This window comes from Ursus arctos, unplaced genomic scaffold, assembly GCF_023065955.2.
Source record: "Ursus arctos isolate Adak ecotype North America unplaced genomic scaffold, UrsArc2.0 scaffold_3, whole genome shotgun sequence".
Lineage (NCBI taxonomy): Eukaryota > Metazoa > Chordata > Mammalia > Carnivora > Ursidae > Ursus > Ursus arctos.
In genome coordinates, this window is record NW_026622985.1 from 4,263,056 (window position 1) to 4,407,234 (window position 144,179).

Consider the following 144,179-nt stretch of genomic DNA (forward strand, 5'->3'; position numbering starts at 1 on the left):
TAAAGGTGCAATACACCACAACCTATGGGATGTAGGTAAAGCAGTACTTAGAGGTTAACATATAGCTGTCACATACAGCCTACGAAAGAAAGAAAGAAAGAAAGAAAGAAAGAAAGAAAGAAAGAAAGAAAGAAAGAAAGAAAGAAAGAAAGAAAGAAAGAAAGAAGAAGAGGAAGGAAGGAAGGAAGGAAGGAAGGAAGGAAGGAAGGAAGGAAGGAAGGAAGGAAAGGAAGGAAGGAAGGAAGGAAGGAAGGAAGAAAAAGAAAGAGAAAAAGAAACAAGATTTTTTTTTAAAGATTTTATTCATTTATTTGACAGAGTGAGAGACAGCCAGCGAGAGAGGGAACACAAGCAGGGGGAGTGGGAGAGGAAGAAGCAGGCTTCCAGCGGAGGAGCCTGATGTGGGGCTCGATCCCGGAATGCCAGGATCACGCCCTGAGCCAAAGGCAGATGCTTAACGACTGAGCCACCCAGGCGCCCCAAGAAACAAGATTTTAAATCAATAACCTAACCTTCTTTAAGACACTGGGAAAACAAGGGCAAACTAAACATACAGCAAGTTGAAGGAGAAAATAACAAAGATTCAAATGGAAATATAATGAAATAAAAAGCAGAAAAACAAAGAGAAATTCAATGAAACAAAAATCTGGTTCTTTGAAGATCAACAAACTGTAAAGTCCTTCATTCAATTAAAGATTCAAATTGCCAGAAAAACAGAGAGAAAGAAAAAAATAGCAGGAGAGGTAAATACCTAGCATCAGAAATAAATGTGAGGACATAAGGACTGACTTTACAGAAATAAAAATGATTCTAAAGCAATGCTATGAACAACTGCATGCTAACATGTTAGGCAACACAGATGAAATGACAAATTCCTAGGGTGCCTGCGTGACTCAGTCGGTCAAGCCTCTAATTCTTGATCTCAGCTCTGGTCTCAATCTCAGGGTTGTGATTTCAGGTTCCATGTTGGGCTCCATGCTGGGTGTGGAGCCTACTTAAAAAAAAAAAAAAAAAAAAGACAAATTCCTAGAGAGGCACAAATTACAAAAATGAATTCGAGAGTAAAAAGAAAATGTGAATACACCTATAACAGAATAATTAAATTAGTAAAAAACAAAAAAATATAAACTATGCACAAAGGAAAAATGAGGCCCACATGGCTTCACTAGTTAATGCAAGCACACATTTTAAAAGGACTAAATACCAATTCTTCACAAACACTTCCAAAAAATAGAGGAGGAGAGAATACTGTCAATTCATTCTACAAGGATAATATTACCCTAATCCTAAAATCAGACAAAGACTTCACAAGAATAGAATACTACCTACCAATATCTCTTGATAGTACAGATGCAAAATCCTCAACAATACTGACCAATTAAATCTCGTGATACATAAAGATGGTAGACTGTGACCAAGTGGGATTAACACCAAGAGCACAAGTATGTATTAAATCCCAAAGTCAATTAATTTAATATACTGCAGCAACAAAATACCAAACCACATGATCTAAGCCTTTCTAGCCTTAGTGTAGTTGGTTTCAAAATCTGGAGTGGAGCCAGAGAGTTGAATAAACAAATGTTAGAAAGTTAGGAGACCATGATATGTAGATTCTCACCCTAATGCTGGTGTATGTAGCTCTCCGTCTGCCAATCTTCCTCCAAATGAGTGAGGTCACAGGACAGAGCACTGGCCTGGAAGACAGTGCACCTCCATCACTCAAATGCCTTTATATTTTTAAAATCATTATTTCTTCTTAAATATGAAACCCTCCCTCAACAAATCATGACCATCAACCACTTTACTAAATGACGATATTTTAGGGCCCAATTTATGTTCTTTTTTTTTTTTAAAGATTTGTTTATTTATTTATTTATTTGACAGAGAGAGAGACAGCCAGCGAGAGAGGGAACACAAGCAGGGGGAGTGGGAGAGGAAGAAGCAGGCTCATAGCGGAAGAGCCTGATGTGGGGCTCGATTCCAGAACGCCGGGATCTCGCCCTGAGCTGAAGGCAGACACTTAATGACTGAGCCACCCAGGCGCCCCCAATTTATGTTCTTTGTATTCATTAATGGCCAGTTTACTTTCCAAAATTCATGACATTAATTCAAAATTACATTGCAGATTCCCTACAATTATTATATTTCTAATATATAATATGGGTTGTTGTTGTTGTTGTTGTTTTGCAAAATCATGCCACTAAATAAGCCTCCCTCATGTCTTAATAATGTTTCTGATATGTTCAGGCAAATGTCTTCACACCAACTCCTAGGTTCAATGTAATTGCTTGTTTTAGGTATATAGTCTTCTTCTCTTTCTTATTCTCTGAACTGAAACTTCTAGAAACATGATAGGTAATTGGGGGTTTTGTATACATGAGTTTGTAGCAGGTTAGGGGATTAATAAGGGTGTTCTTCTGTGTGCCATTGTCATATGCATGTTTCCTTGGTGTTTTTAGACAGAATTGTTAAATGGGGTTGCATTGGCATGCTCAGGTATAGCACCTTCTGGGACTTTCTGGAAACTTTGAAACATCAAGAGGTGAGATGAAGATCACGTGGGTGACAGTGATGGAGAAAGTGACTTCACTGTAACCCTAGTCGTATAGGGATGTATAGCATATCTATCACCGCTGACCAGTGAGAATCAAAGTAGTGTTAGAATCCAGAATCTGTCAGCACACAAAGGTATGTAAGCATGAGTGATCACCAAGTAGATGGCCAGAGCCACAAGCCCCACTCAGTTTGTTTTTTTTTTTTAAGATTTTATTTATTTATTTGACAGAGATAGAGACAGCCAGTGAGAGAGGGAAAACAAGCAGGGGGAGTGGGAGAGGAAGAAGCAGGCTCATAGCGGAGGAGCCTGATGTGGGGCTCGATCCCATAACGCCGGGATCATGCCCTGAGCTGAAGGCAGACGCTTAACCGCTGTGCCACCCAGGCGCCCCCACTCAGTTTAGATAATAGGAGTTTATCATCCACGCATACCCCTAAAATGGAAGAGTCAGCCTGGCAGAGTGTTTAACACCTGGGTTTGGAGCTACACCTCCTGGGTCAGTACCCTCCTCCTGCCTAATGCCAGCTGCATGCCCGAATAACCCACCTACCCTCTCTCTGCCTCACATTTCACATACCGTAAGTTCAGATAATGATTATACCCATTTCTTGGGGCCAAGATGAGCTAATTCATCTGACTCTCTAAGAAGGGAATATGGCAAATGGTAAAACCTCAATTAAAATCACTCGTTTATTTTTATAGTTTAGTTTTGAGGGCTGCATATCCAAAAAGGAAGAAAAGCTTCAGTAACTGTTACAAACTTTCAGGTTAATGGTCAGATACCCACAAATTAAAAAAAAAAAAAAACAAAAAAACTTTCCAACCCTCATTAAAAGATGCAACTTGGCAGTGGTCCTAGAAATGAAAAAGGAGGATGGCATGTTACAGTACAGAGAGAAACTTTCAAGTAAATACCCACATGAGTAAAAAGAGATTTAGACTGCAAGCCCTTGGCTGCAAACCCTCAGTACTCTGAGGAAGCTTTAATGTGAAGAAGAGATACCGAATCCTTCCTTCTTTCGGCTTCCAACATCATGACAGAAGGCATAGACGTCAAGAAACACTCTGAGTCATTTATAAAGCAGAGATGGGAGGGTGCACTGCAAAATGCAAGGTTGAACAAATGAAAGGAAGTTAAAAATCAATAGCAGACACAAAATAAAAGCAGAATTGGCACTTCTGAAATGTGATTCAGCAATGTGGCAGACAAACTCAAGGCACTCTCCAAATATGAAGAAGAAAGAAGGGGCAAAGCTATTAAAACAATAAAAAACAAAAGACGGCATGCATTCAGGAAGGAAACTAGCGCTCCAGCTTGAGAACTGAAGATCCCAATGAGAAAACAAGTCATGGATAAAAGCAATATCTAAAGCAGTGCTTAAAGAATCGAATTTGGAAAACAGAACTCAGAAGACATACTTATTCTGAAGGTCAAAAATACTCTCTTGCCTAAAATTCAGAAGAGTAATTAAGCTGCATTATTGAAAACAATATAAATATTGATATGATAATTTAGTATGGTTGTAAAAGATAAAGCAGGCAAACAAAAATAAATAAAAAATTAATCGTCCTCCAGAAGTATGTTATAAAAATACCGGATGTATTTGAGCTTCTTTTCAATCTTTTTTTACAAGGCACCGCAACGGTATTTCGCTGTCTTTGTATCAAATTCTTCTCCGTGGCTGTCTGTTGATTTCTTCGTGACACGCCATCATACTACTGACATATATGAAGTATGCATGTACATAAAGCCTTTTCTTTCCTCACTTGCCTGGCTTATTTTTATAGAGCTGATTTGGGGACCCAAATTTAATATTCCTGACACCTCATTTTATTTACTTTGATAGATATTTATAGACTCCCCAAGTCAACTTCTCTGATCCATCCTGATCCAGTGGAACTCAATAAAATTTACCAAAATTTACAGAAATACAAAAAGGACACCAGAAATAGCTATGGTGTCTTCCTATGTGGCTGAAGAGGTTGCCGTGGAACCGTGCATTAAAAGTTTCACACTTATAGAATATGCACGTATTAGATCAGTCCAAAGATGTGGCACGAAATACACGAAACCGTGCTCCCGAAATCCTGGAGGAGGAGCCTATGACTTCATTTTTAGACCACCGTCTCTTTTGTTTGACACTGGTACCAAAGCACTGATATGTAATTGCTCTAGACAAATGTACGGAAGACAGCCACACGTGCGTGCACACACACAAACACATGCACTCATATCACACAATGTAATGTAAAGAATACAATTCACTGAACCGTGTTTGTCATCACTGAAATGGGATGGTATAATAAAAGGCCTTTTCCCCCACTTTTCTTTAATGTAGGGTTATCATGAGCTAAAATGCCAAAACTAACAGGAGCACATTTTCTTTAAGGTAGAGATTAGTCCCAGATTCTACCTATATCAAAGCAATACATTTCATTTTCAAAATTATTAATCAGATTTACCTATCATAGATAAAAGCTGTTCTCTTCCAAAGGTGTGTACTTGGTGGGACTTTTTGAAAAGGAATCAGACGGATGCATCATTCGGTTTGCAATTGCTTAGGCTGAAAGGAAGCTCTCTTTGATAAATTTAATCACATAATTTATGCTTAACATTTTAGTGGTTGCTATGGAGACCTCAGAATCATTTCATATGTTAAATATAGTATTCTTTTACTTGTATCTAATTTGCATTTTAAAAACCTAATGTCTATCATTTCTCCACAAGTAACTTCAGTGCTGGTAGCTTTTAGGTGCTTTGTCTGACATGTTTTTAATGCAGTCTACAATTTGGGTCTACCTTTTATATGAAATACCTTTTCTAAATTACCCTTAGAAGTATTTATAGTTTCATTTAAAGTAGCAGATTATTTTCAATATTCATAAAAGTGAAGCGTTATTATTAACCAAATATCTAATTAATTAATTTTAATTCCCATCCTATAATAGTAAATATTAATGACACAGACAAATTGATCAAGCAGAAGGATCACCACACTTGGAGAAAGATGACAGAGCTTCTGTCTTCTGTCTGCTAATAACCAGTGAATGTGCTGCTAGCTCTTCTCTGAGCTTCAGTTTCACTGATAAAATGAGGGTAATTCTTCTCGTGTCAAGCCCGCAAACATTTTGAGCACCACAAATTGAGGGCACAAAAACACTCTTGTAACGGGAGAATAATATACAAATGTTACCTGTTCCCTCCTTCCCCAATATTCAAGTAGAAAGAAGCACATATGCATATTTATTTTAAAGGAAGAAACAGGGATGCCAGGGATGCCAAATGAGATGCTGGACGACTCCTGCATTCCAAGTTCTCAGGGCCTGGTGTGCACTAAATGTGTGATATTTGAGTCAAGGGCTCAGAGATTCCACTTCTTCATAAAGTGGTGTTGGGTTTTTTTGGTTTTTTGTTTTTTGTTTTCCTACCACAGTCGTGGCTTTAAGTGCTAACACACTGGGATCTCTAGCTGAGTTTTAAAATACTTTATATTCATGCTATAGAGTAATGAGCCATAAGAGGTTTTCAAGCAAACCATATACCTTCTAAGTTAAAAAAAATAATAGTAAGAGAAAAAATGGCATAGATATTTGAAAGTCACAAAGATTTGAATATTAATGCTTAAATTTATAACACACCTTGAAAACACTTATTAATTATGATTTTACTTCCTTCATAGAATTTAACTGGCCACGATATTTGGGATTTAAAAGAAGTGAGATATGTCTTTTTTGAGTAAGGTTTTCTGAATAAATGATGATTTGTCTTCATGAGTCTTCCTGTCCGTTCCAGATACGTTGTTCCCAATTAAAAGAGAGAAAATTCATCTTGTATGACTGAGATCTGTACCCTTTGACTGGAACGTTCTAGAGCTCTACAGGACAGACAGCGCTGCAGCTGACAGTACCCCGCGGTGGCACTCAGGCTGACAGCAGGAGCAGTGGCAGGTCTCCTTCACACCAGTGTTGCTGCAAGATTGTGTACATGGACACCGACTTTGCACAGACATCACGGATCTGTGCTTTAGAGCATCAGGAGGCAGGAAAGATTATAACCGGTTTTAAAATAATGTCAATGACATCATAACCATTCTTTAATATTTGTCAATATATTAAAATGAAATGCTGGAGTTTCACTTTCAGGTATGATGGAATAAACACACTGCATCTCTCAATGAATGCAGTTATAAAACCTGAAGGGGGGGCACCTGGGTGGCTCAGTTAGTTAAGTGTCCACCTTCAGCTCAGGTCATGATCCCAGGGTCCTGGGACCGATCCCTTGCATGGGGCTCCCTGCTCAGTGGGGCGTCTGCTTCTCCCTCTGTCCCTACCCCTGCTTATGCTCCCTCTTCCTCTCTCTCAAATAAATACATAAAATCATTAAAAAAAAAAAAAAAGAAACAACTGAAGGAATGCAGGGAGCAGATATTTCAGGATTCAAAATTAAATAGCAGCAGGTTGATTAAAGAAAAACACCAGAATTCAAACTACTACCTCAATGACCTGAGTTTCCTTTTTATTTTATTTTATTTTATTTTTTCCCTTCTGGCATCCCTGGACTAGTATCAACATAGCCCCAAACCTTAGAAGTAGACACAGGGATGTAGACAGAGAGCCCTGTAGTTCTGTCTCAGAGAGATAAAGGGAAGTCCTAATGCTCCATGATAGAGTGAAAATCCCTGCTGTTTTTTGTTTCTTTTTACTCCTTTCTCTCCGGGCACTCTCCCCAATCATCCCTAGAGCAGCAGCAGCCATGGGAACCCACAGAGCTCAAAGTCCAAGTGGAGCTGAACTTTCTCCCCAAATCAGAAAAAATATGGTCTCAAGGTGGTGGGAAAACTTCCTTTACTTTTCTCTCTCTCTCTCTCTCTCTCTCTATCCTTCACCCACTTGCTTCTGGGTGCACAGAGAGTGGCAGCAATGTGAAACAGAGTCATTTCTGAGGCCCATATTTCTGAGCAGAGAATTGAAAAGGGAAAGCATTGGGAACTGTGAAGTACTGGGGAGATGACAGAAGAAAGAGCTGAAGAAAACAACCTCATAAAGTTGCTTATGAGCTGGGCTTACCTAAGAGCTCCTCATGGGCAGACCTGATCCTATATGGTGGTTCAAATAATTTGAGATCAGAAATAAAAGAAAACACCAAGTCCCAGACTGGAGAAGCGTGGCATGCAGATCCAAGAGGTCAAAATAGCTCTTGCAAATGATTTGAAGACAAATGACCCTGGAACCTCAAACCACAGAATGCAGGTTAGAACTTACAACCTGAAGATATCCAAGTGATTGATTGATTACCTGCTGAAAAAAAAATCAATGTTCTCCATAAGGTTTAAAGATTTATATTATAGTAATAAATTCTAGGATACAACCCCAGATCATTCAGTATATGAAGGAAAAAGGATTATGTCAATTTACAGAGAAAAAGACTTTTAAGAGACACCAATCCCAAGGTAACACAGATGTCAGGATTCTCTAGCAAAGACTACAAGTAGTCATTATAAAAATGCTCAAACATGTAATTGCAAATAATTTTGAAAAAAAAAGTAAAAAGAAAGGCTTGACAAAGAAATAGAAAATAGAACAATGAATCAAATAAAAAATTGGGAACTGAAAGATGTAATAATGGAGAAAAAGAAGGAGAAGGTAAAGGAGGAGGAGGAGAAAATGAAGAAGGACTGACACGTTGAGTGGTCATGACCACAACATAGAAACAACAGAAGAAAGAGCCAGTGAAAACAGAGACAGGTGAATAGAAATGACCCGGTCTGAAGCACAGAGTGAACATGATTGTTAAAAATGGGTAGAGCCTCAAAGACATGTGGGTCAATAAAAATGTCGAACCTCATGTTAGGAGAGGAGTCTGAACCCCTGAGCAGCCAGCTTCTCCATGCTAAGTTGCTATACTTGTCCACCTACCACAGAAGCTGGCCATGAGAGAACCAAAAGGTGCCAAGCAGATCAGAGGATGCAAATATTTCCCCCCTTGCCCCCATGTCCAGCAACAGCAAATTCAGCAGGTCCTCAATTCACAAAGAATAGGTGTATTTTGCACAATTAACTTCCAAATATGTGAGCTTTGTAATGCCACAGTTAGGAGATTTTTTTTTTTAAGTTCTTATTTTACTTCCAGTTAGTTAACATACGGTGTTATATTACTTTCAGGTATACAATCTAGTGATATGTAAAATTGCCCCTAATATAGTAAGACTATAAAATTTTTTCATTGCCTACAGTGAAACCATCAAATGTCTACTATCTTCTCATAATGACAACCTCTTTCTTTCCTTAAAACAGAGTGGGCCAATACCTCAGATAGCTAAAGTGCTGAAAAATTAAGAGTGAAACTAAGGAATAATAGGCTGGAGACAGAATACATCTGCACGTTGCCCAGCGGGGTGCGGTGGGGTGGGGAGAGAAAGCCTCTGTGGACATCGCAGGGCAACGGTGAGGTCATAGCAAGGGTCCAATGGGGAGTTTCCCTTTCTATTCTTTTAAAGGACAGTTGTTTGCTTTGCTTCTACTAAGCAAGATGAAAAATTGCATATGGAAACAATGAATGGACCAAAGTAGGAGAACTTCCTGCCTAAGAACTCTTTGTTCATTAGTTCCATGTGCTTCATGGTTTGTGATTATCATTCAGGATATTCTCCTCTGGGTGTTTTTATTAAGTGACAAGTTACCTTTTTTTAAATTTGCTTGAGAGGAGATTTCTTATGTCATGACATGTAATAAAATCTATGCAGTATGTTGTGTAAAACCTCATCGCAGACTCCCATGAGGTTTTCTATGGATAGATTTTCATAGTTCATGCTATAGGTAACTGTCTGCTACTTAACACAGCGTGGGATGAAGAGAGAGGCCACAAGGTAGCCCAAGAAGTTGGGACTTTGTCCTCAATTTGATTGAGAAATTAATGGAGACCTCGTGTGTCATGAGACCCTTAATGCCATTGTCCAAGTCAAAGCTGTTTCCATAATGATGTGAAGACATTATTGGTCTTTGTCACTCCCATGTTTTCAAGAGGATCCAGGAGAGATTTCCTGAGGCAATATGACATGTGATATCATACTCAAATTCAAAAGCAGATATGAGGCTGAATATCAGCAAACTAAATATAAACTAGGTTCTAAAGGAATTCACAAAAGTATTAACCAATACCACTCTTCACTATTTTTTTCTGTTTGGGAAACTATAGTTTTATTTTCACAAAAACGTTATGTTAACATAATATGGGTTATTAAGGTTATTTATAAATGAATCAACAAAGGAATTTTTAAAACATGTGAGCATTAATTTTTAATTTGTTAAATGAGGAAAATTACAATTCACCTTCACAAAAACACTTTGGGATTCACAATAATTTTAAGACTGTAAAAATGTCCTGAGACAAAAAAGTTGTGAATCACTAACGTTGAGGAGGAAACCTTGTAGCCAGCTTTCCAGGAAGACAGATGTGTGGATTATGGTGTTCTCACCTAAAAGCCAGTAACCACTGAAGAAGAGGAGATTTGAGAAAAAAGAGAGGGTTTGGAAGACATGCTCTTTCAGGGGCCTGAGTTCAGGATATTACCTGAGATAGTGAAATGGGTTTGAAGCATGTCAACATTGAGAAAGTAATTAAAGCTAAAGTAACCCAGAGCAAAAACCCAGGAAACCAAAACCCAAACCTTCCCAGAATCAGCATGTTTGGAGGGTAAGAGTAGAGACCGACTTCTGAGAATGTGGCCAGAAATTCCCTGGCGTGGCATTTTTATTTATTAGTAATTGTCTTATTATTCAGTCTGCTTCACTCCCTACCAAGTAACCTTTAGTCACTAGTATTACTTAGAGAGGTTAATTTACATGGATTGAGCCATAGCACCTTACCATGATACATTAAGCAGCATATGTGTACCACTTACATGTGACAAATGTTTTCTACTTCTTACCACTCTGTCTTTGATTTTCTTTTGTAAGTTTCAGAACCACTCAACTTCAAGGTAGCATATTAAATGGATTCACATTTCAATTTTAAGAGAAATTATTCTCTGTATTGTTTGTTTTCAGCATTTATGAAAATGGGAATGTCATTTTGGAAGTGTCAGCAGGAAGCTCTCAAAATTGCATGAGTTAACTTCAATTGTATATTCCAAATCAACTAAAATACAACCACCACCTCCACAACAGAAACAACAGAGATGTTTGGAGATCGGAAAAATTGAAGGGCTAGTTTTTAATTTTTGACCATAAGGCACTGTCCAGCTTGATGTGATTTTGATTATTTTATGGCCCCAAATGACTGAAAGAGCAGAGTGCAGGATCTGTGGTAGTTGGCCACAGTTACATTCTAATTCAGTGGCTGACACAATTTAATTCAGCTTTGCTCTAAACAGATTTTCAGCCATTTATAAAGGTAAATTTTCTTTATTCTGTTTATAACGGGTTTAATAGCCCTGCATCTAATTCTCAGAGGTTCCTTCACTTCCTGTGCCCTACCCTACAGTATCTAGGCTACTTTTTTGCAGACTGCCTTTCAGTCTACTGTGATTCCTCCTCTGTATGCTGATTGGTATGTAAATTTAGGAGACAATTATAGATCAGTATTTATACGTTGTATATAAGAGTGGGGGAATGGAAATGTTAATGGAGACAGTTGTTTGTCTTGCTTCTATTAAGCAAGATGAAAAATTACATATGGAAACACTGAATAGACCAAAGTAAGAGAACTTCCTGCCTAAGAACTCTTTGTTCATTAGTTCCATTCGCTTCATGGTTTGTGATTATGGTTCAGGATATTCTCCCCTGGGTGTTTTTATTAAGTGACAGATTACCTTTTTTTATTTGCTTGAGAGGAGATTTCTTATGTCACGACATGTAATTTTTTTCCAGCAGATGTTTATAAAAAGCTAGGAAATTGTGTTTCATGATGAAAAATCTCTTTGATTGGAGGCAGTCTTCATCACAAAAGGAATATCCAAGAAACATGATGCACTCTAGCACTTTAAGAGGCAAAATGCATGACAGGTAAAGCCTCGGTGGAGACTTATCTAGACGTTGGAGTAATGACGCTGTTTCTTTTCCGAGTTAATACATGACCCTGAGCCAAGTAAGGACATAAAAGAGAGTAGTGGATAGAAATATTCAGTGACTTGATCTGCTCCCAGAAATAACGACAAATGCATAACATAAGATGAATAAATCAAGAAATGGCTAGAGTGCCCAAAATACTATGTATTCAGAATGAATTAATTCCACTTATGTACTCTTAAGCTAGTGTATGGCAGACTTAACTACTTAGTAATAGCCTTGATATTTTGTGTACACATTACAAATATGGATTATAATAATTTTGTCTTTTTTTTAAATCAGAAGAAAGCAAATAAATGGTGTTCTCCTATCTAGGGTGTGAATAGACATAGGGAACCTCTATGATATTCCAGTTTAAATTTAGTACTGTACTTGCTGACATATCAACCTTGAAGGTCTCATCTTTGCAAACAACTTTAAGAAACAGAATAGAAAAGGCAATGCTCAGTGGAAACTGAGAGAGAAAAATGACTCCTTTCAGGACATGCCTTCCCAGGATTGAACAGCGAGTATATGACAGTCACTGCCTAGAACCTGGGAGATCGCATTTAAATTACTCTACATAATTGTGACTTTATATTTCATATTTTATTTGCTGTTGTATTTAAGACTGGATTGTGAGCATACTCCAGTATCCTTACATTTCTTTAAATAAAATTGTGTAATGATAATGTGTATAGATATGTGTAAATGTGATTTTTCATCCATTTGGAATATTCTACCTAATAAAATATAAGAAGTCATGTACTAAAAAATTTCCTTACCAATATTTGTCTACATTTCTTCTGGTATTCTTAGTAAAAAGGGCTTTCTAAATAAAAGGATAATACGTTAGAGCTTTTGAAATATATATTCAGTTTGCTTTCCAGAAGGGATGGGCCAAATTCATTCTTTTACCTGCTTTGAGGCATATCACATAGGTGACTTACTCTGAAGTTTTTGATGTTCTATCTAGGTCAGTTAAGTCAATTATTTTTTTAAAAAGATTTATTTATTTATTTGAGAGAGAGAGAAAGAGAGTGCACACATGGGCAGAGGGGAGGGGAGGGGCAGTGGGAGAGCAAAGGGGAGAGAGAGAGAGAGAGAATTTCAAGCAGACTCCCCCACTGAGTGCAGAGCCCAATGCAGGCCTTGATCTCATGACCTTGAGATCATGACCTAAACTGAAACCAAGTGTTGGACACTCAACTGACTGAGCCATCCAGGCACCCCCTAGGTCAATTACTTATTTTGTCAATTTATTTATTTTTTTATATTAGCATTTGCTTTGTCAGGCCATTCTAGCAGTTACTGATACAAGTATAATTTTTCACAGTGCTTGTAAATATGTATTTTTCTTTTTTATTTAAGGCCATATCATTACATACTGCAAGATTTAGAATCATAATATATTTCTGGTCATACTGACCTTGGTATCATTTTGAAAATTCCTATTTAAATCTAATGTTTCTTGCTTTAAAGTCTACTTTTGGTATTGATATGGCTCTAACAGTTTATTTTGTTTACAATTTGCATGTTTATAGTTTTCATCTTTTTAATTTCATCTTTTTTTTCTTATATCTAAGGTGTGTCTCCTGTAAGAAGTACATATTTTTATTGATCCAGTGAAACAACCTGTCTTTTAACTAGAATATTTAGTCCATTAATATTTACTACAGTTACTGGCGAATTTAAATCTACAGTCTTAATTTTTTTTAACTTTTCTCTGTTCTTCTTCACTCCTTTTAATTTTTTTTTAAATTTTTTCAGGTGGAGGGTTTACGTGGACCAGATTAGCTATGATAATAACCATCATAATTCAATCATGGAGAAAATTTGAACCTGGCATTCAGTCTACATAAAAGTTAGTCCACTTCCCATTTACCTTTCTCCTTACAACATAAGCCCAAATGTTTGCCGAGGATTCTGTTCCATGACAGCATCTGAACATATTTGTACTTCCTCTTAAGTGAATCTGCAGAAATTCTGGTAAGTTTCTGATCCTCAGACACTGTATTCAGTGTTGGCAATTGCTTCAAAGGGAAAAGAGACCAAATGCGAGGCTAAACTCTGTCTTCCCATCACTCCAGATTCTGAGCCTTTAATTCTTCACTGGCTTAGAAACACCAAGCACATGTTTTCTTGGAAATCATTTTATCCAACTTCGCTAGTTGTTTTCGGCAGGAAGGATTGCACAAAACAATCCATTTTGCTATTGCCGGAAGCAGAACTCTGGTTTGAATCAACTTTCGACTTACAGATATATGAGTAATGTTGTTCATTCCATGTCTGGTTTATTATTGGGCTGGGCTCCAAAATTTCACTTTTTACAATTAGTTTGTTTTTCTCAAAGAAATAAAGTAATAAATATTGATTCATTACAGGCCAAGACATAAAGCACTTTTTGTCTATAACACCATTGAGCTGTATTACCAATAATGCTCTCATTAATCATTTAAATCCATTTCTTTTTCTATGTGGAATTATGGCATACTTTCTGTGATAATGGAGGCTTTTAGTTATTTTGGAAACATTTGTAGATTCAGATTTCCTTCCTCTTCCTTCTCTCCTCCCTGGGATGGTGTGTTGGTTCTTCGGGGTAGTTGTACTACTCTGTGTCAGCTGAATGGAAGAAAGGTCTCAGGTCTATACTACCAAGCATTCCACAGTGTTCTTGTGTCCTTCTGGATATTGACTAGAGACTGAGTATCATCCCTGCTAGGTGATCACTGAGATATCATTTTGTCTTTCCATTTGGGGTGACATGTTTCTACAAATCAATCTCAAGGACTGAGATTTTTGGCATCTGCCCAGTTCCAAAGCCTCTGTTTCTTGCTTACAAATTTCATTCAGTCCATCTGTGTCTGCAGTACTTCTGGGACCTTTCAGAGAGGTTCCCAAAGGAGAACCCAAGACTCCCGGATTTCCTGCCGAGAAATATGAAGATCCTTTAAATCCAAGATCCCAGCATGGAACTCAGACATCGACCTCCTCTCTTTGACAATGCTGATCTTTCTTACCTGGCTCTGGGACAGTAGCACTGTAAATACAAATCTCTAACAGGGACTCAGATTGTGCTGTGGGCAAAACCCTTCTGCTTTGATCTTTCTTTTCAGCCTAATTAACACATTGCTCCAGTCCAAAACTTGAGCTCAAAGAAGGGAATTTGGGACACTTTATTTGACCACATGATTTTCCTTAAGTCGTTGCTACTCAAAGTGTGGTCCATAGACCAGCAGCCACCACATCACAGGCATGTTAGTAAGAAATGCAGAATCTGAGAACATAGTCCAGAACTACTGAATCAGAAGCTGAAATTTAAAAAGACTTTAGGCAAGTGTAATATCTGAAAATTGAGAAGCGCTGCCTTCATCATATCCTGAACACTCTATATACTTGGGCATTGTAATCATTGTGGCCAATCTATCAGGTCTGTCTTTTATATTTTAAAATTGCACTTCTGGGGCCACTGAGTGGCTCAGTTGGTTAAGCGTCTGCCTTTGGCTCAGGTCATGATCCCAGCATTCTGGGATCAAGCCCACATCAGGCTCACTGCTCAGCGGGGAGTTTGCTTCTCCCTCTCCCACTCCCTCTGCTTGTGTTCCCTCTCTGTCTGTGTCTCTCTCTGTCAGATAAATAAATAAAATCTTTTAAAAAGTAAATAAATAAAATTACACTTCTGAGTCAATCATCTTGTCACAGATTTAAAAGTTCTGTTGAGGTATTAGAACAAGAGGAGTGACCCTGCCTTTCTCATTGCTGCTACGAGATGTGTATCAGTCAGTCCCAATCAGAGCAGCAGAAGCAGGAGGACATATATAGTAGGAGACCGATCACAAGGCAGTGGCCCGGTGTGCGCACACTCCATAGGCCAGCCGTCAGGAAGAGGAGGCCAGAGGGGCTCAGCTACCACTACTCTGTCCACAGAGAGAATTTCTCCTGTCAGAGAAGCACTGGCTCTGCTTTGAAGACCTTACAACTGATTGAATCAGGCTCTCCCAGATTTTGTGGGATAATTTCCTTTACATAAAGTCACCTGATGATGGATTACAATTTTCAATCCTATCTTTGAAACACCTTCCCAGCAACACCTGGCTTCATGACTGACTGAGTGGAGACTGTGGCCTGGTCACATCGACACGTCAGAAGACTGCCACAGAACCCTAAGTTTCTGAGGGAGTGGATGCCCCTGGAAGAATGTAAGTGGGGGCGGAGGCCAGGAATAAGAAGTACAAAGGGGGCAGTACAATAACACAGTAAATAAACATACTTCCTGTGAGAAAAGTAAAAGCTACAAACAGAAACAATTCCATGTGAAGGGTCAGAGAGAAAGGTTAGCAAAGAGCCACAGGATCTGTTCTATCCTGGAGGTTCCAGCCTTCACCTCGCTGTTCACACCAGAAGGGACAGCTTCAGTTCTGCTCCTCTGGTTCCCAGGGGCTATTTCTCCGGGGGAGGACATCTGTGTCCCTGATCTTCCATGTCCCCAGACCTCAGCTAATGCTTAGGTCAGTGTGCCATCTCATCTCAGGCCTGCCGGCAACCTGCCATCATTCCTCACAAATTTAAAGAGATGTGTGTGAGAGAGAAAGACGTGGGGGGCTTGTTGTCATGAACTTGAAGAGCTGAAGGTTGTCTACTAGGCCTTCAAGTACCTAGTAAATATTAGGGACGGCTTTTACTTGGGTGTCACTGGGTTTTAGTTCGTTGCTTTAATGAGTTTTAATCCCTCTTTCATAATCAAAATTTTCTTCTGAGCACACTCACATATATTAGGGTTCATCAGTATCAATTCCTCCAGCACCTTTTAATAGGTTGATATTAAATATTGATATTTAATTATATTAACATTGTCTTGTAATCAGTAACAAAATCTATATAATAGGAGAAGATAATGCAAATCCTATTAAAAATAGGTGGCACGTATACTTTTAAAAAAGACCAAATGACATCTACATAAAATGTGATTTGATAAAAATTCACGTATACAACATACAAATTCAAAAACACACATTCTATGGCATATATACATGGAAATTAAAGCAATAGACATGTAAAAATGTAGTACGAGAAAAATTTGACTATACAACATAACGTTTCTGAAACTTGGCAAATATAGCTTGGGGATATTTAGGGAAGTTTCCCTCAACATGCAGAAGAGTACTAATACTTTTTAGGTTGTTTCTGTGTGTGATTTCATATTGTTTCCTTAGAGCGCACTTTAACTTAGCACGGATGTCTTTGATTAATGGGAACTAAGCTTCAGGGAGACTGAGAGATTTAACAGCAAGTGAGGGAAGATTCAGGACTGCAAGCTGGGTCTATGGCTGCAAGTTCTCAGTAAGCATATTTGATGTTTCCATTCTCTGCCATTTTTCTTTCCCCAAGTGGCTTTGCTGTGAGACAGTAAATACAGTGAGGACACTGAGCTCCACCTCACAGCCTGCATGTTGGTAGCACAGCTGACCTGAAGGGATTCCCCCTCTCTATTGGCTTCCCAGAAAGAGACAAAAAAAAATAAAAATAAAAATAAAACAAAATAAAAAAACAAACAAAAAATACAGCATCGTTACAAAGAAGAACATAGCAGAAGAACTGGACATCCAGGATGGGAGAATACCTGTTTGCTTGGAATTCTGTGATTTCATTCCCTCATTGCAGCCCCAGTTTAAGTCAGCCGTGCTTCATGTGAGTGTGAAATCAGTTCTGGATTTGAAAGCAGTGGCAGGAGGGTGTATGGAAATGTAAGCTGTGAGAAGTGAGGTTGTTTGAAAGAGAGCAGGTCACAATTCGGGACTTAATATGTAAAGAAAAATCACTGTGAATTCTCGAAATGAGAAATAAATATGCAAAATGTATTTTAGGAAAAAAAAATTCTGGCAGGGTAATAGAGGGTAACAACACTGAATGTAGACAGCAGATCCATCAGGAAATGTGTTATAATACTGTGCCAGGAGGCAGAAACAGTATGCACTCCCTGAAAGGTGAAGGCCCCTCTCCATCAGATTTCAGTCTCTTTTATCCTTATCATCGGATCAGGCCAGGACCCTTTCCCAAGCCTCCCTTGCTTGGAGTTCACATGTGTGTGAACAAAAAGAAATATCTCCTCTCACACTGATACCTTCTTTTCTACTTTCTCCCTTCTTGTCCCCAGGCCACAAGAGTGGCTCTGGCCACATTTGATAGATAGCTGGGATGCCTTGCTTTGAGTCCCTAAAGAACTTGCCCAAAAAAGTACCACCAGAAATACCTCCTGCTCTTGCAGCAACCTGCCCGGAAAGGTAGGTGAGAGATGAACAAGCACGTATTCTGTTTGAACCACTGCATTCTGTGGTCTGTTCGGTTTCAGCAATTTACCCAGCACGAGGAATACGAACAAGAATCCATGAAATGCTGAAGACAAGAAGGTTATTAAAAGAGAGGGACAGAAAGAAGTACACAGGATTCAAAATAGTAGCAAAATTGCCATTTATTGAGCGCTGATGAGACCCAGGGACATTCACAGATATAATCTTGTGTCCCAGAATGGACAGCTTCCAGAAATCACTTCTATTTTGCCCATTTTATCAGGAAGAATACTGAAACTCTGAGAGTGAACTTTCTGAGATCAGGAAACTTGCATGACGTGGTCTAACTTCAAGGATGACTTCAAAAACACATGCTTTTCCCATAAACTGTACTCAGATCTTCCTCAAATACTTGTGAGATTAGGAAGACAATGTTTCACTCCACTTTCCCCAAAGAGAGTCTTCCCCTCATTTATCCTGAAAAAATGTAAGTCATTCAGAGTGAGAAACTTAATGGGATTTAAAGAGTACATATCATGTTTGAGAAAGTGACTCATCTTTTTGATGGTTTTCATTGTTTATTAGTATTATTCTCCCTGGTTTTACTTTGTAGAAATACTGAGGTTGCTTTTACTTGAGAGAAAAACATAGGTCTTAAAGCAGAGCCTTAAAGGCACTTATTAACTTGCTAGCTTTTTAGTAGAACACTTTATCTGCAACTTTAATAGCTTTGTTCTGGCAACAGTCCTTATGGACAGTAAATAGGTTTCCCTTGAAGTTCACAGCACCATATAATTTCAGAGGTATTAAAAAAAAAAAAAAAACTCAGAGATCACATGGCCCAGCCCCTCTACTTCATGTCGGTGATGGAAAGACCCAGAAATGGAATGGAACTTACCCAATGTCACAAAACTGGCTTGAGACAAAAGAAAGAGCAGCTGTCCCTAATTTTGCTTAGGAGCTGATTTTTCTGCTATACTAACCCGTAGATGTCGAGTCTCTCATGGCACTTCTGACAAAGGGAAATAGGTCAAATTAACTGCAAACACAACCATGAAATTGGCTCTTCTAACGAAAACATATCTTCTAAGACAAATTTAAGATGAATTTTAAATGTTAATTCTTTTGCTTAAAAAGCAAACAATCCTTACCTTCCTAGGAAGAATTTTTTTTTTCTTTTTAAAAATTCTTCCCTTAAATGTTGCTGTTAAAATTCACCCTTACTTTTCTCAGAATATCAAAATGGGAAGGCATCTATCTCCTGAGAAGAGGGGGAGGGGGAGGGGGAGGGAGGAGGAAGGAGGGGGAGGGGATGAATGTGCTACCCTGTTAAATGTAGAGACTATATAGGGCTTAATGCAGATGAACCTGGAGGGCTACTTGGTCACGTGATTACAAAAAGCCCCATTTACTTGTGTTGACTTAATGTCCCAGTTAGGTCCTCCAAGGTAAAGTTGAAGAGATATGATGATTTTTTTTTCTTTTAAAGATTTTATTTATTTATTTATTTATTTATTTATTTATTTATTTGAGAGAGAGAGAGACCAAGACAGAGCATGAGCAGGGGGAGGAGGCAGAGGGAGAGGAAGGCTAGGGAGAGGTGGGTTCCTGGATGAGGAGGGAGCCTGAAGTGGGGCTCATTTACAGAACCCCAACATCATGACCTGAGTCAAAGGCAGAAGCTTAACTGACTGAGCCACCCAGGCGCCCTGATATGATGATATTTGTAGTTATAGTTTCATTACCTAACTCAAAGAGAAAACTTCATAATTCATCGTTTAGTTTATTTGCACTGGATTTTTGGGAAGATATGTAGCGCGTTAAGGAAGTTTCTGCCCTTCTCTGTTTCATTTTTTTAGAAATTATGAATGAGTGTTAAATTTTGTCGAATATTTTTTCTGCAGATATCAAGATTGTCACAGATTTTTTTTCTTTTTAATGTGACTAATGTAAAATTAAATTAATTGATTTTTAAAATACCTTATCAATCTCAATTTCATGGAAAAAGCAACAGGGTAGTGATAAATGATATGTTTTCTATATTATATATTCAATATGCTCATATTTTCTTAAGGAATGTTGCCTTGCTCTTTGTGAGAGAGGTTGGCACATAATTTTCTTTTACTGTGATGTACTTTCCAGGATTTGGTATCAACATTACACTGACCTCAAAATAGTTCGGAAATATGATCAAATTTAAATTTAGAAGAGGATTTTTTTTTCTGCTTTAAATGTTTTCTTTCTTCTATGCTTTTTCTTAAGTAATTGGAACTTACTAGTGAAGAAAAATGAGTCTAGATTTCTTTCTGCATAGTTTTTAATTAAGAATACAATATGATGTAGGACTATCAAGATATTTTTATTTCTTTTTGCATCAGTTTTGACACATTTTTTTTTTTTTGCCTGGGAATTTGGGCATTTTACCTAAAAAAAAATAAATTTGAAATTTATTGCCAAAAAATGTTCACATTATCCTCCTACTATACTTTTTTATTATCAGTAAGGTCATAAATGATGCATGCTTTATTAATAATTAGAGGCTACTCTATTTTCTTAATTATTCTTTCTAAGTATTTATCAATTTTATACAAACATAAAAATATTATTTATTTTATGCTTTTATTTTATTAATTTCTTTTATCATTGTTGCATAATTTTCATTACCTTTGGAATTAAACTGCTATGTGGGTGCTTAACCCATTGATTTATTCTGTATGCATAAGCTCAAATTTGTTGATAATGTTGACCAAAATTTCTATACTCAGCCAACTTGTTTTATAAGTTGTTGAGAGAGGCTTGAAATATTTTCCAGTATAAATTTGGATTTTATAATTTGTCGTTGAAATTCATGGGTTTGTTGTTGCATATATTCTGAAGCTAGATTGTTAGATACATACAAAATAAAAATGGTTAGATTTTGAATTTAAATAGAAACTCCTATTACTGTCAAATAACTCAATTTATTTCCAGTAATGTTTCTGCCTTCCTCTCTTAGAGCTCACTCTGTCTTATTAGTATAGCCATTTTAGTTTATATTTCTGTTGTGTAAATTGTTCCCCTTCATTCATTTTTCAGCTTGTTTGGGTCTTTTTAAACTGAATTTCTTGAAAGTAGCACATAGTTAATTTCTTCAGAGTGACAAATGTTGGTTTTTATGTGGCATACTTAGTCCGTTTAAGTTCATCGTAACCACTGATACATTAGAATTTAAATCTTCAGTCCCAGTTGCTGGATGGGTCTTTTAATCTCCTTTCTTGCCCCGTCCCTCTGTTTTTTAGAATTATTTCTGTGTTTGTATCATTCCATTTCCCCACCAATTACTTTGTTTCATTATTCATTAGTTTTACTATTCTTTTAGTAATTAACCTACATTTTTGATGCGTTACAGCTGATTGTAAAGGAGCACATTTACTACCAGGAAGTAGTGAACCCAGGATGTAAGAATCCACTTTCTCCTTTTGAGTGATTGCTCTCATGTATTTTATTGCCATTTATATTTCATCTCCTTCAAGCCGTACTGTTATTGTTTCATATAGCCAATGTTCTTTTAAATTAACCCACCTGTTCACTCTTCCTATTACTCTTAGCTCTTCCCCACATTTGCAGACTTACGTTAGCAGTTATTTTGCTCTTTCCGTATAATCTCCATTCATATTTCTCTGAATGTGGAACTTCTAATAACACATCCTCTCAGTTTTCGTTTATCTAAAAATATCTCCATTTTCACTATTCCCTTAAGACTATTTTTCATTTGGTACACAATTTTCAGTTAGCAGTTATTTGGTGTTGGTGCATAAAGGCATAATTCTGTTCTGTTTACCACAGATTCTGTTGAGAAGTCAATTTCCAATATTATGGTTGTAACTTCTTTTCCCCCTGGCAGATTTATAATTTTACCTTTGATTTAATTATCTGTTTCCTTTACCTGGACACATAATTATAGTTATGTTAGAATACATTACTTCATACTACATACATTATACAATACTTTATGTATCTTAGTCTTATTTCTTTCTTCCTCTGCTTTAGTCTGAACATCTGCTAAACTATGTTTCAGATCATAAAATCTTTCTTCTGGGATGTTTTCTTTGAAACTCATCAATTGAGTTCATTATTTCAGTTAGCATATGTTTTATTTTGTTGTTTTAGAATTTTCATTTTTTTTATTAATATCAGTTCTCTGGTGATTTTTTTATTGTATCACATTTTTTTTTACCATCTTAATCAAAATCATTTTAAAGTCTCTGATAAATTCAAGATTTGGATTTCCTTTTTTAAAGATTTTATTTATTTACTTGACAGAGAGCTCCAGCGTGAGGGGGGAGGGGGAGCAGGGGGAGGGAGAGGGAGAAGCAGGCTCCCTGCTGAGGAGGGAGCCCAACTCAGGGCTTGATCCCAGGACCCTGAGATCATGATCTGAGCTCAAGGCAAACACTTAACCGACTGAGCCACCCAGATGGCCCAATATTTGGATTTCTTAAGGGTCTGTTATCTTTCTCTATTGTTCTGTTTATCTTTTGATATGTATGCCTAGGAGTTCTTTCTGAACGATAGAAGCTCTGGGTGATGGTTATTTCCCTCAAATAAGATTGTGCTTTTGCTGCTTGCAGGTAGTTCCTACCTGAAATCATGTGAATACAGTCAGTGATTGAACTAATCTAAGGAAGAGTTCCATCTTTATGAGAGTTGACTGACATTTAGCTTTTATCTATTCCCACAATAAGGTCCTTCAAGAGTTGAAATGTATAACTAGAGATTTTACCAAGTCTGTCCTCCCTGTTTGCTCTTGGATTTCAGTTTTGTGTTTCCCAAGAGACCCATGAATGACTTCTGTGTTTCTCTCTCTGTCTCAGACACTGCTTTCTGATAGCCTTCACAGCTTACCGCCTCTGTCTGCCGATACCTGCAGGGAAGCGTGGTAAGGGATGCTGGGCTCACCTCAGCGTGTTTTCTTCCTCTCCTGGATCTTGGTCCCTTCATACTGACTGTATTAGTAGAACTCAAATGCTTTCATGCAGATTTCTTGTATGTGTGTGTGTGTGTGTGTTTTGTTAATTTTTGTGGTAGTTTTCAGAAGGAAGTTTGAATTGATATAAAGTTATTGCTTTAGATGTGAAAACAGATGTCATACAATTTTAAACACTATTCACTTTACCAGAGGAGATTGGATGTGGCTGAAAACTGAGCCATATTTTAAGATTATGTAATTATCTTCTGAGGTACATAATTATTTTGCATTGAATTAGTAAGTGTGTTAAGAAAACTGGCATTATTTGGCTAAAGATAAATAGTTTAAATGACAGACAAATGACTTCCATTTCTGGAAAGTAGAAACATCACAAGAAAACATTACTTTCCACCTCAAAAATGAAAGTAGGGACCATATTCTACAAAATTGTAATGTTTTGAACCTACCAGAGAGCTGAAGATTATCTGAAAAACTGAAAGCCTAATGGTGACAAGCCCTTCCAAGGAGAGATGGTACTCAAAACAATGTAATCCTAGGCATAATAGCAAAAAAAGGAGAAGTTGGCCTTAGACATAAATATGAAGAATCAAGCTGCACAACGATATCACCATTATGGCAGCACAAGTCATCCCTCATTTTGGTCCTCTCTTTAACAACTGAAATGTGGAATCCACACATGAATAAAAGTGCCTTTATGAGAGCTATGGGAACCAGCACCACATGGCAAGGAACATGGGAGAAGACTCACCCACCTGTGCGTTGGGGATCATGAGCTTCAGAACTGGCAGGAGCCTCTGACCCAGCTTCAGTCCTTCATAACCGTGGCCAGGAGCACCTGGAGAACACAGACTTGGCAGACACCCACAGACCAGAGAGCCTTTGTAGAAGTCCAGGTTTCCAGAGAAGTCTCAATACTCCATTGAGCTTGGGCACAGTGGAGTTCCCCAGTATCGCCCCATTCCCCAAGGCGACCCAGCTTAGAGCTCGCAGAGGTTAATGATCACCCCTGTGGGAACAGGGAGAGCAGTGAGTGAATGCCCAGCTTGCCCAGCTGTGCAGGACTCTGCTAACACTGCTAAAGAAACCCATGACGTTGGTCTTGGTAACAACTTTTTAGATAGGACACCCAAAAGCCCAAGCGAAAAAGGTAAAATTATCTTTCTTGAACTTTATTTTTTGGTGCTATTGGGAGTAATATAGTTGATTTTTTCTAAGTTCCACTTGCTCATTGCTGATATATAGGCATAGGATGGCTTTTTATACCAATGTTTCAACCTGTGACCTTACTAAACTCATATTTATTCTTAGAAACTTTTGTATGTACTTTGGGGGCTTACACAATAAATAGTCATATCTTCTGTGAACCAAAATAGTTTTCTCTTTTCCTTATGGCCATGTTGGTTCTACTGATGAGACAATGGAACTAAATCTTTATGTCTGTTTCCAGCAACCCCATTTCATTGTATCTTAGAGTTTCCATCTTTCTGCAGAAACAAGCTATTGGATCTTTCATGTTGTCAACATTTTCCATTAGAGCTGTTCACATATTCACTGGAGTTCTCTAAATTCCCTGTCTGACACTTTCAACATCCCCCTCTCAGTCTGGTTCTGATAATCGTCTCATCTCTCCAAATTGTGTTTTTTATTGCCTGTTTGTATACTTCACGACTTTTTGTTGAAAGCCAGACACACTGCACGGTCTCACGTAAGCGGTTACACTTCCGGATGAGCACACACTTCCTTCTGCTGGGGCTCTGCTGCGAGGGTTTGCGCTCCTCTACTTCGGGGGCCGGCTCTGTTTAAGATCTGTTATTGTTGCGTTATCCTCGGGGCACCAGAGGCTTCAAATCCTCTGGAGATGAGACTTGTGGGTCTGGGTGAATTTCCAGAAGGGTTTGCACAGTGTTTACTCTAAGCTCGGTGCTGGGTCCTCCCCAGAGAAAACCCCTTTCTGGCCGCTCTCCCAGGTGAGCTGTCGATGCTTGTCAGTGTGGTTGTGCGGGCGGGACAGGAAACATTCCCCAGTGCTCTGATTAAACCTGAGGAGTAGGCAGGCCCTGTCAGGCTGGACCCCAGGTCTGCATTTCACCAGGGTTTCTGCTGCTTGTCGCATGTAATGTTGGGCTCAGTATCTCTTCCTGCCCCTGAGCCAGGACAGAACTTGTTTTTCCTTCCCTCCTTTCTCTCCTCTAACTGCATGGGTTTTTACTCTGCTCTCAGACAGGTTCTCACTGCATGTTGTTGCCCGTCCTCCTTCAGATTCAGGCCTGTGCTCCACATAGGGAAACAGGGAGACTGAGTCCAGCCAGAATGTTCCCAATGGCATCTGTTACCCAATCCCAGCAGCATGGGGACAGCTTTCCCAGAATGCCCTCATCCTCCCTGTACGTCCCTGGTGGGAACAGGCTCAGTCGGAGCAAACCCTGCCAGAGGGCGCAAACCCCTTCACGTCTGAATCCAACAGCAGCGTCCTGCTCCCACGGTGGCCGCTATACATTCAGCAGTTGGTTGAAAATTGCTACCTGAATCTTCCCAGCAACTTATATGGTATGTGATGATGTCTGCCCAGGTAAGCAAATGCCCAGGTCCTGCGTCTCTCTCCAGACCTCTCTCTAAATTTCAGGTTAGCTGTTTGCTCTGACATCAGTGTCTGGTAAGTCCAAGAAAAGTTTATAGTTCAGAGTTTGTCCAGCTTTTTCCTGGTTGTGAGGGTACAAGTGACCAAAATGTGGCCAGGGTCCTCTGATCCGTCTTCTCGAATAGGCTTCAATCTTGGCCTGTACAGACGTGAGCAAACACTGACATCATTTCTGACAGTTCGAGGCCACATCTGTGGGTAACGGTAGCCCTCCACAGAGTATCTGGCTGAGAAAACTCAAGACTGCCAGAAGGATTCACTGTGTGTCCCTGCCAACACCTGAAGATGGGGCCCTGGTCTCCAGTCTCCTAGTCTGGGAGGCTAGGACCTAACTTCAGTAAGCTCCAGTCAGCAAACTCAGGCTGGTGTCACATGGACCAACTGCCTCCCTCCAGCTTTCTGGAATTTTTCACATCCCAGAGTCTCTGAGCCCCCAGCTCGCTCCCTCCTCATGCCGTCCTTCTCCCTTGCAAACTCCAATCACCTCTGCACAAATCAGAATGGAGTTCTGTTCATGCCGCACACTTGTCTGATGCAATAGTTGTTTCTGATTAAACCCTGTCCTTACCACTGTCACTGGTGCCTGGCTCTAATACTCCTTCCAGCTTTCTCCATCTCTGAGCCAAGAGTGAAAGTCTATATTATAACATGGGTTTATGTGTGCTTAAATACAATGCTTTCTTGTTTGTAAGTTCTTCCTAGATTCCAACACAAATATCCTTCTCTTTCCACTCGATAATCTTAGCAGAGTACTTTCGTTAAATTGACTGTGTCAACAGTACAGCCCTGAGATATAGGAGGTCTAATTTCTGAGAGTGTCTAACTGACCCACCAAATAATAAGCAAGTGTAAATGAGCCCAAAGCTTTGAATTACTTCATCTCAATCCATACTGCCAGTCTCCCTAATAACCCCTGTAGTGGAAGCTGAAAGCCATCCCTACACCTCTGTAATATCTTTTCATTTCCTAACTAATACAGAAAAGTGAAGCTTTATACTTCCTGAACATAAAAGAAAATGACTTTTATTTTATTTCCAAGATCCGTCAAATTCAGCTTTCCAATCCAATGCAGAAGAGTTATATCTCTCTGCATATTTACCGAGAGCCTAAATCTTAGACTTGTATTTCTCACATTCGAGTGGCTCTCAAAAGTGCAGTGGTTGATGAAGTAAAATGCCACATTCAGTGACTTGCAAATATAAAGCAAAATGCTTTTTGGGAAATCAACTGAAATGCTTTCATTACTGACATGATCACTCTTATGTTGAAATATTAAGTTAATAAAAACACAGTGGAGGGTGGTCTGCCATGCCCTTTGTTTTATTTTATCCGAGTGGAGCCTGGCTGTGGCAGTTACAGTAAAGTATGGTGCTGTTTCCATTATAAATTCCAATTTACATGAGTTTATAACATGGCTCTGAGAGTTCAAGATGGGCTCCAACTTCCAAAGCAGCGTCAGCCCAGAAGCAACATTTTAAATGGCTTGTCTCTGCTATAGAATTCAAAGGAGGAAAAAAATGAAATAGTTTTCTTGACTGCGTGCCTTTTTTTCTGATAAAATATATACCTATAACTGAAAATATGTGCTGCTGTATTGAATGCAGCATTGCAAGTCATTTCTGTGTTTTGTGCGCTGCAGGGCCCTTGAATATTATATTAAAATAATGGCTTGTATAATAATAAGACCTAGAATCCTCTAAAAAATACCAGTACTAAAAATCTTACTTTCCTCTAAATTCAGTAACAGAAAGGCTCATGAAAAATTAGGATAAGGTGACATAAATAGTGTATTGTAATCTCTTAAAATCTGTGTATAACTATTAAAGAAAAATAATATGAATACATTCTTAGAGTGAAATAGTAAGTTTGAATAAAGATTGTTTAATTTCAAGAGCAAAACTACTCTTGCTTGAAAGGGGCAGCACCTGTCTGTATTTGTGGTGTCCTTCTTACAATGGGAATTAAAGAGCGTTGAAGAGTCTCAGATAACCAGACTCTGATCATTTTGTTACTTAGTCAACATTACAATGAAATCTGAAGAGGAAAATGAAGTCAACCAAATCTATTCCTTATGTAAAATCCAAATTATTTGAAGGTTTTTATGTATTTATTTTAGAGAGAGAGAGCGAGAGCAGTGGGGAGGGGCAGAGGGAGAGGGAGAGAGAGAATCTCAGACTCTGCAGTGAGTGCAGAGCCCAATGTGGGACTCGATCTCAGGACTGTAAGATCATGACCTGAGCAGAAATCAAGAGTCAGAAGCTTAACCAACTAAACTACCCAGGTGCCCCTAAGTTATTTAAAGGCATTGGTAAAAATACTTGTTTTTGTGAGTTCATAATGGTTCTTTTAAGAATGTATTTGTTACATGAAATCACTTAGAATATTGTAAACTTCTAATAATTATTATTAGTGTCATTTATTAGAGACCAACACTTGTAGGTCTGTTTGTCAACCCTTGTCTGCTTTTCAAAAATGTATGTTGAACGGATGGCCAAAAAAACAACATCCTTCTGCTGTTTCGGCTGTTGGCTTGTTCATATTACAAAGAACGCTCTTACAAGCTGCTGTACTCTGATTTTTATGGAGGCATATTTCTTAGTTTCTTTTTCTTAGTTATTTGTTCAGATACCCAGAGTACACTTTGAAAGAATCATACTAATAATTTTTAGCCTTGATTGAAATATGCAATTTTTAACCCCAGCAAAAATTTGTTCTTCATTGTGGAATTCAGAAGCACTTACTGTGTGTGGGTTAATTGTGTTTAGTGCTAGTAGAAAAAGTAGATTCCAGAAAACTAGAACTCTAAATCAAGGTGTTTTTTTCCTAGAAAACATACATATATAGATATAGATATAGATATAGATATAGATATAGATATAGATATAGATATAGATATATAGATACATAAATATAATTCAGTTACTGGAAAATAAAGAAAAGAGAATAAAAGATGTCCTCTTCCAGGACATGGCGAACAAATTTAGAGTTCTGTACATTCCCACAGGGGCCAGTCATTGTTATGTGAACAAATACATGAATAACCACTGATTTTGTGTGTTTAAGTAACTTGTCATCATCATGAATACGACCAAGTAAAATTTAAATTTTAATCGTTCGTTCAACATAATCGCAAACTATGTCCCTTTCAAATTTGGAAAAGCAATTTTACCCCTTGGAATTATTTTCTGTTCCTAATATGGATAGCGTTTTTTAAACATCTAGTAACAATATTACCACCAAGAGAGTAGTCACCTACAATATCTTTTAATGTTTTGTAAAGTAAAAGCAAGAACATTGCTTTTCCCTACAGCAAGGCATTGAAAGGGAAAAAATCCTAATGAATGTTTGTAAAGCACTTTTGTAAGGGGTGTGACAAATTATGCTTGCACGCCAGACTCGATGAGAAACCAGAGTAAGTGAGCCGCAACCAGACAGTCAGGACCCCCGGGGTGTTATTTCATGCTCTGAAAAACACCATTTCTAACCATTTCTAGAAAAGTGGGTTTCCATCCACATTAAGGGCCTTAGGTTCCCAGAGGGCATTTTACGCACCATCCCTCACTGACTGCCTGGAGGATGAGGCCTCTCTCACGTGAGAAGGGTTCCTCCATTTGATCAAATGCACTCTCGGCTCTTCTTAGATGAGCTGAGAAGACAAATTCAGATGGGCCTGGGGCTCATCTTCCCCTTGGTTGCGGTAGCTGAGCAGTGAGCTGGCCCAGCAGATCCGAGGGACCTCAAAAAAACAGGGAGGTACTGGCCACTGGGCTTCAGAGGCCCCTTCCTGGACCCAGACAGTTCCCAAGTTACATAGCTACTAAGATGTCCCTGCCCGCTCACCCAATAATCATGTCGAACATAGACAGGGTGCAGCCCTCTCGGGGAATGTTGGCCAGTGTGCATACAGACCACCTACCTGATCTAAAATGTGGACTGTTGAGACATCAGAGGACTGTAGACACTTTATTACTTCTCTACCTGTTAGTCTTCCCTTATTTATATCTGCACGACACGGTGGGCTTTCCTGTCCCATTGAGAAGACAGTGAGCCCAGCTAATAGACCTTACTTACATGTGTCTATGTGCACAATACACATATTCAATGTATTCAATGTATGGAATGCTCATTTTTATGTGTAATTAAGGAGTTCTTTCTGTCCTTTGTATTATGTTCTAAAGAACAGAACCTAAGTAATTGAGAAACTTTATTTATATACACATACACCCAAGGTATCTGGGCAGGTGACTAGCTAAGAAAGCCTTCAGAGTCATCACGATCTTTAGTCCCTGGGACAGTGAGTGACTCTCTTGTAGCAAAACTTTCTGTGTGGTTAGGGACAATGACTTCACTATTTGAATTGTGGTTTCTTTATTTGAAATTCGAAATTAATGATTCTTATATCATGTTTTGCTTCCCTGGGGATGGATGGATAGATAGATAGATAGATAGATAGATAGATAGATAGATAGATAATAGGTAAAATCGGTCTTTCAAACAAGCTGATGCCGTGCCTGGCATAGAGCAATGCCTTAATGACTGTGAGTTAGCTCCATTCACTTCTTTTTTTTGGGAGGGGGTATTCCTTAACATTTAATATCTGTTAATAACTGGTAAGGAATTTCTAGGGCTTTGAGATTAAGGATATTTTAAATGCTTCCTATCCTTAGTGAAAATATTTGTTTTTGTTATTTTTATCTACTTGCAGACACATTCCTCCCAACTGGCATCAAAGGCACACAGTAATTCTGAAATCTGGCAAGAGTTTGCACAATTTAAATCTTTCACATATTGTTAAAGGAGATGTGGGAGCCTCCAGTTGGGATTTGGTCTCATTTTTCACTGATGTCCAAACATATGACTTTGAAACACAACGGTAATCCACTTTCATTAATCTTAGCAGATTTAGAAGCTCCAGCCCTTGCCATGGTTTACGTTTCCATTTAGCCGAGGACCACATTACACCACTGTTTAAAGTCCTCATTTTTAATCATTTCTGCCAGACTACTCAAGTGCTCTTAAGACTTTATTTCTCAAATTCAAAATGCACAGGGTCCCCAGAGGGCATAATAATATCTACCGACTATCAGAGGAGCACTTTCCTGATTTGGACCCAACTTTCCAACTTGTGTGACCCAACCAGAGTCTCCCAGAATTACACAATGAAGCTTTTGTACATGATGGTCGTTAAAAGCATTGATTTCAAAAGTTGCACAAAACACAAAGGGAATTCTTATTCTATTTGTGTGGCAGATTTCAGTGTCAGGAAACACTAGACGATGAGGTGGGACACAAAGTGCTTGGGTAACTGCAAAACAGTAGTTCACAAGGGTGACCCTTCAACTTCCAGATTTATAAAAAGGAATGGATGTGTGGTTTCCACGTGACCAGACTGGTGAGGAACTTACCATGCTCCATTGACAAACATGCACCTGCCCACCGTCCCTACTTGGTCTCCTTACACCTCCTTTTCCTGGTCATGTAAAGACCCGCAGCTGGGGCTTCATGCTTGCCGGTTGGAAGTACTGGGACCCTCACAATATCTCATAATGGCATTTGAATGCCCTTACTTGGGAACTGCGCTTCCTCTAAAGTTTTCTAGCTCCAAAATCCTGTACTCTCTCTTGCATTTGGTGATTATGCATTCACCTTTTCTTCCTGGCCCTAGAAAGGCACACATCTCTTTTGTATGTGTTATCAGAATGATGACTACAAACACATGAAAACATCTTGTTTTCTACCAGAGAAAGCTAATTTCTTAAAAGATTTTTAAAAATTTATTTGCCAGAGATAGAGAGAGAGAGAGAATGAGAGAGAGCACACAAGCAGGGGGAGTAGCAGGGAGAGGGAAAAGCAGGGTCCCCACTAAGCAGGGAGCCCGATGCGGGACTCAATCCCAGGACCCTGGGATCATGACCCGAGCCAAAGGCAGACGCCTAACTGACTGAGCTACCCAGGCATCCCCAGAGAAAGCTAATTTTATTTTGTTTATTTCACATACTGATTATGATGCTCTGCGTTTTCTTCTTAGTATTTGGGAAAAGCATTCTGAGGCTGAGATTGTTAATAAAAGCACACTTTACTCTTCTGAGACACTTTATCTATCTACCCATGTGCCCGTCTATCTATCCATCTATCCATACAGAGAGAGAGAGTAGATGCACACACGTGCAAAACTAAGTAAATGTGCAAAACCAATATACATCCATTTTAATAATGAGTTCTACATTTCCAAATATGTAAATAATATTGTAAACTTCAAATATTCTGTGCCTTTTAGTGATAATTTTGAGGATGCATTTCCAGAATTTCAGTCATATTTTTAATGTTTTATCTTTCATTTCATAACTTATTGGAAGCAAGAATAATTCATTCTAAATGCTTTTTGCATTTACCTTGTGGAATGTTTTATGCCTTTCAAAATGTACACTACTTACATAAAAACTACACTTTTTATCCCGATATCAGTGATTTAATTTTTCTATTTCAACTTCTTTATGTGAAATACTTAAGGAAAATGTGACTATTTAACTATTTAAATAATTGCTGAAGATAAAATTTTTCCTGAAACTAGCATATTATCTGAATGTCAGCATGTGTAAGCAATATTCTTCAGTGTTTGCCCTCCATCTCTTGATGTTTGCAGATTTTGAATTGGGTTTGCAAAGGCAGTTTATCGGCAGGGTGACCACATGGTGCACTGTGCCCAGAAGAGCACAGCTTCATGCCCATTGTTCCAATACAACCACGAACCATGATTTCTTTCCCCCTTCAACGTTTGGACCATAAATTCCACATTTATGTATTTATTGGTGTTGATTTATCATGTCAGTCAATGTGTGTCACTAAAGGAGTAAACATAGACGTGCTAAACTCCATCTGGAAAGCAACCAAATTTTGTGTGGGTCATACAGTTTATATATTTCATATAATTTAGGTGACTACTTAAATTTAAAACATTTCCATATTCTGGTTATGAATTTCAAATGCTCACACTTCTATCCCACCAATGAGGAATGGATTTCTTGTGACCATGGGAAGGGGTAATATAGGAGGGAATATATATGTTTCACAGAACTGGGCTTATTCAAAAATTTAGATGAACGAAATAGGCATGTATTGAACCACACTCTGGTCAACATTACGGGGATTGCAAGAATGAATGAGATGCAGTTGTTCTAAGGAGCTATCATCTTGCTCGATGGGGGATGATAATGAAATGCAGATATTCATTCTCACCTTTCCAAGATACTTAGGACTTCTTTGTTCTCCTATACTTTTATCCTCATGGAAAAATATTTCTGTCTCAGGTCGCAAACTAGCGAAGACTTTGTATTTGGTGCCTAAAGACTGCTCTGAAAAGTGGCCTTTGTATGTGTCATCTGTGTGATACATAATGATGTCCTGTGTCATTTGGGTGAACGCAAGTCACCCATCCAGATGGGGCAGGGATGAATGGACCATGAAAGTCTAGGATTTGGTGACTTGGGATTCAGTTCAAATCTCTTTCCATGAGATGGCATTTCCAGAAGGAAATACACTTTACAGAACTATGAAGTTGGAAGAAATCCAGGTGCCTTTAGGTGGATTCTAAGAAATATCACCTGATAGGGTTAAACCCTATCCTGTTGGAAAGAGTAGAATGTGAAGATGGGAAGATAATTTGAGGGCACATTAGGAAACCTTAAATTCCAGGTATGGGGGATAGGACTTATTTTCAGGCAGCGGAGTGATATTGCTACATAGTCACAGCTACACATAATGAGCAGGACTTGAGAGATAAAGTTATCAAGGGCTTTATTTCATTTAATGGACAAATTAAAATTAAAGTTATGCTTTGGTAGGTTATAATGGTAGTAAAGAATAAGATACAATTAAAGAATTGTGTAAATTAGGCCTAGACAGTTGAAAAGGAATATTTTGCTGCAAGGTTACCATATTGTAAAACTCAAAAGAAATGACCATTTCTATTGTGGTCTACTTAGAGAAATGAAATGTTTAGTGGAAGAACAAGAGATGTGCCATGGACTCTGAGGTTGAACAATGAGGTTGAACAAAGGCCTTGGAGAGAACTAGAAGCTGGACCTCTAATTCTGCTTCTGCTTTTCTTCATAGGATGGTTTAATTCTGATCTCTCACTGAGGAAGGTTGCTGTATGCATGTGGTGCAGAACATGGCCACCGACTCTTCCTGTATTTCGCATCTTATGTTTTCAACCCCTGGATATAGAACAAATGCACTCTCTTGGTTTACTTCCCAAACTCCCAAAATGGGTATGCAGGATCACATGGTACTGATGTGACACGGATGCTTTGATGACAATATATGTGTACTAAAAGAGTGAGAGAGAAGAATATTTATTTTAAGAAAAGACTACATGCTGATAAACACAGATATTCAATGCAAACATTCATGGGTATATAATAATGTGCCCGTGTTGTTTGAGTAAGTTAACAAAATTTTACTGAGTGCCTATTATATGTCACACACTGTGGCAGACAACGGAATACCATTGTGGGTAAGGTTTGGTCCTGCACTCAAGGAAGGCAAATATATAGTATATTTTAAAAATCACACTGTCTTTTCTTCTATACTTAACTCCTAGGATATGGGAGGGAATAAAATGAACTTATATCTATAAGTCACTTAAAATGCCTGGCATATAATGAGTGCACCTCATGCATAAGTATTCATATCAGGACAATCAAACATTCCATACTGTGCTGCTGGAAAGATTCATAAGGCTCTCACATGGCTTTGGATGCCACTACCAATGCCATCGCTTCTAGTCAGGATCCTTTTAGTAGCAGGGAAAAATATCTTAAACAATTTTCACCAAAAGGTGACATTATAGGGGCGCTAGGGTGGCTCAGTTGGTTGAGTGATTGTAGCTCAGGTTATGATCTCAGGGTCGTGGAATGAAGCTCCATGTAGGGCTCCATGCCCAGCAAGGAGTCTGCTTTTCCTTCTCCCTCTGCCTCTCCCCCACTTACTCTCTCTCTCTCTGTCTCTCTCATAAATCAATAAAATCTTTTTTAAAAAGGTGACATTATGAACTTATTTAACCATCTGTGAGAATGTCAAGTGCATTAGTAGAAATCTCTGTTTAAAATGAACAGAAATGAACTTTAGAAAACTTAAGCAGTATGGAGACTTATTGCAAAGATAGGAGTGTCCTCATAATGGAGGGGAAGCTGAAGAATGAGGTTTCAAAGAGACAGAACCCAGAGCAGAATGAGGCCTCTGTGAAGCTGGAACCAACGGGCAGGACCTTGAGGTCAGAACAATCAGATCTAGTGAGCTGTGACGCTCTGGGTCCTCCCATCACTCAGCGTCGGCTGCAAACTTGTGAAAGCTGTTCCTGATTCACCCACAGTGCGTTGTATTCCTCCATCCTGGCCAGGGCCCCTAGACTGAAAACTCTACCAAGAACAGGTTGAGGGTCAGAGGCAAAAGTAGGAAGCTCTGCACTTTCTAGAAAAAGGGAGAGGGTTTGGGAGCAGAAAAGCAAGAAACATCTAGTGTATTGCATGGGGACTCAATGATGTCTGACATGTCTGCAAATTTTGTAGAATGGATAAGAAAAACCACACTATAACTATGTTTACTATTTCTTTAAAGCAAATTCTAAAGTATACATTTTCTTAAAATTCCTAAAGCATGATTATTGGTGGTTACAATTTTCACTTTTTATTTTTAAGGGTAATGCTTTTAGAAAAACAAAAATCACTAAATTATAACCCAAATTCCCTTTCTTTGCCATCCAGATCCCTAAGAACACTACCACACAGAATAAAGATCTGGATAAATAACTTACATGTGGAATTTAAAGCAAAACCGTTTTTCATTCTGCCTTTTATTATGAATTTGTACTGGTAAGACATAGTGATTGTCACCATTCTGGACGCAAACAGATTGTGGGTTTTGTTTGTTTGTGTTTTTTTACCATCTCTCTGAGCACTGGGATGTCAGTTTTTTCAAAACAAATTTTTAAAAAGTAAAGAAAAGTTTATGTTCCCTTGTAAACTTCAAATGCAGTCCAGATCCTGAGGTTGGTGAAATGTATATGTTTTCTCTTAATAACTATTAGCAGATGTTACTTAGTATTCACACTTAAAAGTTCTTCTGAAAAATGATGTTTTCATGTTTTTTTTTTTTAATTTTGCTGGAGCTCCCATATATATTTGCAATAAAATGTAAACTTTATGTTAGAATAAATGGCATTCAAGCTATGTTAAGCACCCATGCACTCAGATAAGAAACCAGTTAGTAATTGGGTGGAGATGAGGTAGACCCCCCCCCCAGCCCCGTAAATATAATCCAGTCTGTATAAATCTTTCTCATGCCAGGGATCTGGAGAGAAGATATTGACCCATAGTTATTCCTACTCAAGTCACAAAGATGGTCCTGACATGCAATCTACATATTCAACTCTTGTTTGTCTTTTTTATATATTCAGTTAAATAACAAACACTCTGTATCTTTTATCACAGCAGTAACACAATATCCCAAACTGTCCAGATTCCCAGGCATGAGTTGAATTTATCTTTAAGATGCCATCACATCCAAGCATGTAAAGTGTTTCTGGGCAAAAAGACAGAGTTGGGTTGGACTCGCTCACTTGAATCCTGAATCTTTCTCACCTGTCTGCCCACCTGTGCTCCATCAGGTTTTCACGCCCCAGTTTGTCCCTTGTTACTGGATCCATAGGTGAAGTAAGAGAGTCAAAACCACAGAGGGTGTTTTGAATAATAAATTTTGAATAATAAACACAAAATTTGATAAAATTTGTTGAGAATCTGTTCTGCCAGGTTGTGATAAAAAGAAGCGACTGTGACTACCAGGAGATAACCAACCGACCAGAAAAAGGCTGAAAGTATGTGGTGGCAATCCATGCTGTGCAACAGGACCACGGATTGGAGCTTACGCTGCTGAGGGTTGCACAGGGACTGACCAGATGGTGTGATTGAGGCACCACTTAGCTCAGCTGGAGGTGATTGGGGATTGTGTCACGGAACAGCTGAGTCTTTTTTTTTTTTTTTTAAAGAGGGAGAGAGAGAGAGTGCATGTTTGTGCTTGTGCTGGAGAGAAGGAGGAGGGGCAGAGGGAGAGAGAGAGGGAAAATCTTCAAGCAGACTCCCCACGGAGAAGGGAGCCCTTCATGAGTCTCGATCTCACAGCCCTGAGATCATGACCTGAGCTGAAATCAAGAGTCAACACTTACCTGACTGAGCCACCCAGGTGCTCCAGAACAGCTGAGTCTTAAGGGTGGTCAGGAATTAACAAGGTGAAATGACTTGGGGAAATGGTTCTGGACAGTGGGAAGGGCATGCAGGAGGGTATAAAGACAGACAAAAGTCACATGAAGCCTTGGGAATGGAAGTAAACGAAAGATTGGCTTACATGTGAATCTGTGTCATAAGTCACACATATTCATCAGTAATAACACCAGTGAAATCAATGTAATCAAAAATTTAGGAAGATGGAAGAAGAGGCCAGACTTGGTGGAAGCAGAGACACGGTAAGATATGAGTGCCATAAGTGCTGAGATGCTCTCCTCAGGCAGTTTATGCCTGAACTTTATGTATTCCACTAGCTGCCATATTTCTCTCTTTCCCTCTGTATCCAAGCTCCTTGGAAAGAAAATCTTTAGTAACTGCATCAACGATACAAACCCACTGCATTCTTCATTTTATTTTGAGAAAATAAAAATATGTGACAAACGTACATTGGAAAGAAGGGGCAAGTAGTTACTAAGTCGCTGGATCATTCCCAGCTGTTCCTTTGGCTCATTCCCTTTGTCCTACCAGCTTGGGACCCTGAGGCTTAGCAATGTCCATAACACTCACAGAATCCTTCAGACCTGACTTTTGGTTGGGTTCAGGCATAGGAAATCACAAGCAGAAGGGAGGGACACGAGTGATATCCAGGTTTCCATTCTTCTATTTCCATCTATGATGGATCAATGTGGGCTGGGTTCTTTGGCCAAAAGTCTGTTTCTGTCAAGAGGGCCTCCAAATACCCCTCTTCCTCTGTCTGTCTCTCTGTCTCTTGGCTGGTCACTGCTCCCTCTTCCTTCCTTCCAGGCTTGGATGGTGATGGTGCCTTAGTGTTAACTATTCCTGGGTGCTACAATCCCTTGTTTTCCCTACACCCTAATTTCCATTTTATAAATAGTTGCCTTGTCCTTTCATAATCATCCAAATTGAGCACGCCATCTGTTATCCTGTTAGAACCCTGACTGGTTTGGTAATCAGTAGTAGGAGTGGTTGTGAGGACACAGACCCCTAGAACACTCTGTGGTTGAGCTGCTTGCACATTGGAGAAGTGCAGAGTAAATGCCTAGGTGGGTGAGGACAGGACACGGGTGGTCATGGCCTTCAGTAGATTCATGCTCCAGACGGAGAACAGGTTCGATACATGGTCTTGGGAGATCAAGCCCCCGAGGCAATTAGTCACTCTGGCATCCAAAACAATTATGAAGATGAAGCCTCGGCTGACTTCCTGAAGATTCTAGTACCCAGGGAAGAGAGAAACGTATATTTATTCAGGATCCAATTGATTACACACAGGAAGCATCAGAAACCTCTCATGACAGGACCAGGGAGGTCTTCATGCCTAGCAGGTCCCAGGCAGATACAGGTGAGGGCCAGGCTCAATGCCCAGTGGAAAGGATCTTTTATAGCAGAATAACATCCGGCACTGAATGGACCCTGATATCAGAGATGGGAACACTTAAACACACAGAAGAGTGTGAGAGACTCAGCCCCAATCTCCCTGAGGGAAACATCACTCTGCACAAATGATTTCCAATTATATTTCCTGAAACCCTTGTGTATAGGAAGCTCCAGAAGATGTAACCCCACCATCCTCCATCGCCTTGAGGCCCATAGTGAGATTTACATCCCATCATAACCTAGGGAGAAAAGTGCAAGAGCTTCTACACTGAAAAATGTACCTTCACGATTCTGTGCAGGCAGCTGCGGATGGGATATATATGATAATGGACTGTGAGAGTGTGAGGCCATATAAGCCCAGATGAGGCTGGATTAGTTAAAATGAGCACATTCAGCTAGGATTTAATGGGTTGACTCGGGTACCCGATAGGGGCACTTACTTTCTGCTGGTTGTGTAAGTGAAGCCTGGATGCAAGGCTTACATAAAATAAGTAAGACTGAGAAGCTGAGACATTTTTGGTACAGTGTAGGAAGCGCCAAAGTTTTAGGAGGATGGCATTTCTTGAAGGGGCTGTGTGCAGACAAGCCACTCAATCCCTAATCATGATCCCCAGGAGGGCCCCAAAGACACCTCTTCATTGATGCAAAATAATTTGGTAAGGACTGTCCAGTATCCTTGAAATTTTTCTGTCATTTATGGCTCAGAGAGAGGAATCCGTGGTGAGAATGCTGTGGTGGAATTAGATTTTCTAGTCTCAGTGGAAATAAAGAGACCTGAAAATAAGGGTCATTCGACCCACAGGAATCTCCAGTGATCAGAATTCCCAGAAAAGAAATGAACTCTAAAACAGGCCTAAGGTGTTTCTCCAGAGTCTTCCCTCAAATTTTAGCCAAAGAGACCTTGGGCTACAAGGATAATTACAATTAAGTCCCTGACCCCAAAGATGACCAGAACACCTGCAGTTAATGACACTGAGTCTTACTGTTTGCTGCAACAAGGGAGACCATGCACAATGGAGAACTGTGGAGTGTCTTAGCAAGGAGGTCTTAGGAGAGGAATGATGAATTGGTCACGGTTCTTCAGGGAAACAGAACCATCAAGATGTGTATGTATATACATTACATAGTAGATAGATACATAGAGAGAGGGAATTTTAAGGAATTGGCTCACATGATTACAGAGGTACACATCCAAAATCTATAGGACAGGCCAGCAGACTGGAGAAGACTTGGTGTCCAGGTCCAGAGGCAGCCTTGGGCAGAATTCCTTCTTGCTTCAGCAGGAGTGGGGGCTGTAGGAATAAGCCTTTGTTCTATACAAGCCTTCAACTGATTGGATGAGGCCCACCCACATTATGGAAGTTAGTCTGTTACTCAAAGCCCACTGATTTCAATATTAATCTCACCTAAAAATACTTTCACAGAAACATCCAGAATTATACTTGACCAAAGAGATGGGCACCATGACCCAACCAACTTCATACATATAATTAATCACCAAAATTATATTAGGATTGAGACTTACAACAAATAATTTTGGGGAAAGTCAAGAAAGTAGGCCTTTGCTTCAGATTGGGTGCTGTCAGAAGCAAAACAAATTCAGTGATTGTCATCTGGATGCCTTTTTTCTGAGAGGATGGAGCAATGCTAAGTCTCTCCTTGAATCTTGCAACCTTGCAATCATCATTCTTATCCAGATGGAAGACTTTGGTAAATTTTGTGGCTTCACAGGTACTTGTTGGTTTATCTGTTTGTCTGTGCTCTGACATTATAGAGCCATGTTTTGTTTCTGCTTTTAGTCTTTTTTTTTTTTTTTTTGGTTTGTTTGTTTATTTGTTTTTGTGTCTTTCTATCACAATGACCTCATCTAATGTGTGTGTTGTGTTAAATTCTTGATGTTAAGTAAGAAATACAAGGGCCTGGCCAGCTTCCAAAGAATAGCTGTCAAGTACCTCTTTTTTTTTTTTTTTCTTTCCCACTATTCACCAAAAATAGAAAACACCCATACTGTCTTTGATTTGAGACTCTAATCCCTGGGACTTGAAGTGTGTTGTGGTGCAAAGCGGATGCTGGAGGTAGAGAAGGCCTAAGTATAGATGGAGTCTCTGCCACGGCATCTCGCGGTAGTCCAGGGGGCCCCTCCTGAGCTCCAGAACATACAGTGGGAAGAAATTTGTTTGGTACTATGGTACCATCCCCTGAAATACTCTCCTACTGCCCCATCCCATCACCTGTCAGACTGTAAACCAAAAACAGCACTGCATTCCTAGGATCACAGAGATTACTGACACCATCAAATTCCAATCACAGGGTGAGAGGCAGTGGCACACCACCAGTAACTTGCTTCTTTGGCTGTTGCAAAAGGCAAATGTGACAAAATCTGGCACTTAAGCCTAAGATAAACCAGAGAAAAACCCTGACGTTCAGCTCAGCAGTATTGATGATGTGCCCAGAGACCTATGCCAGAATATACCTTCTAAAAGAGAAATGTGGTATTTCCCTAAAAAAAAAAAAAAGAGGGAATGAGGGAATGGCAAATGGAAAATTAGTAACAATGCACGTGGACCTCTGATGTCATCAGGTCCTTTCTCCAACCAGCTCTGGTTGACCATGAGTCCTGGTTTGCCTGGATAGTCCCAATGTATGCCTGCTGCCTGACAAAATACCAGGTCCCTTAGTCCCAGAAGTATACATGTTTAAATGACTACACACACTCACACACACACACACACACACACACACACACACACACACAGCTATTTGAGTATAGTTGACACACAATGTTACATTAGCTTCAGGTGCACAACACCGTGATTTGACAAGTTTATACATTATGCTGTACTCACCACAAGCAAGGCTACCATCTGTCCCATTACATCATTGTTAACAATATCACTGACAGTATCACTTATGCTTTGCTTTTTATTCCCGTGACGGGAGGTCTATATCTCCCTCTCCCCTTCACCCATTTTGCCCAGCTGCCTCCCCCTACCAGCAACCATCAATTTGTTCTCTATGTCTATATTTCTGATTCTGCTTTTTATTTATTCATTTTTTGGATTCTATTTATAAATGAAAGTATATGGTATTCGTCTTTCTCTGATTGACTTATTTCACTTAGCATAATACCCTCTAGGTCCCTCCATGTTGTTTCGAATGGCAAGATCTCATCCTTCTTTTTTTATGGCTGTACAATATCCCATTTTGTATATATACCACATTTGCTTCATCTGGACACTTAGGCTGCTTCCATATCTTGGCTATTGCAAATAATGCTGCAATAAACATAGGAATGCATATATCTTTTCAAGTTAGTATGTTTGTTTTCCCTGGGTGAACACCTAAAGGTGAAATTATTGCATCATATGGTAGTTCTATTTTTAATTTTTTGAGGAACCTCCATACTGTTTTCTACAGTGGCTACGTCAGTTTGCATTTCCACCAACAGTGCATATCCTCAATGCTTTTCTCCATATCCTCAACACTGGTTGTTCCTTGTCTTCTTGATTTTATTCTATTTAGATAAAAGGAATGAGGTAATATCTCAATGTAGCTTTTATTTGCATTTCCCTAATTATTAGTGATGTTGAGCATCTTTTCATGTGTCTCTTGCTCTAGCTGATGTCACAGAAATTACCACCTGTGCTCTCTTCTAGGATTTGTATGGTTTCAAGTCTCACAGTTAGGTCTTTTATCCATTTTGAATTTATTTTTGTGTATGATGTAAGAAAATGGTCCAGTTTTATTCTTTTTGCTTGTAGTAGTCCAGTTTTCCCAGCACCATTTGTTGAAGAGATTGCCTTTCCTCGTTGTGTATTCTTGCCTCCTTTGTCATAGACTGACATGTGGGTTTATTTCTGGAGTCTCTATCTTGTTCTATTGAAATACATGTCTATTTCTGTGCCAGTACCATAGTCTTTTGAGTACTACAGCTTTGTAGTATATCTTGAAGTATAGAATTGTGATACCTCCAGCTTTGTTTTTCTTTGGATTACTTTGGCTATTTGAGATTTTCTGTGGTTCCATACAAATGTAGTGTTATTTGTTCTAATTTTGCAAAAAAAAAAAAAAAATGCTGTCAGTACTTTGATAGGGATTGCATTGAATCTGTAGATTGCTTTGAGTAATATGGATATTTTGACGATATTAACTCTTCCAATCCATGAACACAGAGTATATTTCCATTTATTTGTGTCATTTTTAATTTATTTCATCAGTGTTTCATAGTTTTTAGAGCACAGGTCTTTCACCTGTTTGCTTAAGCTTATTCCTAGGTATTTTATCCTTTTTGGTGCAATCGTAAATGTTGTTCTTTTGTAAATTTCCTTTTCTGCAATTTCATTGTTAATGTGTAGATAAGCTACTGATTTCTGGGTATTAATTTTGTATCCTTCCAATTTACTGAATTTGTTTATTCTCTCAGTTTTTGGGTGAAATCTTTAGGATTTTTTATGTACAGTAACATGTCATCTGCAAATAGTGACAGTTTAACTTCTTGTTTACCACTATGGTGCCTCTTATTTCTTTTCATTGTTTGATTTTTGTGGCTAGGACTTCTAGTACTATGTTGGATAAAAGTGGACATTCCTGTCTTGTTCTTGATCTTAGAAAGAGAGTCCTCAGTATTTCCCCATTGAGGATGATGGTAGCTGTGAGTTTTTCATACATGGCCTTTATTATGTTGAGTTATACTCCTTCTAACCCCATTTTGTCGAGAGCTTTTATCATGAATGGATGTTGAATCTTGTCAATTGTTTTTTTGCATCTATTGATAAAATAAATCACATAAAAACATAAAGATATATGTAGAATGTGTCCCTGCAACCTTGTGAATACAGACCTACTGATACCCAAGTGAGAGATGCTTCCAATTGGGAATTCAGTCACGATTTTGGTGAAATGGATACTAGGTCTGCCCCCGCCATCAAGCTCTTCAAACCAGTAATGCAGCTAGCAGGGAAGGGAGTCACTGTACTGCCAAGAGGGGCTGACCCAGGCTGTGCAGTGAAAATTGGGTTGCTGCCAAACAGTGCAAGGAAGAATTACCTCTGGAGCCTAAGAGAGTTTCTGAGATGCCTCTTAGCACTCCTCTTTCCAATAGCCCTGATCCATGGGAACTTGTGGCAGCTAGACACCAAACAAGGTAAATAAAAATAAATGTAAAGAACTATATCCATCAATGAGCTGCAGAGGAAGCAGAATACAAGATGTGTAATTAAATAAGTGACCTGTAGCAAATGTGTTTTATAAAAACTCATCCCCCAATAACTTACATGGAGTGCATAGACAGTGGCTAAAAATTTAGATTTTCAGAGAGGGTTATGGCTGAATTGACATCATCTGCAAATGATTCAGTGGCTGAAGGAACTTCACATTGATTCTAGAAGCAAAATGGGTGGCGCCTGGTGGGAAATCTTCAATACACCCAGACCCAGTCACAAGTCACCCTTCTCACTCTACTCTTCACTCCGGAAAGCTGACTTATATGTACAATAGCAGTGGGGCTCTTGTCTATTCTGGTTTCTCACTAAATTTAGCCAATAGGGAATCTAGCAGGAGATCAGAGTGGGAGGGAGAGGCTGAGCTATAGAATCCCAAGGTCTTCTCCACACAGTGTCGCTCTGGCTGGCTGCACATCTTAGCCAAGAGTGGAAGGTCCTGCCAGGCAACCTTCTGTACACACCTCTGCAATGACAGCCTCTGGTAGGGGCTCCCTGGAGCCCTTCTTACTGGGGCTGAAGTGGTGCACTACTGCTCTGGTTTCTCCATATTTTGCATTCCTCTTTACCCCTCTATTAAACTCTTCTCAAGTCTCCCAGTCTGAATGTGATGTCTAGTCTCATTTTGTTCTGTTTTCAGAATCTCTGACTGCTCCACAGACATGAGCACATTGTTTCCCAGTATCCCACTAGGAAAATCTGCTTAGCATTGATTTACAATGTAGAGCCTACACAGACACAGGAATTAGCAGTAGCGCTTGCCAGTGGGATTGGTGTTGATGGGTGGAGATGTGAAAGCAAATGAGTGTGTGAACATGGCATGAGAGATTTACATGCCAAGAACCTCCTCCAGGTCCTTGGAGCTAAGTAGCTAAAATCCCTTGCTGACACTGAACTTTATTCCTCAGGAGACCTGGCAATCTCTGGGCAGGTAAAAAGCTGGCACAGTTGAGAGTGTTGGTACTATTACAAAAAGAGGGATCATGGGGATTTTCCTAGAGTGAATCATTAATATAGAGATCCTCTAGACGTCCCTGCATTCTCAATCAGCCAGAGGGCAAAGACAGAAACATGCAATTGAGAGTTCCCCAACAAATCATCTTGCAGTGAGGCCAAATACAATATGCCCCGCATAATCTGAGTTGACGATCTTTTTTTTTCCCTCCAAGTTAAATTCAAGCAACCAGCCAACAATTTCTGGACATTGGAGAAAAATGTCTAATGTGGAAGAAATAGACAAAGAAACACTAAATTGGAGCATTCTTGGTAGGGGGAAAAAACCACCTAAACTCCATCAACATCTTCATAAATATAAATGATATTGTATCCATAAAATGGAAACATGAACATTTAGAGAATATAAAAGAACCCCTGGAACTTAAAAACATGGCAGCAGAAATAAAAAACTCAATAAAGGAGTTGTTCTATGTCTCCAAGGAATTAGAGTGGGAAAAAAAGTTAGAAAATATAGTAAAACAATTGCTCAAGAAGTCCAACTTCTGAACAGTAGGAAATTGGGGACAAGAGAAAAAATGAAATAAATGAGTATATCATTAATGAAATAATTGAGGGACTTTTTTTAACAAATAAGTTCCTAAGTACTCATAAATTGAAAGAAATAGATACACAGGGCAAAAAAAAGAAATCATCAGAAAATTCCAGAGCAGTTATAACCATAAGAAGATTCTACACAATTCCGGAAAGAGAGACAGAATGTAAGTAGCAATGTTAGAAGCAAGAAGACGGTAGAATCACTCCCTGAAAATACTGACTTCCTTGCACTGTTGCTGAGGAAGGTACAGAAGTCTGTGCTGAGAAAATGAGAGTAGATGGAAGAAGGGCCAGATCGGAGATCAGCAAACCGGTGCTCCTACACAGGAGAAGGGCGAAGGGGTCTCCATGGGGACTGTCAGTGGGTTGCATGATGACAGCTGCAGCCCCAGAAGAGTGGGACTCGAGAGACAGAAGGTCGAGGAATGTCACCAAGACTCCAGTGTCCTATCTTCTGTTGTCTTTTAGCATTTGCACGAAAGTGGATTATCACAGCTTGTACCCATACCAGGAACTTGACTATTGCAAGAGGTGATATTAAATCCTCATGTCCCTCCACAAAATCATAGCTTCTTCTCTTTTCTCTGAATTGTAGCTTATATTCTTTTTTTAATGTTTATTTATTTTTTTAGAGTGAGAGAGAGAGAGAGCAAATGGGGGGAAGGGACAGAGGGAGAGAGAGAATCTGAAGTAGACTCCTGTTACGTGCAGAGCCCCACCGGGGGGCTCAATCTCAAGACCCTGAGATCATGACCTGAGCTGAAATCAGGAGTCGAGCGCTTAACCAACTGAGACCTATAGGTGCCTATATTCTACTTTTAACACCAGAAGTTAGTTTTATCTCTATTTGATAATTATTTAAAGGTAATCATAAAGCTCATATTCTCTTCAGATTCTCTTGTTGAATATTGTGGTGCGTGGGGTTTTATGCCCTCTTTTCCACTGTTGTGTAGTTACTCGATCATATGAATGTATGCTAACCTGTTTACCCAGTCTACTGCTGCTGAATATTTGGGATTTTTTGCGCTTTGTGCTATTACAGATACTGCTGCTGCAAATGATTTTGTACATGTCTTTGCGGACGTATCTGTGAATTTCTTTTGGATGTATATCTGCATCCAAAATGCAATATATGTTCTATATATTATATATTATTTTCCAAGAAGACTTTAGCAGTCTGTATGACCCCTGCTGGTGTACAGGGAAATATCTTCACCAACATGAGAATGTGGAGTGTTTTTAATTTTATCTCTTCTGGGTGTAGTGGTAGCCCAATGTGCTTTCACTCAGTGAGAAAGGGGTGTAACCAGTAGTCAAAGTCAAGGCAGTGGGGTTCCAGAGGGTTCCCTCTAGTCCAGAGCTTGATGGACTAACTACAGTAATCCAGTAAAATTACCAATTTGATATTACTAGCTTTTAAAATATTATATTTTCACTGAAACAACCACATGCAAACAGCAAATGTAGTGTCATATATCATTTGTTTTCCCTTTAATTTCCCACTACAAAGGCATAGTTTATGCAAATAGTAAGTTATCTGCAAGAATTTTTTTAGGAAAGAGGTTGCTCATTGTAGGAAGAGAGAGAGAAAGCAAGAGAGGAAGAAGAAGGAAGGAAGGAAGGTTGTAGGGATGGAAAGGAAGGAGGGAGAGAAGAAAAGGGGTGAGGGAGTGAGTGAAGGGAGAAAGGAAGGAAGGAAAGAAGGTATGAAAGAAGGAAGAAAGGAAGGAGGAAGAGAGGGAGAGAAGAAGGAAACAAAGAAAACAAGAGAAAGAAAATTTAATTTGCATTGTTTGCATTACCTCCCTGCCCTTTATTTTTAACAACAAATTTTCCTGAAAGGAGTAATATCATGCAAGAAAATTCTTTATATTACGCTTGCTAATGCCAATATAATTAAAGCGCTGAATAGATAAGGTCCAGAGGAAATGAGGTGTGCCTGTGTGTGAGGTTGAGTAGCTGTGGTGTGTCTGCCCGTGAACAACGGTGGCATCTATACCTTCTGCTGGGGCCTTTCTCCCTGAAACCCCATGCCAGGTGTCCGGGGTCAGCACGTCATCCCGCTGCTCCTCCGGGGTGGGCGGAGTTGTGCACCTGTGCTTCTCCGGGTTCTAAGATACAGTGGAGAGGCCAAAAAAATTTTGTGACAAAGAATTGTTCAATACACTTTTAAATTTTTTTTAAGATTTTATTTATTTATTTGACACAGAGAGAGAGACAGCCAGCGAGAGAGGGAACACAAGCAGGGGGAGTGGGAGAGGAAGAAGCAGGCTCCCAGCGGAGGAGCCTGATATGGGGCTCCATCCCATAATGCCGGGATCACTCCCTGAGCCAAAGGCAGACGCTTAACTACTGCGCCACCCAGGCGCCCCCAATACACTTTTTAAAAACATCTTGTTTCCATATCAAGAAAAGTAAAGTGTCCGAAGTCAAAACAAAACTCCAACCAAGTAACAAATTCTGTTAGAAAATGCTACGCATTAACCTAGCACACAGCATAGTAATGTAAACATTAGCTTTGATAAATTCATCTAGGAACAACTAACTGTATATTTTCATATCTGATGTAAAGGCATTATATAAAGGAAAAAACTTTGCTTATCAAGAGAATTACTGACAAGGTAAACTCAGTAAGAAGTTACACTTTTAGTGATAAAAATTATGTTATTTTTTCATGTAAGTATTGAGATATTTAGAAGCATTTAATCAGAATAGACCATGTTGCTCCAAGGGTCGCCATCAAATGTGGCCATAGTCTTACGTAACAGTACATTGACAGAGAGACAGTTGGTCACGCTCTCTTCCTTAATTGCTCCCAAAGCCAGCTTGAAATCTATGCTTCGGTAAAAATGCATTTCAATTAATTACACATTTTATTTATTTATACACACAACAATCACTCTGGTTTATGAAGAGAGAAGAAAGAAAAAGAAGCCAGAACTCGCTAACTTGTTCTCCAACTTCTAAAATCTCTATAGTAGAAGTTGTTTTGCTATATGTCCAGCAGGCAAAATATCTTCCAGAAACGTACCAAAAAAATGAATTGATATTTAGTAAATAACTGAAAATGCAAATTATTGTATTGGAATAAAGGGATTTCCAAATTGACATAAACCGAACATAATTTTACCAATCAATCAATGCCAAAAGCCAAGAACCGTAACAAAGCTGAGGGTGTATATATGATTCTTGTTCTGAAGCCTCACCTACCTTGAATATATTTTTGTACAGTCTTTTAAAGATTGTGTGCATAATACATGTCATGGTGTCATGTATTTGCACATGTGTGTACCCTTTGCCAGTTCGTGGGTGCACGTGTGCACACACGCACACACACACGCAATCACTTGCATCCATGAACGGACCAGACAAAACCTCGCCTAAGGCTGAGCTGTGGAATGCACTGACTGTGTTGGGCTCTCCTCCTCTGCTTCAGCAGAATCTCATCTCTGCTTTCATGGGCTGCGTTTAACGGGCTTCCCTGTAACCTAGGAGAAACAAAATTGCTCATCTCCCATGGTGAATATTTTGACTCAGGTCAAGAGGTAGGTCACAAGACTTCAGTACATGCCAGATCTCATCATCATTATCATTATATTGTGCTGTGGCTCTTATCATTATTATTATTAATAGTAAAATTTATTTATTATCTTCCAAGACAGTCTAGGAAATACCTTCTACTAGGTATTTATTACCGCAGGAAGGGCCCTACAGGACAGAGACACACAGCTTTCTCTCTCTTTCTCCGTCCACTCTCAGAGTGGGAAGATCATTCATAGCCTTAGCTTACAGTAGGAAGAGTAATATCCGCCTGAGCGTGTGGTGAGAAGACCACATTTGAGAAGGAATGTAAACTCTGTGAATAGTTTATTTTTGCAATTTTTCTCCAATTAACATCATATGACATCTTGCAGCTTAATTTGGTTTTCCAGGTGAAGGAAAATGAGCTGGTTTCAGTGCTGAGGTATGTGGCTTTCCCATGAATTCATGCCTAGAATTTGCGCTGTGTAACATTGATATCCCTGCCATGGTCCTGAGCCAAGTGGAAGGCAAGTGACAAGTCTGGAAGCAGGTGACTTACGGTTACCATGTTTGAGTGTAACATACAATGCACACATGGAACAGCGGATAACATATAATCGTACCGAATTAGAAGTAATTACAAAATGAGTGCTTTACAACACCTCCATCCTAAAAATCCCCACTGTGTCACATTCCATTCACAGCCGCACAACAGCCTAGGGAACCACCTCCTGCACTTTCTGATGTTCCCTCAATTTATCAACTGTATGCACTTCCCTTAACGGGGCGTTTGTTTATTGCTCTTTGAATCCCACAGCCTGAATCATTTACCATGTGTTATTTTGTTCCTTGCTTGTTCGCACAAAATTATTACTGCCGAGTATGAGGTATTTATCAATTCATTTTTTGACAGACATTGTTCATTTTTTTTCTCTTCTTTTTAACGTGCACGGCATTCTGCACATACACCTGAAGCAAACACAAGGGGACTCTTTGAGGACATGTATCCGAGCATGAAATACTAAGGCCTTTGTAGTCAATGTTCACAGATGCTGTCAAACTATATTCCAAGTGGCAGGTGCCAATTAACCTTCTCCTCTGAAACATATGGATGTTTCTGTTGCTCCAATGGTGTTTTTTTCCTGTGTTCTGACTTTTAAATTTTTGGCCATTAGATTGTTTTTACTTGTTTCTCACTGTGATTTTAGATGGCAATTTTCTTGACACTAAAATGTTTCTTATTAAGGAACTCACATATACTCTGAGGTCTTAATGATCCTAGAATAGATTATCTTCTATAATCATTATAATTTTGACCTAAGTAATTAAGTTTGTAATTCCCTGAAGCTTACTGTTGTGTATGGGTAGGAGTCTTTTTCTTTCTTTCTTTTTCTTTCTTTCTTTCTTCCTTCCTTCCTTCCTTCCTTCCTTCCTTCCTTCCTTCCTTCCTTCCTTCCTTCCTTCTTTTTCACCTCAGAAACCTGTCATCCAACCAACCAGCCCTTACTGACATGACCATTCTTTGCACCTGGATCTACAGGGGCAGCTCCCTCATACACCAATTTCAGGGAGGTGTTTGTGGACTTGGTGTTCTGTCTCTTCTGTCTCTTCTGTCTCTCTGTCTGTCTCTGCACTAAAATCATGCTGTGTTAATTATATTAGTTCTACCTTCACTCTCAGTGGCTGATTGAGCAAGACTTTCTGCTTTATTCTTTTTCATCAAGTGTATCTAAACTCCTCTTGGTCTCTCCATTTCCATGTAAATATTAGAATAAGCTTGTTAATTCTCATAAAATACTCTGTCGGGGAATTTGATTGAAGATGGATTAAATCTACAATTCAATTTTTCGGAAAATTGATATCTTCAATACATTTAGCCTTGCAATCCATAGGACATTGTATACCTCTCAGGATCCATAGGTCTTTAATTTTTTCCCAGCTTAATTTTGTCACAAAAGTCTTGGACACATTTTATAACACTCATTCTTAGGTATTTTAAAATTCCATTAATTTATATATTGACGTCTTAACGATAACCCTTTATATTACTTTGCAGTGGTCACTCCAGGGACTATAGTATACATTCTTAACTTTTCAGTTTAGAGTTAAAATTGTACCATTTCCTGTAAAATGCAAAAATCTTAAATTCATAGAGATCCATTTATTGTGACCAACATTATTTATGCCACAGGTACCATATATAGCAGCTGTATGTATTGTAAGGAATTTAAGAGAAAAATAACTTTTTACATTTACCCACACATTTACCATTTCTGATGCTCTCTCTTCCTTTCTGAGGATATGTTATTATTTGATATCGTTTTGTCTCAGCCTAAATTACCTTCCTTAGAAGCTCTTGTGGTCAATTGGTGACAAATGCACTTATCTGAAAATATGTTTAACCTTCATTCTTAAAGGATATTTTCACAGACTATAGAGTTCTGAGTTGGCAGTTTTGTTTATCTTTCAACAGTTTAAGATATTGTTTTCCTGTCTTCTGGTCTCCGTTGCTTCTGACAAGAAGTAATTGGTAATTTGTATCATTCTTCGCCATATGTTATTTGTTTTTCCTACATATTTTTGACTTTTCAGTAGTTTGATTATGAGGCCCTTAGATGTGTCTCCATTCAATTTATCCTGCTTGGTGAACTTGAGTTTCTGACAACAATGACACCTGCAGGACAGTAGTGAGAAACTGATCTTTGTAATAGACAGTGGCTCCACTGTATACACATGAAGGAGAAAAAAATAATCTTGACCCCACTGTCACACTGTACACAAAAATCAATTTCCAATGGATCCTAGATAAAGAATGGTAAAACTTTGAGGCTTTTAGAAGAAAACAGACCATGCCCATGACCTTGAGTTGGGAAAAGTCTTCTTAACCAGGACACAAAAAGCACTGGTCAATATAAAGAAAAACCAAACAGATTTTAATTTTAATTCAATTTTAAATGTTTAGGAACTTCTGTGAAATGAAATTAAGATAGTGAAAGTCATGTCATAGAGTGGGATATGATGGCTGCAACATACCTTTTTGGTACAGGGCTCATAGTTTACCTATATTAAAGAAAACAGTGTGGTGAGCATAATGTAATTTAGAATTGTCAAATCATTATGTGTACACCTGAAACTAATGTAATATTGTGTGTCAACTATATTTCAGTTAGCAAAAAAGGTCAATAACAGAAATACAAGCCATTAAAAAAATTGGGCTAAACACTTGAGTGAGATCTTCACAAATGAGGTTTTTTAAGTAACTGATAACTACATTAAAACTCGATGACAAGGTGTTCAACATCGTTAGTTATCATAGAAATACAAATAAAAACTATAATTAGCCACCATAGTAGGACCACAAGATGGCTAAAATCAAAATGGCTGACAACGATATTGTTGTTAAGGATGTGGGGTCACCAGAACTCAACTGCACTATGAGGGGGTTGAAATTAATCTATCCAAATAGAAAATTTCTCAGCAGAATCTTGTAAATTTGAAAATACATACCTTGACCTAGGTTCTAGGCCAAGAATCTGAGCTAAGAGTTAAGAAGATGTCAGCACTTACTATGGAAGATGACAGTCTATGGTATGAAGGATCAGCAAAAAGGAAGAGAGGGAAAGAATGACAAACCAATACAATGTGGAATGTTAATTCACTGGCTATTGCTTCACAGTGAGTGCACGTTGCAATGAAAAGGTTGGAGGAGGAAGTAAGCTTCAGTATATTCTATGGCAAGTAAAAATGAGAGGGGAACTATCCGCCACATATCCCATTGGTCTCGCTTCATCTAAGGGGGATATAATTTCTTTATTTAGCTTTTAAATTTTACCTCAGGATGATTTCTGCATTTGACTGCTAATGGAATTTAAGGTTGTCTTAAATTTGAGGCTAAAACATATAATCCTGCTTTTATTGTTGTTGAACATATATTCATGTTTTTCTGTTGGTTTTGTACTTAAGGGTAAAATTCCTGGGCCATAAGGTATGTGTATGATTGGATGCAGCTTTCAAGATTCCCAGAGCTGCCTCCCTATTTCTATGTCTCACTAACGTCTAGAGGAGATACTACTTTAATTAAGTGAAGGGATTTCCATATCCATTGACATATTTATAATATTTTTCCTTTATTTTCGTGTGTCAGATTACATTAATAAAATGACAAGTGTTAAACTAAGCTTACTTTTCCTAAAGAAAACAAATTTGCTCTTTGTCTGCCGTCCTACTATACATCCTTGGACTTACTGTGTTAACTTTTAAAGATTTCTGCTTCTATGTTTATAAATGAGATTAGTCTCTCATAAATATTTCTCATGATGTCCTTGTCAGGTTTGTGCATCAAAGTCATTCTGGACTCTTTAAATTAATCAGAAGTACTTCCATCTTTTTCTATTGTCTAGAAGAATTGGTAAAATCTTAGCATTATTCTTCCTTAATTACTTACTAGACTTCATCATCACTTAAGCTTGGAGTTTTCTTTGGGGAAATTTCTAATTAGGAGTCAACTTATTTAATTGATATAACTTCCTTAGATTTTCTTTCTTTTGTTTTGGTTTTAATAAATTGTTTTTCTACAAACTATATATTTCATCTAAATTTTATTTGCATGAATTTGCTGATAATACTCTCTAATTCCCTTTACATCTATAGTATGTCGTGCTATTCCCTTTTCATTACTGGTATTGGCCATATATGTCTTCATAAATTCTCCTGTTCATTTCTTCCAGAGGTTTATTCACTAATTGCTATTGCTTGAATCAATTATTAAATAGGATGTGAAGAAATAATTATTTTTCTGATTCACTCAATTATTCCACATTTTTTGGCTGGCTGTATTCTGTGAAAAAAAAAAGATCCTTATTCTTGCTTTCTTAAATGACAAAATGTTTCATGCTTGCTTTATTATTTTTCTGCCTGAAACCCATAATCAGGCATTTCTCCAAGGAATCTCAATTCCTTTTATGTGGAAACATATTCACAATGTAATCCCTGGTTGTTCTCAGCACTAATTGGCCATCATTGCTTCTAAGCACTTCTGGTAGATTGAACTAAGAAATATATTCAGAAGTCATGTGTTTGTACTGATACCTCAAATTCAAACTATTGGATTCTTGCTCATATTCTCCCTTTCTATGTGTTTTTCTCTTCACCCATAGTGAAAACACTGGTTACAAAAACTCAATAATTTTACTCATTTGCTGTATCCTACAATACATAAAAACATTTTCAGAATTATGATATTACAAAAATTATGACAAACCTACTACATAAACTTCAAGATTTTTCTGCAATTTTGTTTTATCTTGTTTACTTTCCTTTTTGAAATTCTCCTACATATACTCGGTGAGTTTACTTAGCTATATCATCTTTACAATAAATTTATCTAACTGTAGAAAAAACGTACAGTTTTTATGCAATTACATAAAATGTATAGATTCACTAAAAGAGAAATTACATCATAAATTTAAATAATCTCATCCCAAAATAAAAAATACATTTTGTCATTAGCTCAACCCTACTTTTGTGTCTCTCAGGGATATTTAAAAATTTCCTCCATAGATATTTTGCACATTTCTTATTATGTTGCCTTCTTGGGTATTTCTAACTTTTGTTATCATAATAAAGATATTTTCTTCTCTTTTATATCATCAAACTATTTATTGTTTGTGTATATAAATGCTACTGATTTTTTCTTATGATTCTATTTTAAACTAAATTTATTGAGCTATCACTGCAAAAATTTTAAGTGCATTGTCCACTTTGATATGCTTTGACAAATGTAATTTCTTGTGTAATGATCATAATCCTTCGTGTAATGACCAGATACAGAACATTTCCATCACACCAGAAAATTGCCTCATGCCACTTTGCAGTCAGTCTCCCCACCCCCAGCTCCAGGCACTACATATACTCTATCACTACAGATTACGTTTTGCCTGTTCTTAAATTTCATACAAATGGAATCAAACATATGGCAGCCAAAGGTGTCCATGACCTAATGCACTAATCCCCAGAAATTGTCAATGTTGCCTTACATTACAAAAAGGCATTTGTCAATGACCAAGAAACAAAATCTGGAAACGCACTGTTCAAGTTACGATGAGCTACCACTTAGGGGTGGGGTGGGAAGGGGACGCAATAATAATACACTACATTACTTGGAGTGAGCCCCAGCTCAGCATTATAACCCTTGAGCCAAGGAGAAACAGCCACTGTTTTCTGTCTGGTTTCTTTATCTCAGCCTAATGTCACTGAGATTCATCCATGTTTTTCCTGTTTTGAGGCTGAGAAGTAGTCCATTGTATGGCGGTAACACAACATAATTACCCATTCGTCTATTGGTGGATACTTGGTTGTTTTAAGCACATGGCTATTGTCAATAAAGCTGCGTTTTGAAAGTGTAAGTTTTCATTTGTCTCAGGTAAATAATAAGTAGAATATCTGAAAATTTGAATTTTATATCCATTTAGAACTAAGTGTTGATTAATAGAGTTATAAAATCTTCAAATATATGTGATATTTTACCTGATTTTTGTTATAACTCTAATGCATTATTGCATGGGATATTTATTTTTTCTAACTCATGCAATTTAATGAGGCTTTCTATATGAAAATTAACTACCAGAAATTCTTGTGTTCTATGGAAATGTTGCAGCACTCTTTTAAAAAATGCGTTCACTATTATTGGGATAAAAATGTCATATATGCATGCATATATGACATATGGGCACGCACATAGGATCTGTCTTACAGATTTCTATTTGTTACATCTTTTTTTAGTAGTATCTGCCTTATGAAATGGATGCTGTGTTGTCTGATGTGTACTGTGTATTTTATATTTGTTGTACTTTTTCCTTTATGTGGTTCGTTTTTAAAATTTTTGTGTATTATTTCTTTTGGTGTATGCGGAGCTTCATGTGTTTGTCCAAGTGGAAGCCTTTACAAGCACCTTTGATAATGTACTCCTTTTGATTTCTGCTGTTTAAGTGTCTTTAAATAACATTCTTTGGCCCTCATTTTACTCTGTCATAAATTAATATGCTCACAAACATTTATCTATCACTCTTTTTTTTCCAATTCTAAGTTGTAGTTCCTATTTCATTAAATCATATAATGTTTTCATACTATTTTTCCACTCTAGATTGAGATCGTTTTTAAAAATCTTAGATTTCCAGTGAAACTTAGTCAGTAGTCACTGCCAGGCACATGTTCTCAGTCATCTCCTGCTGCATTAAGCATGTTTCCACTGGATTCTTTTTTTTTTTTTTTTTTTTTTTTTATGTTCAGTTAGCCAGCATATAGTACATCACATGTTTTTGTTGTAGCATTCAATGAGTCATTAGTTGCGTATAACACCCAGGGTTCATTCTAACACGTGCCCTCCTTAATGCCTATCACTGGGTTACCCTGTCCCCCCACCCCCTTCCCTTCTGTAACCCTCAGTTTGTTTCCTGTCCATTGGATTCTTTAGGAAGTGCTTTTGAAAGTACTTCCCTGGCATTTGGGAAATACAAATTAAAACCACAGTGAGGAAAAAAGAAATCAAAACCAAAACCAAAAAATTGCAGTGAGCTACCACTACTCTTATATTAAATGGATTTAAAAAAACCGAATGTACTGAGCTTTGGCATTGATGTGGACCAATTTATAGGCATTGTGAATGGGGTTGCAAAATTGTGCAGCTGCTTTGGAATGCAGTTTGGCAATTTCTTAGAAAATGAAGCACACTTGTTACATAACCCAGCTCACATGCCCAGATATTTATACGAGAGAAGTGAAAACCAATTTTTATAAGCAATGCCATGTCTTGGCTATTCTTTCACATCTTATTTCCATTTGAAAGTAGAATCAGGTTGTCAATTTAAATCAATTTAATTCAAACTGGGGGAACTGACTTCTTTACATTATTGAACATACGTCAGAAGAAGAAAAAAATTTTTTTTAATGTTATACTGCTTTTCGCTGGCATATAGGTACACAAGTAACTTACTCATTTAAACATTTTATCCAATAAGTTTTCAAACTAACAGTGTCTTCTAATAATTTATATAGAGAAGTTTTTCAATTTTTAAGTACACAAGCATGTCATGAGTACAACCAGATTAATTAAATCAGGGATTGATTTGCCTAGATACTGGTTTCAGATCCTGTGAGGAAAAGTGTGTTTCAAATAATCCTCACCCTTTAGTAGCCCAGCTTAATGTTGGGTGATAATTACAGGGCACCTCTCCTTTCTTGTTGAGAGCACCTTTCATCTCGTTAGCCCAACGAGTGGGTTAATATTTTTGCTCAGCCTCTCAGCCTCTTAGCACCTCTCCTGGAAGCAGAAGTCAACAGGCAACACTAGAATTACCAGATTTTTCTGGAAGAAATATAGCCCCAAATGCTGGGCCTATCTTCTTGGCTTTCAATTTTTTTAGTATTTCAACCATATTTTAGCCTTCAATTAAATTAATGTTACCGATTATTAGACAAATCAAATTCTATGTTTCCAGATAGAATGCAATGCAATGATCTAAGTACCCCATATGTGACATTCTTGCCAAATTCCAGCAGTGAGTGAAATCATGAGAACACGTGAGAAAAGGAAAACATGAAAAATTGTGTAAAATGACTGGCTTGTAATTTTAAAAAGTGTCATGATGAAACAATCATTTATATACATTCTAAGTAATCAATGATATCCTTGTTCTAGAATGACTGAATATAAAAGATAAGCTTGAGACCATAGCTTCTAAAATCACCTCATTCTGTACATCTTGTGGAAATCCTTTAAATTCATTAGACAATGAGATTTCTGGAAATAGCTGCTTCACAAAGGAAAGTCGTTTTATGAAAGATAATTTGCTAATGACCTTTCATATAAATATATTCATGAGGCAGAAAAGGAAAAAGAAAATAAGACTTTTTTTTCAGATATTTACACAGTAGTTTATTGGAAATAGGGCTTCATGAGGATTACCTTCTTTTTCACAAGTTCCCTAACTCCTGGTGAATTAGTCAGAGGTTGTAGATCTCGCTGCCCCTCTACACAGGCCTCTGGCATATCCCCAACTGATTCCTTTTCATGTGTCAAATAGGCATCTGAATATCTGGCTGCCTCTCCAAACATGAAAAATTCTGGAATCCCGGAAGGAAACTCCTTAGGGTTAATTATGTCAAAACAACAATCAAAGGGGCACCTGGGTGGCTCAGTAGGTTAAGTGGCTGACTCTTGATTTCAGCTCAGGTTATGATCTCAGGGTTGTGAGATGAGCTCTGTATTGGGTTCCATGCTGGGCGTGGAGCCTGCTTAAGATTCTCTCTCCCCCTCTTCCTCTGCCTTTTCCTCCTCCCTCTCTTTCTAAACAAAACAAAACAAAAACAAAAACAAAACAAAACAGAAACTCAAAAACATAAGAATCAACTCAGAACTACTTCTGTATAGTATAGGTATAGAAAGAGTTGGAACTTATACAAAATTAACTGAAAAAAATACTAACTAGTTTACTAAGATTGAAGATTCTCTTATCTTGAACATTTTTACATGAATCCAAAGTCCCCAAAAGAACATAATAAGTGATCAAATTCAATCTTGTGGTAGAAAAGATAAAAGAATAATTGAAAATGCTGGCCAGTTGACAATGACAATGCTACAGGTGACATCATTATCATATATCTTTGATATTATCAAAAATTATTAAATTGTGAACAAATGAATTTTAACTCATAAGACTGTGAAAACATTTAATTTCATCAATTCTTAACAGTTTATTAAATACAAATGACTAGTCAGGTCAATATTAAGTTAATCATGACAGATGATCAACCAATGAATAGTAACAACAGATGTGAATAACTCCTAAGTACAATGGCACAAGGAACATAAAGTTATAGATCCTTAAAGTGAATGACCACTTAGTCAAATAGTTGAGCAGTCTGTGTTTACCAGTTCATTGTTAGAAACAGTTTGTAACCCAGTGGGGCTGGTTATTTGAAAAACTTTATTTCAAATAAAAAAATATATTTTCTTTAATGAATATTTGTTTTATATCACAATTGGAAAAGATTAAAAAAATTTACAAGAAAAGAAATTTCAAATTGCATATTAGAAAAAAGAATATATTTTACCTTTGCTCTATTCTGACAAGTAATAGTTTTTTAAAAGGTTTTATTTATTTATTTGAGAGAGAGCGTGAGAGAGTGTGTGAGCACAAGCAGGAGGAGAGAGAAAGGGAGAAGCAGATTCTCCGCTGAGAGGGAGCCCAGTGAAGGACTCGATCCAGGCCCCTGGGATCATGACCTGAGATGAAGGCAGATGCTTTATGACAGAACCAGCCAGGTGCCCAATAAGTAATATTTTTTTAATTATAAAATAATGTATAAGAAACCAGTTTTCTATTATTGAATAAAATTAGTGCTATTTGGGAAACCCAGAGAACAGAGAAGCTAAACCATAATAGTTTTACCATCTGTAGATAATTAATGGAAACATTTTATTTTGTTAGGGATAAGTATACCTATCTTGTGATTTTATCTTGAGATGGAGAAACTCTAGATTTATTGCCATTTCACATTCATGGTTTCTTCCCCTCTCAATTCATGATCACGCTATTACTTAGAAATCTTTGTATAATCGGCTATTTTCTGAGATATTGGATATCTACAACTCACTCCCTGCCCTGGCCCAGAAGAGAACCTTGGTCTGAGTGGGGAGAGTGGTCAATGCTGAGATTCAGAGAAAAGAGAACGTGGTGCCCTATGTTTCTCTGGGAAGTGCAGGTTTGTTTACATGTTCCAGGCTAAAAAGAAAGTGTGAGTCCCAAGTAACAAAGTATATCTTCCATTCTATTTCATTCCTAAAAGTGAGGGACATATTTAAAGTCATAAATGTAGTTAGAGCCACTACCGGGGATATTTGCCTTGCTGGCAATAACACACTAGATAAACCAAAGCAACTCTTCCACTGAAGAAACTAAAAAAAAAAAAAAACAAAACAAAAAAAAAAAACAAAACAAAACAAAAAAAAACTGGTCAAAATATTTTCAAAATAGGTAAATATACAGAGATGAATAAATATGAATCTGGATGGTGAAGAGCTATGGGGTGAAGAGGGGAGTGGCTCAAAAAAGTCAGTTCCTTAGCTAGAGCATCTTTACATTTGGCTTGCTAGCTGAGGCTGAATGGGAGGGCAGACAGAGCAGGGATTAGTTTGATAACCTCATGGGGCTCAGAGACTGAAAATTAGAGTTCAGGCCTATGTGAAGGGAATTTGGGTGAACACTCCTCACTTTGAGTTGTAATATTAAAGATTTGTACAGTAGAAGAAATGTGCAAAGAGTAAAAATATTGTCATAGGGACTATAGCTAAATTAAGAATTATTTTAAATCCCAAAATGAAATTTATTGACTGCTAGTATCAAGGCACCAGGCAGAAGCAAATGAAAATACTCTATGTTAAAAAAAATAACAAAAACAAACTTAGACTTCATATTATTTTTATAAACAATTTTGAAAAGACAATGCCTTGTGCAGAACCAAAAATAATCAGACACTTATGGAGACAAGATCACATTAATAGAACCACTATAAGCAATAGATAATAAAAATAGACACATAGAAGGACTCAATATTGAAATTATCGTACACAGGTATTAATCATAGTTCTAAATCTTGTGGGCAAGGTGACGACATTGCCACGAAACTAGGTTTATCCAATCCTTCCCCCAAAATAATAAATGAAGTGGGATAGCAAAAAAGAAACAAACAAAAAATCCAGAAAACATCTTCAACAAAAATACGTGACAATATTTTTCTTAAAATACCAGATTATGAGCTAAAGGGGCCAAACAATATAAAATAATTATATACTACCATTTACCCCCAAAAGGAAGGTCCCACACTTTAATTGAAGTACTCAACAGATAAATCTATGTTGATTTATAAATCCAGTTGAACCTTAGGGAAGCTTTCAAGTTTTCAGCATTAGATTAGATAGCAGGGCACAGGAAAAAAGGCTGTCTGAGGAGACAACTGACATCTTCAGGCTCTCAGAAATATTCTGAGAAATGTGAAGTTTTACCCTGAGTAGAAATTTCCCAGGATATAATAGAAATTCACAGACCAGGAACTCTGGGACTGAAGGAGAGATATTTGGTTATTGGTGGGGGAGGGAATAAGAAGGGATATATCTCTGTAAGTAAGGGATATATCTCTGTAAGAGACAATCATCCTGAGATTATACTAAAAGAAATACGCCAGGCAGAGAAAGACAAATGCTGTATGATCATGTGAAATCTAAGAAAAAATAAATAGAGAGAAAAGGAAATGAGAAAAAGCTAATTCCATAGAAACAGAAACTAGAATGGTGGTTGCCAGGGGCTGGGAGAGGGGAAATGGGATGATAGTCAAGGGTGCAAGCCTTCAGTTATAAGAAGAGCAAGTTCTGAGGGTGTGATGCACAGCATGGTGATTATAGTTAATAAGTGGTATTGCAAACACAAAGGTCCCAGAGAGGAGGTGTTAAGCCTCCTCACCACACTTACAAAACAGCTCACTGTGAGGTGATGGATATGTTAATTACTCTGTTCTTGGTAATCGTTTCACAATGTATGTGTATTTCACAGCAACATATTGTACACTTTATATGTATACAATTTTATTTGTCAATTATTTCCCAATAAAGTTGGAAAAAAATTAAGCCTTGCAGCAGTGAGACAGGAAAGTTATTCAGGCTCATCTTATTTTCTGTAAAGAATTTCATTGTAATAATACATAAAAATTCAAAACGATGTGCTGCATACAACACTGAAAAGGAATACATTCTGTATTGGGAAAATTGACCAAAATGGTTAAAATTGAGGCATTTCTAATAAAACTATTGAAACTTAAATAGAAGGAAAAAAATCTCTGCATGCAAGCAAAAAGACAATATTTCTTATAATTGAAAGGACTCCATATTCATCAGATTTTTGTACAATACTACTTTATGCCTTAAACTAGTAGATGTCCATGTTTCAGATATTCAAAGAAGGAAAAATGCAATCCAAAGATTTAATATCCAATTAAATGGTTTTTCAGAAATAAAGGAAACAGAATTATGGACATGTGAGAACTTAGGAAGTATTTATGTGTCTTTCTTAGTGAATCAACTAGAGAATGAGTTTCAGAAAACCAATGGACTGTTAGAGAAGTTTCCACAGAAATAGATGGAGAGCACTGTATATAATTAAATTAGAACTTAGGTAAAAGATGAGATTAATAATGACAAAATGGCATCACTGCTGACTGATCTAATGTAAATACAGTGCAGGAAATTAAAGTGGCAGCAGACATATGGGACGCAGAGAAGGCTTTGTTGATAATGACTATTTGTTCAAACATATCCTGGGTAGAGGTAATGGAAGCAAATGACATTGGAGAGCTTTGATAAGGTCCTAGTACAGAATAGAAAGTACCTAGCAAGGGGTAATATGAGAGACAAACTGTGCTTGCTTGTGGTAAGAATAATTAAAGTTAATATTGAGGACTTTGGGAGAAAATTAGAATCTAAACAAGGACCTAAATAAAAACTATAGAACTAAAGATTCAAGTAACTGAAATTAAAAACAGCGTTGGGGCGCCTTGGTGGCTCTGTCAGTTAAGCGTCTGGCTCTTGATCTCAGCTCAGGTCTTGATCTCACGGTTGCGAGTTCAAGCCCCAGATTGGGCTCCATACCGGGCGTGGTTGCCTACTTTACAACAAAAACAAAACATTGTGGATGGTAAGAAATATAGAAGCTTTGGGGAAAAGGGATAAAATTTATGTATTTAGAGTCTCAAAAGGGGAGAGGTGTGAAATTGAGGCAGATGCAATGTGTAAAAAATCAATGCTGGTAACTTTCTGAAGCAAATGGAAGATACTGAGTCACAGTTTACAGAAGGCCATACAACAACCCCAAGCACAATCAATAAAAAATAAATCCACTGGTGGAAAGTAAAGAGGGGAGAGAGAGGGAGGCAGAGGGAGAGAAAGATTGACAGAGACAGAGAGACAGGGAGAGCAAAGACCAATCACCTCTAAAGGGACAGAAATGAGACTGGCATCTCCATTTGAAAGAAAACAAAGGGAAGACAGTGGAAGTAGGACAAGATAACTGCCTGCCTAGAGTCCAAGCCCATCACAAATATATTTTCAGAGTGAGGATGAAAGAAGTTCAGACACACAAACTATCAGAAAATTATGACCCGCCGACCTGTCCTACAGGAAACACAAAAGGATGTTCTTGCTGAAGACAGACAATCTAGATGCAGGGTTCAAGAAGTGGAAATGAACAAAAAGCAATGACGTACATAATTATAGCTGGTCTTACTGGCCTTACACTTGGGCTCACACCAGGATTCTTCTTGGCAGGCTGTCCCAAAATACTCAGAAATGTAACAGCATACCTTCTTGTTTCTTCCACGTGAAAAATCCTCATTTTTTTCTCTGAGTCATGAGAACTGTTACAACTTATATTTCTATAACACATGGTGATATTCTATTAATATTATCAGCATAGTCAATGAAGTGATTTTTTTTTCTGTACTTAAGTTATTCTTCTCCACAGCTGCTACCATGAGGTCAGTCATGACTGATTTTCCTATTTTACAGGGGATTGCAATGATGCACAAATTGTTTGAAGATTTTCCAAGCCTACATGCAGGCTTCAGAACTATTTATTTAGAGAGCTTTATTTCACAAGAACCTATGTAAATGCATATTTCTTTCCCATACCATGGTAGAGTGCTCTGCATTCTGGTCCTAGTTCTAATTATTAAAGATATGTGCATGTTCATGGAATATACACTCCTCCTTCACATTAACTAATAACTCATTTTGAAACTAACATCCACTGAGAGTTGATTGAACATCATATAGTCCATTCAGCTTTGATTCCTGTGTATAGCCTGAACCTTATTCAAAAATCAAGATAGAGAAATACCTACCTAGAATGTTTTGAAGTTGTTGTTTGTTTTTTGTTCCTTGATGTGCTAGTTTTACTGAATTGGGGTTTGGCGTTATGCCTTTAGCTTCCATAGAGGAATAGGTAAGAATCCCACAAGCACATAAAATGCGTATTTGTTTTGGGGATCCTGTTTGGGGTGTTGTCTACTATATCACAATTTGCCTCTTTTATGTGGACTCAAGAGAGTAACTTCCCTTCAAACCTCTGTGTTCCTTTCCCGAGAAAATGGTTTGTTATTCTCCTGAGGACATATTTTATTTGTTCTTCTGTCTATAGCAATTATTTAGGATTTTATGATATTCTTCACCTTATTATTTTTTATCATAGATTTCTCTCTGTTTTTTAGCCTCACAGCACCCGTTAGGCATTTCTGTAAGTTACACTGTATCTTTTTTTCCCAAAAAAAATTTGACATGAAGATAAACACCTATAAGACATCATCACACTCATTATACTCTTCGAATTAGTAAGTCACAGAGAGATTACTGAACATATTCTGCAATCCTGGTGGAACAACTTAGATGCAAAAACAATAGCCTTTGATTCTTTTTCTGCCTAGGAATCTGGAAAAAAACATCACTATAATACTAACAATGACAAGATGCTGGGAAACCGACAAAATTATAACATATTCTGAAGAATCAGAAAGCTGAGGCTACAGGGCAACCAAAGAGCATGAGAGTCCAGGAAAGATGGGATCCCCACATAGAAGGTAAGATATGCAGATCAGAAAACGTGCGGCAAAGCACCAGGATAAGTAGTGGCTGCCATATATATGGGTGAAAATAAATCAGCTAAAATTTTAATGAATTGCTAAAGACTGATTGCTGGCATGGTGAGAAAGAGACTTTGCAGAGCCCAGATATAGGGAAATTTATGTAACTCACAGTCTGTTTTCCATGCTCACAAGAAAGACAAGGAACATGCCTGAAGACCAGATGATGTCTCCTTCTGTGTGGTAGCCCTGCCAGGATCAGCCACCCTTGCAGGAAAGGCATGAAGCCCACACCCTCCCTCCTGCTCCCTTCTCTCATATACAACAATTAAATTCTGAATCCAGAGGACCCAGGTAAAGAACCACTGTTGATTAGGGCAGGAAAGATAAATTGCTCTGCACCTAGGGAAAGAATAGGAAGTGCTCTGTGACCCAGTACCTATGACAGTACCATTCAAGGTCTCTTACTAGCAAGGGGGAAGCAGGAAAGTCTTTCAAAAGACTAGCCAAAAACACCAGGCATTGGGCAAAGAGGAAGAAATGAAGAAGCTTCACCTTCAAGGAGTAGACAGGTAAGACCCAGCAAAACCTGAGGAGGGACCAGGACCACCCAGCATCCTTCTGCTTTCCCTTAAGAAGCCATCAAGTAAGCAGTAAAAAGCAGCATAAAGCTATGCTCTCAGTCTGGGATGTAGAGTGTTTGGAGGTCATCACTGTCATCTTCACAACAAGAAAACCCTGAGCAAGCTGAAAAGCAACTCTCCTTAGACCTGTCAGAGAATTGATTATCTAATAAAAATGCTGGAAATGAAAATGCATTATCATAGGTGAAGAATTTTTTTTCATGGGTGTATCGGTAGACTCAAAATAGCTGAGAAAAAGTAAGTTGACTTGAAAATAGGACAATAGAAATTATCAAAACTGAAATATATATATTAGAGACTTCATTTTATTTTATTTAAGTCAGGTTTATTAAGGTATAATTTGTATACATTTATCCTTTATGCATTTCCCTTTTACATGAATCCAACCTTTTTTTAATGCACAACACTATGAATGTTGACAAATATGTATAGTGATATAAGTACCACAGTATTCAAGCTATACATTTCACATTACCCTAAAATATTCTCTCATTGTCTTTTGCAAACAGTCCCCTCTTCCAAGCCCCAGATCTGTTTTCTGACCCTATTGTATTGTCTTTTCCAAATTGCAATACAAATTGAATTATTCAGTATGTAGCATTTTGGGTCTGCCTTCTTTTCTTTTGTCTTAATGGGTTAAGGTCCATTTCTGGTGTCACATGTACCATAGTCAATTATTTTTATTGCTGAACAGTAGTTCATTGTACAGAAGTTTCTTTAACCAGGCATCTGTCAATGGGCATTTTTGTAACATTTGAAAATTATGAATAAATTTGCTATAAATATTTGTGTATGTTTTTGCGTAGATAAATGGGTTATTTACATGTGTGTTAATTTCCAAATATTTGTATAATTTCCAGACTTTTTTTCTATTACTGATTTTTACTTTCATTGTGGTAAAAAAATATGCTTTGTATGAATACAAAACTTTAAAACTTCTAAAGTTTTCATTTTTTAAGCTAAGATCTCTATTGGTAAATGTTCTATGAAAAGAATATGAATCTGCTTCTGAGGATCAGAAATGCTGATTCATACTTTTATTCATGTTTTCTCTGTTCTTAATAATTGCTATCTACCTGTTCCACTGATTACTAAGAGTCAACTTTTGAAATCTCCAGCTTTAATTGTCAACTTTATGCTTTCAGTTCTATCCATTTTTGTTTTATGCATTTTGAAGCTCTGCTGTTATGTGATCCACATTTGGGATTGTTGGGTCTTCCTGACCAATACGTCCCTTTGTCATGATGTGTGTATCTCCCTTTTTGTCACTGGTACATTCCTTGCTCTGAAGTCCAGCAGCAGCCACTCCAGCTTTCTTTTGGTTAGTGTTAGCATAGTTCCCACGGCGTCTTTTCTCATATTATATATATAAATTTATATATAATTTATTAATTATACCTTAATAAACCTAACTTAAATAAAATAAAATCTCTTTCAGTTTACTATACCATGAAATAAGCCAGGCCTTTTGTTACTCTGGAAACAAAACATAACTTTTATAGGGGATGGTAGATAAAAAGTTTATTTTTTTATTTTTTAAAGGCTTTATTTATTTATTTATTTGACAGAGAGAGAGTGAGAGCACAAGCCAGGAGTCAGAGGGAGAGGGAGAAGCAGGCTCTCTGCTGGACAGGGAGCCCAATGCAGGGCTCCATCCCAAGACCCTCAGATCATGACCTGAGTTGAAGGCAGGTGCATAACCCACTGAGCCACTCAGATGCCCTGGTAGATGAGAAGTTTATTTCTATCAATCATTAAAGTGTATTATCAGTTAGACTCAGAAAGGTTAGCAGCCTCCTCTGTTCTGGATGTAAATCCTATTTTTTAGTTTCACCCTAAGGTACAATGTTGCTTATGGATAAAAGCAGTTTTATTCTAAATAAACACTGAATATTTCTTTGCAATTAATAAAATTAGCTGAGAAAGATAAGTTTGAACTTGACTCTTCTTTTTTACCTTGTTGGAAGATTTAAATATTATGTAGAAAAAAATATTTCCAAAACACTAGAAGTAGGTGTAATTTTTTTCAAAGATCCTCAGAATTTTCAACTTTAAGAGTATATTCACCATGCATTTCAGGTTCTTTCCCAGAAGCTGCAATCAGTCATCAGTACTCTAGCATTGCATACAGGCAGTATCTTCTGTTACTACAGTGTATATTTTACAGAAAGTACACTGATAAAATCTGTCTTAAAATCAAAAGGATCTTCTAAAGCACATTTACTTATTTGATATCTCTTATCTTACTATGTCTAATGAGGGTAAAATTTTAAAAACCTCATGAATCAGTGACCAAAATAGCAACATAAAATACCTCATTTTCAATTGTGACCTATTTGAAAATGTTGATATTCTAAATTTAACGTGATCTTAAAATTATTAATTTTTTTCTACTTAATTTTTTATTAAAAATCGTATAGTTACGAATTTCATCTCACTTCTAGTAACATATCATTGTAATACATACAGATGCAAGCAAAAAGAGATTTTCCTTCTAAATGTGTGTTCTTAAGTTTGCCATGTAAGATCAAGAGAAACATTAGAGATTCACATGAAATGGTATATAGTACCAAAGGAACATTATGTTTTAATGAAGTTAGTAATGGTCTAATAATTCTTATGACATTGCTACATGAATATGTAGTTCCTCTATATCTCTTTAGAGGACTTGTCTACTAAGGCATAGTTATTCCTGATAAGAATAATGTCTACTTTCAATGATCTCATTAAACATTGACAAAACAAGCCAAACATTTTATGTTTCTAATTATGCAGTCTATATCTTACTCATTCAAAATGAATAAATATCATGCATTTTAAAGAGAAATGTTTATAGGCTATTTGTTATATTTTTAAACATTAAATTGTATCAAAGTATCACATTTTCAGTTTAATGAATATTCTTAATAGGACAATTGAGAAAAATCATAGAAAAAATATGTTCATTTGTATCCTGCAATCAGAAATAATAACATTTTTATTTTCTTCCTCTGTGTATGGTGTTGTATAATTGGGAGTATTTTTTGAATCTTAATTTATTTTAAATGATTTTTAAAATAACTTTTTTTATATCATTGCATAATAAGAATAATATTAAAATTCATTTTTTGGGTATTTGGGAAGCACATTTAAGCAAAAATAATACCTGAGATGGATTTAGGTATAAATTAGTTTTGCTATTTTAATACTATGGTGAGAAATATCTCCATATAAAATTCTGTTAGTATTTCAAATTATTAGGATGAAATACCAAAAGTGGAATTACCAGGTCAATATGAAAGAATTTCTTAAAGAGTCTTGATACATATTGTCAAATTATAAAAAATAATGTACATTTAAATTCTATCACCAATATATGGAAGCTTGTGTCATTCTAGCTTTTCAGCATTTACTACTTAAAATTCATTTTATATACCAAAGATATCCCTATTTTTAATGTGCATTTTATTATATGTTGAAATATTTTTTTTCTAGTTTCTCACCTATAATTTGTTGATTCTTATCCTTTACTCAATTTTAATCTGCGGTTTTAATGATTCTTGCTAAATTGAGAGAGTTTTACATATTAGGAATATTAACACATTGTCTTATTAACACATCAGCATAACACTTCTGAAAAATACTGTGTTTGGTGGTATATTTACTCTTCTGTTCATTTTTTCTGGCTATAAAATAACCTGCATTTATTGAAAAAAATTAAGACATAAAACACCTGGGGAACTTGGGAAGATGGTGGAGTTGGAGGACCCTAAGCTCATCCTGTCCCACATTTTCAACTAGACATTGTCCACATTCAGCTCAACAAACTGGAGAGTGATCTGAAGAGTGGCAGTTACATTTGAAAGGTTAGGAAGGTCAGAAGGGCAGATCCCTCTGCCTGCAGGAGGGAGGGAGCTATTGAGTGTGGGAAGGGCAGAGAAATGGGCCCTCACGCAAGAGAGCTTACATGGAGAAGACTAATTCCCATAGTGTTTAGCTTTAAAAGCCAGAGGGACTGGATTCCATGGGTTTGTAAAACCAGTGGTACTTGGAGCCTCTAGCTTTAAAAGTCAGCTGACTCAGCACTGGGCAAGTGATAGCTGGGTCCTCACCCTTGGGAGACAGAAGCCTACGCAGTTAGGCAACATAAAAATATCAGTTTACACAATACCAGGAGGCAAATGGGAAACAGATCTGTACATACTGATTTCAGAGAGTGTTGAGGTTTTCTCCAAAAATGAGGGAGCTGATGGGCACCATTTTCCTTCCTCACCTCCCAGTATAATGACAGGGCAACCTGTAGGAGGTAGGCCTGCACAGATGTTTGCTACCTAACCTGCTAGCAGTGCACCACACCCATGAATTCTCCTGAGAACTCACCCACTCCAAGCCTGCTAGCTGTGGATCTAGGCTCAGGGCATGCATTGCCCTGACCAGCCCCTGGTGTAGAGCTGCCACCTTGCACTACACACAGCTGCCTTGTTGAGCCCAGCAGCTCCCCATGCCCAGACACACCCAGTTTGGCAGCCCCCAACAGGCCCAGAATGCAGCCCCCAGCTGCCTCAGCACATCAAGCGATCCGGCATAAGACTAGCAGCCCAGTGCAAATTTTATTAATACCACTGACCCAGTCCCAAGTTCCCCAGCAGGCACACCCCCTTAGAGTGGGCCTGCCTGGGTCCCACTAACAGGACATAGAACAAAAACAGCCCATAACAGGCAGAGTCAATGTAGACAACTACACTGAAAGGAAAAGTGACTCACATGCAACACCAGGGCATAATGAACATACAGGACACTCTCCTGAAGTACCAGGATCTGGTGAACAAGGAACACTGCACTGCAGGGCATTCCACATCCTCTTAGTCATAAAGTTACTACTTTCAAGAGCAGTAGACACAGCTGACTTTCTTAACACAGAGAAACAGACACAGAGAGGCAGACAAAATGAGGAGAGAGAGAAATTTATCCCAAATGAAAGAATAGGACAAGGTCACAGCCAGAGATCTAAGCGAAACAGATATAAGTAATATGGCTGATGGAGAATTTAAAGCAATGATAATAAAGATATTCACTGGACTTGAGAAAAGAATGGAAGACATGAGTGAGACCCTTAATACAGAGATAAGGAATAACATAGCAGAAATAAAGAGCTAGTAAATGAAACGAGAAACAACTCGATGGAATGAACAGCAGGAGAATGAATTAGTGACCTAGAAGACAGAATAATGGAAGGTAATCAAGTTGAACAAAAAAAGAAAAAAGAATTATGCAAAACGAGAATAGATTTAGGAAAATAGGTGACTCGATCAAATGAAATAACATTAGTATTATAGGGATCCCAGAAAAAGGAGAGAGAGAAAGAGGGTCAGAAAATGTCTTTGAAGAAATAATAGCAAAAAACGTCCCTGAGCTGGGGAAGGAAAAGATATCCAGATTCATGAGGCACAGAGATACCCCCCAAAAGCTAATAAGGGCACAAAGACACATACTAATTAAAATGGCAAAAAGTAGTGTTAAAGAAAAAAATTTTAAAAGCTGTGGGAGGAAAGAAGACTGTTACACACAAGGGAAGCCCCATAAGGCCATACACAAACTTTTCAGCAGAAACATTGCAAGCCAGAAGGAAGCGGTATGATATATTCAAAGTGCTAAATGGGAAAAAATCTGCAGCCAAAAATACTCCAAAAATCTGCAATCCAAAAATACTCTATCATTCAAAATAGAAGGGGAGATCAAGAGTCTCCTAGACAAACAAAAACTAAAGGGTTCATGACCATTGAACCAACCCTAAAAGAAATATTAAAAGGGACACTTTAAGTGGAAAAATGAGACCAAAAGTGACAGTATAGAGGTAGGAAACAGAAAAACAGTGAAAAATGAATATTTATGGAAAAAATCAGTCAAGGAACTCCCCCCAAAGAAGATACAAAATATAATGACATATCCATGAAACATGGGGAAGAGAGGAGAAAAGAACGGGTTCAAACTTTAACAGCCATCAACTTAATATAAACTGCTATATGCATAAAAGGTTATATACAAACCTCATGGTGACCATATATCAAAAACCACTAATAAATATGCAAAGAATAAAGAGAAATAAATCAAATATATCACTAAAGAAAATCAGGAAAAAATGAAAGACAAGAAAGGATCAGAGAAAATCTTCACAAACAACCACAAAACAAGTAATAAAATGGCAATGAATACTTGTCTATCAATAATTACTCTGAATGTAAATGGATTAAATGCTCCAATCAAAAGACCAAGTGGATTAAAAAAAAATACTCATCATGGGGATGCCTGGGTGGCACAGCGGTTAAGCGTCTACCTTCGGCTCAGGGCATGATCCCGGCGTTATGGGATCGAGCCCCACATCAGGCTCTTCCGCTATGAGCCTGCTTCTTCCTCTCCCACTCCCCCTGGTTGTGTTCCCTCTCTCGCTGGTTGTCTCTATCTCTGTCAAATAAATAAATAAAATCTTAAAAAAAAAAAAAAACTCATCTATATGCTGCCTAAAAGAGACCCATTTTAGACCTAAAGACACCGGCAGATTGAAAGTGAGAGAATGGAGAAATATCTGTCATGCAAATGGATGTCAAAAGAAAGCCAGAGTAGCAATTCTTATATTGGACAAAATAGACTTTAAACAAAGACTGTAACAAGAGAAAAGAAGGACAGTATATAATCATAAAGGGAACAAGCCAACAAGAAAATCTAACAATTGTAAATATTTATGTACCTGACACAGGAGCATGCAAATACATAAAGAAAGTTAATAACAAACATGAAAGAAGTAATTGATAATAATACAATAATAGTGGGAGATATTAACACCTCACTTACATTGATGGACAGATCATCTAAATAGATGGCTTTGAATGACAGTCTGGGAGAGACGGATTTAACAGATATATTCAGAACATTCCATTCTAAAACAGTAGAATACATATTATTTTCAAGTGCAAAGAGAACATTTTCCAGAATAGAACATATCAAGCCTCAACAAATTCAAGACTGAAATCATGCCACACGGGACGCCTGGGTAGCGCAGTTGTTAGGCGTCTGCCTTTGGCTCAGGGCATGATCCCGGCATTCCGGGATGGAGTCCCACATCGGGCTCCTCTGCTGGGGGCCTGCTTCTTCTATTTTGTCCAATATAAGAATTGCTACTCTGGCTTTCTTTTGACATCCATTTGCATGACAGATATTTCTCCATTCTCTCACTTTCAATCTGCAGGTGTCTTTAGGTCTAAAATGGGTCTCTTTTAGGCAGCATATAGATGAGTATTTTTTTTTAATCCACTTGGCCACCTTATGTCTTTTGATTGGAGCATTTAAACCATTTACATTCAGAGTAATTATTGATAGACAAGTATTTCTTGCCATTTTATTACTTGTTTTGTTCTGCTTGTGTTCCCTCTCTTGCTGGCTGTCTATCTCTGTCAAATAAATAAATAAAAAATCTTTGAAATCATGCCACACATATTTTCTGGTCACGATGTTATGAAACTAGAAGTCAACCACAAGAAAAAATCCAAAAAGAGCACAAATACAGGGAAAGTAAATATCATGCTCTTAAGCAATGGATGTGTCAACCAGGGAATAAAAGAAAAAAGAAAAAGTACATGGAAACAAATGAAAATGAAAACACAAGGATCCAAAACCTCAGGAATGTTGCAAAAGTGGTTCTACCAAGGAAGTTTATAGCACTACAAGCCTACCTCAATAAGCAAGAAAAATATCAAGGAAACAACCTAACCTTACACCTAATAGAGCTAGAAGCAAAACCTAAAACCAGCAGAAGGAAGGAAATAATAAAGATTAGAGCAAAAGTAAATGATATAGAAACTAAAAAACAAACACACACACACAAAAAAAACAATAAAACAGATCAATCAAACCAGGAGCTGGTTCTTTGAAAAAATCAATAAAATTGATAAACCTCTATCCATACTTACCAAAAATAGTAAGATACCTAGGAATAAACCTAACCAAGGAGGTAAAAGACTTGTACTCTCAAAACTATAAATCACTGATAAAAGAAATTGAAGAGTACACAAAGATATGGAAAGACATTCCATGCTCATGGATTGGAAGAACAAATATTGTTAAAATGCCTACACTACCAAAAGCAATCTATACATTATTAAATACCAACAGCATCTTTCACAGAACTAGAACAAAGAATCCTAAAATGTGTGTGGAAGCACAGAAGGCCCTAAATAGCCAAAGAAATCTTGAAAAAGAAAAACAAAGCTGGAGAAATCATGATTCAGACTTTGAGTTATATTACAAAGCTGTAGTAATCACCACAGTACAGTACTGGCACAAAAATAAACACATATATTAATAGAACAGAATAAAAATTCTGAAATAGACCCACAATTATATGGTCAATTAATCTTCAACAAGCTAGGCAAGAATATCCAGTGGGAAAAAGACAGTTTCTTCAACAAATGGTGTTGGGAAAACTGGACAGCTACATGCAAAAGAATGAAACTGGACCACTTTCTTACACCATACACAAAAACAAATTCAAAATGGATGAAAGTCCAAAATATGAGACCTGGAACCATAAGAACCCTAAAAGAAAGCACAGACAGTAACTTCATTTGACATTGGGTGCAGCAACTTCTTTCTGGATATGTTCATAAGGCAAGGGGAACAAAAGCAAAAATAAACTATTGGGACAACATCAAAAAAATAAAAAACAAACAAAAACAAACAAACAAACAAAAAACCTTCTTCACAGCAAAAGAAACAATCAATAAAACTAAAAGGTAACCTACAGAATAGAAGAAGACATTTGCAAATGACATATCTGATAAAGGGTTAGTATCCAAAATATATAAAAAACTTATCAAACTCAACACCCAAAAAACAAATAATCCAGTCAAGAAATGGGCAGAAGACATAAACAGACACTTCTCCAAAGAAGACATACAAATGGCCAACAGACACATGAAAGAATGCTCCATCACTTGTCATCAGGGAAATACAAATCAAAATCACAATGAGATACCACCTTATACCAGTTAGAATAGCTAAAACTAACAAGACAGAGAACAACAATGTTGGTGACAATATGGAGAAAGGGGAACCCTCTTACACCATTGGTGGGAATGCAAGTTGGTACAGCTACTCTGGAAAAGACTATGAAGTTTCCTCAGGAAGTTAAAAATAGAGCTACCCTATGACCCAGCAATTGCACTACTGGGTATTTACCCCAAAGATACAGATGTAGTGAAAAGAAGAGGCACCTGCACCCCAATGTTCATAGCAGCAATGTCCACAATAGCCAAACTGGAAGGAGCTGAGATGCCCTTCCACAGATGAATGGATAAAGAAGATGTGGTTCATGTATACAATGGAATATTACTCAGCCATCAGAAAGGATTATTACCTATCATTTACATGGACATGAATGGGACTGGAGGGTATTATGTAAGTCAATCAGAGAAAGACAATTATCGTATAGTTTCACTCATATGTGGAATATAAGAAATAGTGAAAAGGATCAGAGAGGAAGTGAGGGAAAACTGAATGGGAAGACATCAGAGAGGGAGCCAAACCATGAAACACTTTAGACTCTGGGAAATAAACTGAGGGTTGTGGAAAGGGAAATCGGTGTGTGGATGGGGTAACTCGATGACAGACTTTAACGACAGCATGTGATATGATGCGCACTGGGTGTTATATGCAATTAATAAATCATTGAACACTACACCAAAAACTAATGATGTACAATATGTTGGCTAATTGAATTTAAATTAAAAAAATAAACAAAACAAACAAGGAAAGAGAAAAAAATAAGAGAGAGAGAAATGCACCAAGAAACAGACTGCTAACTCTAGAGAACACACTGATGGTCACCAGAGGGGAGGGGAATGGGGTGATGGGTGAAATAGGAGATGCGGATTAAGGAGGACACTTGTGTTGAGCACAGGATGAGATATGGAAGTATTGAATCACTATATTGTATACCTGAAGTTAATATAACACTGTATGTTAACCAACTGGAATTGAAAGAAAATCTTAAAAAATACACACAAAACTATAACAAAAAAATAAACATTGCTGATATTTTATATACATCCAGGACACAAATCTACTGGTCTATGATACCAGAAATATATTAATATAATTTTATAGAATTCTTCTAATTAAAATCCATTTATTTTTCCATACAACTATTTTAATATCTGTCAATTATTCCAAAATGTGAAAATCTGTCATTATTTTCATAATATGGGGGGATAGTTCCATGTAGACGTTATTTCAGATAAATGTTAAAACCTTGTTTTCAAATTTAAGAAAAAAAGAGCATTAGTATTTTGAGTGAGACTTTATAAAATTAAAACTATTTTGTAGTGATTTGGCGTTTTTACTGCCTTGAAACTCCTTAAAGCAACTGCACATACTTCTCCATATAAATATTTATGATTTTTATGTTGTGCTATGTGTTTCTCTGTATATTTATGAACTGTATTTTATCATTTATATTGTGAGATAATTCCTTAATAATAATTTACAATGCATCATAGCTAAAAGAGTTGGGTTTTTTTTATTCTATCATAGGACATTTTAATAAATTCTTTCATTTGCCCTAAACCTTTTTCCTTTTGATTGTAAAAATCATCATGGACAACTCAGTGATTTATCAAAATGTGAGCAGCGCTCAGCTAAAGAAATAGAACATTACTAGCACTCTGAGAGATACCCTCAGGCTTTCTCTCAAACACTGTCCTCTCCTTCACCTAAAATTGGTCACTACCCTAATATTCATAGTAAATACTCTTTCTACATTTCTTCATCATAGCACAACATCTTCATAAATATAAAAATTTTCTTGTGTTTAAAATTTTGTATAAATGGACTCAAAGTTAAAGTCATTTTTTGCCTCCCTTTTCTGGTCAAAAATTCATTTGGGATCCATTCTTGCCTTTCTCTGCAGTTGTTTGAATATTTACTGTTCTCTAGTATATTATTGTGTTTATAGTTTGCTTTTTGATGCTCTTGCAGATGGTTAATTTGTATTATTTCCATCTTGTGTGACACTCTAAATAATGCTGCCCTGAGTGCTCCTGCACATATTCCTGGGAGCGAGAGTGTGCCTTACTCTTGGGCATGAACCTAAGAGAAGAAACTCAGGGTCATCACTTTCAGATTAAATTGATGATATTTACCTTATTCTAAAGTGGCATTACCAATATTACCCATGTATATTCACACTGGCGGTGAATGAGAGAAAGAGAGTGTGTGTGTACGAGCAGGAAAAGCAAAGGAAGACGGAGAGAGAGAATCTCTCATTCACTGCCAGTGTGAATGGATTCCACATTTTGACAAATACTTAAAAAATTCTAGTCCTTTAGGTGACTATACAGTGACACCACATCGCTGTTTTCATTTGCATTTCTCTGATTGGAAATCTGGTTGAGCACCTTTGCCCAGCATTATTACCATTGGATGTCCCAATTGTGGAAACCGTGGCTTGGATGTGTTGTTCACTATTCCATTTGGTTCTTTGACTTTACTTCTTAACTTTTAGAGGTTCTTTATAGATATTCTTAGAGTGATCTTTACGCCAGATGTATGAGTTGCCACTTCTACATCTTGCAGCTCGCATTGTATCACCCGTGTGGTGTCTATAAGACCTGGACTCCTACCTCCTCCCTTATTCCTTGTTTATTTGTATCCTCACTCCCCCACCCCCCAATTAGTCTATTTCTCCATCAATTTTATTGAGCTTTACAAGGAACTAGTTTTGGTTTCAATGATTTTTCTCTTTTTAAGCCTTCTGTGTCATTGATTTCTGCATCTATTTCTTCCACTTTTTGTGTTTTATTTTCTTTACATTTTCTAGTTTCTCTACATACAACCTTAAGTAAAATGGATTGGACACCTTTCTTTTTCTGATATCAGAATTCAATGCTATCATTTTTGCTCTAAGCCATACTTTAAGCACATCTCATAAATTTTAGAATGTTTTATTTCACTTGGTTTATTTTAAAAAATGTTAAAATATCCTTCATGATTTCTTATTTCACGCATATGTTATTTAGAAGTTTGCTATTCAATCTCTTAGTATATGGAGGATTTTCCAGATCTCTTTGTTATTCTCTTCATCCTACACTTACTTTCCTTGGGGTTCAAGAACATACATTGTGTGACTTCAATTCTCTTACATTTATTGACCCTTGTTTTATGGCTAGAATATCTTCTACCGCCATGTATCTTCCAAGTGTACTTGAAAAGAACATCTGTTCTACTATTCTTGTACAGATTATTATCTAAATGTTAATCAGGACAGTGTTGTTCAAATTTTTGGTATCCTAAAGTTTTCTTTTTCTTTCTTAGTTCTATCAGTGTGAGAGTGAGGTTGAAATAACCAGTTATAATGGTAAATATGTCCATATTTTCTATCAGTTCCATTAGTTTTGATTCATGCATTTTTGCAGTTGTTTTGTTAAGTATATACACAATTAGTATCATTACTTTTTGGTGAATTAACACTTTTATTAACATATAGTGTCACTCTTTATTTCTGGAAATATCCCTTATTTTAAAGTTTACCTTGTCTATTATTAATGCAGCCGCTCACGCTTTATTTTGATCAGGTTTTGTTGAACATACCTCTTTTTCATTCTTAAAATTTTAACATTTGTGTAAATATAACTGAGTTTCAAGCTACCATCCTGTGACCTGTTTCTATGTGTCTCATCAGCTGTTTATTCCTACTTTGTTGTTTTTCCACCTTCCTTTGAGTTGAGATGTATTAAGTGATTCCATTTTATCTCACCTCTGGCTTATAAATTGTACCTATTTGTTTTGTGCAGTATGTGTGTATCTGTGTGTGTACTGTGCAGTGTGTGGTATATACGCATATGTATGTATGTAGGTGTGTGGTTTGTGTGTGGTGTGTTTATTCTGGATTCTGTGTGTTGTGTGGTGTGTGTTGCATGTGTGTGTGGGAGGGAGGGAGATATGTGGGGGGTATGTTGTGTGCCTGTTGTGTGTGTAATTGTTCTATGTTTTTGTTCTATGATTTGCAGTATACATCGCTAACTTGTAATAGTCAAATATCAAATAATGTTATACCGCCTTTAAGTGCCCTGTAAGAGGACTTTCATCCCTCCTTCCTGTTATTCCCTGGGCTATTGTTGTCATATAAATATGTGTCCACATATATAAATGTATCCAATAAACAACTCAAAATGTAACTTTTGCTGTAAAGAATCTGTCATGCTTTATACTTATGGTTGTTTACCATTTCCAGGACTCCTCATTCATTTTTGTAGATGCAAATATCCATCCAGTGTCATTCTTTTTCTTTTTCTTTTTCTTTTTTTTTTTTTTAAAGATTTTATTTACTTATTTGAGAGAGAAAGAGAAAGCACAAGCAGGGGCAGAGGGAGAAACAGGCTCCCTGCTCAGCAGGGAGCCTGATGTGGGGTTGGATCCCAGGACCCCAGGATCATGACCTGAGCCTAAGGCAGAAGCTTCACTGACTGAGCCACCCAGGCGCCCCCAGTGTCATTCTTTTCCTTTGAACATTTCTCCTAGTGCTGAGTTCTTAGCAACCTCTTTTCTCAACTTCTTTTCACCTGAAATAGTCATTTTTTCCTTTGTTTCTATAGATATTTTTGCTGGGAATAGAATTCTATTTAGAATAGAATTTTTCCAAGGCTTTAAAGATGACTCTCCCTAATCTTTTTGATTTCACAGTCATTGGTATGAAATGTATTGCAATTCTTAATTTTATTTGTATGTTGGTGATGTGATTATTTTTTCTCTGGGTGTTCTTAAGATTTTTTTCTCTTTATCATTGGTTTTCAGTGATGTAATTATTATATGCCTTTATGTGGTCCTCCTATGTTAATTCTGTTCACGATTCATTGAGATCTGGGTGTTCTGTGGGGTCACTATTTTCATTTATTTTACAAATAAGTAAAATTATAGCTATTATATATTTGTATAGCCCCTTTGCCTCCTTCTCGACTTCAATTTCACATATTTTAAGTTACTTAATATTTTTCCACAGGCCATTGATGCGCTGGACATTTTTTTTCCAATTGTATTTCTCTCTGTGCCTAGTTTTGTTAGTTTTGTTTGTTATGTCTGTAATTTTCCAGGCTTTTCTTCCACAATCTCTAATAGGCTACTGTTAATCTCATCCAGTTTATATTTCATTGTGTATTATTTTTCATCTCTAGAAATTATTTTGAGTTTTTTAATGTCTTCTATTTCTCAACTTATTACAAGTTCTGGTTTCAAAAACTTATATACCAGACATGCAAAGAATGAGAGTAAAATGCTCCAATCAGTAGAAAGAGATTCTGAAACAACAGGATAATGACCCCAGCAAACAAGGACATTAAATCACACAGTAAATGTATTATTTTTTTTAAAGTTTTTATTTATTTATTTATTTGACAGAGAGAGAGCACAAGTAGGGGGAGCTACGGGCAGAGGGAGAGGGAGAAGCAGACTCCCTGCTGAGCAGGGATCCTGATGCAGGGCTTGATCCCAGGACCGTGAGATCATGACCTGAGCTGAAGGCAGACGCTTAATGATGGAGCCCCCCCAAGGCGCCCCCACTGGAAGTATATTCTGTATGTTGATGACAGTAAAGGAAAATCCGCCACGTTAAGGTTCCTTGGGATAGGCTGGTGATGGGTATTAAGGAGGGCACGTATTGCATGGTGCACTGGGTGTTATACGCAAGTAATGAATCATGGAACTTTACATCAAAAACTAGGGATGTACTGTATGGTGACTAACATAATAAAAATATTATTATAAAGAAAAACACACCAAAAAAAAGTTTGCTTGTCTCAAAATATATTGCTATAACACTTCCTTATGATTAGTGTATACATCATACATATATTCTCATCCTAAATTTTAAACCGTCTTTGTCTTTATGATAAAACTGTGTCTTTTGGAGTTTTTGTGTTTTATTTTGTTTTGTTTTTAATCAAGTCTGAACATTATCTCCATTTTAAGTTGAGTGTTTAATTTATCACATACAATGTAATTATAGATATAATTGGGCTTAAATGGGCCATCTTGCTTTCAAATTGTTTAATCTGTTTTTCTTTGTTTATTTCATTCCTTTCTGGCTTCTTCCAGTGAATTGAGTATTTACAACATTCTATTTAAAAATCTATTGGGATTTTTAGGTGTCACTCTCTCTTTAAAAGCATATCATTGCCTATTCACTATTCATTCTTAATCTATGATAGTTTTTCATGAATTAGTATGATGATACTTCACATAGAACCTTATAGCAGTAGAGGCCCATTTACCACTATTGGATTTTGTCTTATTGTCAGCATACATACTGCTTCTCATAAACTTCATAACACGTAGTCATTCGTCTTTAAACAGTTAATTTTCCTGCAGAGAATGTAAAAAATATAAACTTAGTCTGTTTTTGTATCAACATGTTTATAATATCCAGTGCTCTCCATCCCTTCATTTACATCAAAGTTTTCTGTTATCGTTTTTCGCCAACTTAAAGAACTCCATTTAGTGTTCTCTATAATGGAAATGAGTGCCAGTTAAGCATCATCCCAAATCTGGTGTATCAAAAATACCTTTATTTCATTATCATATTTGAAAGAGATGTTTTCTGTATATAAAGAAATTCTGGTTGGATAAGATTCTTTCTTTCTTGCTTCACTTTAATGAGGTTCCTCCATTTTTCTAACTTGTATTATTTCAGAGAGAATTAGTGGATGTTTACATTGCTCCTCCCGTGTGTAATTGTCTGTCTGTCTGTCCTTTGTTTTCCTACTATGAAACATCCTAGTATGATTTTGGTGGCCTTTATCCACATTGGACTTTATTAAGTCCCTTGGACCTGTGTGATATTTTTTTCACTAATTTGGGGGAGGGAAAAAGAACTATTACATATTCTAATATTTTTCCATCCCAGTCTCTCTCTTTCCTCTTCTGGGTCTCAAAATGCACATATGTTTGATAATGGTATTGCCCTCAGGGGGTCAAAATTTCGTTCATTTTTTCACTCTCTTCCCCATCTCAGGTTCTCAAATCTTTTTATCTGCAGGTTCCAATATGCTGTTTTGCCCACTGACTGATTTTCCCCACATATTCTATTTCTCAGTGCTAGAATTTCAATTTCATTCTTATACTTTCTATTTTTCTGCTGATATCATGCTGTCTTGACTCATTATGTCTGTCTTTGGATTTACTTCAACAGGTATGAATATAATGCCTGTGTAGAAATAATTGTCTGCCAATTGCAATATCACCTTCATTTCTGGGCCAGCTTATAGTCTTGTTTTCCTGGTTATATAATGTATTGGCCCCAAGTTTGGGATATGTTTTTAAGAACCTACATTTTTGTTTTCTGCCTTTAAAAGATGTTGGCTTGGGTGTTTTGTTTTGTTTTGTTTTGTTTTGTTTTGTTTTGTTTTGTTTTGTTTTCTTGGAAGTCAGTTCATTTCCACAGAGTGTTCTGAAACTTGCTTTTAGGCTTTGGTGGGGAGGTGCACACAACCCCTACTTGGGGCTACTCAGTTGAATACTAGGTGTTGGGAGAGCTCCATCACCACCCCTCTGTTTCTCTGAAGGAGCTTCACCTTTACTATTTCTTCCTGTCTTCCAGATCCCACTAAACATTTCTTCCCACTTGCAGCTAAGTACAAGGCAAAAGACCTCAGGCGACTCTAGCCGCTCCGTGCGGCCCTCTGTCCATGACTGCACTGCACAGAGGTGCTCTGTCCCAGCCTCAGGAGCCCTCTGCTTTACCCCCTCATCTCCACAAGATCGTTTTCTCTGGTTAGGCACTTCCTTCCTGTGTTTCAGTCTGGAAACTACTCCGAGGCAGGAAGCCAACTTAATATCCTACTTGTTTTCCATTTGTTTGGGACCACGTTACCCAATTATCTGAAGAGAATTGTTTCATATCATCTTTCCAGGTGCATCGGCTTTGACGGCAGAATGGCTAGTCTAGTACTAGACACTTAAGGATGGCCAGAGTCAGGTATACTGCTTGTCAGTGTTTAATATCAATGATGTTTATGATGGGCTCTAAAGCGAAAGTGTAAAGGGATGAACCTCGGTCTCATATTCTCTGGAAGGGTTAAGGCAGTATTTGCTGTTATTTCTCCTTAATATAGTTCACTGGTGGAATCAGATGAGTTTGGAAATTTCTTTTTAGAGACTTATTTATGACAAATTCAATCTCTTTAATAGATGTAGGACTATTAAGTAATTAAGAAACCCTGAGATTTCTACAAAAGAAAACTGTTTGCTCTCAGACTTCCACAAAGCCTAATAGCCACAGCTTCAAAGCATTTTATATTGTGAGGGAAATGTTCTATCCTCAGACAAGCCACCACTTTTGTGTGGGGACAAAGAAACTTAGACAAGCAAGGACGAAGGAAGTATAAAACCCGTGCATCCTTTCTAACAGAACAAAACAAACTTGACATATTTCAGTAGCTTAAGAGATGGATGAACCTTTCAAATTAGTGTTTTTATTAAAAGGAGATAAAAAGCCGACACAAGGAAAGCTTGAACAAAATTGGGCATAAGGGAGCAAACTGTATATGAGCTTAAAGAACAAAATGTCTAATAACATGATAGCATTAAGAGCATATTTTTCCTCATTTATTATTATGTAATTACTGTGGATGGATCAAAGCTTTAATCTCAAGCTGGGCCTAGCTGTGCATGAGACAAACCTGAAACAAGGTGGTCCTGAAAGCCTTGCAAATTACACAGATTCAACACAGATGCACTTTAGTGAGAGATAATACAGTTACTTACTCACTGGGATAGAGACCGGAGCTGGTTTGAGCCAGTTAGTGCAGCAGCTCAAGGCCGTGGTTGGGACCCATCTTTCTTTTCCGTGTCTAGACTCTGGATAACCTCTGACTGGCATCACTCTATCAGTAGGTAGACTACTGTAGACTACAGTAGTGAGGACTGTGGGGGTTCCAGACTCACCATCAGGACATAGAAAGGTAATCTCTTGGGATATTCCCCAAAGAGCGCTGATTCCTCTAGCTTCGGTCATCTGCTTACAGCACAGCAATCCACACAGTCAGGATTCTTTAGGCTTGATTCATGGTCCCACCTTGGTGACTAGAGATGGGTGCAGCTGGCTTAAATCCCATAGACTGTGTTCCTCATGAGAAAGGAGTATATCCATAAGAAGGGGGAGAATGGGTGTGGATCAGTAAAACAGCACAACCAGAAAAAAGACAAGGGAAATTAACAAAACTTTGATCCGAATTATTTATATTTTAACCCATTTCTGTATACATATTTTCAATGTTGTGAATACGTATAAATAATTGCATATTTTAACATTCATTATAAATATCAACTATTATACCTTAATATAAAGAGTAGGAAATTTGCTCCCTCTAAAATAAAGTATCCTTGAATACTGTAATTAGAGATAAACACTTGTGTTATTTAAGTGAACTTACTTCAGGAAAAAAAATATATTTTTAAAGATTTTATTTATTTATTTGAGATGGAGAGAGATGGTGAAAGATAGAGCATGAGCAGAGGGGAGAGGGAGAAGCAGCAGCAGGGAGCCCGACGTGGGACTCAATCCCAGGACCTTGGGACCATGACCTGAGCTAAAGGCAGATGCCCAACCTACTGAGCCACCCAGGCGGTCAAGGGAAAAAAAATTTTAAATATGGCTACACTCTCATCTTTAATGGCTGTCTAGTATTTTATTTTGTGCATGAAATTTACAGAGCTAACTAATAATGGGCATCTAGATATTTCTGTTTCTGTTTGTGTTTGGAGAGAAAGAGAAGAAGGGAGAGAGAGAGAGAGGTCCATATGTGTTTAAATTCAGGTCTAAAATTATATCAGACATGGAATATATCAAAACATACCTTAAAGCTTCTGAAATGCTTGACTGAAATGTTTGGTTTTCCCCTCAGTCCAAATAGCTCTAATAACAATAACAAAAAGATTGTGAAATATGGAGATCTTTTTCCCCTCCTGTTGGGTGTATTGTTTTTAGAGGCTTTACCCAACTGAGATTAATGCAGACAAGGAAGGATGAGTAGGGTGTTAAGTGCGTAAGTTGGGCTATACTCTAGAGTGTGTGGGTGGAGGCAAATAGTGAGGAAAAGAGCTGGAGTGATAGGTTGAAAGTTTACAATCCATTCATGATAGATGTAGCAGCCTGAATTAAAGATCGAATGTTGGTTTTAGTCAGTGAAGAAAACAGAGGAGGGTAACATTTCCACATCTCTTTCCTAGGCAGTGAATTGATTGAAATAGGTAAAGTCTACTTTAAAATATTATACGTAGACAAAGAGTAGAAGCTTTTATTATTTAGGCTCAATGCTCACTGCATTCTGGTTTTTATTTGCAGGGAAATACTTCAACATCCTCTTTCCTTCAGTTTGGTACAATTAATTCTGGTATGTTCTGCCAAATTCGAATGGTAAAAACGTCTGTAACCCTAGCCTGTGTTCTAAATCTCATCTTCAGGTAGCAAATAGCTTTCTTTTACAACTTTCTGGACTTATATCTCCTAGTGCTATATATCCTGTTGATCTTGCAAACACACTGGAGGCTTTATATTTCTTGCAAGTAAATTATAAGTAAATCGTATAGACTAACACTATACCTTGAAGCTGTAAGTCTTTGTTAAACGACCCCGTATAACAACATTAACTTAAATGTACTATAAATTTAAACTGTTTCTTTTCTGTTGGGTTTATAGCAAGATTACTGCAAACAATTTCTATGCAGACCTTGAGCTTTTTGGCTAATTTATACATTGTTGTTTATGCATTGCGTCTCCTCTATATGTTACATTCTTACTCTTTCCCAGGCTTGTTTCACTACTGCAAGTATATAAAAAATAAGAAAACTTTTTCACATGTTAGCAGTTGAAAATTTTTTTTTCATTTGCCTCTAGAGACATCGGTTTACTTTATGATTCAGTTAATTTTAAAATATACGTATGAGAATTGAAGAAAAAGCTGTAGGCACTGAGCATACCTAGAATCATCTTCCCTCGTCTTCTTTGTTTGTTGTTAAATTTTATTACAAAAATCACTTTTCTTCTCTCTGTGTTGAAAAATTATTTTTTTAAACTTTGAGCATTTGCTATCAAGTAAGGATATCATAAATGTTAAACAAACTGGGCAAGATGAGAAACTGAATGATAAGCGTGTATAGATCCTTATGGCAATAAACCCCACGCTTGAATACTCTTCAAAGGAAGAAGCACCAACAAGTTGGGCCTTTCGTCCCTCCAGGCACAAACTGTAAACTACAGCTGTGTCTGCCCTCCCCAGAAGTGATCAGACAGCAGCACAAATAAACAAGATACCCTTATTGGAATAGTCTGGTTTAAAAGTAATCAATAAATAATGATAAGGTCCAAGATACCAGATCCAGAAGAAACAGATAAAAATAACAAAATGAGTATTTGCCTCAATATATTGTATTTTTAAAATAAGAGCTGTTCATGAAGTAGTTTTTGTAAGAACGAAGTTAATTTTCTTTCCTTTCTAAGTATTATAAAATGGATTTCTGATATGGAGGAAAATAAAAGTCTGTCTTGTCTATGAATGAGCCAGGGCTGAAGAGTACTGAAGCAATGCAAACTTAAAGATATGGTTTGTGTCACAGTATGTTCTTAATTGAATGTTAATTGAATGTTGACTGCATTCTTAATTGAATATTGCGACCTTAATATTATTCTGCGGTTCAGTTATCCACCCTTGATAAAATTCATTTTGTCTTCTTACAGCCTTTTCAAAACTTCATTACACTCCTCATACCCAACACTTGCCTTTTATTCATCAGCCGATGACCTTGTCTCCTAACTCATTAAGAACATTGAAATTGATGTGAGCATGGCATGGATCCATCTCACGAGATGTGATGATGACTCAATCTTTATTATTAGCATTATTTAGTGTCAGTGTCGTTTTCTGTTGCTGTTATTAATGATAGTATTATTTCCTGACATCTTATATATCTGAAGAAACCCATGAAGGAGGAGTCTTGCTTTAAATGCAAGGAACTTCCCTGCAGACTAACTTGCATGCCCAGAACTTAACTTACCCATTCCCTCCTTGACATGATCTGACTATGAGATAGAGTTGCCATATCAATATACCAGGTGTCTCTTCTTGGTTCAATAGCTTATTTAGAAGAACCATGACTCCTCAGGAAACTGCTTTGAAGGCTGGAGAATGTGGTACTAAGATTTGCCTGAGTGGCTCAAGATTCCATCTGATGGTACTAACTTAGCAGTTGGGTGGCAAGTTGACCAGAAACAACACTTATCTCTGACAAATTCTTGCTCTGAGGGAGACGAGGCACCACATCAGAAATACAGCAAGGTACACTTGCCCTGGCTTCCTGGATGATGGGTATATGTCCATCAGAAGCCCACATCAAATATGACCTTGTTGGATTTGTTAAAAAAAATATAAAGAGAAGAGTTAAAATTAAATGCATCGTATAACATTTCCAAAACAATAGACAGTATAAAAAAGATAATAAATATAGCAAAATGTAAAGGTAAAATATACATACATATTGAAACATAAATCATAATACAAATACAAAAGATTAATATTTCAATCTTAGCTATCAAGATTAATAGTTTAGATTTCTCTATGAAAAGACAAAAGTGAGTTCAGTGAATGGAAAGGCAGTAGAAAATGCTAGAAAAATTTGTAATTAGATGACAAAAGAGACTTAGATTAATTTGTAATAACACATGCAAAAGTAAAATTTAAATAGATTGCAGAGTGAATCTTTACAAAAAAATTAAAGAACTACTATATTTCATCAATTCTAGTATCTGTAGATTTCAACATTTTAGTATCTTTGAACAGGGTTGCATTTTACAATGAATGGCCTATCAGAGTTTTATTATTTCTTAATGGTGCATAAAATAATTGTGTATCTTATAATTGAGATGTCTGATTTTGATGAAAATGGTATTTACCAAAAAAAGGAAATTACTTACCTGAACTTGAGTGGGAAAAGAATTTCTAAGCAATTTGAAAATTACTCTAAAAGCATAACTGAGGGGTGCCTGGTGGCACACTTGGTTAAGCATCCAGTTTGTGCTTTCGGCTTGTCCCAATCTCAGGGTTCTGAGATAAAGCCCTGAGTTGGGCTCAGTGCTCAATACAGGAGTCTGCTTGAGATTTTCTCTCTCCCTCTGCCCCTCCCACTCATGCACGCTCTCTCTCTCTCCAATGAATAAATAAATCTTTTTTTTAAAGCATAACAACTGAGCCAAAGGTATGAAGAAAAACTTCACTAAATTAAAAAAATGGCAAAAATCATATTAAAAGTCAAACAATAAACTGCAACATAAGTGACATATATGGGTTATTATGCACATTTTTTCATTGTTCATAATTTTATACTTAAAGGTTAGAAAGTCAGTATAAAGAATTCCAGTATGCTCTTCACAGAGATACTTCAAATGGTAACATTTTCCTATATTCGCTTTATCCTTATCTCTTCCAGTAGAGAGAAGAATATATATATTATGCATATATACATCCTTTGAGAATAAATCACAGAGATGACGTTCCTTAATCTATAAATACTTCAATGTGTATTTCCTAACAGCAAGGACATTTTCCTACATATTCACAATACAACTAGAAAATAAGAAAATTAACATTGATACAAAACTATTAATTTACATACATTATTTAAATTTTAATAAGTGTCCCAATAATTTTATTTATAGGAAATAAAATCCCAGGCTATGAGTTGCATTAATTTTCATACTTCTGTTTTCTTTAATCTCGAATATTTCTTTAAGTTTTACTTTATTTATAGTGACCTTGAGCTTTGAATGGATACAGGCAAGTTATTTTCTAAAATGTCCCTTAATTTGAATTTGTCTGAGATTTCCTTACCATTGAATACACTATCAGTGCCTTCAACTTCAATGCAACATCAGGGGATTCATTTCACATTTATAGTTACCATTTCTGACAGTGAGATCTGGCTTGCATTACCCACAATACATGTACATATTTGCTCAGTCCTAGGATGTACAAAAGTCACTCCAAAATAGCTAATACTTCTCTAAGAAAAAAAGAAAGAAATCAGTCAGTAGTTATTATTAGTTTTTGTTTGCTTAAGCGTGAGGGTGTAGAGTCAAGATACTTTGTGCAAACATTACTTGAGCTACATCTTGCTTGGATACTCAGTGTGGCAATGCTATTCATTTTAAATACATTTTAAGTACAATTGTTTCTGTTTCAGGCTGGAGTTTTTTCCCCATCCTTGTTGATTGTGGGGTGTGTGTGTGTGTGTGTATAGAATATGAAACATTAACACAGCTTCAAAAGTCAACTATTCAAGAAAGTACACTCAGAGAAATCCTTCCATCCATCCTTTTTATATTCTTTCTGGTCCATGATTTTCTTCCTCTTTCCTACTAATTATTGTAGGAATTTCCAATGATTAAAGATCAAGCTACAAAAGTTACATTCTGCTTTAAGGATTGTTTATATATTATAGTAAACATTATATATATTATTATAAACATTATTTATATATAAGCCATATTCATATATATTATATATTCATTATACATATACATTTTAATATATTTATAATATTTTACAATATTTTTAATTTTTAAATTTTAAATATGATTTATAATATTACATATAAATTTATGTGTGTGTAAATATATTATATATATTACACATATATTATGTAATGTGATATATTACAAATATATAAATTTATATGTAATATTATAAATGATGTCTTATTTTAGGGTCTCCGGTAGCACAGTTTGAGTTCATGTTTTATTGTAATTATTAAGATATATTTCCAGAAGACGTAGAGAAAACAGGAGAAGAAGAAGCTGAGCAGCTGTGGGGTATCAGATGGAGTGAAATCCTGAGTTCTTGGGGATGAATAGCTCTAGTTATCCAAGGGTCGTTTTCTGAAGAAGGTTGAAGACTCAATAGGTTAAGAGTTAAGAATGCAGAAGTTACAGCACGGTTACTCAAACCAGAAGGAAGAACTGGATGGAGCACCAAAAACCTATCCTGGAACATGGCTAATAAACTCAGCTTCATTGAAGAGTGAGTCAGATGGAAGTAGGAAAACAGGGATGAAGATATTGGATAGAGCCATGAATAAGACTGATACACCTGCCATCTTCACTGACACATTTGGTACATCTGAACATCAAATCTGCCTCTAATCTTTCCAGCAATCCATATGGAAAAAAGATAATTTGGTATATCAATTCATGATGACTGTAAGTTAAAATATAGGCAAATATAAAAGAACTATAATTGCTCTTAGTATTAATATTGGAAAGGAATTTTATCTGATTGACTACACAAAGATAACTGCGAAACAGTATGACCAATTCATTCACAATATATTTACTATAAATCCAACTGCTTTTTACTGTGACCTTCAATCTGAATTATATTTTATAGTAAAGCATAATTTAATTTAAAAATGTATAAAGCACATAAATTTTGTGAAATCCCTTTTTTTCTGATTGCTTTTATAATTTCAGTTCTTTTCTTAACTTTTCAGCAGAAACAAACTTCCCCCCCTTTTATACCAAGAAGTGAAGCTTAGTATATCTCCTTTCTAGAAGGTTCCCCCTTTTTTTTTCCTTAAGTAGGTTCTAGGTCAAGCATGGAGCCCAGCATGGGGCTCAAACTCAAGACCCTGAGATCAGGACTTGGGATCCTTAACCAACTGAGCCACACAGGTGCCCCTCCTTCCCAGAAGGTTCTTCTTTCATGGATATGGGACTAGAGGAAAAACCGAGATGAAATATTGGTGTGAAATTGTCCCAGTTTGTTTCAAAGTTATCTATCCAGGTAGCTAGCTAGCATCTATCTACCTATGTCTAAACATACTTAAGTATGCATAATTATATCTATGTCTATTTATCTATCCATCCATATAAAACTATTAACTGATTTTGGTGCCTTTGACTTTAATGCAACACCACAGGATTGTAAAGACTTACCAGGTATTTGAAAGACTCTAATTCAGATGAGTTCCCAAACCGCAAAAACAGAAGGTTCACAGAGAAGATTGCCTCTTTCCCTCCCAGGTCACATGGGGAAGGCTGCACACAGGTGTGTGTGAAACATGGCAGGAGGTACATTGACGCAGGGATTAGATACAGAGGATCCCCAATGGGGAGTCATCTAGAAACTGGTTCATAGTGACAGCCATAACTTGAATAGACAACTTAAAAGACAAGATTTGAAGGAACGTGGAAGGTGTTTTCCACGTTTTGAAAATGATTGTATGTACTAGCATTTAGAATCATTATATGGAGGATTTGCAGATTTGAAGTTAAATCAATCTATGAGTTAAAGGAATACAATTTCAAAGGACAAACTTGGAACAAATAAAGTGCCCCCCCCCATGAAGACAAGTAGCATGAGAAAAAAGTACTTTCTAGCAAGTTTGTCAATGAGATTCTGAATATAATTGGAATTTTAATCAGCCAGATTTTAAAGTCCTTTCAAACTCCCCAGTGTTAGTTTTCAAAACTACCTCCTTTAAGACTATGTCTTTGAGAACAAAAGGAAGTGGTTTTACACACTGCACCAAACTGAAAAGGGTGCTAACATCCCTAACCCTAGTCAACTTGTCTTTAAAATTTGGGTATTTCCATCTTCTTACCAAATTTCCCATTTGAAGTAAGATGTTCTGCATCTTACTGGACCTGACACATAGTGCTAAGCAAAAAAATGCGTATCGACTTCCTTCTACCTCGTTCAGCCTAAGTTAGAGTTTGAATTGTGATCCACTTAGATAATGAATTGGAAGCACATAGAAAGATCTACGACAGTAACATCAGAACCACACTTTTGTGCATGACACCTAGTGGTTTTACAAGAAGGCCACGAAACAAAGTCTGAATCAGAATCCTAGTCCATCCTGCCCCTCAGTGATGGGATGGATTCATTGCCTCTGTAACTATTTCCTCCCCGCAAAAGGGTGGTGGCTCCCCCATTTACCTCACAGGGTTATTGTGAAAATCAAACAATAAAATGAACATGAAAAATTTGACAAACCATAAAGCAACATAAGAACACTAAGTGATGATAACACCAATATCATATTGTTATATTCATAAAATAGTAAGTAAGGTGTGCAGCTGAAAAAATGATTCTTTTCTTGAGTACTTTCCCTATTATAATTGGTGAGAAAATTTTGGGGGGGATAAGAGTATGGCACATGATCAATTTTCAGATTTGAGTATTTGAGGAAGTATCACCTCAAGTCACATTCATACCTCCCACTGTTAATTTTTAGGTCATAGCCCTACGATGTCACCCCAAATGTTGACATTAACAGTGTTTTTGAATGAGGAAGGACATTCTTGCTCAGCAGCCTTCACAAGGGCATGGAACCAGATCTCTAAAAACACAATTCTCACTCACCACATTGCCTACTCCTTAGAGCATTTAAAAACTTCTAGCTCTGCATCTATGACATAGAGTGGGATCATTGAAAGTCCTCACAAGGCTTCAAAGGGTGAACTCATAACGCTTAAGTAAAGATGAAGGATGTAGAGAAAAATCACTCAAGCAGGCACAGTGTGTCTATGAGAATTACAAGTGTCCTCCTCACTCCCGGGGATTCTTTCTCAGATGCACTAGATTCACCTTAGGTTAACCAATGCATCTACTCTTCCTGGGACTTTCCCAGTTTTAGCACTTAAAATTCTAGGAAATTCTTGAGTCCAGATAACCTGTGGTGGTTGGCACTACAAACTTTATCGTCAGAATATGAGCCATCCAGACATGTATGAGGAACCCTGCCTTCAGGAAACCCCAGGCAAAAGTTTCTAGTGAGGTCTTATATATATCCCACTGGTTTTATAGCAAATCCAGGCTGGATAACCTGGTGTACACAGGTGTAAAACCCCAATCAATACACTTCTGAAAAATGTAGAGACACTAACCTTGGGTGCCTCCAGGGAAGTTTCAAACTTTAAACAGCACATTAAAATTCACTAGCCAACCCAGCTCATTCTTATCTTGGGCAAAGGTCATAACCAGACTTCCCGGCATTGCAGAAAAAAGCACAGAGCCGTCCCACTTCAGTTGTAAGATTGCCTGATCTTTTGCACCATTAAGCTCTTCCTAGATTCTCAGAAATGTAGAGCTGTAGAGAGACCTTTAGAAAAATCAGCCTGTGGTAGCAGTGTTCTAAGATCATCTTCAAGATTCCCACCTCCTGGTATACATATCACATATAATCACCTCTCCTTGTGGACAGAGCAAGAGACTATGATGGACATCACTCTTCTGGTCAAGGATGTTAATCAATTGGCTTTGAGTTAATCAGAAGGGAGATTGTTCTGGTTGGGCTCAGCCTAATCAGGTGAGCTTTTTGAAGGAATATCAAAGGTCAGAAAGACACTCTCCTACTAGCTTTGAAAGGAAGCTAACAGCCGTGTTGTGAAACCAGTGAGCTGTGTGGCAAGGACCTGTGTATAGCCTCTAGCAGCAGAGTGCGGTTCCCAGTTGACTCCGTCATGGTGCTGCAACAGAATGATTCTGCCAAAGACCAAAAGGCCTGGAGGCTGAAGAGCTCAGTGCCTTTGCCTCTACACACTGACATCTCAGAGATGGCATCAACTTGCAGAGCTGCACAATTCTTCACTCTTTAAAATCCAGGTAGTCAGTGTTCGTGCTCAAAAGTCAGTTTATTCATGAATAAGATGACTGGCCAAGGGCTGGAAATGAATTTCAACAGATCACTCTCAGTGGATTATGGAATAGACTGAGGATTACAGAGCAGCCTGAAAAGGTTGTACTCTTTATGCCTCATCTAGAGACATCACTAGCACATGAAGGAAACTTAAATCATATTGAAAGCATTATTTACCCATCACTAATGACCTAGCTGAATATCCCTTCCTTTGTTCTTACAGCAATCTTCTAAGTGAATGGACATAAGTTTGGTAAATGGGTTTAACCTTTCTCAGATAGAGAAATAAGAGGATTTTCATTTCATCTCTCTTCTAAAAAGCTGATGTTAAAATAAAACCTTTTAAGCCATTGGGACTTTCTGTACAATGTATCATACATTACAATACTTATAACTTTAATCACATATTTACAAAGGAGATTATTACCATATCAGAAGTTCCTAAACAGATAGAGGTCAAAACTATTATTGTGTTCAGGGCAAAGACATATATTTCCCTAACAAAGATTCATTATTACTTAGTTGTTAGAGTTGAAATTGTCAAATACTTAATTTCCTACCACAAATTCAATTTTGTCAAGAAAACAATTATTGTAAGCATACATACTTAACACCAATATGCAAAATTGCATAAAATAAAACTCCAGTCTTCTTAAAATTTATGAAAAATATAAATATCTAATACTACTGGAGGCCTTAGTTCTAAGAATCAAGGAATAGAAGACTCAAATACCTCAGCCCCACTGCCACAATCCCTGTGAAGCTCCTTCCATTATGACAATAATTCCACAGTTTCCTTTCCTCTTCTTCCCCTTCGTCCTCACCCTCCACCTCACTGAGAAATCTCAGTTCCCTTCCTCTTTCCAAGCCATCTCACCCCCTGATGCTCCCGTTCTAAATTCCCTTCCCCTCTCTTTGATTCTCATTTGTATCCTTCTTTTATGATAGAATGGGGTCAATAACACCTTATTTTATTCACGAGTCTCTCTCATTTAGTCTGTGCTCCCCACTCAGTGGTTGACCTTCAGAGGAGAGAGGCCACATTTCCATTACTTTAGACATCCTCCACTGTGGCCTTTGTGTTGAATGCTTATAGTTCAGGTTTGTTCTTGGAAGATATCCAGTCTCTCTGCTCCTCCTCAGATGTGTCCATCAGGCTCTTGGACCATGCTTCCAATATTTTCTTTGCTTAAATGGCTTGTGCCATTGGTAATTGGAATCTTTCTCCCCATGCCAGTATTTTTATCTACTTGGACATTTTGTTGGAGGTGGGGCATCAATATTGTAGGTTATTCTACTCTGAGCACAGCAGGAGTGCTTATGAGATCAAACTTTTCAATCATTTTGACCCTGGCTAACCTATCTTTACAAGTTAAATGAGGGGCGCCTGGGTGGCTCAGTCGTTAAGCGTCTGCCTTTGGCTCAGGGCGTGATCCCAGCGTTCTGAGATCGAGCCCCACATCAGGCTTCTCTGCTGGGAGCCTGCTTCTTCCTCTCCCACTCCCCCTGCTTGTGTTCTCTCTCTCTCTGGCTATCTCTCTCTGTCAAATCAATCAATAAATAAATATTTTTAAAAATATATCCATACAGGTTAAATGGGCACACCAGACTGTTGGTCTGAGGGGTAGGGAGTGTGTACCTAAGCTTGAGAGAAGAGAGGCATTGGTCTCAATCAGAGTAGCCATGATTCCATAGGAGATTCTAATGGAAAGATGAATGTCATCCAAAGCAACTAAAACTGAATGTTTTCAGATTTCTTGCTACATAAGATAATGACAAAGTTGATGACAGCTGAGTCTTTTTATCTATCTTTGTCATCAAAGTCTTGCAGGTGTTTCTGATTCTTGGCTATATGGGTAATGTCACTGCTGTCAGACACCTGTGAGTTGTCTAGCTTACTTTCATAAAGGTTTTCTCAACAGAGTTCAGGGCCATTGACCAGGCTAACATTCTGCTTTTCCAACAGGACACAGGTTTGGAGATCCCTTCATTGGGGGAATCAACTTCAATTCAAGACTCAATGCTGGAAAGGAGAATTTGTGGCTACCATTATAGAAGTGAATGTCCTCACTGACGTACATCATGTGCTTGCTTTTGAATTCAATGTTAAATGGTTGCCCATTCAAAAGTCAAATTATATACCTGTATGTGTGTCCAAGGCTATAAATATGCATTGTAAATATTATTTTTATTACTAAGGATAGTCTTGTTAAAGAGCAGACCCTTAAGTCAAATAGCAACACATCTTTTTGGCATCTTCTTGAACAGGCAGTGAGCAGTAACAGTGGCAGTTGACTCATTGACAATTCTGAGAATTCACCAGCAATAGTGTCAGCATTTTTGAAGATCCAATAGCAGAAGTAGTTAGGCTAGTGCCATTGATGCAATTTGTAGCAGTGATCATTGTCAGAACTATGGGAAAATAATAATATTAAAAAAATAAGTTTTCTTTTCAAAACCATTCAGTGTAGACCTTTGATCTGTTTGCATCTTTCACCACTGGGAAAGGCCAACGGTCCATGTCTCACTGGATAACAACAACATCATATCTAAATAAAATCAGATTTTCAACAATAACAGTGCAGGCCACTTGCTTGGGCCTATTATAAATTAATCATCTGCAGTCTTGCCAATCAATCTTTCAGTGTCTGTAAGAACACAGAGCTTAGGTAGTCCTGTACCTCTGATCCCCGGCCTGCAATGGATGCACTTCACTCAATAGAGTAAAAACTGTCAAGGCCAGTTGGACCTCTGGTATGCTTGAGAGGGTTTCTGCTCCACTGGGGCAGGATGTGGATGCTAGAACTGAAGAAATGAATCTGCATTCAAGGGGAAGAGGTCACTTTGAAAAGGTTATCCACATAATGTATCTCTATTATAATGCACTCGATTTCTGTCTTTTCACTTAATTCATGTTTTTATGTTTATTGAATCTTGCCTATTTTGCTTTGGTTGTAATGTTTATAATCTGTTTTATATTTTGTTAAGTACAGGGAACTAGAAAGAAAGAAGCTGCGTAAAATTTAGTTATCCACTTAACTTGACAAATATGCAAAATATAAATATTTTCATAATTATTCAAACATAGCATCTTTTCATATCTTTATCTTTGAATGTAGGGAATCTATGCTTTTTACTTCTCCCTCTCACTGTGCCTTTAATCGTCTTTTCAGTTGTCTTGATACGAATTGTGATTCTGAGCGTTCTCGTCTTACCTCCTTATCCTTTCTTGTAGCTCTTCCAAGACATCGTATACTCTGGCACATCAGGTCTAAAATATAGGCTGATTTTCAGCCAAACTCTCTTTCATTATTAGATTTACTGAACTTTCTGTTCTGCTCTGCATTGTCTTTGATATTGATTTGATTTGATCTGGTGTGGTTTTACTTGGGTTGCAATCTCTGTTTTCCACAATTTTTACCTTAGCTAAATATATGTGACTGCTCATTTGATCTCACTAACAAGAACAGCATTAGAATATAATTTTTTAATGCAAATACACTATCTGAAGTGAAAAATGTAGTTAACTTCAAGTGTTCAAAGATAATTTCCACATTTTCTTTTAGCAATTAATACAAAATTGGTATTGTAAAGAAATCTCTTGCACACTGTCAGTAAAAATTAATGTAACTGGAGGGTATCATTATATTGATATGCACTGATGATGGAAATATTGGTAATGGATGTTGAAGCAGTGAGTTCAAAAGCTCTGGGGGTTATGGACAGCAAGGAATTCTTCATAAGTAGAGATACCTTAAGTAATGGGGAAGGCAGTGATGCTCAGCTTCCTAAAACAAAATATCCCCATTCATGTATGCTTAGATGTCCTCAAAGGCTATCTGATCAAATCCCAGCATTTCCCCTGGGCCACAGCACCAGGGACATAGCAGGTACTCACACCATGTTTGTCATAAAAATAAATTAATGCATGAATAGATTAAAAATAAGATTAAAAGAAGTAGAGAAAACTAAAGAGAAGAATATAATCACATGAGCTCAGTAGTTTCTCCCTCTCTATTCATATCTAAATACCCACAGGATTTCCCCATTCACAAAAAAGGATCAATTCCCCTCAGATTACCAATGTCATGTTTTGAATAGTTGTGGGTAAATTTAGATGCTTTGATGTTCACTTTAGAATCATAGCACTTTACATTATACAACATTTCAAAGTTTACACAGTGATTTTAAAAACTCATTATCTCATTTAAATTCATCTTCTATGAATGACTTCCGTATTGCCCAGATGAGTGTCAATACATCTTAACAAAATTCTAAAATGAAAACGGTCATGTTGCATGATAAATACAATACTGCTCACAACTTTTTTTTCCCTCAATGGTTAGAAGACACAGTGTTTTTGCATTTAAATTTGTAAGCAGGGAAGTGATATCTAAAAAATTCACTCAGCAGATAAATGAGATATTGCTCTGCTTTAATCTATTCTTGGTTGTTTCAAATACAGGATAGCTTTCCTTCTCATTCAGGAAACAGAAAAAGCTGGTTGAGCCTGGAAAATCAGATTATGCTTTTAAATGCGAGAGAAAGTACCTTGTGGTTACCTCCTTTATCCTAAACTCTGGAGTCACTTTGGAGATTGAGATTTGAGCACAGTGGTGACATCCCTGTGGGGTGAGTGGGGATGGCCCATCCTAAGACAGGCAATGAGAGGTGCAGTGACTGTAGAGAACCCAGCAACAACAATAAAACCAACCCAAAGTCACTCTCTTTGTATAGTCACCAGGCACCTGTCATTCTAAATGGTGTCAGTAGTAAAATGCAGACTTCAGCCTCCAACCCTTACCCTACCCCACAGCAGACCTGGAGCTGAATCAGGGAAGGATCAAATTAAAAATCCTAAAATAGAGGAGATCTACCCTGGAAAGTCTTTGTACACAGTTCAGGCCACTGCTATCCTACAGAAGTGCCACATCCCTAGAGCCCTAAGCTTTCCAGCTGTATCAATGCTGATTTCCAATACACATCACAATACATACCATGCATCAGGAGAATGTATGAGGACTTACCTTCACCTAGATAATTGACTGATTATCCTAATAATAAACATATTAAGTTATGACAGGTAATTTTTCTCAAAGAATAAAATGATGTTATTTCAAATGTCATGTTTTGAATATTTGAGTTTCAATCCCCTTATTAATCACCCACAGTAAACTGACTCATTACAGGTATTAATTTGATCCTGTCTTTTGCTGTCAGATTATTAATGCTCCAAGTATAACGTGTGTCATTGTAGAACTTATTGTCAGTATCAAGTTTCTGCAAAGATTATAGAGATTTGGTTTGATAAGAGGAAAATAAGTCAAGAATGATGGGGAATAATATCTGAAGTGATTAAAATAAACAATTAATCTTTTTAGCTGGAAATAAAGCCACATTGTCACTCCCCAGACCAACTTTCAGAGATGACGGATTCTTGTGGGGGTGCTCCCTTAGCCCAGACGCAGGTGTGGTGGTGGGAAACAAATGCGGATGACTTCAGGTCTTCCGACTCTGTGGCAGGACCTGCTTCCCCAGTACCTTCGTCTTTCCCTGCAGCGTCTGCCATTCACTGGTTTAAAAGAAGCAGCAAACTCAGAGCCTTTTCAGATGTCTTTGAAATCAAGGGTAATGCTCTCTGATTTATTTTCCTCTTTTCCTCTGAAATGGCATTCAAGAGCTGTAGGAATTAAGTAGTGCATTACTTCGCCTGGTGAATTTTAGAATATGTGGAATTAATCTCCTTATATAGCATGGTTTCAGTGTGTAACTGTTCTCCTTTACCTCAAACTTTAAGTACCCAAAAATGAAAATGAATTACTGATGACAAAGCAATTATTCCAACTCTTGTAGTTCACAGTTAAGCTGGAATAAAAGTAATTCTATTGCAATGAAATAAGTAAATCAGTCCATAAGAGGCATGGAGAAAATCTGGGTAGAAACTTCTTTTGTGTTTGTATTTTTACAAGTGTGAATTCAGCTTCCTTCTTATAGAGTTCAAGGAAGATAAGAACTAAGGGGAAAGGAAACTAGTGTTCACTGAACCTCACCGTGTTCCAGGCTTCTTTGTCATATGAAGCATATCATGGGACCTTGAAAGAGAGACACAGGTCTTTCTTAAGGACTGCATGACTTGTTTTGAGTGTTTGAGCCAATACTACCCAACACCCCTTGATCATCTATCGTAATGCTGGTATCCTAGCATCGGTAACCAGACGTGTCCCAGGTATCCAGAAAACCAATCCAAACATTCTCTTCACTAAGATAAGGTTGGAGGGTGTGGCCACCCTGTGTTACCTGAAGAAGGATGGTGTTCCTTTAGGAGCTACTTTGCAAACCCCAGCAAAGCCTACATTATAAGGAAGTCTATCTACTTTTCCTACTTTTGCTTCATTTTGATGTTCAATTTTACAGTTCCATCCAATCCTCTGGATGAGAGGTTAGAGTGTCAGGGTTCATGTTATGAAATTCATATATTGCAACGCTGGCTTGCACACATGGGAAGGAGGGGTGAAATGGCTCAGACAACCTAGCTGGAGTGTGGGTGCTCTAGCAACATTGTGAAAAAGAACAATAGATTTTCCATCTGTATGCGTGAAACATAGGAAGACGTAATCTACTCACTTAGTAGTCCTAGAGACCACCAATGAGGATGACCTACAAGTTCTTTGAGGACTATCAGTCCATAGATGTCATGTTCACGGGGCACCTGGATGGTTCAGTTGGTTGAGCTTCAGACTCTTAATTTCAGCTTAGGTCATGACCTCGGGGTTACGGGGTCAAGCCGCATGTCATCCTTTGCACTCAGGGCAGAGTCTACTTGAGATTCTCTCTCTCTCCTTCTGCCCCTCCCCACCTCCACAGGTGCATGCATGCTTTCTCTTTTTCTCTAAAAAACAAACAAACAAACAAACAAACAAACCAAAAAAAACTGTCATATTCATTCTGGGAGTTGGTCAAACCCCTCCTTATACACCCTGGAGAACCCTAGTATTCTACCTAGCCTTTAGGGAACATCTCAGTGTTGGAGAAGACATTGAGAAATTTCTAATATAATAGAGAAATGAAAGTTTGTATTTATTAGGAATGCTGGGTCTTCCTTCCACTCAATAGAATGATGGGGGACCAGATTGACTGAGCCCAACCATAATTATATCTGATCACTAGTTAGTTTCATCCAAAGCAGACCCTGTTTTAATCGAACACAAATATTCACAGAGGTGGTCAGCATATTCAGGATTCATTTGCATGGGATTCTATATGTGACCTAATTATGTTAATAATCCAAATATTACTGTCTACTTCTGACTACCATTAAGTGAAAATTTCCCCCAGAATCCCACTTGTAGATATTGCTAAAAATTTCTATAACGTGGGCTATGGGACTATTATTTAGCTAAATTTTATTTATGGATGCTTTCAGGGGGATCTGGGTGAATCCAGATTTTTTTAAGTAAATTATACCTCAACAAAGCTATTTAAAATAAAATAAAAACAAAGACTATAAAAGTGTCAAATGAAAAATCACCCATCTTAGTTCAGCTCCCAAGGATGATCACGCTGCAAAAAAAAAAAAAAAAAATGATGTGAATCTATATAGAAGTTTATTGAAAAATGCATGAAAAGTTTCATGGTTATTTTTTAAATAAATAATCTTAAGTTAAGAAAAAAAGAGAAAGAAATCCAGAATAGCCAACACAATATTGAAGAACAAAGTTGGAGGACTGACAATACCCACGTTCAAGACTCACGTGGAAAGCCACAGTAATCAAGACAGTATGGCATTGGTAAAAGAATAGACAAATGAATGAATAGAACAGAACAGAGAGCCCAGACACAGACCCACACCAAATATTCAACTGATCTTAGATAATGGAGCAAAAACAGTTCAATAGAACAAAGAATGTGTTTTCAACAAATGATCTGGAGTAGGTGGACAGCCACATACAAATAAATACATTTAGACACAGACCTTACACCCTTCAGAAAATTAACTCGAAATACATGATCTAATTGTAAAATGAAAAACTATAAAGCTTCTAGAAGATACCATAGGAGAAAATCCAGATGACATTGGGTATGGTGGTACCTTTTCAGATACAACACCAAAGACACAAATCATGAAATAAATAATTGATAAGCTGGGCTTTATGAAAACTAAAAATGTCTGCTCTGCAAAAGACTGTGTCAAGAGAATGAAAAGACCTGCCACAAACTGGAAGTACTTATTTGTAAGAGACATGTCTGATAAAGAATTGCTAGCCAAAATATATAAAGAATGCTTAAAACTCAACATTAATAAAACAAAACAACTTTACTCAACAATGGCCCAAACACCTTAAGAGACACCTCACCAGAGAAGATACGCAGATGACAAATATGCATATGAGAAGATTCTCCACATCATGTGCTATCAGGGAAATGCAGGTTAAAAACAGTAACATAGTGCCACAACATACCTATTAGAATGGCCAGAGTTTGGAACACTGATAACACCAAATGCTGTTAAGGATGTGGAGCAACATGAAACCTCATTTATTGTTGGTGAGAATGCAAAATGGTACAACCACTTTGGAAGATAGTTCAGTGTTTTCTACAAAACGAAACATGCTCTTACTATACAATCTAACAATCAACTCCTTGGTATTTATGCAAAGGAATTGAAAAATTATATCCACACAAAAGTAGGCACATTTATGTGGATAGTAGCTTTATTCATAAGTGCCAAAATTTGGAAGCAGTCAAGATGTCCTTCAGCAGGTGAATGGATAAATAAACAGTAGTACATATTATGCAGTGCTAAAGAGAAATGAGCTATTATGCCATGAAAAGATGTGGAGGAAACTTACATGGATATCACTAAATCAAAGAAGTCAATATGAAAAGGCTATACGATGTATGATGCCAATTATATGACACTCAAAGAAAGGCAAAACGGAAATCAATAAAAGGATCAGTGGTTGCCACAGGTGGGGGTGAGTAGAAGAAGGAGATGAACAGGCAGAGCACAAGGATTTTTAGGGCAGTGAAACTGCTCTCTATGATATCATAATGATGGTAAGGTGTGATTACGCTTTTGCCCAAGCCCATAGAATTTGTAACACCAATAATGAACCATAAGGTAAACTGGACTTTAGGTGATGATGGTATGTCAGTGTGGGTTCATCCTTAGTAAAATGCACCATACTGGTTAATGATGATTTTAACGCACTCTGTACCTTCCTCCCAATTGTGTTGTAAGCCTAATAGTGTTCTAAAAAATAGTCTTGAATTAAAGGAGAAGAAGCAGGAGCAGGAGAAAAAGAAGAGGAGGAAGAAGAGGGGGAGAGGGAGAAGAGAGCTGGGGGAAAATTTTGAATCCATCAAACAGTGCAATATCCCTGTTTCTTTGTTCCTTTGAACTGTTTTCTCTTCACTTGCTCCTATTTCTGCCCATGTCACATGCCACAGTGAACTTCCCCAGAGAGGCAACTTTGTGCTGCCTATATAGTTCCTTTATGCAGTTTTTCTCCGCATGGCTCGGTGCTGCCCCTCTTGACTTGCACTTTCAGATAGGACCCCACCTGTCCTGCTTCTGAAGTTGTTAGTGTTTTACTGTTCACTGTGGGGCCCGGCTGTGCCACAAGAGAGAACACAGCATGATTGTGGCCAAAGGGGGAAAAAATGGATAAGTGCCACCCAGGGAAGGAACCAGTGCAGGATTGGAGGTCGCTAAAAACAGACCACGTTCATGCCACACTGAAGTGATGCACTGTTTATTTATAACAACAGAAGAAGGAGAGAAAGAGCCTCTTGTATTGTGTCAGGTCCCATGTCCCCCAGACCTATGCTGCAGCAACATAAGAAGAGTCACTGCACATGCCTCCTTGTGCTGCAGTAGAAGAACCTGTTGCCTGACTGCCAGGAACAGCAATCTCAGTGGGTTGGCCAGGTGCCATATAATACACACGCTTAAGCAGAACAAAACAAAGCTTACAGGCAAGCCATAACAAATAAGGTATTCCCAGACAAAGTGGCATATCCAGCACAGGCTGTAAAGGTCCTTTACCTCTTTACAAAGAAATATTCCTGGCCCAAGTCCATGTTTATGTGTCTGTGCAAGGATTGACAAGCTGGACATGACTATATTTCCCAAAACCTAGTGACGTGATTTTTGTCTTTATACCATGGTCTTCTCCTCCTTCCCCTCTCCACCATGGTCTGACAGTGGGTGCAAGTTGGTGGAGGGGCCAAGAATAGCCTCAAGTAGGACGGAGAATCTTCATTGCACATCCTGTGATATGTGGGCACTGCTGCACCAGAACTCTACCCTGAACTAATTACAAGCCTCTCAATCCACAGTCCTTCAGAACCTTTCATCCAGCCACTCAGGTGACACCCACTGTGAGCCAGACCATTACAGACAACAGGGATGAGGCGGTGCACAAAGCACCAGAAGTCCCGTTTCAGCTCTGATGGGGGAAACGGAGATAAACATGCAAACATAAAAATACATAATATATATATTTTTCAACTTTTTCAAAACAAGGAGGTCAGGAGAGGCACTGATGAAGGTTTGGGAGGAGAGTGGAAGGTTGATCTGAGAAGGTGAATGAAGGGCTGGGGTCCAATGCCCCAAGGAGATGTCACACTGGACTGGTCACTCATACTCTCTGGGGCCAGAGTAGAGGACCTACAGGTGAGGATTGGGGAACGAAGATGGCTTTCTACCATCGGGGATGGGAGATGGATCAGCAGGACAGGGTGGAATTCAGTGAGGTGATACAGTGGGGAGGATGTGCTCATGGAGCCTGTCAATGTGCTAGAGGGTGTGCTTTCCCTTCTCATTGCAGAAGAATTATTGGAGGATTTTAAGGCAGGAGGGTGATTTGATTTGATTTGAAGCCAGAGATCATTTGGCTTCCTTGAAGAGAATAGACTGGAGAGAAACCAGAAAAATGGGTTTTGACTGGAAGGGGATGACAGTGGCCTGGACCATGACCTCCCACCTCTAGCACCTTGAGTTATGGAGTGAGACCACATGAAACCCATGTCCTTCTTTTTCACTTTGGCTCTTTCCTGGTCCATGGAGGATGTTGCATTCACATGTTTGGGCACACTAGCCTTCATGGGAAAGTTCCAACCACACCCCACACCTCCTGGATGAGACTGCTCCTACCCACCGTAGTGTGCCGACTACACAAGCCCTGGAAGAGAGCTCAGGCCCATTACAAAGGAAACTCCAGGGGCTCAGGTTCCCAGAATATGATCTAGAAGGGTGGGGACAAGGTATCTCCTTGGCACTACTGAAGTTCTCCCCTGCAGAAAGGGCACAGCCAGGGGAAGGCAGATCTGGAACTTCTAGAGCACAGGGCCCAGAATAGACAGCCCTTGGTTGCCTTGGGCTGAAGATGCTGGTTTGTTGTCTTCTCCAGGATGCAGTGTGCAGTACGGCCAGTATGTGAGCTGAAGGCTTGTACCCACTAGATAGGTACATCTCTGAACATCAGTGGAAGAGATGGCTCAGTGTCTCAAAGACATCATATATTCCATGAAAACTGAAAAATCTGTGTTAAGTACACTTGAGTATTTGATAACATTAAATATCTTCTCTGAACATTATTTCTGAGTTGAGAAACTTTTCTTTCCAGAGCCCATCAACCTAACAGAATCTCTCCTATCATCAGCCAAATATTACATAAATATTTTCTCCCTGAATTCTCATATCAAGTTTGACATAAGCATCTCTGTCTCTCACAGGTGAAATAAATGATAATAAGAAAGATTCAGTTCCAGAGAATTTCAGATTTAAGTCTAGGCTTTTGAGGTGCATGCACATCCCTTTACAGCCTTCTGAGAGCTTAGAAATCATCTGTTCTCATCCTAGCCCATACGCCAAATCAGAACCCTGGAGACAGAAGGAATTAGCACCAAATCTCTGAGTTGAGAGGAAAGGGTTCTCACTCCTGGTTCTTGCCATGCAACTAATAACTGTTCAGGCGTGTGTGTGTGTGTGTGTGTGTGTGTTTGTGTTTTCCTGCTTCTCCTGGTCATTGCAATAGAGGGTGGCTTCTTTGTATTCTGTTTGTGTGTTTCTTCCCCTATGGGAACCAGTTGTTATTATGTTCTACCATTTTGAACAGGCTATGTAAACACACACTCTGCATCTCATGGTGACCAGATTTGAGGGCAAGGTTAGAAATAGAGGTCAAAGCATGTGTGCTGCTAGAGGAAAAGCATAATTTTATGTTCCCTTTTTCTACTTGGCAAGCAGATGGCTGGAGCCTTCGATGAGAGCCAGGAAGAAACAGCTGGCAAATCAAAACACGCTGAAAGTGGTTAGAAGTGCTTATGAGCATTTGGAAGAAACAACATTTTTGAAAGAAGGGGAAAAGTTCAAGCCATACTTAACATGCAGAGATGAGCTTGAAGCAGGAAACGGGAATGCTAAAAACTATGCATGGAGGCAGATCCTGAGCTGATTCCAGCCGTCCTCAAAATGTGTCTGCTGGGGTAGGAGACAGTGGCTGTAGTGAACTTAGATGGAAAGGTCATTGAGAGACAAGAAGGACAAGATTGGGAGAGATTAAGAGATGAAAGAAAGAAGAGGCAGGGATCAACCACAGATGAGTAGGAAGACAGAAGTCCAGAGGAACAAGAATGACAGGAAGGGGGATTGATGAGGAAGGAGAGGGAATTTGACAGGAGTGTCCTGGCTTCCTGACACAAGCACTTCTAAGAACCAAAATTTAAAATAGAACTACCATATGACCCAGTAATTCCACTTTTAGGTATTTATCCAAAGGAAATAAAATCACTGTCTCAAAAAGATAAATCCATCCCCATATTCATTGTAGCATTTTTCATAATAGTCAAGACACAGAAACAGCGTAAGTGTCCATTGATGGAAGAACAGATAATGTGTTTGTGTGTGTGTGGAGAGAGAGATATTTACACATTATTTATTATATATAATATTATATATAAATATATATATTTATTTTACTTATTATATATAATATTTTACTTATATATAATATTTTACTTATGTAATTTAAATAAAATTTTAAAGATTTTGTTTATTTATTTGTCAGAGAGAGAGAACAAGTGCAAGCAGGGGGAGTGGCAGGCAGAGGGGGAAGCATCAGGGAACCTGATGTGGGACTCAATCCCGGGACTCTGGGATCATGACCTGAGCTGAAGGGAGATGCTTAACTGACTGAACCACCCAGATATCCCTATACAAAATATTTTTATATAATATATATTCATAATATATACTTATGTATTTGCCAGAGGCAGAGGGTAGGAGGTGGGCAAGATGGGTGAAGGAGGTCAAAAGGTACAAACTTCCAGTTATAAGATAAATAAGTTCCAGGGATGTAATGCATAGCATGGTGATTTTAGTTAACAATACTGTACTGTACATTTAAAAGTTGATAAGAGAGTAGATCTTAAAAGTTTTCATGGCAAGAAAAAAAAAAGTTTGTAATGTGTGGTGATAGATGTGAACTAAACTTACTCTGGTGATCATTGCACAATAGGCACATATATTAAATCATTATGTTGCACGCCTAAAAGTTACACTGTTATGTGTCAGTTACATCTCAGTAAACTGGAAAAAATATTATCACTACTTTGACTGTTTTGATGAAATTTATCCAAGGCAGACTAACTCAAATATCTAGTAGATAATTATTTAAATTATTTCAATGGTCTTATATATAAAAACAGTTGAACAAACATATGAAATGACTCCACTGACAGAATTGTCAGATAAACCTAAGATACGTATTTAAGCTTTGATGCCTAACTATGCTCATTTAAAATTACAGAGTATGGATTAAATGAATTGAAGATCTCTTTCCACATATCAGATGCCTTTCTTTTATTTTTTTAAGCTCTATTACTTTATTTTATTTTATTATTTTATTTACATTCAATTAGCCAAGGTATAGTACATCATTGGTTTTTGATATAATGTTCAATGCCTTTCTTTTAGATAAGACCTACTGCTCTTTTGTTGAACAGAACCCAGGAGGATTCATGAATGAGAATTTGCTCTCTTCATCTTTGATAGATTTTGGGCTTGGCCACTTCCAAAGGCTTTCACAGCTGCCTCCTGAAAACCTATGCTCCCCTACTTGAGGCTCCTCCCAAAACTCATTCTAATCAAGGCAGGGGGAATTGGTCCTATACTTCACCTTCCCCTGACATCATAAAAGTTACTTGGACCCTGCCATTTCCCGTTTTCATCAAATAAGTCTTATGTAGGTGAGATATAAGACAAAGAGTTTACTGAAAATGTAAGTGTCTGGGGAAGGGCTGGTTTGAAGGCACATCTGCAGTAGCCTGACCTCTGATCTGCTACACATGCTTGCTGGCCATTGGCTGGCTCACTCCTTAAGGCCTTTTGGCACCTGTGCAGCTTGACAGACAACTTTCTAGAAGTAAAAATGGTCATGGGAAGTTTCTATGTCCAAAGATGGCTCCCTAATTATTAGGAAGATAGATGTATGTGATTCTCAGCCATGTAGCCCTACTCCTTTCCCTGTTTATTAAAAAAAAAAAATCTTCAGGCTAGAAGGCTTTCCTTCATTTCAAATTGCAACATGTCTCCCTACATTTTCCATGTATTGGTCCTAGTTCTGTCCACTGGAGCAGCTCTTCTGACTGATGTTCTGCTTCAACACACATCACATGTGCCGCACACTCCTATGGGAGCAGAATTGCCATGACTGCTAATGATATATCAGAAAGGGTTGTTCTCTTGAGCTGTTTCATTAAAATGATGAGTGGTGAGGAATGCACAAGTTCGAGTGCAACAGCTTGCTTTCCTCTTTAAGAAGTCATATCCATTTACTCATTTCTCTCTTCATTTGTTAACAAGTATTTATTTATTGCCATCTATGGGCCAGGTAGTATGTATTCTAGGTTCTAACTTTTCATCAGTGTTCAAAACAAACAAGCAAATAAGCAAACAAACAAATTTGTCTTCATGAAAGTAACAGGGATACATTAAATATAACTTTGATTGTGCTCTGCTTTATGAGAGTTTATGCAAATAGAACTCTCAACTAGTTAGGGACCACTTTGGAGGGGACTGTACAGGACAACTTTCACCTCTTTTCTGCTTATTACTGCTCCAGATGGTGAAGATATCCATCATGTTCCCCTCTGCATTCTCCTTCCTAAATCTATTCCTCTTTGACCTGCTTTATGACTCTCTCACTTTATTGGTTGATCACTTTTAAACTCACAAGCCAGAGCCAGAAATGAAGTTCAAGTGGAATTGAAAGATTGGGATAAATAAGAAAATCAGATGTCTGGAGGTCTCAGAAGGCCAGAGAAAAGAGCAAGAGAAGAGTGGGGGCAGCAGGTTGTGTGGAACAAGTTAAATTAGGGAATCAGAGATTTTTGTGATGGGACAGTTCCCACCACAAATCCATCTGTGTGACATAATCCTGCACCTGACAACTGGGAGAGAGTCCAGTGGATTAAAAGGGAAATTCAAGAGATTGTCAGGCTGAGGTATGGAGATGGCTATCACCTTGAGCACAGAAGTAACAAATGATGACACTGGTCTTGGGCGTGGATAAAAATATAACCTGAGATGACAATATCTTCAACAAAAGTGGGTGGTATATATGAATGACACACAACACACACACTTCTTCCTGACGGTGAAATCATAATGGGCTGGGAAGGGTGCTGGGGAAGTAGAGGACAGCTCACCTCATCAACAGCAGTTAGTGATTCCCCATGCTTGGGAGAACAAGCAGCTTACCATCTCCAGGACTTCAAGAATTATCTCTAGGGGGAGAGAAAGGATTCTGTTTCTGTTAAGACAAAATAATGTGAGTCATCCATGAAGTTATCTACCTCCATGCCAGGCACAGGGACAATATAGCTTGCCTGGGGCGTTAATGCAGGAAGAGAGGGAGGATGGGGTAACCACGTGGGGAGGGTTCCAGAGCAGATATCCTCATTGCTCAATGCCCTCCCCATGGGAACCAGGCTGAACCACTCTGCAGAGGGATGTCCTGAAGAATCAGTGATGTCCAACAGTTTGTTTAAGTGATGTAGGGATTCAAGATGGCCTCATTCAAACGATGGGAAGGAGATGGACTATGGAAGACAGAGTGGGCAGAGATGAATGGTGGCAGAGCAATAAAGTGTGGGGAGGCTGACAAGTTTCAGTGGGTCCCAAGTCAACTTCCATGGCAATTTCAAACAATATCCTTATGGACTCAGCATCAGAGGGTAGTCTCCCTTTGATGCCTAAACAAAAACGTGGCAGTGGAAATGTTTCTGTCAAGAGTTAGAAATTTACAGTGCATAAGCAACATTACTTCTATTTCAAATTTTATATCTTCCCCAAATCAAATAGAATTTGTTTAGAGTCATGCAATTGTCCCCTTCCCCCACACCAAGAAGCAAGAGCTTAATGTGTAGCTTAAATTGTTGTTTCCTGATAGTGCCACCAAAGAATCAGAGTTCAAATACAAACAGGCAATTTACTCTTATTGTAGGGAACAGGAATCTGGAAACCTAGAGCGATTCTCTGAAATCATTTAAGATTTTGTTCTGGGTTGTTAGTTTCCTATTACTTGCTTGGACTGGATTCTAGTAGCTGCCCTGACCAGGAGCAGGCTAGTGGTAATTTGCTCCTAATTTAGTGTTGCCAGTTGCTAATAGATGGTGCCTAGCTGGTCTCTAAGATATTTAGCTAAAGGAACCATCAGGGATGCAAAAGAAATTAAATGCTCCTGCCCACATCTGTAAGAGCCAGCAACTTTTCTGGTTTGAACAGTCAACCTGCTCACTCATTTCCATTTTTCTACACCCATGATTCGTTCCAACGACAGAATAACCTCAACACCTGGATAATCTCTGTTTAACCTTCCCATGTGGTATTGGATTTTAAGACTGTAATCCTGTTCAAATCACATTATTCTGGGGCACGACTAACATACTGGGAGGGTGCGGACTGATGCTGTGTTTCCAGCCCTCTCTCCTTTATCCCAGATGATCCCCCCTAAATGATGAAGGCAGGCCTCTCCCAACATTACCTTTTAAAGGTTTTTTTTTTTTTCTTGTATGTCTCCCCCATATGTCTTCTTTCTCTCTCCTTCAATTCCACTTAATCATTTTTCTTGAAATATTCCAAATTCAACCAACATTTACATAACTGATTAGAGGGTATGGGGGAAAAAGCATTAAGATGTGATTCTTGCAAACACATGTTTATGTTACACTGTGATCCTGTGCAATGACAGCCTAACTTCTTTCTGGGCAGGTGTGTGAAATAATACACTTAAATCATTGAGCATGATCCTACTAATTATGTCATCTTAAGCACCCTTTCAATTGGGTACATACCTTCCTTTGGGAATTTGCCCAGTTTCTTTCCTTAAGGCTACACACTATAAATCTATACACTTTATTTTTTTTTACCCATTCCAAATTGTCTATCTTTGTTCTCCAGGGTGGAATGTCTTCTGCTTTTCCCTCACTACCTAAATCTGAGTCATAAGGTAAGTTGATTGAGGTCCACATTACAAAACAAAATGAAGGTATTTTAGTCCTCATGTCTTCTGCCCCCCTCCCCAACTGCACACCAGCACATTTGACAAAGTTGGGTCAATCTTTCCTACCTGAAATATTTGCTTCACTTTGGCAACTGGGATATCACTTCTTAAATTTTTCTCCTGTTTTACTGGACATTTCATCCCAGTTTCCTTGTGATTGCCTCCACTTTTGATGTCCAAGAATTTCCACTTCCCAGAACCCAGTCTCCCTGTGTTTATGCCTTCTCAGCCATACTTCCTCCCTCATCATCTCTTCGATATCTATGCCTTGGCTGTACACTTCCTCCATTGGACAGAGTCTTCCCACAACACAAAATTCAAATGTCTAAGTCTACCCATATCATTGCCATTTGCAGGTTTAAGAGATATCTCAAAACCAACTTATCCAAGACAAGATTCATGATTTTTTTTATGACCTACTCTTTGGAAGACCACTAAGACCATTTCTATAAAAGACAATTCCATTCGAACAGTTGCCAGTGCTACCTAACACCTCAGACTGCCTGACTAAGTTTTATACCCCATGTCCAAACAATCAGCCAATCCTGTTAAGTTTCACTGCAGTGTTATTCCCAATAGCCAAGACATGTAAACAACCACAGTGTCCACTGACAGATGCATGGACAAAGTAAATGTAGCGTGCACATACAATGGTGTTATTAGCCTTTAAAAAGGAGATCCTGACATTTGCAACAACATGGATGAGCCTAGAGGACATGATGCTAAGTGAAATAAATCAGACAGAAAGAAAAATACTTCACGACCTCACTTACATGTGGAAGCCAGAAATGTCAAGTTCACAGAAGCAGTGATAGAACTTTGGTCACCAGGGATGGTGGGTGGGGAAAATGGAGAAATATGGGTCAAAAAAGCTCCAGTTATGTGGGATGAATGTGTTCTGGAGGCCTGATGTACAGTATGCAACTTTGGTTAATAATACTGTGTTTTATACTGGAAATTTGCTAAAAGCAGTCTCAGGCGCTCTCATCTCCAAAAAAAAAACCAAGAGGAGGTAGCTATGGGGAGGGATGGACATGTTAATCGCTTGGACAGAACAATGATTTTACCTTGTATATGTCTATGAAAACATTATGATGTACACCTTAAATATATACAATTTGTATTAAGAAAACTAAAAAAGGAATGTAAAATTCCACATGGCCTCTTTGCCCCTGTCTCCTGCCATTGCTGGACACTCAGAAAAGTTCACATTACAGAAGTGATAAACCTCCTTTTGCTTCCACCTGGATCCCTCTTCCCACAGACAGCCATGTGGCTTCATCCCTCATTTCATTGATGTTGCTACCCAAATCTCACCTCTCAGAGAGAACACTCTTAAACACAATTTCCAAAATAACCATGTCGTCCCTCTCTATCCCCTCACACAGCTTGATTTTCTTCACAGCTTTGACACCACCTGACATATGACATACATTCTATCAATCTGATTTTATATGCAAGTTCTGTGAGGGCACAACCTTAGCCATTTCCTTCACTAGCATACTCACTCTAGACAAATAAGTGATAGATGAATGATCAAATAAAGAAAAATCTAACTCAAAATCTGACTCTTGGAACGGGACCTTTCAGTCATGTAGGACTCTGCCCTCAGAAGGGCTGCATTAGGTTCAATGCTCTGTCAATGTTGTTGTTCAATGCTCTTGAAATTCCGGGTACTTTTTGCACAAGGGTCCCTCCAGTTTCACCTTGAACTGGGTCTTGCAATTACAGAAGCTGTCCTTCCTTCTGGACTACCTCCACCAATACACTCGATGCTTTCTCACTACCTTTACTGGAAAGATTTGACTAACGATTCATCTTTCCTTGTATTCTTCACCAGTTGGTTTTTAATTGTTTGGAATTAACAGTCTTCACCATTAACATGGAAGATCTGTGTTGGAAAGATGGGCAGTGTCAGCTCCATCAAGGACTGAATCCCCAGTCCTGGAGCACATTGGGATCTAAGGTAGAACCAGTAGAACTGTTTGCTTTAAGCAACAATTAGGAAACTGTTCTGATACCATGATGCTATTCCCTCCAAAATGTTCATTGCAAACTTTTTCAAATTTCCTTCGTATTTCATCCCCTTCCCATCAACATACATTCAACAACTCATAATTATTTTCATGGTCTCTCCCACAAAAGAATATGCACTAACAGAAAGTAAATCAAATCTTAAGATTTCAATGAAAGATACATGAAAATAAAGGAAAAGAGCATAGAGGCCAAAGCAACAGAATCAGATCCCACCATTTAAGATTTTTCTCTAGTGACTTTTTGCATTTCTCTTTCCATAACTGATTTAATATTTTGTCACAATTATCTCTTAAGTTTTTGATCTTATTGCTCTTGATGTTTATGCTTTCTATCTAGACTGGGTTCAGATTAATCATATTTTCTTACCTGTGAGGACATCTAAAACTCCACATTTTCCTACAAGCCATTTAGGAGAATCTGTTACGTCTTCTGGGTTTGCTAATTTCTTTGTGTAATTTTGTAAAACAAATACATGAGTGTTTTAAATGTCTTTGCTTTGATATTTGTTTCTCATTAATTTGACTTTTGCAATTATTTGGTTAATAACAATTTCTACTTATTGAAATTATTTTTGCTAGCGCATTGATTATTTTTATCTATTCCCAAGAATAAGAGATATTTTAACTCTTAAAAATTATAACAAATACACAAAGAGTATACACAGACCACATATAAAACTTGATTTTTTTATAGGGGGGGGATTCACATGTTCACAACTTAGTGGCACCAAATACATTCACAGTGTTACTCAACCACCACATCTATTTAATTCCAAGCATTTTCATCATCCCAAAATAAAATCCTGTATCCATTAAGCAGTTATTCCCCATTCCTCTCTCTCCCCAGCCCCTGGAAACCTTCAATCTGCTTTCCATTTGTTTGGATTTACTTATACTATATATTTCATATAAATGAAATCATACAAAATGTGACTTTTTGTCAGTTTTCTTTCGCACAGCAACATTTCCAAGGTTATTCATATTATGGCATCTATCAGTACTTGTTACAGCTGAATAATATTCCATTTTATGGACATACTACAATTTGTATATCCATTAATCCCTTCATGACATTTGGATTATTTCTATATTTTAGCTATTGTGAAGAGTATTGCTATAAACATTCATGTACAAGTATCTGTTGAATACCTGTTTTCAAATCTTTTGTTTTTATATCTAGGTGCAGAATCACTCCGTTACATGGTTGTTCTATGTTTAACTTTTGAGGGAGTACCAAACTGTATTCCACAGTGGCTGAACTACTTTGTATTCCCACCAGCAACATACATGGATTCTAATTTCTCCTTATTCTTACCAACACAAGTTGTTTTCTGTTTTCTCATTTTTGCTTTTGTTTTGTTTTAAGCAGACAAGCTAGTGATGGTGCTATGATACCTCACTGTGGTTTTGTTTGCATTGACCACGATGTTGAGCATTGTTTCATGTACTCAGTGACCATTTGTATGTCTTCTTTGGAGAAATGTCTATTCAAGTTCTTTTTCCATTTTTAAATAGGGGGTTTTATCTTTCTATTGTTGAACTGAAGTTTCCCTTCTGGCCCCTCTTCTTTATTTTTCCACTTCCCTTCCCTTCTCAGAGAAAGCTCATTCATTGCAGGAGTAGAGACCCCACTCAGGAAATCAATCTCTCTCTCTCTCTCTCCTTCATGGCATCCACCTCAATTCCATCTGAAAATGGACATGAAATAGCACACACCGACTCTAGACTTTGCCACAGTTTGAGTTGTTTTTTTCAATCAGTTTTCATTTTTGTCCCTCAAAACTCCCTTGGTCTAAATCTTACTAACAGGATTGCAGAAGCACACAGCCTTTCCAACTTAGTTCCCACATCTTCAGACTCTATTTCCTTTGATCTCTGCTTGACATGGCTCCTGTTTGAATCTAAACTTATTTCTTTCCTGTAAGTCCTTGCTGAGGACATTCAGTAATAGCCAAAACACACTGACAGTGTGGATCTTTCCAAACACCATACTTAAAGATGCAGGCCTATCAGGCATATGGTCTATCTGCCATGTTATTTTAGGCAATAGCTGAGCCACATATGCCTCGAGTGTGTAACATGGCTCTTTGGGGTTCCAACCTAGATAATTTTGAGCTCAATTCCCAGTGCCCATTTGCTAAGACAGTGTTACAAACACACCACGAAGTTTCATTTTCTAATTTAGTTAAGGTAATGAATGAACCTCAAAATTCAATGCATTGAATACAGGAATTGTCTACAGGCTTTGAGAGTAGATGCAATGTGAGTGGTTCTATTAGATCCTATTACCACTGTTATCATACACTTTATAGTTTAAGACAAAACAAATTTCTTAGCTTACAGTTCTGGAATTCAGAAGTCCAAAATGGGTCTCAGTAAGCTAGAATCAAGGTGTCAGCAGGGCTTTTCCTTCTTAAGGCTCCAAAGGAAAACAATTCTGTTTTCTTGTGTTTTTTTGTTTGTTTGTTTTGTTTTGTTTTATTTGTTTTTTGTTTCTCTAGGTTCTAGATACCACCTACATTTTGGCTTTTAGCCTTTCTCCATCTTCAAGCTGGCAATGGCCAATTGAATCTCACAGTAACTCACTCTGACACATTGACTTCTGTTTCCCCTTTCCACTATAAGAATTCTTGTGATTACACTGGGTCCAACTGGACAATCCAGAATAATTGCCACATCTCAGGGTCAGCTAATAGCAATCTTAATTCCATCTGCAATCTGTATTCTTCATTGTCACTAACCTAGCATATCCTATGAAGGTTCCAAGGATTAAATTGTGGACATAATTTGAAGTGGGAGGGGCACATTATTCTGCCTATCACAAATGGTGAATGGTGAAACACAAAATAAATTTCTAACTCACTTGTCCACTTGGTGACTCAGGATGCCAGGTCTCCATCACTTTTGGGTCCCCCATTTTCAACACATCGTTCCCAGCTTTGCTATGGTTGACATAGAAGAAACAAGAATATTGAGATTAAGAGATTTTTGTAGGCCAGATCTGGAAGTGGGGCGGGTCATGTCTGAGCAGATTAATTGACTACAACATAGTCACATAAATGCAATTAACAAACTGGTGTAGCTGCTTGAATAGTTAATCTCAATCTTCACGATAATAGAACAGCACACATTTTAGTGAACAGCAGGTGAGACTATTTCACACCAGGCAAAGTATTTATGTGAAGAAGATTGAAGCCAACAAGAGAGCACAATATAGTAAAAAATATTAATTTAATAAAATCAAGTATTCGAATATATTACCATTTTTATTTTATATTGTAATATGAGGGGAAGTTCATGTAAATATTTATTTTAAACATGCAAAGTTCAAAAGTTTCTTCATGACAAAGTACTTGGAAAAGTTATTGAACGTAAGATGAGTTAATAATTTTTCTTTCATAAAACTGGTTTTTCCAGGAGCATTTGGGTAGCTTAATTGGTTAAGTGACCAATTCTTGGTTTTAGCTAAGGTCATGATCTCGTGGTCATGAGATCCAGCCCCACATGGCCGGGTTCTGTGCAGAGTCAGCTTGAGATTCTCTCCCTCCCCCTCCGCCCCTCCCCCTGCTCATGCCTGTTTTCTCTCTCCCTCTTGCCCCTCCGTCTAAAATAAATAAATAAATAAACAAACAAACAAATAAATAAATAAATAAAATCTTTTAAATAAATAATAAATAAAACCCTCGTTTCTCCTAATTAGCCCACTTGTTCTGCTGTGATATATATCCAACCAAATGATACCAAGTGGATATTTTTAAATTAAAAACTTCGTTTTAGCCTGTATCTACAAATTATGTAAAATGTGAGAACTAAATTGCATTTTGAAAACAGTTATTTGGAAATGTTTTGATTGTATGCAATCCGGTTGCCAAAAATGCCATGAAAACTACAAAAATCCCATGATTTTCACACTGAGTAACTTAGAAACAAGTTTTTCCAACGTGTGTAAATTCTCCTACACACTGAGTAACTTAGAAACAAGTTTTTCCAACGTCTGTAAATTCTCCTAGTAAAAAGCAACAGTTATTGACAATTAACATCTTTGTTAAATATTTTTAAAAATCACTTTGATTAGTTTACAATGAATAACATCAGAATAATAATAATTTTCTAGCTACATTTCCTTAAAAGTTTGCACAGTTGGTGAATGACAACAAAAATGTCTTCAGAAGTACCGCATCTTATTTAATTAAGAAACAGTAAGGAGAAAGATACGTAACAGTTAGAGATGTTAAAATGCAAACATAAATAATACTGTTCACCTTAAAGTATAAATTCGATAGTGCGCAGACTCAACCATGCATGACTTCCATTTATAGCTGCATATCGTTGTACGGTTTCTTCTTCAAATATGACAGCCACTACTTTTAATCAATGGGATAAAGCAAACTTGGAACCAAACCTTCAATTTGCTGCCTCACAAAATGTTAAAGACAGACACTAAAATATAATGAGGTATATTCGATCATGCCGTACCGAGATATAATAATAATAACGCTATTGAAAGAAAAAAGGATTTTGTACAATTAGTAACTATGATGGATTTAAGAGTATATTGAAATATGATTAATTTCACTATTATTTTAAAAATGTCATTGTAAATCACCATTGCATATATGCATAACTTTAAATGAAAATAATCACTAACAAAGATATAGAAATTTTAAACTGAATTGTTAAGTAAACAAAAGATGGAAGAGAAAGACTTTTACCAAAATAGATCCTCAAATAAAATTTCCAAGTTCTGGGGTCCACTCTCCTTGGCTTTTTGTGCAGCCCTCACAACCACCTGTATCTATCTTTCTCTCCTTGTCCTTGTTTGGGTTTTAAGACTCCTTTCTACGGAGCTGCTTGTAGTCTTCAAATGCTCTGACTGAGCCGTTATTCAGACCTGTGCCAGAGATTATAGTACACTTCCCTTCTTCTCCATAGATTAAATACATTTTCCTTTGAAATGAAAATTGGTATGAGTACCACCCATCACATCCCCATTACCCCTTCAGTCTACCCTGGAGTTTCCATCACCACATCTCCACCTTTTGCACCATGTTCTGTTAGAATGTCTGCTTGTCACCATCAGACTGTGAGCTCTTGTAGGGTGGTGGAAAGCTGAGTTGTCTTTAACGGCCTAACTATCCCAGCCTGTGGCTCTTAGAAAGTCACCCAATAATTTATTAAATGAATAGAAGAAAAATGAAAATAATAGAACAAGAAATCCCAGTTATTGACCTCTTTCCAGGGACTGGATTATACTATTTACATATGCACTCATCAGTTTAATCCTCAAACTACCCTGATGAGGAAATACACTCTAAGAAGTTAAATAACTGTTGTATGATTAAAGTAAATGTCAGAGATCGAAAAAAAGGGATGCCAATGTTCTTTCTCGTGTTTACGCCATTGCACAAGTGAAGATAACATGAATGGACGATGCATGCTTAATTCTGATGTTTGGTGATATCATATTGAAAGTTGAGATCAGGTATCTAATTTCTGTATTTTTACAAATGCTTTGGTCAGCTTAAAATTATAGAAGGCACTTATGTTTTTTAAAAAAGATTATAATTTTATCATATATATGTACATATACATATATACAAATATATATACATACATATATACATATGTGTATATATATGTATATACTCATATATGCATATGTATATATGTATATACATATATATACACATTGTGTGTATATATATGCTTGTGTGTGTGTGTATATATATGTGTATATATATGTGTGTGTGTATATATATATATATGTTGCAGGATCATTGAACATGAAATTCAAGAAAGAATTCTTGAGACATTTTACAGTGTAACTTAGTAAGTTTATTTAAATAGCACTGGGACAGGACCAGTGGTCAGAAAGAGCTGCACTTTTGCTGTATGAAGCCAGTGGTTATATGCCTAGTGTTCAAGAGGAAGGGGACGTGCAGGGACTATTAGATCATAAAAGTCTTTTCCAAATTTCTATTTGTAAAATTACTTCCACAAGATTTCTCTGGTGCTGATATTAACTGTCGGTGAGATTTACAGGCAGTCGTAAGACCCTTTAAGAATGTAACAACCAGATGTATTTGATCTTTATGGAAACTATGTGGCTGTAGTATAGTTCAGCCTTCTGAACGAAAGGTGAATAGTTTTTTGCTTCTATCCCTCATCATATATATTCAGTATCTTTTGAGACAACTCTCTCTGGTAGTCTTATTTAAATAATAAGTCACTTTAGCACAGAAATGTTAAGAATCCACACTGTAATGGAAACATCTCTTTCCTGCTTGCTGACCCTGGGAAATGAAATGCTCTGACAATGTCTTATCTTCATCTGAGAGTCTCCTTATAGGCTGAAAATTTGTCCAGGCCAGGTCATCTGATTTTAGGTAGCCTGGGAACTGGCATCTATTTCCCAACTAATAATCCTGCAGAGAACATGTCTAAAAGCAACATGCTCACCATTCTATGGATTAAGACATTTTGGGAGCTGTGATGTTGTGATTTGTAAAAAGAAACATATTTGGTCTTTGAGCCAGTTCCTGCCACAGAGCTCCTAAAAACCTTGAAATTTTCTAATTGGGGAGAGCAACAAAGTGTTCATATTATGTTAATGAGGTAACTTTGGAAAGCCCCTAAGGATGGGGGCTGATTGGCAGTGGAACCAACCAGGTGATTAAAGGGCTGGAACTCTCAGTCCCACCCTCTCCCCTCTTCCTGTCTCTACTCTCTACCTCCCTACTCCTAACCCCCCACCTCCCTACCTCTACTTCTAGGAAGGGGAGAGTGGCTAGAGATTGAGTTCAATCACCAATAGCCAATCATTTAATCAATCATGGCTGTGTAATGAGGATTCCATAAAACTGAAAGGACAGAGTTCAGAGAGCTTTTGTATTGATGGATACATTCATACCAGGAGGGTGAAGGACTCCAAATCCCTGGGAACAGAAGCTCCTGAGCTCAGGACTGGCCCAGATCTCAACCTTGTATCTCTTGGTTGTTCATCTGTATCCCTTATTATATTCTGTAATAAACTGGCAAACAGAAGTGTCTCCCTGAGTTCTGTGAGTCACTCTGACAAAAAAAAAAAAAAATGGAACAGAAGAGTGGGTTGTGGCAACCTTTGGTTTGTAGCTAAATCAGACAGAACCTGGATGGACCCCTGGGACCCACTACCTACGATTGACATCTGAACTAGTGTTGGAGGGCGGTTATGGGACTGAGACTTAACCTCTAGGATATGACACTAACTCTGGGTAGATAGTATCAGAATTGAGTTAAATTGCAGGACACCCAGCTGTTGTCCCAGAGAATTGCTCGTTGTGGGGAAAACCTCCACACATTTGGTGACCAGAAGTGTAGAGTGAGGTGTGCTGGATCAGAGTAAAGGAGACACACAGGAGGAAGACACATAAGAACTGTGAGTTTTTCTGATACAAGCACCTTGACGTTTACCCTCTGGATAAATTAGAAACAGCAACGACTTTGCTCCTCTCCCTCTCCCCTGAACTGCAAAAGCAAAGCCGTGCAGCCTCTGCCTCTCAGGGGCCCTCACTACATTCTCACTGGCCGACAGGGTACACCCCTTCCTCTTTCCCACTCACAGCACATGCCAGCGAGTTGACTCTCAGTGCCGTTACAAATTCTACTCTACATTCAACAACAAAGCCAGCGACATATAATCTTTACTGAAAGCCGCTTAAATGATAATAATTGATTTGTCGATTGAATTGCCTAGTCATTTATGGAAGCTCTATTACATTTGATGTTCTGTGCCAGGAGCTAGGACTTAATATATGAATAAGATGTAGTCCCTCTCTCCAAAAAGCTTCCAGACAAATAGATACAGAGACAAATGCACGATGCCGTATAAAGGTGTGGTTGCAATCCGGAAGGGCCATGTGAAGAGAGAGATTGCTTTAAGCTATAAAATTAGGGAACAGGCAAAAGGATGAGAAGAACACAATAAAGATGAAAGGACATTCCATCAAAGCACAGAGGCTGAAAGAACATGGCATGTTTAGAGACACCCCCTGGCTCCCATGCAGAAGCCCCAGAACACGCATGGTGAGGCTCTAGGAGGTAAGGTGGGAGAAGTAGAGAGTTGGCTGTCCCTCTGGGTAAACAGAGTCATTGAGAAACCTTCACAAAGAAGGACCAGAACACGATGCCCAGGATTCCTGCTTGGGTGAGGGGTTTGGACGGTTTCAGCAATGATTGAGAGAAAGAGAGAGAGAGAGAGAGAGAAGTTTTGGGGTGGAGAGCACAGGGTGGGAAGAAGAAAGTTGAGGATAGACTTGGCCGTGGGAAAATTGAGGTGCTTCTGGGGCATCGAGGAAGAGGTTTGGAATTAAAGTTTGAAACATGGGACTATGCTTCAGAAAAGAGATCCAAGCAGGGCATATAAGGATGACTACTTTGTGACCATAATTGCTGGATTGTTTTTGAGAACGATGATTGATTATACTTAGCTTTTTATGACAATTTAGCACAACTTACTCCGCATATCCTGGAGGGCATGTGAGCACCCCTCTACCCCATCACACACCTGCAGCGGTCAGGCTTCTCATCCTGAGGCCCATGATAGCTGCCTCTCTGTCTTCCCCCCAAATCCCTTCTCTCAGAGGGGTCAGTCTGGGAAACCCAGCTGCCTGTTACTGTCCAGTGACTCTTTCTTCCTGCTTCCCTGGCCCAGTAAGGAAGCCCCCCTTGCTCAGCAACAAATCCACAGCGTATCTTAAACTTTACCTGTCCTTTTAGAAAAGTCTCCTGGCATCTCTCAAAATTTGAGACTAATAATGAAAAGGCTTCTTTAAGGAGATCCCACCTTTTAAGCTTATCACACTTGATTCTACTTTCCATCCCTGACCATGCATGGGGCACACAGAGGGTAAGAGACTCAAGGAGACACACAGAAGTCTTGGCAATGCCTGCAGTAGCTCAGCCTATTACCATGAATCCAGACTTTAGTTTTACTTTATTTGGACCCAATTACTACCACGGAAGAGAGCAGCTGACTTGAGAAGTTCTCCCAGGAATGACAGGTTTGACTCAGACTGTCATGGTGCAGCTTCCCACACAGGTGCGGGCAGGTCTGACACCCAGTGTCTTCCAGACTAGCAGGTTACCCCGTGTGACTCACTCAGGGATGTGAATTAATTATGTCTGCCTTCCACTCGGTCTTTGGACCATTGCAATTCAAAATAATCATAGTCTATTCTTAAGTTCATCAATAATTAGTAATATCTTTCAATTATGTACATAGAAAAGATAATGATTGCATACAAATTAGAGCAACACTGTGCCCTTCAGTGCGATTCTGATGACACATTCCTCCTTGGGAGAGCAGAGGAGGGACAGGTCTCAGCTGAATGTGACACTTAAAAGGGATGGGAACAGTTCAAACTCCAACCTCAGGAAGCCAAAAGCCAAAGGCTGACTTTAAAGAATTGATTTTTAAAAGTAGGTAACTGTTTCAATTGAGCTAATGCTTTTTCACCCTGCAAAATGCTTAGCCACAAATTTACCTTAGTAAGTAAACCTTCCAAAATGCATTTGTGTGTTTGAGATTTTCAAATCTCATAGGAAAAGAGACTGAAAAATTATGAATGGTTCAATTACCCAACCCACGACTGGGCCCCCACCTCCTCTCCACACACACACCCCCCAAAAGATCATGCTCACCCATCATATATTTGAATATATCTCATGCTGGGAAAACTGTTACTACAAGATCAGTACATCTTTGAAATGTCAGACTCTTCAAAATATCTTCCTTTTATCTGGCTTCAATTTGTATGTGTATACTCCCATATTAGACTTCTGTTTCTTTGTGAAAATAAAACAATTTTGAAACATTTAAATACGGTATTATTCATATATAAAACCACTTAATAAAAGTAGGATGTGAGGGTGTTTTTTTTCCATGACTTTCGTCATTTTATTATGTTCTTTTAAGACACAAAGGATTTGACCTTGAAGAGATACATTCAGAAGATATTCAATTACTTTTGGAAACCGTAGAAAAACACAGAAGTACATTAGATATAAAAAATGCATAGAAAAATAAGCAAATAAAAGAAAATGCTACTCTGACTAAGAAAAGGGAAGGTGTTCACCAATTGAGCAAGGAGAAGAGTAATAGGAGATAGGTAGGTTTCAATGAAAATCCTACAAGTCAGGAATTCCTCATTCCTGGTGAAGTGAAGGGAAAGGCTTAAGGGTCTGTGTCAGGAAGATGAATCTGGGTAAAGGGATTTAATTTAAGGTAATATCACTTAAATATTCTGCTCGATATGCACTGATCATTTTTAAGTGATTCGAATGTGTTCACTCATTTAATCCTCACAGTGAGCCCGTAAGGCAGGTACTGTTATCCTTCCCTTTTACAGATCAAGGAAATGAGATATATACATATTAATAATTTGCCCAAGGTTATACTGCAGATGAATAACAATGCAGGGTCTTAAACCCTGAAATCCCCTTAAAAGACCATATTTGATTACTGAGTTGATGAGATTGACCCACTGAGTCAGGAGCAGTTGCCGTCTCCAGATACCATGCTGTCGATGGAGCTGGGATAGATCGTCCGGGCTCTTGAAGTCTGGAGGCAGCAAAGTTAAAGGATCTCGGTTAAAATCCCTGTAAGATTAGACCAGGTTGTGTTCATAATTAGGGAGATGACATAATTGATTGTCCAAAACAAGGCATTTTTTTAGAGTGAACAGAGCACACTGAAAATTAAATTAGAACAGAAGGACCAAGAACTTCTCACCATAAATCGAGATAAATGAATAAAAAACTTTTTTCCTATTGTTCATATATTATGGAGCAAGACCCCATCAAATAAATTAAAATTTTAGATGTCAAGAGGAATTAGAACTAAGGAGCAGATGTCTTTCTTGTGGATGTGGGTTTTTTCTCTATCATTTGTCTTCTGTAAAACAGTAACATTTACCTTACGTCAGCTCATGCATTAGAAAAAGGGCATCTCAACATTGAAATACGGTAGGTTGGCAGAAACCCTGAAATGTCCTTGCCAACACAAAGACTGGTGATTTTTCTCTGAAAGCAGATTTTTAGATGGTTTTAAACATTGCTATGGCTGTATCCTTAGGTCATTTATCTTCTCACACTCTACCTTGTCATTTGGAACATCGTCCACCTGTTCGCTCACATCCACTTTGACTTTTTTCTCCTGCTGGAGTCGGAGGGACTCTGCTTTGCCAAGCACAGTTTTCATCATTATAAGCAAAGCTATCTTTCCCATTTTCCCCAAGAGTCTTCAGATAATAGGCATAGAAATACCGTGAAAATACTGGTGGTCTTCTGTTAGTCATTTATTATATTTAACACAATAGCAAGAGAAAAAAAAAAGCTCATGACAAATTTCTAGAGATTTGAAGAAGATTCATAAAAATGAAGAACTAAGAGGAATTTGGAATGATTAGGCTACGTGTCACATTTTAAGAAGAAAAAACTTGTTCTCTCATATCTCCCTTCTAAAGACTGTCAGAAATTGATTCTGGATTGATCATCAGGAGCTTCTCGTGGTTTCATTCCTTACTAGCTTTGATTCATTTCACCCAAGATGATACATCTTAAAAAATGCATGTTAAACCTGAATGTACTTCTGCAGAGTCCCACATGCCTTTGAAGGAGGATGAAGTCCACATAGTCACCTAGAATTCAAAGAAAGAAAAGGTACATGAGGAGCTTCCCTTCGTTTAGATGAATTTTGAATGATATTGCATTAAATCTAGGGGTCAATTTGGAGACAATTGGCATCTGAAATTATATTGAGATTTTCAATCTAAGTTCGCGGTGAGTATCTCCATTTATTTAGTTTTCATTGACTTCCTTCCTTAATTTTTTGCAGTCTTCATCATATAAATCGTGTACATATCTTTTTACACCCAAGAATTCATAAATATTAAAGCGATATTCTTTCTTTTATTTTGTTTCCGTTTGTACGTGGCTGGTATGTGAAAGTACATTTGGTTTTTACTTGCTGAACTTCTCTCCTATGACCTCACTGTCTCTGTAGATTATCATGTCATTTACAAATAGAGACAAATTTTTCTTTTTTTTCCAGTCTATATCAATATGTTTGTTTTCTTGCTGCTCTTGCTGAGAAATCTATGTCAAATGGAGTGATGAAAAGGAACATTCTTGCCCATTTCCCCATGTTGGGAGACACATATGGTCCTTCCTCATTCCCTATGTCAGCTGTAAGCTTTTTTTTTTTTTTAAGACTATTTATTTATTTATTTTAGAGAGAGGAGGAGGAGGAGAGAGAGAGCACGCACAGGCAGGGGGAGGGGTAGAGGGAAAAACGAAGAATCTGAAGCAATCTCTGCACTGAGCATGGAGCACGATCTCAGAACCCTGAGATCATGACCTGAGATGATATCAAGAGTCAGATGCTTAATGGACTTAGCTATCCAAGTGCCCCTGTAGGCTTTTTTTTTTTTAATTTTAAGTAAACTATGCCACACAAGGGGCTTGAACTCATGACTCTGAGATCAAGAGTCACATGTTCTACCACCTGAGCCAACCAGGCACCCCAGCTATAGGATTTTTGTAGATGCCCTTGGTCAAACTTACATGAATGACCTCCTACTCCTACTTTGTTGAACATTTTTGTCATGAATGGATGTAATTTTGTCAAACACTTTTTTGTCTATTGGCATGACTATGTCATTTTTCTCTATTAGATTGTTAGTATTGTGGATTTCATTGACTGTTTTCTACATATTGACTTAGGATAGACATCACCTGGTAATGGTATATTATTCTTTTTTATATAATACTCAATACAGTTAGCTAATATTTTGTTGAGGATTATTGCATGATTGTTCATGAGGGATATGGGGCTGTATTTTCTTTTTTTGTTATTTCTTTGTGGACATTTGTTTTTATAAATACTGATACGGGCCTCATAAAATGGGTCAGGTGTGTGCTTTTCTTTCCAGAAGAGATTGTGTAGAACTGGTATTATTTCTTCTTTTGGTAGAATCTACCAAGAAAACTGTGTGATCCTGGTGAATTATTTTTCAGAAAGTTTTTAATTACAAACCCAATTTATTTAGTAGTTACAGGACAGTTCAAGGCAACTGCTTCATCTCAGGTGATGCAAATGAATTTAGTAGTTTGTGGATTTTGAGGAATGGGTTCATTTCATCAAAGTTGTCAGATACATACATATAAAGGTATTCATAGTATTCCCTTATGATCTTTCTTTTTAAGATTTTATTTATTTGACAGAGAGAGACAGCCAGTGAGAGAGGGAATACAAGCGGGCGGAGTGGGAGAGGAAGAAGCAGGCTCCGAGCACAGAAGCCTGATGCGGGGCTCCATCCCAGAACGCCGGGATCACGCCCTGAGCCAAAGGCAGATGCTTAACGACTGCACCACCCAGGCTCCCCTTATGATCTTTTTAATGCCCATTTATATATATAGTGGTAGTCCCCTCTTTCATTCTTGATATTAGCAATTTGTGTCTTCTCTTTTATTTTAATTTGTCTGCCTTGCTGAAAAATCAATTTTATTGATTGGTTCCAAGAACCAGCTTTGATTTTGTTGATTTTCTGCTCTTCCTTTGACTGTTAGGTTTCTCAGTCCTGAGCCGGAGCTGGAGTTCTTCTGCAACTTTTTCTGTGTTGTACTGCTCACTTCTGAGTTTCTAGCTGTGTGGAGCTCAGGTGGAGGATGCCAGAGAGGAAAAAAAGAAATGGTAAATTCGTCTCCAATTTGGTGACTTCAAAGTCTGATGTTCTTTCCCAGTCTGCCTGCTGGTGTTTGCTTTTCAGTCTTTAGATAGTTTCTTGGGCATTCTTTCCAGAAATCGTAGTTGTGTTCAGTGGAAGAGGAAGTGTGAAGCATGCTTACTTTATCCCACCCAGAACTGGAGCATGCCAGTATTTTTTTTCTCCTACTGCAAACATTAAGCTCTGTGCCTGCACTGAGCAGCAAGAGGACTCCTCCACGAAGCCCTCCATCACAGGTTGTCTGTGGGCATCATGCCGTTATCAGTGTTGGAAGTAAGCCCTCCAGAAGGGAATCTAATGCTCTGGGCTGTTAAAATGATTTCACAGCTTGTGCATACTTTTTTGGCCTTCCATTTTGGCTTGTGGGACACTTTTGCAATATTTGTGAACTTAAGGAAAATTTCAAAAGTAGTACCCAGAACTCCCAAATGCCATTTACAATTCACCGCGTTAGCATTTTGTCCCGTTTACTTTGTAATCATCTTTTCTCCGTCTCTTCAATGGGCTGTAATTCAATACTTTCATTAGTTACTTTGATGTTCAAATTTTCCTAATCTGGGGTAAACACCATCATTGTGAATTATTCTTCACCTTAACATGACTTCATCATGTTTCGTGTACATCCTTACTTTCTGGTGACAGGATATCCAACAATGAAATTGTTTCTCCAGGGGACCTAAGTTTCTTTTATTGAGACATATTTTCTACGAACCAAAATGTGGCTCTAGTTATTGTTACTGGGCTGCCTTGTTTCATGCCTTCCCTAAATCGAATTAAACCTGGCTTCAGTTTCCCTTAAGTTAAAGAAAATCGAGACTAATCAACTTGGGTGCCTTCCTCCTCTTCAGTGGGTTATACTTGAGAACTCATTCAGTCTGGAAAAGAAAGGGGGATCCTGTCCTCCTGGCATGATGGCCCCTGACATTTGCTTCTTATCCTGGTGCAGGTGACCCAACAAATTGGGCAGCTCCACAGGCAGCCTTATTCCTTAGGTAGAGCTCAGGTCTGCAGATCTCTGCGAAAGATCTCAGCAATGGGGCCCTTAACCCCAAGGCCTTACAGACACCCATCCTGATGTTCTGAGGCATCTTGGGCTCTTAGACTTGTTTCCAGGGCTTTTTAGGATACGGAGCAGGTGAAAACACACACACTCACTTACATATGCACGTGCACTTGTGTATCTATGTACTCAGAAACTTACCCGCCAGTCACCCCCGGTGCAATGTCAATTCCACACGGCCCAGCCAATCCCAATTCAACATCACACAATTCGTTCTAATCTTTCCCCTTCCCATATATTTCTGACAGTCAAAGATTCTCAATAATTCCATCATTTGCTCCATCCTATATCACCTAAGAGTAGTTTCAAAATTGCTGATCCATACCACTTTGAAAAACAAACCTGCTCTGAAAAGCAAACTACACCTAACAGTTCGAAACAGGAGAACAGTTGTTTTTTCATTAGCCAGGGAGAATCTAAGGTGTTCCAAAATTACTCAGGCTAGTTCTTTCTTTGCCTGGGCGAGGTTGTTTTTCAAGTGAAATACACTTAGGTCCATTCTACTTTGGTTCTACTTTGGATTCTGCTTTGGTTTGGATTCTACTTTGGTTCTATTTTTTCTACTTTTGGATTCTACTTTTGGCTCGATTTTTGGTTTCTATTTGTAAAGAGAAGCATACTTTTTAAATTTTACTTTTTCCCTTCTTTGTTATAAAAATGTTAGCATACATTCTCTCTCTCTCCCTCTGTCTCTGTCTCTGCCTCTTTCTCTCATATATAGAGTTTGATTTTGCCACTTCACACCCAATTATACAGATTGGCTCCATTTGAGTTCACAGAGATATTCCTCAATCCTTGTTATATCTGCATAGCATTTCATTAACGAATATACCACAATTTATTCAAATTAAAAATATTTCCTCTTGGGGTGCCTGGGTGGCACAGCGGTTAAGCATCTGCCTTCGGCTCAGGGCGTGATCCCGGCATTCTGGGATGGAGCCCCACATCAGGCTCCTCTGCTATGAGCCTGTTTCTTCCTCTCCCACTCCCCCTGCTTGTGTTCCCTCTCTCGCTGGCTGTCTCTCTCTGTCGAATAAATAAATAAAATCTAAAAAAAAAATTTCCTCTTCATCCAGGTTATTGATGAGTACAACTTCATGATTTCTTACTGCATTGTTATTGTATAATTTTTTAATGGATCTCTAATCCATCTAGAGCAGAATTTCTCAGCTTTGGCAGAATAATTTTTGGTAGAATAATTATTGTTTTAGGGGTCTTTTGTGTGTTGTAGGATTTTATCAGTATCCCTGGCCTTTATCCAGTAGGTACCATCTCCCAGTTATCACGACCAAAAATGTCTCCAGACAATGACAAATGGACCTAAATTGTCCTTGTTGAGAAATACTGATGTAGAGTATATTCTTATATTCTTGTACATGTTTTGGATCTAAATTTATTTATTTATTTATTTATTTATTTATTTATTTTACCCAAAGGGACCTCTACTTGTACCAACATGATTTTTTTAAAAGTCCATATTTGTGCTAATGATTCAAGGTGTCATTTTTATTATGTACTAAATTTCCATATGTATGTGGGTCTACCTCTGGATTTTCTATTCTGCCACATGTCTATCTATTAGCATGTCAGTGCTGTACTGTCTTAACCAAAGCATTTTATATTAACTTCAAATATCTAGTAAGATTAACTTTTTTCCAAAGATTTTTAGCATTTGATATTCTTTTCTCATTTGTATAATTTCCATACAATACTTACTAGTATTTGTATTGGAATTGTGTTAAATTTATGAACTAAATTAGAGAGCACCAACATGCAACATTAAAATAGCTTGCCAAAAAATGTAACTGGAGATAAATACAGTGAAAACCTGACAAAGGTATTGATAAAAATGGTATTAATTAAACTAAATATATTATAAACAGCAAAACAGTAGTTATAATTATTAAAATGAATAAAGAAAATGCATGTCTAAAAATAAGTTCCTCAACTAGAAAATTCAAGAAGAAAGAGATTCAAGAAGAAAGATCAACCTTGGGAGGATATTTTGATATCAAAGAGAAGTGGAAATTCCATATTTTGAGTACATGTTTCTGCAAAATAAGAAGCATGTACCTAGATTTTCTGGCAGAAGAGGAAAAAAAATCCTAATTGAATTTGCGTACATGATTCTCCATAGAGTTTAGTGTCAATGAATCAACTAAAGAACTCTCTTTAATCAGTGTGCAGGGTCAAATCAGTTGGTGAAGTCTGCAAAATAACGGAAGGAAGAAGTTTTTATATTTAGTTTTGCTTTATTTATTCAGAAAAAATGCTTATGATATTTATATCAAGTATTGCGATGGCCTCTTAATAAAGTTCAAAATATATTAGTTCAGAAACTGATTAGCAGTTTGCAATGGAGAGAATCAAATTCATTGCCACCCATTTTTTTTATCCTTCTAGCATTGATTTTGTAATTACTAGAATTATTGTATTCATGAAATGTTGCCTTATGCCTAATGTTGGATAAACAGGTTGCTCCAATGAGCAAACATTCTCACAAGATACGCTAGAAACTCTCGATTTGCAAAAGCCAACTCCTAGGGCAAACTTGAAGTTCACCTGCAGCTAGTATTGAGTGAGAATCTTTCTGTGAAGAAAGCATGAGCTGCTTGTTTATAGACACTGAGTTTCTTTATTTTTGTGTGTGTGCTATTGTAAGTGGAATCGATTCCCTAACTTCTTTTTCTACAGTTACATTGTTAATATACAGGTTCTTTTTAGAAAGTGACACAAAGGGTCAATCAAGAAGTTCTCCCTGGTGATTTTTTTAAAGTTATCAAATACAAATATTATTAATTAATTTGTAATAATTAATTAATTAGTCTTGATAAAATGCAAATGTTATTAATAGATGCTCCTAGATTAGCAAAGATCTATAATGTGTCAATATAATTCACTGAGTTTAATCCTAGGCGGGACAGCTTAAGCATGTGGAAGAAATCAACCCATTTGGGCAACTGCAGCTTTGGTAACATCTCTTTGCAACCTCCTACCTCACTCCCACTTTATTTTTGCCATGAAGTCAGTAAATTTAGAATTCTTTTCTTCAGTTCCATGATTTGTTTGTTACTAAATGTCTTCATAAACTGTTTTATGTTCTTTTATTTCTTGGTTAGTTGTTTTAAAAAACAAAAGATTAAATGCATTCACTTCATCCTTCAATTTATCATTTTTTTTAAATTAGGGCATATTGACTTTGCTATATTTGTAATAAAAATTGTTGTTTTTCATTTTTGGTGACACCCGTAACTCTATAACCTGCTGTGTTATTTGAAAGAGGCACAAAATCAATGATTTCACAAGCTTTGACCTTTATTACTTTGACCATTAGCAGTATGCAAAATAAATGTCTCCTCAATTATTTCACTAACTTTTATTGTTCAATAAATGAGATTTCCAGGGTGTTTTGTATCTTCAACCTCTGTCAATCTTCAGGTCACTTCATGAGATCTACCCCCTTGGCTTCACTTGTCCATAAGCTTTGCAGTTAGTTACTCTTCTGAGTTTCCAAATCGCATTTGGAAATGGTTTTCTTTATTACAGAATGCATATTTCCAAATATTTCCAAATATAAATTCCAAATAAGTTGTGGCATATTACCTAAGTTTTTATTTGTCTTGTGCTGGAAATTTTATAACAGATGTTGAGGTAATCATTAATCTGTCCCCACCCATGTTTGTATGAAGATAAAGGACTTATTTAATTATACTTGCTTAAAGAATTGATATTGCCAACCAAAGTGTCTTTTTGGTATTTAAGACACCAATATTCAAACTTGAATTCATATAGGGTTCAGTTGAAAAAGGAAGGAAGGAAGGAAAGAAGGAAGGAAAGCACGGACGGAGAGAGGGAAGGAGGGGGTGGGAGGAGAAAGAAGGCTGACTCTTTGGTTTTTCATTTCCCCCGAAGAAAAAGCTAGAACTACAAAAACTCCCTTGACTGTTTATAAAGCACATTGAGAAGAGATTACACTATAGAGAATTACCTGCAAGAAGTGGAATGTTAGCAGGTGTTGCTGGGCTGGTCAGCTGGGCACTTCCTTGCACTTCGGAGTCCTGAAAACCCTACTCGCCATCCCATCCCAAGATCACACTCTAATGACTGGCCTCCTGGCTGGTGGCCACTTGGGCTTCCCCTCATCTCCCATTTTATCTTTTACTCCAGTTCTTAAGCCCCTGACACCTGTGGCATTTTAGGAGTCCACTTGAGATACCTGTATATTTTCTCTAAGTTTTAGTTTTTTGTAAAAATGCAACTGAATCATAAAAACACAGGCAGGGGTCATTAAATGTTTAATGTAAGGGTTTGATTCGGTTTTGACAATACAGTAACCCCAAAACCAGGGTCTAGAAAATTCAGCCTTTCAGTCTATTTAGTCCGGAATCATTCAGAAATTATAGCTATTTTTTAAAGTAGGTTCCACACCCATCATGGACCCCAACACAGGGCCTGAACCCACAACCCTGAGATCAAGACAGGAGCTAAGATCAAGAGTCAGATGCTTAACTGACTGAGCCACCCAGGTGCACCAGAAATTATAGCTTTTTTTTTTAAGGATTTATTTGTTTATTTTAGAGCTAGAGCGAGAGAGACTGCACATACAAGCGGGGGGAGGGGCAGAGGTAGAGAGAGAGGAAAGCAGACTCCCTGCTGGATGGGGAGCCCAATGTGGGGCTCGATCTCATGACCCTGAGATCATGACCTGAGCTGAAAACTGAGAGTCAGATGCTCAACTGACTGACCACCCAGGTGGCCCTGGAAATCAATAGCTTTTATTCTGGAGGGGTGCAGAGACATAGCCATGCTGTTTGATAACAACAGTTCTGTCAGTCTTTACCATCAAAATCATTCAGTCCTTCACATTTGCTTCTGGACACAGAAGGAGCATTCTCACTATCATGCTTGTGGATATCCCCATTGTACGAATTATAATGGTGTTTAATACGTATACATGCACATGTACACATATTCACAGATACTCCCAATTATAACCCAGAAAAAATAAATGAAATAAGTGGAAAATAACAAAAAGATTTAAAATAATGAGAATTTTTTTTTCCTTTCCTTCTATAGGATGTCTGCATCTTCTACCTAGTGTATCACGTGTCAGAGGCAGCGCCAGGGTCTCGGCCGTCACTGCCCTGCGGCACGATGCTCCCTTAACCTCAGAGCCCAGAGTCCATATAAACCTTATGGCCGTTATCTGTTTGCTTTATAACCATCTCTGTTTATGTTCATCACTTCATCCCCAGCACCAGCGCCCCACCTGGACGCCCAAGAAGGGGAGCTCAATAAAAACCCAGTGAATGAATAAATGCACGAACTTTTCATGACCTCCTGACATTCAGGGATGTTTCTGCACATCTACTGATTCCACACTGTAACCGTGTTTTCTCTGTTGTGGGATTATCTTCCAGAGGATGAATTTTTGCAGTCTGTGGGTAGCTTCCTTTTTGCACTTGAACAAACCCCCCTTGCTATAAGAACTCCCCATCTCTCCTCCTTGGGTCAGGCTCAGACTGAACATGGCTGGGGGGGGGGGGGGGAGGAACATCATTGGCTTTTTCCTCTACTCCCTCCCCTTTCATTCTAAGTCTCCTTCCCCACCTACCTACCCTGGTAGGGAGGGAGAAGAAGGGCCAATGTAGGTCTTACTTGTCGGGGTAAGTTGTCATTTGCTCTGGGCTTGCTCAGCCCCGGAGGGTGTTTAAAGCCCTTTATCCCATAGATGCTTTCTAGCATCTTCCTAGATTCCCTAACACACCCCCCTGGTGGCCGCTCCTTAGTGTCAGACAAACCTCTCCATCAGCACACTACCCAGGATTTTGTCCTCCAGGCCTGTAGCTGAACTTTGACCTCTGGGCTCTGCCTTCTCCAAGGTCTTTATAGAAATCCCTCTTCAGCCCTCCCTGCTGAACTGACCATTGCCTATCCCTACCATTTTTGAGACTGAGCTAATAAAAATAGAGGATATCCAGTTAAATTTGAATTCCAGATAAATGAATTAATTTTAGCATAAAAATGTCCCAAATTTTGCATTGAATGTAGGAAATCCAAAGTCAGCTGGACTCCCTGTATTTTGTCTGGCAACTGTAGTCCCTCCGTCCTCCTGGGGACATTGTGGCGAGGAGCACCATTTCTCCCCACATTCAGGCTGTATCAGCTGCCACGGGCTGCTGCCATCTCTCTCCCTGGAGGCTGGGGACACCTGTCTGTGTTTGCCACATCACAAACACACTCAGCCGGCACCCCAGGGACTAGAAGTCCTGGCACTGAGCTGCAGGGAAGGGGAAATGCCTACGTAATCCCCCATTGTTCTGGGAGAGGCCGGCACCAACAGCCCTTCTCCTGAGAAATCCTCTCCTCACTCCTGACAATCTTCAAGGCAACTTTTGAACTGAGAGTCACACTTCTGCCTCTGACAAGTCCTGCACAGGAGGTGGAGCACGGACTCTGGAAACAGGCGAGTACTTGCCGCCACTCCCGGCTCTTAGCTTTTCCGGCATCAGTCATTTAGGAGACAAAACTCCATTGTTAACACCCTGTAGCACACTGATACTTGCTTTCCTCTCTCAAGTCCTTTCTTTGGAAAAGCATCTCAATGGCATGATTGTATGAATATGCATGAGCGTTTCTGTGACTCAGAAAACTCCATTGCCTCTCATTTTAACTATTTTCCCTGACTCCTCGCAGCTGGCCTCCTGGATGCCTCCCACCAAAAGCTCTTGGACCTCTGAGCATCACAAATCCAGATGTTTGAAGGGTTCACCAGCCTCCTCGGAGCACACAAAGAGAGTGCAGACAAGCATTCGGCTTCCAACAGACACCCTGGGCGCTTGCTCAAAGCATTGGCTCTGTCTCTGGCTAAGCCACCAAGAAGCTGTTCGAGGAATGTTGGCTTTTGCAAAGTGCAGGGCAGAAGGCCGAGGGGCGTTTGTGCCTATCTGTTCCCCTAGTCAAGCTAGGCTGGCCCACCTATTGCACAGGTGAAAACAGGCAGAAACTCCGGCTGGGGGGCTGCCAGGCAAGCATTGGACTCCAAATCACACATCATGAATCCCACTGTCCTTATCATGCTCAGTGTGAAATGGAGACATCCAGGTGTCTGCAGAGATAAAGTCACAGTTTTTCCTGCCAAGCTGTGAATCCACTTTGCCCCCATGCAGCACTTTGCAAGAGTCACCTGGTGTTTGGTTTCCATCTTCAAGCCTGGATTCCATGTCTACTTAAAATAAAGACTGCTGCACACTTCCCTGAGCTCTCCAAGCAGACATGCATGTGACCCCAGCAAGGTTTGCAATGACAGCATCCTCTCCTCACCTCCCTATTCCTCTGATCTCCCTCAAGGACTCCTGCAAAGACTGTGCCCAAAGAGCTACTTAGCCTCAATTATCCTTGTTCCTCTTCCTCACATCACTGCACAGGAGTCAACTCCCAAAGTCGACACCTGTCCTGCCTCCTTCTGGATTTCCGTGTCTGTCTCCAGCTCATAAGAGAGTGTTTTTTAGCCATGCTAAGTTTCTGATGAAATACCTTGCATGTAAAATCTCTATGATTAAGAAGTGGTTAGGGCAGTTTAATTAAGCATCGCTAATGCGGAATGCATATCCCTAAAGTATAACGCTTTTGGCAGTGAAACATCTGACTTTTCCATAAAAATAATTATAAATAAATATTTCACAGTTTTATTTTGAAGAGTTATGCAACAGGTCCTAAATATGAGATCTATGCCGATTTGCGACAGAGAAGAAAAAGAAGAAAATATTGCATTTCGAAGAGTTAATGGAATTATCATGGATCACCACAAATTCCCTTTTACTTTTCTTTCAAAGTAAAATGGAAAACCTGACAATTAGTACAGTTCTTATTTCAGCAAAGAAGCAACACATTAGCTCATCAAAAGCACAGAAATCTCCCCACCGCTCAATACTAGAATTGTCTCACATGCAGATCCACACAGGAGGCACCAAGGTAACATCCTTAATGATATCTTATAAAGCACACTGACGCCAATTTGACTGGACTGCTGTTTGAGCAATTCTAGATGAGACCAAAGACATTCCATTGAAGTATAGCTCAGAAAGGCTCTTCTATGGGAGGTTAAACATATGTGGTCCAAAATTATGGCTTTCCAATGGCTCAACTCAATGGAAAAAATTCAGAATACAGCGTAGAAAGGAGACTTAAAATTCATTAGACTATCTTTCCTAAATAGCACTAATGTCCACGGGATACACAAATATTTTACATAAATGTTTAACAGAGTAAACAGAACACAACACAGATTAGACTTTTCTGCACCATCCAGTGATAGCCTTCAAGAAATTTGTATTTATAAATACGTGTACCTGCACACCCACTCACGCATATACACATATACACACATACTTGAATTGTGTCCATGACAACCTTTAAATCACACACCTCTTGTTATAAGGATATAATATCTGCTTATTATAAAATAAATAAGTCACAGGGATGTACTGTACAGCGTAGAGAATACAGTCAATCACATTGTAATCACTTTGTATGGTAACAGATGGTGACTAGACTTATCATGGTGAGCATTGTGTAATGTGTAAAAATATTGAATCATTATGATATGCACCTGGAACTAATAGGATATTGCATGTTAATTGTCCATCAAAAAATACTTTAAAAATCTGTTTTTATATAATATGTTCCCCAAAACTCAAGGTAACAGAAATTAGAAAAAAAAAAAATCAAGCAAAGCCAGGAAACATTTAAATCACGCAAATTAGGAGCACCTGGATGACTAGGTCAGTTAAAGCCTCTACCCTGGGCTCAGGTCATGATCTCAGGGTCCTGGGATCAAGCCCCAAGTTGGGCTCCCTGCTCAGTGGGGAGTCTGCTTCTCCCTCTGCCCCTCCCCTTCTTTAAAAAAATAAAAATAAAATAAAATAGTGATGCAAATTAAAATAAAATAAGTATCTTTCTCTTCCCATTTTTCAAAGTGTTCTATCTTGGGAGGTGGGTAGGGGCATGGGTGAAACAGGTGATGGGGATGAAGGAATGCACTTGTCACAATGAGCACTGGGTGATGTAGGAAGTGTTGAATCACTATATCATACACCTGAAATTAATATTACACTGTATGTTAACTGACTGGAATTTAAATAAAAACTTTTTTAAAAAGCAAAGTGTTATATCTCAAAATATAATAAAACGAGATATAACAATGCAAGAGATACCACAAGGTCTAGCCCACAGATGGTTACCGTATGGTACATGCTGAACGGTGGAATGTAAGAAATAACCTGGGAACAGAGAGGACGAAGTCATAAAATAAACCAGGATAGGCACTAAGCATTCCACGGAGGATGTGACATTGGAAGGAGATCTTGAAGAATAAATGTTGCTTAATATGAAAGAGGAGGAACCCTGTTCCCACCAGAGAGAACATCCTGTGGTTGCACAGGGACCCAATACAGCAAACCACCGATGGGCCAGCAGCTTCCATCGTGGTAGCTGGAAAGCATATGAGGGACACAGAGGTTGCAGGCGCAGCATAGGCTGTGTCGGGAGAACTGTGCTCACTGCACTAATGGGAGCATGTCAAAGGTTTTTATTACCGAAGGAGAAGAATGGTAAAGTCATGATTGATCACATGGCCATGGATTTCAGAAAAATAAATGGTGCATGTAGAGCTGGGTAGCAGAGGACAGACCATGGAGAAAGACCAGTGGGGCACTCACGCTGCAATCCAGAAAATGTTTATAGGTCCCACTCCTATGAATGTGCCAACACATTTGCTGCTTTACTGCATACCTCTTTCCTTTCTTATCATTTTATGCAATTAGCTTTATTAGTGCTTTTAGTCTCTGCCAACACTTTAGCTCTCTGCCACTTCTAGGATAGCCCACTCACCCCTTTCCCTTGTGGACATTTCTTTACCTCTGATTCATCATTTTGTCTCTCTCTTTCCCAGAGCTCCTGCGTGATGACCCAGCAGCTCCTGACTTTCTTGACATTCTACGATAATAGGGTTCATTAAAATTCGTAAACCACAGTGACCTTATCGCATTCCTGATATGTCAGGGTTTTTTTATCCCAGTGAAAATCAAAGTTGTGTTTACTTTTATTTTGATTTTATTGCATTTGGAGCTACAGAGTGTAAACTCTAAAGAGCAACTGAGAATTCTGTGGGCCAAATAAGCTCATTTGATAAATTCAGAAAATGAGCCCCAGAAAGGGTAAGTATTCTTTTTCCAAAGAATTAGGCTACTACTAAAAGCCTACTGAAACCAGAGATGACTGACCCTTTTCACAAAGTTCATTACTATTATACTCCAGTTTATTGGGTTTCCAGAGGGGTAAGGAGTTGAGGCATCTAGAGGTTGAAGAGCTGACCATGTTCATGTGATCTGGCTCTCCAGATAGAGGCTAAGAATCCCCCCTCCTCTAACACTCAGGGAAGCATTAGAGTGGATGAGTTTCCATGTAAATGGCCTTGGAAGGCTGCAAAGGGAAATTCTCCTCTTCTTACAGCTATCTCAAAAACCATGCTTAAATTAAATCTCGAAGTACTCAACCCGATTTATTAATTTGTTAGCCTTTATTTAGCAACTGATAGATGGAATGCTGCCAAAATAATAAATAATAAACTTTTCTTCGTATCTTCCAACAATCAGCTTTTGGCGATAGAGTTAATTGAAGGAGATATTATTTTACACTTTTTTTTTTTTTTTGGTAGAAACAAGAAAAGTCCACTGAATGGTTTTACACAAAGGCTCTCTAATGGCTGTAGAACATGTTAGGAAAGTGATATTTACGCAGTGCTGCAGATGGTTAGAAATGATAGGCTTTTAGTTTATCATTTGGAATCACGATGATGAGAAGACTAAAGATGTTTTTGTATTAAAACGCTTGCGTGCATCAGTAAGCTAAGAACTTGAACTTCCGAGCATATTGATTTTAAAATGTGCAATGATCCATACATCAATGAATTAGACAATGAGACCAATCTGTGTGCATAACAAACATATTCAGTGGGGAGAAAATTATGTGAAAGGAGGGTGAGAATCACTTTACTTACATGGAAATAAAAGTTGCATCTTCATAAATTTTGCTTCAAAGAGTCCCTGATTTGGAAGACATTCTTAAAATGAAAGTCATCTGAACTGTGTGAAAGTTGGATTCATCCGGTCCCACTGTTCACTAGAGGACTTCCTGTCTCTCTGGTCCGGCCATTTGCTGCATTTGCTCTGCCCACACTCCACTGGTTTTGACTGTGGCAGAGATAAAATCTTTCTGTAAGACAAGGTCTTGCAGAGTGTGACCGTGGACCTCCCTCACAGCTGACAGCAATTTGCTTTTGGTGTTTATCGGACAATGATCAGATCCACTGTCTTAGCTAAGAGTGAGGATCCTTAAAGCAATCATTTAACCTTACCCTCGGCTTCAAAACTAGCCTGCATCTGGTACACTAGAAACTATCCTGTATGACTCACAAAGGAAAAATATACACACACATTCGTAGTAATTCAAATGTATTTTGTGGTACGGATTCCCTGTTCTCACAGATTTGACAGAAGTTGTTAGAACCAAACTGTGGAGAGAAATAGTCATTTTCACATGTAAAAAATGTGATTTTATTCCAGAATGAATCCTGACAGGTTGGTTATTCTTACTTCATTGTTTGAGGGGACTGCCCATTCTGTTCTCTAAGACCAATACAGGGAAAAGAAAACATTCAAAAAATACAACAAGACATTTAAAATAATATGACAGAATAAAATTATGGATAGAAATATGGAAGAAATAAATAGCATCCTTTTATTGGTTTTAATTATTTACCATTATATGAGCTTAAAGAAATAAATTAAAACAAATAGGTAATTCTGTAGGAAGTGATAGCTTGAGGTGACCTGCATTATTGGTAATGACTATTTTGTTTAAGCCAGAAAGCATAATCCTCATTCCAGGCAAAAGCACAGTAAGTTCTGTTCAGCAGAAGACACATGAGGAATTAGAGGTGAAGGGAAAGAGAAGAAGGTGGTTTTAGCAGATTTAGAGGGCAGGCAGGCTTTCCTATTGGTGAGCTCACCCTGATGCTTCATGGAGAAGGCTGGAGGTTTGGCCCAGGTCACCTTGCACTGGAGAAAACATTTTCCACATTTATCAGTGTAGCTGCATCAGGGCCCAGAATGGAGACCGATCTTGTACTGAGAAGGCTTCCTATGACCCCTGGGCATCATGAAAACCCTTCACAAGACAGATTTCTTCTATAATAAGAGAAAGACATCTTATGTTGACAAATCATCAAGGGGTGGTTGAGGACTCTGACATATTCCATGGGTGACCCAGAGGAGATACGCTGTCACTGATGTTCTCTTTGTGAAGGATTTGGAATCCCGATCTCTTGGGTAACGCTATGAAGCATCACTGCCTTTTAACTAACGCGATGCGTTCCGTGTTAACCAGCAAGAGGTCTTTCTTTATCTCAAGAATGAAAGGGTGATCCTGGGCTTCCCAGGAAGGAATATTAATCTGGATTTTAGAGGATCCCTCTGTTTTCTGGATTTCTCCTTCCAGGTCTTAAATCTTCACTTGTGTATATTCTGTCCCACCTGTGTTTTCTGTTCATTTTCGCCTCATTTATTTTCTCTTCCTGGCTCAATTTACATTGCGGAAACCCAATTCTGGCTGTTGTCGTCATTGTTGTTGTTTTTACTGTTCTGGACACGTGGCTAATGCACGTTTCCTACCCTCCCTGCAAATAAAGATGGTCTTATGGCAAAGTTCTTTCCAATAGAACGTGGACACAAGGAACACATGCTACTTCTAGATCTGGCTCATGAAAATATCCCATGCTCTTTCCTTTCCATCTCATGGGTGCATCCCGGGGAACGATGGCTTACAGCATGAAAGGACCCAGGCCTCTGGCCACCCACGTGGAAGACAATACCATCACTCAGCAGACCATTCACCTGGCTGGTATGGAAGGAAAAGAGTAAAATTTCTTGTGACTTAAGATACTACTTTTTTGGTGGTGAATCTATTATTGCAACTTCCCTACTTTAACTGATATAGATTCTTTTGTACAGCCAAGCCTTCGCATGTGTGGGCATCGTTAATACATTCGATTTTTCTCTGTGACTGTTCACAGTCATTATGCTGACAGAGTTTGGGTCACATAACTTCTTGATTTGTTCCTCAGCTAACATTTCACCATTCAGAACTATTTCAAAAATGTCTCTATGTCTTCTCTTTTTAAATATATTTTTTGACTGGGAAACATCCATCATCTGCCTTACCTGATAAGTTTTCTTCTCACTACTTTCTAAGCAATATATTTTTGCAAATTCAATCAACAAGAAAGGATTCATTACTACTCAAAGTAACTTTTAAAAAGAAAAAAATTCTCTAGAGGACACCACCCTAAATTTCTCACAGATTTATATTCTTTCATTTATTGCTAAGTAGATTAATAAAAAGTTCAGTGTGAAGACGGGATTCAAGTTCTCATATAGTCTTTCCCTGCCATTCCTCCACCAGTGAGGAGGAGTCTCCCTGAAATTGCCACATATTTTACAGGGTAAAATAGCACAGCCCATCGCCAAACTCATCCCTGTGCCTTTACTAGACAAGGGTCAACTTGAAGGGGGCTGCAGGAGCTCCATGTTTCCCAGTAGATCTCTGAGCATCCTCCCAGCACAGCACAGCATCTGGCACAGGGATTACCAGCAAAGCAACATGAAGCCAATGAATGCACGTCCACACCCATTATCACCGATGCCATAAATCAACGTCCATCTGCGTCAATCATTGAGAGCATAGTAATCGGCAAGTCTGTGTGGGGTACAAAGTGCCCAATATGCCTCTTGACTCTACCTCCTGTCTGAGATTTGTTACCACAAATGTGCTGGAGAACATGATCCCTTCTAAACTGCAGACCTGCCCCTCCTGAGTCTGCTCACCCTTTGGGATATTGGAATTGGAGGAAGCCAGTGAGACAAGCCCTGCTGACATCAGTCACTCACTGCAGGGCTGGGAATAGCTGCCACCAAGTACAAATCAAAGATCCCCAATTCCAAACCAGGTTGTTGGTTCCACTGAATCCCAAATGAACCGTGGATTTGAGTTCTACAGACATTAAGTTCCTTACAGGGGCTGGCAGCATTGGGAATACTTTCTTTCTCTGCACCCGACAGGAGACTTTTCTTTGTGGCTGTGATACCTCATTTTCCCCTTTATCCAGGTCACTGACTTGGCTCCCAGCCAAACAAGTTCCCCTTGCTCAGAAGAACCGGAGTTGCTTAGCAGGGTGGGAACCCCCAATGGGCAGAAGTCAGGGGCCCAGCAGTAGAGGGAGCCCTTTCCTCACCCTAATTGCTCCCTGCAAGACAGGTGTCCAGCTTAAAGCGACCAGAAGGTAATGGAGAACCTGCTTTCAGGATGAAATCTTGGTGAGGGTGACTGAGGCAAAATGACTCACACTTTCATTCATTCCATCCCATGGGACCTCCTGTATTTCCCAGGGAGGTAATTCATCTAACTCCACAGCTAAAAATCACACTTGCCCCTAAACACAAAATCTGTTCCCACCAAAACCCGAGTAGACTCAGATCCCCCCCCCATGGCATTAATTGATGTTTATCTAAATGTTATATAATACAAATACAAATAATTTATATCTTGGCAATAAAGATACAACATTATACCCATGTGATTATTATGAAAGCAACCCAGAAATCTTCGATAATGAATTGACAATTATTAGAACAACAGTCCAGGGAGAATAAGAATTCAGAACAATAGCTAGTATTTAACAGCATAATAAATAATCAAACTATTTAATTTGATGTGTATCAGCAGTAACCAATTGAAAGTATTGATGTAGGAAAAATCACATAACACCAGCAACAAGAATTACTTAATACGTAAGTATTTAACAAGAAATCTGCAGGGATTTTATTAGTGAAATTACCCAATTTCCGCTAGAAGCATGGAGGAAAACTTGAATGAATAGGAACAGAGCTCAATATTATAAAGATGACAGTTATCAGTAAACCAATTTTAATTCGTTGGGATTGGATCTGAATTCAAAATAGATTTGGGGCTAAGGTTTCCCTAAATGGTTCCATGGGTCTCTCAGTTTCTGTGCATCTTGGGACCAGAAGAATTTAACAGGGTTTGTTCCAGATTGTTCAAGGATGAAAGAAACCACCTTGGAAGATAAAGCGTCTTCCTTCAGAGGGCAGGTTTGTGTATAGCCCAGTATAAAAAGGTAACATCTCCCCTCAGGGCAAATGCCAAGCCCTGTTAGGAGTCCATTACAAAAGATCTAGTCCATGCAACATTCACCAAGGTACTTTGATGAAGTTTTTAAACTTAACAAAATAAATGAAATAATTAAAATCATACCGTATTAGAATTAAACTAGAACTCAGCAACAGAAACACAACAAAAGTCCCCAAATACTTGGCAATTAAACAATGCATTTCCCAATAACCCTGAGTCAAAAAGGAAATCTCAGAGGAAATAAAAATCACCCAGAACTGAATGGAACGAAATGCAACTTATCAAAACATGCAAACTGTGGCTGCAGCAGGGCAGAAAAGGAGACCTGCCCCACAAAATGTTTGCGGGTCAATAATCTAATTACTTTCTTCAAGCAAGTAGAAAAAGAAGCACAAAATAGAAACAAAGCAAGCACAAGGAGGAATATTATAAAGATAAAAGCAGAAGTAAATAAAATCAAAAACAGGGAAACAATAGAGGAACCCAATGAAACACAAAACAATAAATAAATAAAACAAAATCAATGAACAAGATCAGCAGAGATGAAATAGGACAGAAATCTGCAGCATCAGGAGTGAAGCAGGATATGACTGCAGATCCTGAAGCCATTAACAAGGATGGGAAGGGGGCGCTGTAAACGACAGTATGGTCATAAATCGGAGAACTTAAGAAATGGACCCATTTCTCAAAAACCACAAACGACCAAAATTCAAAACAGACAATCAAACAAATAACCCTATAACCATTAAAGTATTTGAATTCAAAATTTAAAAATCTCATGAAAGAATTCTCCAAGCCCAAATGGTTCTACTGGAAAATTGTACTAAATCTTTAAGTAAGATTAATGCCACAGTACAAAACCTCCTCCAGAAAACAGAAAAACAGGAAATACTTCCTAGTGTATTTTATGAGGCTAATGAAATCACAAAATATAACAGTGGAGAGAGCTCCACTGCAAGACTCCATAGAGGTAATTTTTATGTCTTTGAACAATCCCATAAAGCACACATGCATATACTTGAAGTTTAATATTATCCATTTAAAGACTGATTAGAAGAAAATGATCTCTTTTTTTTTTAAGATTTTATTTATTTATTTGACAGAGAGAGAAACCGCCAGAGAGAGAGGGAACATAAGCAGGGGGAGTGGGAGAGGAAGAAGCAGGCTCCCAGCGGAGGAGCCTGATGTGGGGCTCGATCCCAGATCGCGGGGATCACACCCTGAGCCGAAGGCAGACGCTTAACGACTGAGCCACCCAGGTGCCCCACACATAATTTTTTTTTAAAGATTTTATTTATTTTTGAGAGAGAGAGAGCACGAGCAGGGGGAGGGGAACAGACAGAGGGAGAGAGAGAATCCTGAAGTGGACTCCGTGCAGAGCCTGACACAGGGCTTGATCCCAGGACCCTGAGATCATGACCTGAGCCGAAATTAAGAGTCAGACCCTTAACCAATTGAGCCACCCTGGCACCCAGAAGAAAACAATCTTTTTAAAAAGAAAAATTTAAAGAAAATAACTTAGAAATTCAGCATACATTCATACTTAAGGATCTATGTGCCAGGGTGCCGCCATAGGGCTGCAACTTCAAGGAGTTTGTCATGGGTTTCATGAAGCAAACTTGACCAGGGCAGGTCATCTTGCTGTTTTGCACAATTACAATCAGTTAAACTAATTATCCTCAAATGTGTGGCATTAACTGAGAAAAACCATAACGGAATGTATTAACAACCTGAAAAGTGACTTCCTGATACTAGTGTACATGCATCTTCAATAATTTAATGCTTGGAAATATACTTCTTTATAACAACTTAGAAATAGCTAGTATCTTAAAACAAAAATGCACACCATAGGGGCGCCTGGGTGGCACAGCGGTTAAGCGCCTGCCTTTGGCTCAGGGCGTGATCCCGGTGTTATGGGATCGAGCCCCACATCAGGCTCCTCCGCTATGAGCCTGCTTCTTCCTCTCCCACTCCCCCTGCTT